At 44.7% G+C, this 144179-nt stretch overlaps 4 protein-coding genes across 7 annotated transcripts; 3 read left to right on the top strand and 1 right to left on the bottom strand.

The window, feature by feature from the left end:
* Positions 1 to 36768: 36768 nt before the first annotated feature.
* CALB2 (calbindin 2) lies at positions 36769 to 79598 on the top strand. Of its 2 annotated transcripts, none has more exons than XM_078601929.1 (11): positions 36769 to 36920; positions 51842 to 51918; positions 62762 to 62845; positions 64388 to 64468; positions 67814 to 67870; positions 72568 to 72645; positions 73922 to 73977; positions 74586 to 74625; positions 75565 to 75618; positions 77354 to 77425; positions 79312 to 79561. In XM_078601929.1, exons 1-11 carry the CDS (start codon positions 36833 to 36835, stop codon positions 79423 to 79425), a joined length of 801 nt encoding a protein of 266 aa, XP_078458055.1. In that variant the 5' UTR covers positions 36769 to 36832; the 3' UTR covers positions 79426 to 79561. The 2 variants fall into 2 exon arrangements, with proteins under 2 accessions (XP_078458055.1, XP_078458053.1); XM_078601927.1 differs by lacking the exon at positions 36769 to 36920 and adding an exon at positions 50915 to 51347 and having other exon boundaries at positions 79312 to 79598.
* Positions 79599 to 82438: 2840 nt separating this feature from the next.
* LOC144723299 (uncharacterized) lies at positions 82439 to 92518 on the bottom strand. Of its 2 annotated transcripts, none has more exons than XM_078601925.1 (5): positions 90960 to 92351; positions 89095 to 89505; positions 88046 to 88312; positions 85496 to 85642; positions 82439 to 83738 (listed from the first exon to the last, which is right to left on the bottom strand). In XM_078601925.1, exons 1-5 carry the CDS (start codon positions 91048 to 91050, stop codon positions 83554 to 83556), a joined length of 1101 nt encoding a protein of 366 aa, XP_078458051.1. In that variant the 5' UTR covers positions 91051 to 92351; the 3' UTR covers positions 82439 to 83553. The 2 variants fall into 2 exon arrangements, with proteins under 2 accessions (XP_078458051.1, XP_078458052.1); XM_078601926.1 differs by lacking the exon at positions 90960 to 92351 and adding an exon at positions 92365 to 92518 and having other exon boundaries at positions 82441 to 83738.
* Positions 92519 to 92916: 398 nt separating this feature from the next.
* MBTPS1 (membrane bound transcription factor peptidase, site 1) lies at positions 92917 to 124342 on the top strand. The gene is made up of 23 exons (XM_078601924.1): positions 92917 to 93118; positions 96809 to 97469; positions 100958 to 101215; positions 102241 to 102438; positions 104614 to 104724; positions 107074 to 107183; positions 108487 to 108603; positions 109150 to 109217; positions 109751 to 109853; positions 110965 to 111116; positions 112030 to 112191; positions 112800 to 112944; positions 113602 to 113790; positions 114126 to 114298; positions 115439 to 115554; positions 116130 to 116286; positions 116837 to 116961; positions 117694 to 117771; positions 117977 to 118117; positions 118571 to 118705; positions 119572 to 119698; positions 120140 to 120270; positions 121260 to 124342. Exons 2-23 carry the CDS (start codon positions 97277 to 97279, stop codon positions 121445 to 121447), a joined length of 3177 nt encoding a protein of 1058 aa, XP_078458050.1. The 5' UTR covers positions 92917 to 93118; positions 96809 to 97276; the 3' UTR covers positions 121448 to 124342.
* A 6396-nt stretch (positions 124343 to 130738) lies between these two features.
* On the top strand, positions 130739 to 143892 carry SIAH1 (siah E3 ubiquitin protein ligase 1). Of its 2 annotated transcripts, none has more exons than XM_078601921.1 (3): positions 130739 to 130932; positions 134646 to 135124; positions 137917 to 143892. In XM_078601921.1, the coding sequence occupies exons 2-3, from the start codon at positions 134648 to 134650 to the stop codon at positions 138286 to 138288; spliced, it is 849 nt and encodes a 282-aa protein (XP_078458047.1). In that variant the 5' UTR covers positions 130739 to 130932; positions 134646 to 134647; the 3' UTR covers positions 138289 to 143892. The 2 variants fall into 2 exon arrangements, with proteins under 2 accessions (XP_078458047.1, XP_078458048.1); XM_078601922.1 differs by having other exon boundaries at positions 134643 to 135124.
* Positions 143893 to 144179: the final 287 nt, after the last annotated feature.

Below are 144179 nucleotides of genomic sequence, written 5' to 3'. Positions count from 1 at the left end.
CTACGTGACTTTACCGAAAGAACCAAGGAGATGAATCCCTGCAGTCACGAAAGCTTTCAATCGAAATCATAATTATTATTACGCATCGGAATGAAAGTGGCGAGCGAATTCAGGGCGGATTCGCCATGGCTTCTTTGCGAGGCGTGCCGCTGTAATTACACGACGAAACGTTATATTTACGTCTTGGAAATGAATAAAAGGGTTGGCACAGTCTCAGTAATTACCTGCCTCTGAGTGTGCCTCATAAATCCCACGGCTGAGCAGACATTTCACTTGTTTGCATACAATTAGGGTAGTGATATATAAAGATGGATTACGAGGGCCAATACGTGGAGAAAACTATAATATATATGCAAAGACAAACATCCTCCGTATATCCATTTAGACTGTTGGGAAAGTGCCGTTAACATACCCAGCTGCCTTTCTCTACCCCAGTAATAAAGTTTGCACATTGCAGGAGCTACTCAGTCACGGTTGAGGCAAGCAAGAGGAGGCCCGGGACGGGTTATGATTTCACTCCCCAATGATGTTAGCTGTGGCCAGGAATGGCTAAACACCGTGCCACGACTCCTCATCATACATGTATATACACACACACACAGGGGCCCAGGGGCTGGGCTACATAGAGGGGGAAATTGAACATTGGGGCCTCAATTTAATTCCTTGCATCAATGACCATGCCAACCATGCTACACCAGTGATATTTTAATTACAATGGATACAGACCTCCCCATACCATGTCGGTCATGAGTTTGTTTTACAATACTCTTAGTTCTTTCGGTAAAGTCACGTAGGTAAAAAATGAAATTTAAATTAATTAAAAATACAAAAAAATAATAAACGTGATTTCTTGGATTTTTTTTTTATTTTTTATTAATTTTAATTTCATTTTTTACCTACGTGACTTTACCGAAATAACTAAGAGTATGAATCCTTGCAGTCACGAAAGCTTCACATCTAGAATTGTTTTACCATACTTCACCACGCTGGTCAGTGCTGGTTGGTTACGTGGTGAAGGATAGGACCGGTTCCGCTATCACTAACCAATGATGTTGGTTGTGGCGAGAAATCGAATTCAAGCCGCGGGGTTCGTAGTGCAGTGCGCTAACCACTGCACCACTGATCAAGCCTGAGTTCCCAACAGCAATAAATACATACGGCGAATTGCCCCATATTGAATGTAGTTTTTTTCTTCTTCGAAATGGGAAACGGGATGTTCTCCTTCAGGATCCTTTCACTTGCACTCCATCCCGGCTGGGAATCACAAAGTGAGTGGGGACGGCACGGCGAGTTGAATATTTCATGCGCAGCACTGCACCGCACAATTACAGACAGGTGCTCTCCCAGGGCGCTGTGCACAGCAGGTCAAAGGAATTAATTATAAACAATAATAGGGAAATGTCACTCGGCAAAAAACGAACGCTCCGTCATAAACACGGCCTGGTGGTCAAAATGAAATAATAATCAAATTGTACATTTTAGAACGGGTCAGCGTGCTCACAAAGCAAAATGCATTTTTCAAATATTCTCTCAACACCGCTTCATCAGGTCCCTATTTAGTAATTTAATGTTTTTCCAAGAAAGAAAAAAAAACCCATATCAAAGAAATTCATTTCGCTGCCATGATTGTTGTATGCAACATTTAGGCTCAGAGTTTCTAACTGTGTTTTTGGTTTTGGGCTTTGCCACATTGGTGTAAAGTGGGCCCAAACTGTGTAAATACTGGACGATGCAAATGAATTTGGATTCAGACTCAGACTTGATTTCAGCCGTTAAGGCCCATTGAGCTAAACGGCTGTTTTATATAGTGTCTAAATAGTGATATTGATTATAGCATATAGATACAACTGAATCTCAAGATGCTGTCTAAAGGCAGTGCGACAATATGCGTTGTGCAGATGGTAACATATGGAACGTTTATGTTCTAAAGAAGAGACAGACATGGGCAGAACAGAAGACCATGAAGGTCTTGAGCCTGGACTCGAACAATGATAGGGAGTCGAGAGCACGGATGGCTGGAGGGAGGGCATTCCATATTACAGGTGCAGCAGAAGAGAAGAAGCAACCTCCCACCAAGTGGAGGGAGGTTAAGTGGGGGCGAGTGGCTCTCAAGTCAGAGAAGCCGGCACTGCTGAAATGCTGGGTTCGACGCCCGTGATATAAGCTGAGATCTCAAGTGCAGTGAGATGATTGGTTTCAGCCTGGTCACGAATGACTGCACAAAAACGGTCACTTTAAATTTCATTCTGCCTTCGTATGGGTAAACCCCAGCTTTGAGAATGAACCATGTAAGTGATTCGATAAACGTGAATCTGTAGAACGGTGGGTGCAAAAGTGCTGCCCCCCCCCCCTGATTCGTGGGCCAGAGGTCACGTGAGGGCATCTCAGACAAGGCTCTCGTCTGAGATGTTCTCGAAGACGAAGAGCTGCACTGCCCTGCGAGATGTTTCACGGGCACTTAGTTTCATGACGTGATGCCCATAGCGCGATAGGGGTGGAACTGGGTGGGGAACTAACGTACGAGGACCCACTTTTCTGGCTTTATCTGGCACCTGGTGCGCTGTGTAATTACCATAAAGCATGCACGAAAACATAATTACAAGAGAACGGCTGAAGCGAGGTTTTTAGGTGAACTGTCTGCTCCGGAGAAAAAAAAAACTGCACATGAGCACATGATTTATTTACGAACATGCCCCATTTGTTTTTATTTTATCTACAGTATGTTTGGGTCGGCAAGGTGACTTTGAAAAAAAACGTACGCGGCAGACAACGCTCATGTATATCAAGAGACGGAATTCCCAAGCCACTGGCTTAGCTCTTTACTCTGCAACACGAGGACAACCGGTTTCGAAGTCCCGAAGGTATGCAACTCAATACATGCACACGCGCGCAGTCCATTTTTAAATCCTTTATATTAAGTTCGCTTGCTTGCTTGGGACCGTGCAAATCTTTCGGTTCCCATAGTGTAGATGCTTTCCCCGAGCTCTCATACTCTGATGGTGCATTGTCTTTGAGTTGTGCGCCTTTTGGCGTCATCTGGTCCAACCCATGTGAGACTAGGCTCTAAGGAAAGCTGTCTCGGGTGTGGACCAATCAACTTCAAAGACAGTGCACATTATCAGAGTTATGTTCTTTTGTTTGTATTATGACTGCAGGTATTGCGGTCTATGCAAACATGACTCCTTGTAAAAAAAGGTGTCAGTTTTGTTGCCAGATAGAAGGGTAAAAAACCAATTATCATATTTTTACTGGCAAATGAGGTTCCCATAGAATCTTTCGGTCGTTTTTTAACCCACTTCCCGTGATCCAATCGAGCTGACATTTTGCACACAGACTCGTTGTGCGTGACAATGAATTTTTGTGAAAATTTTTTTCCAAAAGTTTACACTGTTTAGGGGGGAAAATTTAAATATTTATTTACCAATTGGTTAATGCTGGCACACAATCATCTGACCCATAGGTGGCAGCCATCTCAAGCCAGAGGACGAGAGGACTCTAGCCGCCCCGATGCCACGCATATAAAGGATTTATAGTGAAAAACTTTGTTTTTACGGGTTCATTTTTTTACTATTCCACTGCTGGATGAGCACCCCCCTCCACCCCTCCAACCCACGCCTTGCGGGCTGTGAGAATATACAGGGATTCATCTTCTTGGTTATTTCGGTAAAGTCACGTAGAATGGAAATAATAAAATAATAACATATAAATAATAAAATAATTCTCGCGACGTTTCGGCCACAACGCAAGCAGCCTTCCTCAGGTGGAGAACAGGTCTGTCGAGAAGACAGCGTCTGAATGACACACCCCAGAGAGAGATGCGTTACGACGACCCCATCGTAAGTCAAAAATATCTTAAGTCGAAGATGGCCTAGCCTACCCAGGAGTCTTAATGAATGGTGATAATTTAGCAAAACAGAGCAATTTACAGTAGCGTACTGTATAAACTATATACTGTATGTATTTATTAATTACAATACTGTATTGCACAGTAAAATGTAAAGTGAAAAAAAAAACAAGGTAAATTCTTAGCCTACCTATATGAACTGCAATTAAATAGAAAGTTTTTTTCAGGAAACAATCCTATCTGCTATAAAAAAAAAAGTTTAACATGCATTTTGTCGTATCGCCATCGTAAGATTGAAATATCTTAAGTCGGACCACCGTAACTCGGGGACTATCGTAACTCGGAGACTATTTGTATTTCGACCTAACCTCACCATGCTCGTCAGTGCAGGTTGGTGAAGGCTAGAGGAGTGCGGAACAGCGGATTTCGCTGCACTGCCCCCTGCAGCCCACAACGGCGATCACGCCCGTCTTTTGCTCATAGCGGTCGCCGATCCAAGCGCTATCCTGGCCCTCCTGTTGTTTGCTCTTTCAGTTTTCCCCTGCACCGGTTGGTTGCGTACGGTGCGAAAGAAGTTCAACGCACGAGCACGCTTGGGCTTCCGAAATCTGGGGAGATCTTTCGCAACCGCGGGTGATTTGGCGAGCTCAGCATTCCTTTTTTACAAAGGGCACCATTGCACGCAGCTCGTGATCTCCACACTCCATCGCGGGTCAGGATACACGGTGTGAAGTGAGTGGCCTTCCGCTCTCTGAAAATGGGAGAAACGCACTCAGTTTGCCACCACTCCCCCCCCCCCGGCTCGGCCAAGCAGACAGATAATTATAGGTGCAGCATCCAATGTAACATAGGGCGGGGGTAGGGGTGGGAAGATCGAGCGAAGGGTTTGTGAGCCGAGATCATGACCTTATCAAATTCGACACGCTCCCGTCACCCAGTGACCTATGTTCATCCTCGGTCACGCTTTACCATCGTAAGCCATGTTCATTCCACTGCTAAATGAAGGTCGCTCACTGCTGCTGCTGTTGCTGCTGCTTTCACCGCTGTTCTTTTTCGTGAGCAGCTACAGTCAACCTCACACCCACACATGCCCTCCTGCTTTATTCCGTATTCTCTTCGTTTGCTTGCCATCCTGTCACTGTTTTGTCAGTTCTTATCACTTGCAGAGACATGTCCTGCCCTAGATATTATTTTTAAATAAAGATAGTTTCTTGCTCTTTGTATTCAATTCTTGTTTGCTATACACCGGCATGCATTTGTGCAATTATTTATGCAGTGTGTGTTAACTCTTGAGAGAACGCACTGGCTTTTGGACTCCTTGCTAATGTGTCCCACTGCCCCTAATCTAAGGTAATATTAATGCCATTTATTTAGTCAGAAAAGCCTAGCTGAGACTGTAAACTCCTCTTTGAGAACAGTCCTGCAGTGGGATGTTTGGACAATTCTATTCATGAGTGTTTTTGCATGCGGGAACAAATCAAAAGATGATCTAAACAAAACCCAGGTGTGTGAGGTGACCTAGCATCCACTATGCGCACATATATTGAAGATTTCAATGCTCTACTGGTATCTGCTATTAGCCAGATGTATTCCCAGGCAGTTTCCCAGTCAGGTACTAAACCAGGCTCAAACCTGCCTAGCTTCTAATATCCAACAATATCAGGTGCAGTTCTACGTGCTGTGTATATTTATTGGGTTTCCATTAGGGCACGTTCAATTAAAATCCATATGGAATTTCAGCACCATTTGAAAAATAATCGTGTTAAACTGTTGCCCTGGGATAAACAATGCTCATAAAAAATTATTGCATTGGCATGTATAGCACTAAACCAGGCTCAAACCATCATAAGTATCCGCTAGAGACATGTACGCAGTGTCCCGTGCTCATCGTGGCAGCCAAAGGGCCTTGATGTACGTGCACGAGATGGGGGATCTGAACAGAGCGTACACAGCGAGGGAGATGTAAAGCCACACGAATCGAAAAATCTATCCCGCCTGGGATTGATCTCCGGAGGGAAATGGCAGGTTTATTTATACAACTGTCTATGCTACTTGCAATGTGGGTATGCACCTCCTCCTAAACCAACCAAAAATTGTAGGATGATTAGTCGTAACAGTATTGCCGGTAATTTACTCAGGACAACCTTACGAAGTCTCTTGACTCGTTTTTCGGGAGGGCCCTGCATGTGGATGTGGGAGGAAACTAGAATCTGGAGAAAACCCATTGCTTCAGGGAAAGAATCAGACTCATCTCTGCCATCTCATGGCCACCTCGCAGCCTCAAGCCTATAACACCTGGCAACCCTTTTGTGGTCACCCATACACATTTCTCAACCAAGTTTAACGCTGCTTTGCATTGATATCTGTCGAGATCAGGTGCATACTGGGTGATTCGGTGCCGTGGTGCCGACATGTTACTACCTCGCCTGGTTTTCAGGAGGTCATGGGTTTGGTCCTGACCCTGGTACCTGTATATTTGGAGTTTTCATGTTCTCCTCGTGGTCGCATGGATTTCTTTTTTCCAGGTCCTTCGGGTTTTCCCTCCACATTTAGAAACACGTGTTTAGATGATGTGGCTGCTTTAAATTTCCACGCAATAAGCCACTTCGTTGAGCTATCATTTGTGGCCAGGTCGCTCTTGAAAAGGAGCTTTATATAACTCAGCGGGCCTTACCTGGTAAAATAAAAGTTTAGTTTAGATTCGGTGGTAAACTCCTTCTTTAAACCAGCTGTTGGTGATGCGCATGTCACATTCACACCGCATTTTTTGGGGGGGACAGAAAATAACCACGAAAAAAAAAGGACAAACAAACAGGAAATGAAATGAATCCGCTGCTCATTTAAGAGCCGCTTACATTTTGCCGAGGCTGTGACTCTTGCCAATCTCACGGGGAGTGACACAAGGCTGGGAGGGAAGTGAGTTTCTCGCAACCCTGGGCAAACGATCAACAGACATCAGTCGCTCACGTGAATGCGAAATTCACCCGCGCGCGCGACGAAACCACAAACGCGTAAGACGAAGACAGAAAGCATTTCCTATTGCAGGCGAATCGCTTCATAGTTATTGTAAACAAATTTTTTTTTATTTTACCAGCCAAGGCCCACACTGAGCTCTTTTTAAATCCTTTATATTAAGTTCGCTTGCTTGCTTGCTTGCGTGCTTGCGTGCTTGCGTGCTTGCGTGCTTGCTTGCTTGCTTACGACCGTGCAAATCTTTCGGTCGTTTTTTTAACCTACTTCCCGTGATCCAATCGAGCTGACATTTTCCACACAGACTCGTTGTGCGTGAAAATTAATTTTCGTGAAATAATATTTCCAAAATTTTATACTGTTTAGGGAAATGTTTTTAAATATTTAATTACCAATTGCTTAATGCTGGCAGACAATCATCTGACCCATAGGTGGCAGCCATCTCAAGCCAGAGAACGAGAGGACTCTAGCCGCCACGCATATAAAGGATTTATAGTGTGAAAACTTTGTTTTTACGGGTTAATTTTTTCAGAAGCGAAATGGCTATCACAAATGAGAGCTCATCGAAGTGGATTACCACGTGGACATTTATAGCAGCCAATTACTCTACAAGTACGTTGATTCTAAGGGAGAACATTCGAACTTTAAATATACAGGCGTCAGGGTCGGCATCGAACCCGCAACCTGTACCAGGCGAGGTAGTTAACATTTCGCCACCGCGGTTAAACGATTTACTTTTGTGATGTCTCGTATGGCCTGCCAAGGTTGGAAATGCTTTAGGTAATAAGTGCAAAAGTAATTAGCTTATGGAGGTTATTAATTACCTCATTGCATTATTAGTTACGGCTATGCACGTTTAAAAGTTTGATGAAGCTAGCTTCATGCGTTTTTTTCTATCTAATTTACTTTCTTTTGTCGCCAAACGTGATATTTGCTACGCAAATTAAAATGTAATTAGTCAGACAGGGAGACAAATAGCAGATTGTAGACCTTGGGATTAATTTAAATCACACAACGTGCAGAGTTTACCATTTCAAAACTTACCTCAGACTAGGCGGGTGAGCCATGAACAACTGCAATGAAGTTTATTCATTGAAAACAGTCACCCGGTGTGTCACAAGCACACACAAACTACTCAATGCTCTATGATCCCGCAGTGGAATTGTCAAGTTTCAAGTTTTCAAGTTTCATTTATTAGGTAGAGCCCTGTGAGCCATTCGACTCTTCAATCGGGTGCAACCGCAACAAACAAAAAACAAAAACATGAACAAGAAAACATCTTAATGTGACTAAGTGCAAACAGAAAATCCAAGAAAAGACAGAAAAATATTGCAGAAAAAGCACCGTACACCAACACTGTGTGCAAAAATCCCAGTGGGATGCAAGTCAAACAACAACAACAACCACAAGACAACTTAGATTAAGGCCATCAGTCTAACTCCATACTACAAGAAACAAACATGGCCAAACCAAAAAACTTTTCGAAAATCACCAAATAAAGCCATAAAACCAATGAAACAGTGATCATAGAAACTGTGACCGAATTTTCACAATTAACGACATAAACAACATGTACCACCAAACCCTGTAGCCATAGCTGGCTGCATGAGTCACTCCACAACAGCAGGAGCATCAGTCGGAGTATCAACATTTTTCAATGCACCTTTAAGATCAGCACACTAAATCAAAACACAGATCATACTTTGCAGCGATCATCCGGAGCGAAACATTGTATGTTAGGCCACTGAATTGCAGTGGCAGCTAGGCACCGTTACAAATTGCTTATTCACCAACGTGAGACATCTTGATGGCCCCGTGTATGTTGTCAGCATAACAAATAATTTGTTTTGTGCATCGATGTTACATCAGCACGCCTATTTAGGTATCAGATTGCGGACTTAATGTTATGACTAAATACAAGCGCATGGAAGCCTTGGTCAGGTGCCATTAGTGTGGGGTTTACTGTCCCCACCCATGTCCCGCGTTCGGTTCTACGCCACATCAGCTCACTGCTTCGGTCTGTCTTGATGGACGGACGGCGTTTGGTTCGGAAGGTTACATTGAGGTGTGTGTGCCATTTGTACAGCTCGTACGCGAATTCTAGGGCATACGTTTTATTTCAAGGGATATTTGCACAGGGTTGGTGTACGGTGATTTTTCTGCAATATTTTGCTGTCTTTTCTTGGATTTTCTGTTTGCACATAGTCACTTTAAGATGTTTTCTTGTTCATGTTTTAGTTTTTTGTTTGTTGCGGTTGCACCCGATTCAAGAGCCGAATAGCTTACAGGGCTATACCTAATAAATGAACTTTGAACTTAAATCGCCAGTTGCTGAGCACGGCCCCCCAAAAACTGCCGAGTAGGCCAGCAACAAATAGCACCGTTCAAGTTGAAATAGATACGAGTGGATATGCATCTCGAATCGAGCAAGATTGTAGGAACTTGCAGAAAGAGTCGACGGAATTCCAAAGCGGGAAGGAACGGTGCGAGGGAAGAATGAGATAGAACAAAAATTGTTGCGGCCTGCAGTGTGGTGGGCGAAAACAGGATGGATGAGACGAAACAGTCAGTCACGTGGACCGAGTCCTCAAAATCGATGAAGGAATCAATGAGAATCAATGTCTAAATCAAAGCGATACACGTGTGTGTGTATACAAATGTGTGTGTTTGTTGTTGGGGGAGTGGGGGAGCGGTGGTGCAGTGGTTTGCGTATTGTACTCTAACCTCGGTGACCTGAGTTCAATTCATGACAATGGGACTAGAACTAGAATTATTTCTCAACCGGTGATTTTTACACAGTGGATAAAGGGTAAGATTGAACGTGTAAATGAAACCTGTTTGGAGAGTACCGTTGTATCAACTGCGCTTCACCACCATCTCTTTGTCCATGTAAGACCCCTTTGTCTCACTTTAACCATCATCTTCTTGGAGAAAGCTTGTTGGCCAACATATCTAGGGTCTTCTTTCCTTCTCAGTGGAAGAGAAAAGAAATGCCATCCCATTTAAAATGTACTTAACCCGATACTGTATTTATATATTTTTTACGGACATATACTGTGTCTGTAAAAGTCATGATGAAAGCTACCTCTCAGTGGAGAGGACAGAGCCTGAATAGTGCCCTCACCCAGATGAAAGACATGAATTGCCTTTAAAGTAAAACCTGTTGGAGGGCCCTTTACAAACTGTGACCAGGAAAATGAAAAAAAACAAAGCTCAAAGTGGCCTGTATGGCCATTATTATTCGTCACCAATGATTGCGTAAACTGTCAACGCACAACCGGACTCTGGCAAGAGACAAAATAAAAAAAACAAATGGGAGCATAATCACACTCCTGTGAAGTCCTTTAGTTTTAAACAAAACAATCGTAGAACGTATCTCTCGAATATGGTTGTTTGGTATAATGTCTGACTATGATTGCTGGACTTGTATTCTTCTTGCAGGAGTCCTGAAGAATCTTGCCAGGACGTGCAAATATGCAGCACAACCGCAAAAAAGTGCACGGCAGTAAAGACAACGGCCGAATGTGCGTCAATGCACAAAGTGGCACGAGCAGTGGCAGTCACGAGCTCCAACACCTGACGTTCAAAGCCCACGGTGACATTGCTGCTGTATTTGCATGGTGTGGCTTTTCACGCTTCACTCTGAAAGCCACAACATTATTTTTTTAGTTTTTTTTTAAATGGCGATATCTTTTACGACTCATCCATTGTCTGGACGAGTGGTATAAGTTGTACCTTCAACCCCTCCAAAACTGCTGTCACACTTTCATCTCTGACTCACTCGTCACCACGACAGTTCGGTCACCTGTTTTTTTTTTTTCCGGCAGCTGTTGCACAAATTGGAGCATTGCTCCGCGAGAGAGAGAGAGAGGCGACGGCAACGGGAGGAATTACAAGCTCGTTCGGTTTGTTTTTTGCTCTGGATTTATTATTTTAATGATTGTTTTATTTTCCTTTCTTCGACGGCTCATGTTTCCCAATGCATCCACGCAGTTCGTGTAACTTGAAAACAGGCAATGCCGCTCGCAATCACTTTAGACGCCTCTATATAAATGCCCCAGTTCCTTACTTAAACATCTTTTTGATGAATAATTTTTTATGAAGGGTTTCCCACCAGGAAGGATTTTTCTGAATTTTCTGTGAAAAAAAAAAATCTGCTCCACGTGTTGTTCACTGGCACACAGTGGAATGAACTACTCCGCGATATTTCCGAACGGATTATCTTTCTCTATACACGACGGCAGGTGCCACACTTGGAATAAATTGTTGGAGGGGAACAAAAATAAGAAAAACATGCATGAGTGAAACTGCCTGAGACAAATGCCTGCCTAGTAGCACGTACACTACACATGCACATAATGCTGCCCCACGTCTGAGTGAATTCACACCGCATAATAGTGAATTTTGGGTAGAAATAGGTTAGCTGCAGAAATGCAAAAATATTGAGATTTTGCAGCAAAATCGCACAAACCGAACCTGCACAAAGAGAGGGTTTGGAGCGGGGTTGGGGGGCATAACTCCCGCAAGTGAAAGTGGCGGGGCATGGTGAAGAGGGGCGGATTGGGCTCACTGCCTCACCTAGAGACTTTTTTAAATGATGAGGGGAGGGGGGGGCTAGAAAGTTTTTAGCTATTTTTCTCCAACTTTGCCATACAATACTAAAAACGCAAGAGGCATTGTGTAATTTATTAAGATGGATTAATATTTAAACATTTTATAGTGGTACTGGTGTCACCGTTGGCCAATGCTTCCTTCAAGGGCAATTTTGTGAGCCCCATACAACAATCAATTTTCTCTTTATAAAATAATGCAACTTTGGCCGAAAGTTTGGCACTGCTGCCGAAAAATGGCGGATTTCGCAAGAGAATGTTGATTTAACGTTTCCAAATGATATATTTCACAACTACACCGTTGTCCTTTGAGCAAACGATCAATTATTGTCGCTTCATTTTCGTATTAAAGAGACAAGGAGAACCTTACAGATTTAGATTTCACGTGATAACCCAAAGAGGCAAAATGGGAAATAAAATGCAATTCCAAGATAAAACCGGAAATGCGTTTGCATGATTGTGGGTAAAATAGTTGAACAATTTTTTTTTTCAAAGGTTCTGAAAATCTGTAAGGTAATGTTCACTTAAATAACGTTTTAAATTACAAATGATGCTTCTGGCAAGTAAATTGTGATGTCTTCGTTCCTAGGTAATGGCTTGCCATCATTCGTTTTTGTCCAAATTGTGTTTGTCGTAATAAAAGTTAATGGAAGTAATTATGTTGTTAAAACAGCCAGAGTTGAAGTACTCAGAGCTAATTGGATTAATGCTGCTGAAGCAGGGGACTCGCATTGTTCCATTTTTCCACTGCTGTGATAATTACACTCGCCCGGCTGGAAACGTTCCCTTTACCTGCCACGTAATATTACGAAGCAATTTCACGGCATCATCTGTTAAAAAAAACAAATACAGATGTGAGAATGACGATTATTATTATTATTATTGGAGCGATAACGCATGCTTCCATTGTTGTCATAACTGTGACACAAATCATAATTTTAACTTTGCAGAATAAAACACAGAAACAGTCACCTCATCGCGCGCTTTCAGGTGTGCTTCTGCGGCCGTCTGCAACGCTCTTCCATCCGATATTAGGAAGCCACTGAAACGATGAACTTTTGAATATGAATTGAAAACTCATTTCTTTAGAACTGCTTTTTGTGCCGAGTTTGTTGTCCTTCTCTCGCACCTCCGATAAGCACAGTTGGCTACGTACGGTGCGAAAGAAGTTCAACAAACATACAATGTTACGTACAGCAATTTATGGATTGAAGATATGTCTGAATTTGCGATCCTGATAATTAATTTATTCATTCATTTATTTGCACTTCATATTTTTTTTTATTCGCTGCATTTTTTATGAACACCTGCATCTGCTGGCCACATGGCCAGAGCTAATTCATCCGACCATCGAAAACTCTGCCAATAAATTTAGAGTGACAAGTCATTCAGCTGTTTTGCTCGCCTGTTAAATTGTGAAAATTAATAGACAGGATGAATGCGACATCATGGGACCTCCTTTGCCAGTACCAATATATGAAAATAGATTTTTCCCTTTTTTCTGGCAACAAAACAGGTGCTAAGATGTTAAAACACCAAACTGAAACCTTTAACATCTTAACACCTGTTGTGTTGCCAGAAAAAAATGGGAAAACCTATTCTCATATTTGGTACTGGCAAAGGAGGTCCCATGATGTAGATGCTCACCCCGAGCTCTCATTACTCTGATAATGCTTGTCTTAGTGCTGTACGCCTTTTTCGTCCTCTGGTCTAACACCGTTTTGAGACTAGGCTCAAAAGAAAGCTGTCTCTGGTGTGGACCAATCAATGCATATATTATCACAGTACGTTTTTTGTTTGCATTCTGTCCACAAGTATTGTGGTTAATGCAGACATGATTCCTTGTAAAAGGTTTCAGTTTGGTGTTTTAACATCTTAACACCTTTTTTGTTGCCAGAAAAAAGGGGAAAACCTATTCTCAGGATGAATGCGACCTTTTTTTATGTCGACAACGTCCATTGACAGGCAAGGATATTATTAAAAACATTCAGGGTTTAATGGTAATATCTTCCCACTCATGTGAACAATATCCATAATTTTCCTCCGCACCTCCGATTAGCCCGATTCGCTCCGTACGGCGCAAAAAAAGTTCCACCTACATACATCAGTATGTTTTCCAGTTGTGGATATGTACATGTGTATATTGAAGGGATAGACAGCTGTTCAATAGGAATAAATGAATTAAGGGGGGTATGTTGCTAATAAGTATTCTTTGGGTCTTTCGGTAAAGTCACGTAGATAGGTTCAAATTAATAACAATTATAAATATAAAATAAACAAAAAAACTACGACGTTTCGATCACAACACAAGCGATCGTCATCAGGAGGAAAGAGGCTTTTTGTACTTATCTACGTGACTTGTTTATTATTTGATTAATTTGAACCTATCTACGTGACTTTACCGAAAGACCCAAAAAAATATGAATTCCTGTAGTCACGAAAGCCTTAAGTCAATGCTAAAAAGTAGTTGTCTGAATTTATAACATCATCACTCTCTTCGTGAAATATATATTTTTAATCTGCAAATTGAGCAACTGAATCTGTTTCCTTTGTCACACTCTTCCACTCTTTGGACCTCAGTGGAAAGTTCATCATTCAAGATGCTTCAGCTTGACGGAAGGATTTGGTGTAAATCCGAGCTGGGATTTTTGATCATCAAAGCGATTGATGACTCTACCCGTCATCGGTTCGATTATTCGCCTCAATGGACAACGCGAATATAGATGGAAGAGCGTTTCACCTCTGTTCTCGTGTGTGCTCCTGGATGGTAGGTGATGGGTGGGGCTTTGTGACGTCATTGGCATCAGCCGCATTTCCCTGGGCGTGGCATGTAAGGGGGTTGCCTGCCTTCGGGAGGCCGGATGTGGGTGTGGCCGCCATTTCTAAAGGGCCCGGGTAATCGACCACATTAAAAGTGACATGTTTTTTTTGCAAATGAATCGACTAATCGTCACAGCTCTCGTCTAAAGTATGTTTTTTTTCCCTCACACCCTGTCCGTAAAACATGGCTGCTTAAGACAGATTAGCATAAACATTGGAAGATATATTTTTTAATACATGCATACCTCGGGCAATTGCTCAAGGTGGGATTGGGATCAAAATGGTCAAATATATGAAAAGCTTTTCAATCAGTGCACACTGCCGCCTACGATCTACGTTTGAAAAATTCATTAAGGTTTTTGTGTTAAATCGCGTAAGTATAAATGTGTCGTAACCCTCCACCACCCGACACAGCCAATTAGTAAGGGATTTGTCACGTATACAAAACGCCAATTAGTTACTAATTCAGCCCACCGGTGTGTTGGAGAGTAAATCCACAACATTTAAATGGGCTTGGGTAGCACACACTGCTAGATGAAACGAAAGCCAAATATGTTGTATTTTAGCAGGTGCAACCAAGTACTCTCAACGCATGTTTCTAAATGTGGAGAGGAAAAACCGGAGGATCCGGAGAAAAATCCACGCGACCACGGGAAGAACGACAAGCAAACACCAAATATACAGCAGGCTTCAGGGTCGGGATCGAAGCCACGATTTTCTCTATACCGGGCGAGGTAGTTAACATCTCAACACCGTGGCGCCCTGGCAGATGACTCTAACCAAAGCTGAGAATGCACCCATGAGGACAACCTCACTGTGGAAATGCAGCGATCGGTTCATGTGCAAGAGCTACATTGATTGTGGCATCGCAGGAACCTTGAGAGTTGGAGACCCAACGTGGACACCTTCATCATTATCATTGTGTGCGGTTTGTTTCTTACGTGTACAAACTCATGCCCTACATATTACACTACACTTTATGCCATTTTTATATTTGTATCAGTATGGGGGTGTGGTTTGAATGATCATTTTTGCGACCTGTCCATCATTTCTTCTGCATATACACGTACCCCACTGACGAATCCGCGTTCCTTCCACCGGAGGCGTTTGCCAGACGCCTCCTGCCGCATTCTTTTGCCGTCAACTGGCTAAAAACCGAGATACTCGTGATTGCAATTCTGATCAATGCTGCCCTGCCTTTGACCCAGGCCAACCTCACACAAGAAGCGGTGTATCTCAATGGGTTGTTCTTCAAGCGTGGCTCTAGATAAAGGGCTCGATTGATCTGTTAAGAATTTGGGGGGGGGGGGGGCGGGGAGAGGGGGGGCGGTAGCTAAGTGCCTTTCTACTGGACATCTGTGAAAAAGAGCTTCATAGCTCATCGGATTTCTCCAGGATAAATAAATATTGTGATTGTGGTGGCTGACAACCGCACCCCAACTGCTCCCAACATTGCGCTGCTAAACAACGCAGTTGCCCAAATTGGTGTCGGGCGCACGCCTGTGGACCAGCAGTGGATAGATCACGCAGACGTCATCATTATCATCATCGTGCATGAGTCTTGCTAGCCTGCAGGACTACCGTATGGCCAGACAATGACGGTACAGCAAGTAGGTTGTTCAACTAACCCCCCAAACCCTCCTTCCCTCCTCTGCTGTATTTGTGTGCTATGGCTTCCTTCCACGTGAAATAAACTTCAAGATGAAATGAGCCCAACATCCCATTGCAAGATCCTCCTGAATCAGAAGTCACGAGACTCAGCGATATTTACGTGGGCAAATAATAAAAGGTTACTTTTGCTATTGACACCAAAGGCTTTGTACATGGCTGACCAGATTGTTCATTTGTCCTGCAAGCAGCAGCACGGTGCTGTTGACCGCCCGGGCATTGAGACGGATGGATGCATCGTAGTGTCTGAGTGTTGGTGAATCAATAACTAATGACAATAAAAAAGATAAAGGCGTAGCTATACAATTGCTTTGTCTGCTCACATCATTACTGGTAGAAAGGGCCTCCACTACAGAGCCCTTCTAGATGGTGTTTTGGCCTAGAATCGCACGCTGGTAACATTTAAACTGTTCAACATCTTCTTGGTTCTTTCGGTAAAGTCACGTAGAAGGGACGTAATAAAATATTAAAAATAAACATAATAAAATAATTCTCAATAATATTACTTCCCTTCTACGTGACTTTACCGAAAGAACCAAGAAGATGAATCCCTGCAGTCACGAAAGCTTTAAATCGAAAATGTTCAACATGTTTAGTTTTTTTACCAGGTAAAGCCCACTTAGCTATACAGCTCTCTTTCAGAAGCAACCTGGCCACAAATGATAGCCCAGTGAAGTGGCTTATAACGTGGAGATTTATAGGAGCCAAATATTCTAAACGCTTGTTTCTAAATGTGAAGGGGAAAACCCGAAGGACCCGGAGAATAATCCACGCGACCACGAGGAGAGAGACCTGCAAACCACAAAAATACAGGCGCCAGGCTCGAGAATCGAACCCACGAACCTCTGTGGCATCCCAACTTATCCAAAATATGGGAGTACCAACACTTGAACTCGGCCGCACGTGGACCTGTACGATCGACTAACTGTGGTGCATCCATTTATACTGCTGGCGGGACAGAGGCATGGGACATAGGTGCCCCGTGTAGCAGGGACGTGCGGTCAGGGGAGGCAGGGGGAGGCAGAGCCTCACCTGTCATACTCCAATGAAAATAGCTGTTACGAAAAAAAAAGATTAATCAAATAAAATAAATATTAAGATTTTTCCACTGATCTCTGTTATAAATGTCATTTCTGTGCGATTCCAATCATTGTTATAGTCAAAATCGCCAAATTTGCGGAGCTCCGCTGCAAATACAGGAAGAGACGAGAGGTGAGGCAGCGACGAGCTCAGCCTCCCCTTCGATTGCACAACCCCTCAGTAACTGGATGGAGCGCGGGCAATAAGCGCGTGCCTGTTACTATCTCAGTATGTGACCAATGGAATGTTTGTAGACCCCTTCATTTCATGTCCTCGCCTTCCATACTCCAGGTAACTTATTTCACGTATGTGTATAAAGGTATTTAGGCTCTATTTAAAGCTTTCGTGACTGCAGGGATTCATCTTCTTGGTTCTTTCGGTAAAGTCACGTAGAAGGGAAGTAATAAAATAATAAAAATAAAACATAATAAAACAATTCTCACGACGTTTCGGCCACAACGCATGGCGAGGACGGCTGCTTGCGTTGTGGCCGAAACGTCGTGAGAATTGTTTTATTATGTTTTATTTTTATTATTTTATTACTTCCCTTCTACGTGACTTTACCGAAAGAACCAAGAAGAAGTATTTAGGCTCGCTGGTCTCGTCATGAAACAGCACCAGGGGAGGCAGCTATCACATCTGCCTCACCGAGGGGGGCGTGTCTAACACGCCCCTCTCAGTGAGGACACGCCCCCTCAGTGAGAACACGCCCCCCTCAGTGAGGACACGCCCCTCAGTGAGGACACGCCCCCTCAGCGAGGACACGCCCCCCTCCGTGCGTGAATCTGGCTCTGACACTAGCCAGTGCCTCCCCAGCCATTGAGCCGTGTAGCCTGTAACAGATCGTTGGGGCAAGTGGCGTTAGCGAGTAGCAGCACCTATCTAGTCATGGCACGGCACACACGACGGGGTGGGTGGGCAGCACCACGCCCGGCCGCCTTTGTCTCGCCTTCTGTGTCAACTAGCACGCCCGGGATATGGAGCGGCCAACCTCTGGATTGCAAGTCAAGTTTCAAGTTTATCAAGTTTCATTTATTGTGAGCCATTCGGCTCTTGAATCGGGTGCAACCTCTGTGTTGCTGGCCCATTGCAACAATGACAGAATCCGTAATGGCAATACGTTCAGACAAGAATGGACGGCAAGTGCTCAGAATTTTCAGTGCAAATGTTCGTTAAACGTGAATGAGAAACCACCGTTGTCACCGCTTGCAACAATGTGGTTTGTATGTACGTACGTTGAACTTCTTTCACACCGTACGTAGCCAACCGTGCTGCGGGGCTGAGATGTTCGTACCACTTCGGTAAATAATCCATTCACCTCTGACAATTCCATTTGCAGGATAATTCGTGGATTGAGGTATTTATTTGTTTTTATGCCACGAAATGTTGCGTCTGTAACTTCCTTGTCCCGCGCAAGCCCTGCAGTAACTGACTGCGCGATAAGCGAATACCTATTTCATGCAACGCCACCTGTTCAAGCTCGTAATTAACGGGCAATTCCGAGGCATCTGCGGCACATTTTTTTTTTATTTAACATTCATTTAGAATTCACCGTTAACCACAGCAAGCATTACAGCTGCCCACCGCCTCATCGGTTAAACCCAAGCGTTCTTATCCTGTTGTCCTCACGTTCCGATAAAGAGAATATCTCAACTTCATTCTCCACCAACGATTGAGATGTGGAATGGGGTATGGTGGCGCCATGATTAGCCCATGACACCACGAAGCTGGCGAGACGGAGTTTAATTCCCGTTCATGGTTAACGTCTGTGGCGAGTCACAATCTCAATTGGTCCCCATCCCCTTTGGGGCCGTCCATAAATGACGTCACGCACCTAGTGGGGGGGGGGGGGTAGACATTTGTGACGATGTGTGACGAGGGGGGGGGGGGATGAGAAATGTGACGTCACATCAAAATGCGCAACTTTAAATAAATACAGACAACACGTTCTACTTAATTAAATAGACGTTTTAATAAATGTTTTCTTCTACAACATTAGAGTGCAGCGGCACATTAAATACGCACTACAATGACAATAGTTTAAAGCGATTATTTTAACTTTATACGCGACTTTACTGAAAGAACCAAATAATAATTCCTGCAGTCACGAAAGCTCCAAATTAAGTTTGAGCATGTTTAATTTTTTTTTCGGGGGGGGGGGGGCAGAGCTTTGTGACGCCATATCATATTTGAGGGGGGTCTGACTTTTTGTGACGCCGTGTGACGATGGGGGGGGGGGGGTCAAAAGTCGTCCAAAATCGCGTGACGTAATTTATGGACGGCCCCTTTGCTGACCAGCCTGGCAAGTGTACGGTCAAACAACAACACCGTTTCATCATGGGACCTCCTTTGCCAGTACCAAAATATACTAATAGGGTTTTTCCCCTTTTTTCTGGCAACAAAACTGACACCTTTTTGCAAGGAACCATGCTTACATTAACCACAATACTTGCAGTCAAATGCAAACAACACCGTTGACAAACATGGCACGTGGATGGACACAGAAGCTGCGAATCATCATTATTAATAACAATACTAACCTCCAATTAGCACGGTTGGCTACGTGCGGTGCGAAAGGAGTTCAGCATGCGCGCATACGTAAATCCTCTATTTGTTGGCTTCGGAGTTCACACACGTGTCTGGCGCACTCCACGCTAACGAGCAGATCGTCGTCTTGCAGTTGTTTGCGGAGCATCCTTGATTGGCGGCCAGTCTGCTGGCAAGTCGACTACCTGCAGGTGGCTGTGACTGCCCCCCCCCCCCCCCCCCCCCCCCGTTTTAATTTGTTCATTTATTCATGCACAGCCTGCAACTGTGCCACGATTATGGCAATTACTGACATTGCCAATTTGTCTTGCGTCTTGCACTCACAGAGCAGAGAGCGTGTAGGAATTCTGGAGCACACGACCTCGCGCGCGCGTTAAACAACCGCGGCGAATGTGCTCGTGGTTTTAACAGTCGGCGTACGATGGAAAATGGAATGCAATCGGCGTAGCCGGTGAGTGTGAAGGCGGTGCGGCTGCATCGGGGTCTATGTGTCTAAGGGGCCCAAGCACCATCAAGAGAGGTTGGGGGGTGGGTGGAAATTTGACAGAGGGCTCCGTTTAATTTCTAGAACGAGGGCCCATGACAACCGCAATACGCCAATGTCTAATACATATAGATAAATGGGTATTTGTTATTGAGTGACTATTATGTATTCCAAGGATGCGCTATTAGCTCGAGAAAGTTACCAATCAAAACTAATAGAGTTGATTAAGTTTAAGACTACCGTATAAAATTACAATGTTTTAATCTGGTCTTAAAAATTAGTGGTTAATTGTTTTTCTCATACAACAGTCAGATTAATCCTAACCTAAAACTATAATAAAAATATTTCAGGAAACACCAAAAAATAGATAGAATTATAATTATCAGTGAACCAAATAATTAGTCATGTGAAAGTGCGATACTAAAGCCGAAAAGTTAATGAAGCCCAAAACCGTTTACGAAGATGTAATATTGCCATGCAGTAATAGTGATCACACCTCACTGCTCGAGACCAAACCCACTGATATCCTGGGTTCCAATTCAAGTTTAAAGCGGGTAATCAAGTACAATTATTTTATGGTCACAGGCTTGATACGAAAGACTACACACAAACACAGACAATCACAAAGACATGATTTTTAGCTGGATTCAGTCCATCTCAGCTCTGCAGCATAATATATGGCTAAACGTATGTTGGCCAACTGATGCACTCGAAGGATCAGGTCTGTAAGCGTTTTTCATAAGTAGTTCCACGGTGCCAGTTTCTGGGATCGGTCCCTGGCCATCTGCTGGCTGCAGGATTACCTGAAGGATGTTTCTTCAACTGGAATAGCACAGAATTGGAACCTCATTTGCCAGTAAAAAATATGATAATTGGTTTTTTACCCTTCTATCTGGCAACAAGGTTCCAATGGTGTAAATGCTTACCCCGAGCTCTCATACTCTGATGGTGCATTGTCTTTGAGTTGTGCGCCTTTTGGCGTCATCTGGTCCAACCCATGTGAGACTAGGCTCTAAGGAAAGCTATCTCGGGTGTGGACCAATTAACCTCAAGGACAGTGCACATTATCAGAGTTATGTTTTTTGTTTGCATTATGACTGCAGGTATTGTGGTCTATGCAAACATGACTCCTTGTAAAAATGTGTCAGTTTTGTTGCCAGATAGAAGGGTAAAAAAACAATTATCATATGGAATAGCACAATCAAGATATAACTAGCGATCAAAACTTTCCAACAATAGTCCAACATTAGCTCCATTACTGTAAAGGATGTAAAGGGACAAAGCCATGGTGGAGCCATGAGAGATAGAGACGACTTGGGGAGGCCTTCATCCAGCAGTGGATTGATCATGCCTTGCAGATGATGATGAATTGATGACAAACTACAGGTACACATATTTGAAGTTACAATTGTGAGTACAAACATTACTAGTGGTGTTGAATCGATAGCTTGCTGAAAGAAGAGTTAAAAATGTTGACATGACACATGCAGCACGTTTGTTCAATGCGATGTATTAAAAGAGATTACATAAAATGTAAAACATGATATAACATCTTCCGGAGGTACCAATTTCTTTACAATAATCGAGGGTGATGCCTTCAGATTATCATTGTGTTGTTTACCTCCAACACATATGCAAATGTAAGTTAATTGGGCTTATGCATTATCTGGCTTTGAGGCTGAGTAGTTGTGCAGCAGTTTATTTTGTATCGACGAATGGCTTCACTCGGGCGCTTTAAATGAGAACGCAGAGAGCATCTTGAGAAAGCTCTCACATCACGCACCCTTACCACACTGTTATCAATGTGTCCCATTACGGAGCCTGAGTGTGGCTTGCAGTGCCTAGGGCAGTTCTGCTGTACTGGAATCTCACATTAAGAAGCCTTGGCCGTGGGGTTTAAAAAAACGGAAAATTCCGCACGAGTTTTTAAATAATGGCTTTGTGCATTTTTTGTAATCAATATTTGATATATGCACGATATATATTTTTCTGACATTTCATGTAGTTTATTTTTTAAAATTATACATTTATGAAAACCTCGGTGGTCTCAGCCCAGTCACCAATGACTGCACAAAAAAAACCCATCACATTACATTTGGTTCTGCACTTACTTTATGCTAAATTCCAGCCCCGATAATTAAATATCGGTTTGACCGTCATGCAGTGAAGACTGCACTCGTGTGCAGAACGAGCTGGGAAAGAGGTTTTCTCCGTGTGGAGCCAGATGCCACCTGAAGGGTTTCTCAGAGGTAGCTTTGTGAAATATGCTTCTGTGGATCATTCTCTAGCACGGAGGGACACACGGCTTTCTGAAAGATCCGAATGGAACTCCGTCTCGTAGCATAGCACCAATAGCAAACATTTGAAGCAAAATTGTGAAAAATTACACAAAATCAAGCGTACAAAAAAATATACGTAAGAATCGCAGGCCACACTACTCGTTCGGATTTCACATTTGCGCTTTGCTGTACAGCTTTTCGGCATGTCTTCCAGTCGTACCGCGTGTTGTTCGGCATGATGTCCGACGTTTTAGCCCCACGTGCCGGAAGGTTCTCCAGGAACTCCGTGAAACTGGAGAACAACGCACGGTCACGGAACGACCTTAAAACACATCGGAGAATTACGACAGCGCGGTGGAGGAGTTTTCACCAGCAGGAGAGCTACTTGTGGACAGTGGCAGGTTCCCAATGGGGGCCCAGCAGTTTTATGGTTTGGCCGGAGTCGCAGAGAAACAACAACAACAAGACCCGTGCGCCTTCACGGCACGGGCAATATAAAACAAAGAAATAAATAATACATCAATAAATCAATGATATTTACAGACAATAATGAATGTCTAAGCGAGCGTGGCTGTGAAATGCAAGCACACGAACTCGCGAGTGGACACGCGGCTGTGTACACATATCGAGTGCTATTTGAATGCATTATGGTGTTCGTTCATTCATTATTTGTTGACCTCAGATGCTTTTGGTTGGGATTTTTTGAGCGGTTGAGCTTTCAACTGCTGCCAAATCTTTTCACTAATTATATACATTAATTTAGGGACCGCAATATACACGTGCACAATATTGTACACTGCGGTGTATGGCCAATTATGCAGTGAACTAAACTATGAACAGTTTTATTTTATTTTACCAGGTAGCGCCAGGTAACAGAATAACAGTGCAGGACACCAAATCAGAATATGTATTTATCCTGGAGGAATCCGATGAGCTATGAAGCTCTTTTTCACAGATGTCCAGTAGGGGACACGTGGTAAGAACGTTACAACAAACAGTACAACAACAACATGATAGTAGTGAAAAGTGCAAGAAAGGTAAACATATCACCCAAACACATACACTTACATCTAAACCATCCCCATCCTACCAGGCAAAGCCCACACACACAAACGTAATAATGGCAACTTCTTACATCAGCATCGCTTGGACATTCGTTTTAGAAGTGTCCTTTACACGGCGAGTTGGCACAACACACAAGGGCCAACTGAATCGTATCTTAATACAACTGCAGCTTTATTGGAATCTCGTTTCCGCAGCATTCCGTCGTGTGAGCGAACGCGTTATACAACCCATTTGGCACTGACACTTCTACAGCTCACATTCGTATTAAATGTACCACCATCATCGTCGTTCGATCAGCCATTGTGTATTCACTGCCGGTTGAACGCCTCCCCACGCAGCTGCCGCCGTCTCTCTCATCCATCTCACCTCTGCACGTCAACCGATCTCATCATCGCTCCATCTCCGCGGCGATGGGGAGCCCTCTTTCACTAAAACCCTCATCTGTATCTCGTACAGACCTTAGACACCGTCGCTCTGCTTGAGTAGGGGCGGGGGAAATAATTGTCGGCAAATGCACAATAAACAAGTATAACCCGTAAAAATTAAGTTTTTCACTATAAATCTTTTATATGCGTGGCGGCTAGAGTCCTCTCGTCCTCTGGCTTGAGATGGCTGCCACCTATGGGTCAGATGATTGCATGGCACCATTAAGCAATTGGTAATTAAATATAATATTTTTGTCCTAAACAGTGTAACATTTTTGAAACATTTTTTCACGAACATTAATTGTCACGCACAACGAGTCTGTGTGGAAAATGTCAGCTCGATTGGATCACGGGAAGTGGGTTAAAACACGACCGAAAGATTTGCACGGTCGTAAGCGCGCAAGCAAGCAAGCAAGTGAACTTAATATAAAGGATTTTTAAAAAACAACGTGAAGGCTTACACGCAGACGCGCGCACACACACACTTACAATTGTGCCCATGCTAATGCAGTTGTGGCTGTACGAGGGGCCATTGGCTGTGCGGTTTAAGCTGTAACAACAGAAGCCTTTGAAGTGCCAAGGTTGTCAACCCCGAACACACTAATGGCACCCCCAGGCCGATGAGTATTTTCAACGGGTACCTGTGCGCTTTCAGGGTGCCTGGGTCATGCTATATTGATCAAACGCTTGCACGGCAACGGTGAAGCTGGATGTGCCACACTGTACACGAGAGCTGGAATGTTAAATTGGGGAAGTGAAATAATGGAACTGTAATGATTTTTTTTTAAATAAGCAAGGAAGAGCATGTTATTATTTTGGGCCCTGTAACTTGTAAAGGACTCAATCTCGCCTAAGCCGGCTTTCTGAGCTAAAAAAAAACCTCCCTTTTAATTTTGGCAGATTGGATCATCGCTGCAGATTCTGAGTGCTGGCATAATTTCATTGCCATATACGGTATTGCAATAAAAAGGGGATAATAGCACACCGGTGTAATGAATGGTCAGCATATGCTCAGCATATCAGACTTGCAATGTATGTTGAACTTCTTTCGCCCCGTACGTAGCCAACCCTGCTAATCGGAGGTGCGGTGTATGTATGTTGAATTTCTTTCGCACCGTACGTAGCCAACCCTGCTAATCGGAGGTGCGGGGAAATTCAGCGGTCGCCGGCTGTCCATTCGATCTTCCCGTGTGGCAGTTTGAAAGGTCGCCAGGTTCGTAGCGCGGCGCGTGCTAACCGCTACACTACACATTCTCCGTCACACCCACACACACGTGCACCACCACCACCACCACCATCGTCATCGTCGTCGCAAATCCGTGAAGGCGCAGACGGATCCTGTCGCCTTTCCAAGTCGGCTGTACTAATCGCCTAAACATCGGCGTTGTGCGTGTGAGAGGCGCGTGAGAGGCGACACGAACTACAATGAAATAACGCGGCGGGGAAGTGGTGGGGGGGGAGATGACTCTGGGCAGAATTTGGGGTGTTGGGGGTGGGGCTTTAGGACCCCATTGGAAGGGCTTCCATTGACTGACCTTGGCAGCAGTGGGTGAGATGTCGAAACGCGGGTTAGCATGACCCCCCCTCCCCCCGTGCTATTCGTCAATAGTTTCATTGTTGCCTACGCGGAACTTTAGCAAAATCGAGCTCGAGATAGCCCGACCCTAGAGGACATTTGGCCTACTCTTTCATGCCGGCCAGATGTCTTGGAAGAGATGGGAGCACCTTCACTTTTATACCACTGCACGTGACCTGATTGTTGCAAGTGTAGCGACCACAATGAGGGAGGCACGGTGGCGAAATGTTAACTACCTCGCCTGGTATGCAGGAGGTCGTGGGTTCGATCTCGACCCTTGACGCCTGTTGTATATTTGGAGTCTGCATGTTCTCCCCGTGGTTGCGTTGATTTTTCTCTGGTCCTCCGTTTTTTTCCCTTCCAGAATAAGAAACATGCGTTTCGAAAATATTTGGCTGCTATAAATGTCCACTTGATATGCCATTTCGTTGAGCTATCATTTGTGGCCAGATCGCTTCTGAAAAAAAGCTATGTAGTTCAGTGGACTTTACCTGGTAAATAAAATAGTTTTTGTTTAATAGTTTATATTGCTCGCAATTAGCAGAACAAAGACCGATCATGTATCCTACATTGCAGGCTACAATGTAGGTTACACTCGATGTCTTTGTTTTGTTAAAACAATACAGTTTTTTTTGGGTTAGAACGCGTAAATTTAAATGTGTCGCTAAACCCGCCACCCCCCGACACAGCCAACTAGTAAGGTTTGTCACGTAAACAAAACGTGCCAATTCGTTACTAGTACAGCACACCGGTGTGTTGGAGAGCAACCCCACAACATTTACATTCTGAGTACGACGTTTCGCCAGAAAGAACAACCAGCATCATCAGGCGACAGCCAGATATGTGGAGAAATCCTCATGTTTCGTTCATTAAATAGAATGATAGATGTGATATCATTACTTGTGAGCCCTTCTTGTGCGAAGGCCAAAACAAATGTTATTGCAACACAGAGAGACACGTTTGAAGCAATTCAAGCATGTCTCTCTCTCTCTCTTTGTGTTGTAAGAAATGGCTATACAGGGCTACAAAGTGACAAACGGTGACGCAGAGAGACACACGGAGATGCAAATAGACGAAAGTACCAAGCGACAAAATAAAAGACGCACAAATGTAAAGTGACACGCGGAGACAGACAAATTGAGATGTAAGTAAAACAAAAATTGAGATGCAAAGATACAAACGGAGACATCACGGCGGAGATGAAAAGAGACACTGGCTACGGGTAAAAATGGAATTTTTTTTTTTACGAAGCGGCCGATATCGCTAATTAGATCAAATTAATATTCTCGTATGCCATGGTAAAAAAAAACAATTTTAAGTGGATAACTGTAGCTTTCTCTACAACATAATAATTAAAGTAGGGATTAAAGTATGTCTGACATTATTGCAACTGCTAAATGACATGCGTGTGCAATATTCAATGTACAATATTTGATCAACACTGTGCAATATTTATTGCTCTGTTTTATTATTTGATCACGTACGAATTATTGCGAGTGCGAAAGTACAGCACGTACAACGCAATCACGATACGCAATAAATCAAATAAATCAACATTGCACAGTATTTATCAAATTATCTTTAATCCCTAATTTAATGATTGTTGTATCCTGTAGATTACGTAACAGTTCGCCCTCTTAAAATTAAAATTTACCGTGGAATTAGAAAAAACATATTGGCTATTCGTAAAAGTGTTGAACTATATGTATGTAAATGTGCAGCCCTGCCATTGCTTGCAATGCGCCATTACTGGCAGGAGGGCCTCAATACTGTAGACACAACTCGAGTGTAAGAGGTCCTTCTGATGTTATTTGGTCAACTCTTACGCACTGGCCAAACGTCTTGGAAGAGGTGGAAGTAATAACCCACGTTACATCTGACCACATGCGACCTGTCGACCGACTTAACTGCGGTGCGTTCGCCAATGTTGCTGCGTGGTCAGAGGAGAGAGGATTTAAAAGATAGTTGCTTCTTTTTAAATCCTTTATATTAAGTTCGCTTGCTTGCTTAGGACCGTGCAAATCTTTCAGTCGTTTTTAACCCACTTCCCATGATCCAATCGAGCTGACATTTTGCACACAGACTCGTTGTGCGTGACAATGCATTTTTGTGAAAAAAAATTCAAAAATGTTACACTGTTTAGGGAATTTTTTTTAAATATTTAATTACCAATTGTTTAATGCTGCCAGACAATCATCTGACCCATAGGTGGCAGCCATCTCAAGCCAGAGGACGAGAGGACTCTAGCCGCCCCGATGCCACGCATATAAAGGATTTATAGTGAAAAACTTTGTTTTTACGGGTTTACTTGTTCACAACTGCCCTCCAAGAGATGGCATCGAACCGGTGACCTCCGGGTGGCGAGTGTGACACACCAAGCAGTTTGCGAGTGTGACACACCAACCAGTTTGCGAGTGTGACACACCAACCAGTTTGCGAGTGTGACACACCAACCAGTTTGCGAGTGTGACACACCAACCAGTTTGCGAGTGTGACACACCAACCAGTTTGCGAGTGTGACACACCAACCAGTTTGCGAGTGTGACACACCAACCAGTTTGCGAGTGTGACACACCAACCAGTTTGCGAGTGTGACACACCAACCAGTGTGCGAGTGTGACACACCAACCAGTTTGCGAGTGTGACACACCAACCAGTTTGCGAGTGTGACACACCAACCAGTTTGCGAGTGTGACACATCAACCGGTTTGCGAGTGTGACACACCAACCAGTTTGCGAGTGTGACACACCAACCAGTTTGCGAGTGTGACACACCAACCAGTTTGCGAGTGTGACACACCAACCAGTTTGTGAGTGTGACACACCAACCAGTTTGCGAGTGTGACACACCAACCAGTTTGCGAGTGTGACACACCAACCAGTTTACGAGTGTGACACACCAACCAGTTTGCGAGTGTGACACACCAACCAGTGTGCGAGTGTGACACACCAACCAGTTTACGAGTGTGACACACCAACCAGTGTGCGAGTGTGACACACCAACCAGTTTACGAGTGTGACACACCAACCAGTTTGCGAGTGTGACACAACAACCAGTTTGTGAGTGTGACACACCAACCAGTTTGCGAGTGTGACACATCAACCAGTTTGCGAGTGTGACACACCAACCAGTTTGCGAGTGTGACACACCAACCAGTTTGCGAGTGTGACACACCAACCAGATTGCGAGTGTGACACACCAACCAGTTTGCGAGTGTGACACACCAACCAGTTTGCGAGTGTGACACACCAACTGGTTTGCGAGTGTGACACACCAACCGGTTTGCGAGTGTGACACACCAACCAGTTTGCGAGTGTGACACACCAACCAGTTTGCGAGTGTGACACACCAACCAGTTTGCGAGTGTGACACACCAACCAGTTTGCGAGTGTGACACACCAACCAGTTTGCGAGTGTGACACACCAACCAGTGTGCGAGTGTGACACACCAACCAGTGTGCGAGTGTGACACACCAACCAGTTTACGAGTGTGACACACCAACCAGTTTGCGAGTGTGACACACCAACCAGTGTGCGAGTGTGACACACCAACCAGTTTACGAGTGTGACACACCAACCAGTTTACGAGTGTGACACACCAACCAGTGTGCGAGTGTGACACACCAACCAGTTTACGAGTGTGACACACCAACCAGTTTACGAGTGTGACACACCAACCAGTTTACGAGTGTGACACACCAACCAGTTTACGAGTGTGACACACCAACCAGTTTACGAGTGTGACACACCAACCAGTTTGCGAGTGTGACACACCAACCAGTTTGCGAGTGTGACACACCAACCAGTTTGCGAGTGTGACACACCAACCAGTTTGCGAGTGTGACACATCAACCGGTTTGCGAGTGTGACACACCAACCAGTTTGCGAGTGTGACACACCAACCAGTTTGCGAGTGTGACACACCAACCAGTTTGCGAGTGTGACACACCAACCAGTTTGCGAGTGTGACACACCAACCAGTTTGCGAGTGTGACACACCAACCAGTTTACGAGTGTGACACACCAACCAGTTTGCGAGTGTGACACACCAACCAGTTTGCGAGTGTGACACACCAACCAGTTTGCGAGTGTGACACACCAACCAGTTTGCGAGTGTGACACACCAACCAGTTTGCGAGTGTGACACACCAACCAGTTTGCGAGTGTGACACACCAACCAGTTTGCGAGTGTGACACACCAACCAGTTTCCGAGTGTGACACACCAACCAGTGTGCGAGTGTGACACACCAACCAGTTTGCGAGTGTGACACACCAACCAGTTTGCGAGTGTGACACACCAACCAGTTTGCGAGTGTGACACACCAACCAGTTTGCAAGTGTGACACACCAACCAGTTTGCGAGTGTGACACACCAACCAGTGTGCGAGTGTGACACACCAACCAGTGTGCGAGTGTGACACACCAACCAGTTTACGAGTGTGACACACCAACCAGTTTACGAGTGTGACACACCAACCAGTTTACGAGTGTGACACACCAACCAGTTTACGAGTGTGACACACCAACCAGTTTACGAGTGTGACACACCAACCAGTTTGCGAGTGTGACACACCAACCAGTTTGCGAGTGTGACACACCAACCAGTTTGCGAGTGTGACACACCAACCAGTTTGCGAGTGTGACACACCAACCAGTTTACGAGTGTGACACACCAACCAGTTTGCGAGTGTGACACACCAACCAGTTTGCGAGTGTGACACACCAACCAGTTTGCGAGTGTGACACACCAACCAGTTTGCGAGTGTGACACACCAACCAGTTTGCGAGTGTGACACACCAACCAGTTTGCGAGTGTGACACACCAACCAGTTTGCGAGTGTGACACACCAACCAGTTTCCGAGTGTGACACACCAACCAGTTTGCGAGTGTGACACACCAACCAGTTTGCGAGTGTGACACACCAACCAGTTTGCAAGTGTGACACACCAACCAGTTTGCGAGTGTGACACACCAACCAGTGTGCGAGTGTGACACACCAACCAGTGTGCGAGTGTGACACACCAACCAGTTTACGAGTGTGACACACCAACCAGTTTGCGAGTGTGACACACCAACCAGTTTGCGAGTGTGACACACCAACCAGTTTACGAGTGTGACACACCAACCAGTTTGCGAGTGTGACACACCAACCACGGGTGGCATTCTCTTTCTGCAATATAGAAATGAAATTACTTGAATGCTCATAATCCGCCGCAATGATCCAATCTGCTGGAGTAAAACGGTGTGGGGGTTTGCCCAAAAAATCAGCTTATGCCTGAACGCAAAAACGATTATAGGCATCGTCGACTCGAGCAATGCATTAGCAGCTTCGCATTGCCCGAGAGCCGTCACCACTCGCACTGGCTGCTGCATGACTTGTTGTGAAGGATGTGGTGGATACGAAGAGGTGAGCATCTATCGTATTCTCTCCACCAGCTCTCCACAACACCCTTTCCCCCTCCCCCCCCCGCCGACTGTTAGGGGGCACGTGATGTGGCTCACGCACGGCACATGACAAGCTTACATTTGTCTCCACACACCACTGATGTTGACACACAGCGCGCCAGGCCCCGACACCGATCGCCACTGACGTTGGGTGCGATGAGGAGCGAGGGGCTGGCGTCAACAGGGCCACGGTGCTGTGGGAAATACCACCGCTGTCTGCCCCCCCCCACCCCCCCACACACCAGTTTAACCAGAACGTGATCGGTTGTGACGTTAGCGGTGAATATTCTGTCGACAGCATCTGCCGGCGTGGCTAAAACAATTCATTCTAGATTTGAAGCTTTCGTGACTGCAATGATTCATATTCTTAGGTTTTGTCGGTAAAGTCACGTAGGTAAAACATCAAAATTAATAAAAAATAAAATAAAATAAAAAATCACGACGTTTCGGAGGCAACCCAAGTCTCCGTCATCAGGTGGGACGGAGACTTGGGTTGCCTCCGAAACGTCGTGATTTTTTATTTTATTTTATTTTTTATTAATTTTGATGTTTTACCTACGTGACTTTACCGAAAAAAACCTAAGAATATAAAACAATTCAGTTTTCGAGTCGTGTATGAACGTCGGCTGACGGGCCACGAAAGGGGCGATAGAGAGAGAGCCTCTTACATTCATTCCGTACATTCTCTCGAGCTTACGTTCTAATGACTCGGGTGCGTGGAACATCTCCGAAGCTTGTGATTCTTCCGCCCCCCCTTCCCCCCCAAAAACATAAAAAAAACATACACAAGTTAAGCCCCGACCCATTATCATCTGACAGGCTGATGGATCAGGTTTGCTCTAAGATTTACACATTATCCGTTCTTTTTCGATTGAAGCTTTCGTGGCTGCAGGGATTCATCTTCTTGGTTCTTTCGGTAAAGTCACGTAGAATGGAAATAATAAAATAATACAAATAAAACAATAAAATCATTCTCACGACGTTTCGGCCACAACGCAAGCAGCCGTCCTCAGGTGGAGAACAGCTTAAATAGACGCTCCAAGCCTGGGGTGTGTCATTCAGACTCTGTCTTCTCGACAGACCTGTTCTCCACCTGAGACGGCTGCTTGCGTTGTGGCCGAAACGTCGTGAGAATTATTTTATTATGTTTTATTTTTATTATTTTATTATTTCCATTCTACGTGACTTTACCGAAAGAACCAAGAAGATGATCCGTTCTGTTTAATGTGACGCAATAATTCATCAACCGCGCGCCCTTTAAACACTATAATTGTTCACTATTACAGACTGCTATTAATGACTCGTAAGTTTATATCCCTACAAAGAGGAATACAAAGCCAAGACAAGTTAATATGTGATTTGTTTTATAACTTGTGTGCTATCGCCGTGTGCGTGCGAGTTGCAGAATAAAATGATAAGCGGGCTTATAGGGGATTAATGAGGTTTTAGCATCTCTCCCTACACACATATATGTAAAAAAAAAACTCTGAGATTATCATCTCTATGCTGAGTTAGGCCTGCATAACCAAATTGGTGGTGCGCACCTAAGTGATTTGTCCTGCAGCGTAGTTCTGTAGTCATCGTAGTACTGGAGTAGCAATTCCCCTTGATGAGGGAATGATTCAGTCAGCCATGGCGAGCGCATGTCCATTTTTTTTGGGTTTGATCCACGGGTATAACGGAGCACATCATTGCAGGCGTACGAGACGGACTGCAGAAGGCAGCATAGCAAGAGGGCTTATCGCCACTGTGTGTGTGGATTTCGAATGTCCAGCCACTCATGTGCAGGGGTATGAGTCAATGGAATCATCTTTCTGCACACCAAACATTCGGAAATAAATTGTCCGAACAACCCCAAGCAGGACTGTCCTGGACCGTTTTGATACCCGATTGAAGCTTTCCCAGATAACATAAAAATACGTCTAACTCTAATCACATCTCAAATAACTGTAGGAGTTGGAGGACATGAAGGAATGAGATAATTTTAAGAGATTTGTGGGGGAGGGGGGGGGGGTACTGAAATGTGCAGCAAGGCTATCAGAGAGAGAACGAATGAAGACAAGACAGTAACGCCAAGAATTAAATATGGATGTTAAACTTCTTTCGCCCCGTACGTAGCCAACCGTGCTAATCGGAGTTGCGGGGGAAGGACAACAAACTAAACACAAAAAAGCAGTTATAAAGAAATGAGCTTTCAATCTAGACTTAACAGTGCTTAGCTCCAGTGGCTTTCTAACGTCGGAGAGAAGAGCGTTCCAGACGGCCGCAGAAGTGCTAGCCAAAATCCGCTGCTGTGAGGATGACTGGAGTTCACGTGATGGTTTACACTGCTTGACGGGAGCTGCAAGGTATTGTGGTGCATTTGTGGCGCATTTGTGGCACGCACTTTGTGTGTGATAAGTGCGACCTTATAATGAAGAAATCGATGCACGGAGAGAGACACAGAGAGTGTGAGTCATGGGCACAAGACAAAGACCTTGACTCTGGACTTGAACATGTGTCAGGCCTCGGTGGTGCGGAAAACCACGCAGAGTTCGACGCAAAGCAGCGCAGGAGGAGTGACCTCTCATTGAGCAAATTCATAAAAAAAGGTTTGTTGGGTTAGATCGTGTCAAAATGTGTCGGTTAAACTCGCCACCACCCGACACAGCCAATTAGTAAGGTTTGTCACGTAAACGAAACATGCCAATTCGTTACTAATTCAGCACACCGGTGTGTTGGAGAGTAAACCCACAACATTGCCAATTCGAGTACGACGTTTCCCCGGTAATTACAACCAAAAAATATTTAAATATTACATTGAGCAAATGTTGGTTTTAGCAGAAGGCCTTGGGGTTGCTTCAGTGAGAAAGCACACGTGAAGGGGACCACCCCCATAGAGGATATTGGTGATCACGTGGACATTGACTCGATGGTTGACACGGGTTTGAACTGGGAGCCTACAGTGTGTTACAATGAGTTATGAGGCTTCAGGTGACAAAGTCTGGCAGCAGAAATCATTTAAAAAAGATTGTGGAGGCCGAGCAGCAACGTGCAGCAAATCCTCGCCCGGGGTTTGTCACTTTCGAATTTCCAAAAGAGCCTGGAGCTTCGAAAGCCCCCACATGCTTAGTCGTTTGTAACAGGGCAGAGTTAGAGTAGCGGTCTATCTAAACACCCCTCCGCAACGGATCGACGCCGTGAAATAAGGTGGCCTTGGTGGCTCAGAGGTCAGAGCCCTGGGCCGCCTAGGGTTCGAATCCAGGCAGCTGCCTGTGGTAAAAATCAGGTGCTCATGTGTAAGTGAGTTGACGTATGTACGAATGTTGAACTTGTTTCGTACCGTACGTAGCCAGTCACCAATAACCGCACATGAAACACATTAATTTTCACTTTGCACATAATTTGGCTAAATTCCAGCTCTAAAAGTGAAACATCGGTTTGACATACGAGAGAGTCATGAACATACGTTGCATATATACATGACTCTTGTGTGTGAACAGGGAGTAGGCAAGCGGCTGCTATCTAACGGGCGAGAGCCAGAGGTGACTTGAAGGCATCTCAGAGGTAGATCTGTGATGTCCAGTTTCCGTGGACCATTCTCAGACTCGAAAAGGGTTGGACTGCTTTGTAAGATTGATATATATATTGTGTTTAGTTTGTTGTCCTTCCCCGCACCTCCGATTAGCACGGTTGGCCACGTACGGTGTGAAAGAAGTTCAACATACGTTGCATATATACATGACCCCGACGCCGATAGCACAATCCGTATAGATTTGGGAGAAATTCACAATAAGAACTGAATGTCAGCGATGAAAGGACTCAAGGACTAGTCCGGAGCCCAAGCCAAGTCCACAAGGTGGAAATTGTTTCTCAACATCGCCCCCGCGGCGTGATACGCGGCGCACAGAGCAATAATATGAACTCAAAGTGCCATCATGCGAGAACTTAAAGCTGCAGGCGTAATTATTGCAACGATTTATTAACGACTTCGATAGGCACGTGGGCACGTGCGCACACACCGCAGTCACGTGCTCGTTGCGGCAGCCGAAGGGGCATTGATCTTCATCCATGAAATGAAGAGGAACTGGATGGAGCGTACACAGCGAGACGTGAAGCCAGCTGGATTTGAAAGTTCCTCCGAACTGGGTTTGATCCCTGTGAAGTCTAATTGTGTAAATGTGTATGATGCCTGCATGCAGGCGTGGGCCTCTGTTAAGGCAACTCAGTCATACGTCACAATACAGTAATATTATTATTGTTTACCTGGGAAAGCTTCACTTTAGGCATAAGACTTTTCAGCAGGACCCTGCATTGGGATGTAACAGGAAAATAATAGTGCCCAGCGAAAATTCACGACTCAACTCTGCTTATCCTCTTAGACATGACGTCTGGCAGGTGCATTTTGGGTGATTTGGTCATAGCAAAAAATTATCATGGTTTCGTATTATTCACTCATACGCTATGCCAATAGCAAGAGGCAATCTTCAACAGTACTAGTCCAATCATTCCATGTAAGGGGTGACATCACAAAGCATTTTCATTGGGTCTCAACTGTCTTAGACGTGAAATGTGATTTAAAACATAACCTTAGTTATACGCGTAGTGTAATGCCTCTAACCTCAAGCTAAACACGACTAAAGTATGAGCAAGAAATATTTTAGTGAATTAACAGTATGATCTCTCTAACCAAGAAGGTGGGTAGGACGGGGAAGTACAGCGATGAATTCTTAAATCGATCTGTGTGGAGATTTGAGTGTGGTGGGGGTTTTCTAGGTGCTTCGATTTCCTCTCCCATGATAAAAAAAACAACAACTGCTTTGTAGGATTGTGCCAAACATCCCAGTGTCGCAGGATCCTCCAGGAAAAATGAGTCTCAAGGCTCACCGAGGCTTCAATTGACACATTAAAGGGCGTTGTGCGGAACCTGAACAAAAATCTCTGTACGCGAGGGCATCCTTCGCTTTGTCTGATCAATTCGCGCGGAAAAGTTGGGCTCACACCAAACCCCGAGCTCACACAGATCGCCCGCCTGCCCTACACACGCACACGCACGCACGCACGTGGAAAAACAAGAGCGGTATTCGTGCTGGCAGCGGTCGTTCTCTCTCTCTCTTCGAGTGTGAGCGAGCACTGTGCAGCACGGTACAAGTTGAAGTTATTATTACATAACTGTTGTTGTTGTTGTTATTGTTATTATACATTTTGGTGACCAGTAAGTGGACTGAGACCATAAAACTCACTACGTTTTGGAACCCGGTTGAACCACAAGCAGCTTGCCTGGATTTTAACCCAGGATCGCAACCATGCCGGCTAGAGTCTCTGACCCCTGAGTCCTGGTGCCACGAGTCTCAACAAATGCGTCGTTACCGCTGCCATAGAGAGGAGAACGCACAGGGAGGTGGCGTTTTGGGAAATGGTCCTTCCTTGTCGCGTGCAGCGCCTTCCCCGCCGACTCATTGAATTCGTTTAATTTATTTAACAGCACTCGAGCGAAGTTGCCCGATGTGACCCCCCCGGATGAACCGTGAGCCAAATTCAGCGGCGAGGTGCCCCTTTGGCAGCGTGGACTTGCGGGGGCGAACGTGGAAAAGTACCGTTCTGAATCATGCTCTTGCGCGCTTGTGTGGAGAGCGCATTGCATCGGGAGGAAAGGACGACGGACAGACAGATTGAGAGAGAGAGGAACGAGGGCGGTGGAGGTGGGGGGGAGGAGATAAGGAGAGAGATGGAGGGAGATAAATGGGGGAGAGAGAGAGAGAGTTGTTAAATAAACGAAAAAACGAGCGCACGCGCATGCGCGCTGGAAATTTAATGATAATCCCATGGACTTTCTCTCGAATCTGAGCATTCAGGCAATCAGTCCAGGGAGGAATGCTTTAGGAAGCCTGCTTTTAAAAGTATATTAATTTATATACAGTAAAAAAAAGTTTAACTCTTTGACAAATCAGGAGACCCACGTACACATTAAATACCTCGAGGCAAAGGCGCTTGAAGCTTGATTTTCCATTTTAGTTTTAATTCAATCAGTCAAGCAATGAGCAAGCCCGAGTTGAAGGTCCTGCAGCAGGCTGAGATCACCGCATCTCAGTTCATCACCATCTGGAGCCACTATGACCACGACGGTAACGCGTGCGTGTGTGGACATAGCGACACGCGCACACTCGGCAGCGTGTCCACTCATCACTCCCCGTGTACACTCATCATCACTCCCCATGTCCACTCATCACTCCCCGTGTACACTCATCATCACTCCCCATGTCCACTCATCACTCCCCGTGTACACTCATCATCACTCCCCATGTCCACTCATCACTCCCCGTGTGCACTCATCACTCCCCGTGTCCACTCATCACCACTCCCCGTGTCCACTCATCACTCCCCGTGTCCACACATCACTCCCCGTGTCCACACATCACCACTCTCCGTGTCCACTCATCACTCCCCGTGTCCACACATCACCACTCCCCGTGTCCACACATCACCACTCTCCGTGTCCACTCATCACTCCCCGTGTCCACTCATCACCACTCCCCGTGTCCACTCATCACCACTCCCCGTGTCCACTCACCACTCTGCGTGTCCACTCATCACTCCTCGTGTCCACACATACTCACTCCCCGTGTCCACACATCATCACTCCCCGTGTCCACTCATCACTCCCCACACACCGACACCTGGGTTCTTAACTGTGCACCTCGTGTTGACCTCGGTGTCTGGATCCCATCGCGCGTCGTCCCCCACACTTGACCCGGTGTCCACACACCACTCACGCGTGCACACACCGGGCGCGCCGTGTTCACAACAACACACGTGTTGTTGTTGTTGCACGCCTTGTTCATATCACTCCTCGTGTCTGGACTTGACCCCCGTGTCGAGACGACTCCGGGGTGTCAACAACAACAACCACATTGCTCTCGGTGTCCGTTACACTGCCGTGTTCACACCGCACGCACCGCACGCACCGCACCGCACGCACCGCACGCACGCACCGCACGCACCGCACGCACGCACCGCACGCACGGCACGCACGCACCGCACGCACCGCACGCACGCACCGCACGGCACGCACGCACCGCACGCACCGCACGCACGCACCGCACGCACCGCACGCACGCACCGCACGCACGCACCGCACGCACCGCACGCACCGCACGCACCGCACGCACGCACCGCACGCACGCACCGCACGCACCGCACGCACCGCACGCACGCACCATGCATCAGCACTTCGCATCGTGTCTACGCGGAGTCCCGTGTCCACGGGACAACGTTGCAACAATGTTGCCCGCATTGTAGTTGTTGTTGTCGAGACCTGGCCTCGTGTCTACAGCACTCTTTCGTGTTCACATCAAAGACAAAGGTCCCCTGTGTAGCCTTAAAAGACTGTCGGGGCAAGTGCACCTCTGAAGGCCGGCACGGCACACGAGGGGGTGGGTGGCCAACACCACGCCGGCCGCCTTTGTCTCCCAGTGCCGATATTTACGCATCGCCCCAGGTATTAATTTGAGGCTGAGTCGACCTAGGGGATGCCCAGGACCGGTTGAGATAATCGTCACTGTTGGTGTTGGCCGTGATGCGGGAATCGAACCCGGGTCGCCGGATTTCGTAGCGCAGCGTAGCGCTAACTGCTGCACCACCGCTCCCCTCTATCACACACAAAGACAAAGATCCCCCGTATAGCCTTAAGTGCTGTTAGCGAGCACCTATGAAGGCCAGAACGGTACACGAGGGGGTGGGTAGCCAGCACCACGCCCGACCGCCTTTGTCTCCCCAGTGCACTACCGCTCCCCGCTCTACCACACGCACACACACTGCAACACACAACTTCAGCGCCTGATGGCGACTTTAGCGACACGTGTTTACGATTGGTAATTGCTCTCTTCCATGCGATCGCCATGTGTGTCCAATGGCAATGTCGCTTCGGCCACCTTACTCCACCCGACGCAGCCGAACAAATAAAAATGTGTGTTCGCGAACAAACAAATCCCCTCCAACTGCGGATTTGCTCTTGAGCGGAGCACGGCGAGCAACCCGCAACACATTCAGCCATTCGCCGCTGACGCTTCTCTGATGGTTGCTGTATTTAAACCACCACTGTAACCAGCATCCGGATTTCCGCAGCGGATGCGATCAATACAACAACAAAAACTAAACTGGCGGGGTTTGTATAACGTGCAGTTATTTTTTCGGCCGTGTCCGGGTGGAGGAGGGTGTACGACACACACATACACCACGCGATCTGCACGTAACAAAATCAATAATGAATGACACTTCACGCCATGCTCATGCATCATGCACCGTGCCTACACAGCGCACATTGTGCCCACAGAAGAATGACATTGCCCATAGACTGACATTGCCCATAGACTGACATTGCCCAAAGACTAACATTGCCCATAGACTAATATTGTCCATAGACTAACATTGCCCATAGACTGACATTGCCCAAAGACTAACATTGCCCATAGACTAACATTGTCCATAGACTAACATTGCCCATAGACTAACATTGCACGTAGACTAACATTGCCCATAGACTAACATTGCCCATAGACTAACATTACCCATAGACTGACATTGCACATAGACTAACATTACCCATAGACTAACATTGCCCATAGACTAACATTGCACATAGACTAACATTTCCCATAGACTAACATTGCCCATAGACTAACATTGCACATAGACTAACATTACCCATAGACTAACATTGCCCATAGACGAACATTACCCATAGACTAACATTACCCATAGACTAACATTGCACATAGACTAACATTGCCCATAGACTAACATTGCACATAGACTAACATTACCCATAGACTAACATTACCCATAGACTAACATTGCACATAGACTAACATTACCCATAGACTAACATTGCCCATAGACTAACATTACCCATAGACTAACATTGCACATAGACTAACATTACCCATAGACTAACATTGCCCATAGACTAACATTACCCATAGACTAACATTACCCATAGACCAACATTGCCCATAGACTAACATTACCCATAGACTAACATTGCACATAGACTAACATTACCCATAGACTAACATTGCCCATAGACTAACATTGCACATAGACTAACATTACCCATAGACTAACATTGCCCATTGACTAACATTACCCATAGACTAACATTGCCCATAGACTAACATTGCACATAGACTAACATTACCCATAGACTAACATTGCCCATAGACTAACATTGCCCATAGACTAACATTGCACACAGACTAACATTACCCATAGACTAACATTGCCCATAGACTAACATTGCCCATAGACTAACATTACCCATAGACTAACATTGCACATAGACTAACATTGCCCATAGACTAACATTGCCCATAGACTAACATTGCACATAGACTAACATTACCCATAGACTAACATTGCCCATAGACTAACATTACCCATAGACTAACATTACCCATAGACTAACATTGCCCATAGACTAACATTGCCCATAGACTAACATTGCCCATAGACTAACATTGCACATAGACTAACATTACCCATAGACCAACATTGCCCATAGACTAACATTACCCATAGACTAACATTACCCATAGACTAACATTACCCATAGACTAACATTGCGACATAGACTAACATTACCCATAGACTAACATTGCCCATAGACTAACATTGCACATAGACTAACATTACCCATAGACTAACATTGCCCATAGACTAACATTGCACATAGACTAACATTGCCCATAGACTAACATTGCCCAGAGACTAACATTGCACATAGACTAACATTACCCATAGACTAACATTGCCCATAGACTAACATTGCACATAGACTAACATTGCCCATAGACTAACATTGCCCAGAGACTAACATTGCCCATAGACTAACATTGCACATAGACTAACATTGCCCATAGACTAACATTGCCCAGAGACTAACATTGCACATAGACTAACATTGCCCATAGACTAACATTGCCCATAGACTAACATTGCCCATAGACTAACATTGCCCATAGACTAACATTGCACATAGACTAACATTGCCCATAGACTAACATTGCCCAGAGACTAACATTACCCATAGACTAACATTGCCCATAGACTAACATTGCCCATAGACTAACATTGCCCATAGACTAACATTGCCCATAGACTAACATTGCCCATAGACTAACATTGCCCATAGACTAACATTGCACATAGACTAACATTGCCCATAGACTAACATTGCCCAGAGACTAACATTGCACATAGACTAACATTACCCATAGACTAACATTGCCCATAGACTAACATTGCCCATAGACTAACATTGCCCATAGACTAACATTGCCCATAGACTAACATTGCCCATAGACTAACATTGCACATAGACTAACATTGCCCATAGACTAACATTGCCCAGAGACTAACATTACCCATAGACTAACATTGCCCATAGACTAACATTGCCCATAGACTAACATTGCCCATAGACTAACATTGCCCATAGACTAACATTGCCCATAGACTAACATTGCACATAGACTAACATTGCCCATAGACTAACATTGCCCATAGACTAACATTGCCCATAGACTAACATTGCCCATAGACTAACATTGCCCATAGACTAACATTGCCCAGAGACGTGTTGTTACCCTTCCCCCGCATCTCCGATCTGCACGGCTGGCTACGTACGGTGCGAAAGAAGTTCAACATACATGCATACACAGGTCACACATTGTGCCCACGCCTTACTCCTCGTGTCCACCACGCACTCTGTCCACCACGCACTCTGTCCACCACGCACTCCGTCCACCACGCACTCCGTCCACCACGCACTCCGTCCACCACGCACTCTGTCCACCACGCACTCTGTCCACCACGCACTCCGTCCACCACGCACTCTGTCCACCACACACTCCATCCACCACGCACTCCGTCCACCACGCACTCTGTCCACCACGCACTCCGTCCACCACGCACTCTGTCCACCACGCACTCTGTCCACCACGCACTCCGTCCACCACGCACTCTGTCCACCACACACTCCATCCACCACGCACTCCGTCCACCACGCACTCTGTCCACCACGCACTCCGTCCACCACGCACTCCGTCCACCACGCACTCTGTCCACCACGCACGCACTGCTGCTGTCCACGTGGACGACACGGCTTCGTGCTCCAGTCGCTCGTCAGCATCTGCAACGACAAAGATCCCCCGTATAGCCTCTGACAGACCGTTGGGGCAAGTGTTGTTAGCGAGCACCGGTGAAGGCCGGCACGTCCCGCGAAGGGGGTGGGTGGCCAGCACCACGCCCGGCCGCCTTTGTCTCCCGAACGTCAATATCGACGCATCCGCACCACACGCGCACATTCAATACACCGATCGTTCGTGCGGTACGTATGTTGAACTTCTTCCTCGCCGTACTTCGCCGACCGTGCTAATCGGAGGAGCGGGTGGACCGAGGGGGGAAAGCCCAGGACGGGGTTCAAATGTTCGCCGCTGTTTTGTGATCGTGAGCCGGGGAATCAAACTCGGAGGCGGCGGGCTCACCGCTGCGCCAGCGCTCGCCACAACACCGTGGAGGCAGGCCGAGAGGTTTGGTGGATCGCACAAATGATGAGACGCTCCATTCCCGTGGGGGACGAGGTGACCGTACCCTGGCTCTTCCAGAAGGAGGCACAACAAATGTGGACGAATCTCCGTCTTATTCCATTTGTATGGCACAGAGCCCCTTCGCACGCGTGGGCTAAATCTGGCCGTTCCGGTTTCCTACCACGTGTACTCCAAGCACTCGTTAATTGGCCTAAAACATCTTGATATAGCGAGGACCGCAGAACCCGGGCAATTGTTGGCGCAGGCTCGCTGTGGTTGTACCCGCCTCCGAGGGTTATACATTGTACAGCGCTGTGAGATGCAATGTGTATGAATGACGCTATATAAAACTAAACATTGTTATTATTATTATTGTAATTCGTGTTCATTACTTTCGAGAGAGAGAGAGAGTTCGTGAGTTGCAGCGACTCGAACGCGGCGTCTCATTACGCCGTTCCAATTTCAGTCAAAATCCTTCACTCGGTATCTCATTATTTCCCGAAGCATCCGCGTGTCTGTGTTGTGCTCATAGGGGCAGCGGTGCAGCAGTGGTTAGCGCACTGCGCTACGAACCCAGCGATTCCCGCTCACGAACAATAAAGTTTGGTGAATATTAGAACCGGTCCTGGGCTTCTCGTAGGTCGACTCAGCCTCAAATGAGTACCTGGTGCGGTGCGTAAATACGTCGCCACTGGGGAGACAGAGACAACCACACTACTCCTTTCATGTACTGTGGTGGCCTTAATAGGTGCTCGCTAACAACACGTTTCCTCAACAGTCTGTTAAAGGCTGTATGTATGTTGCACGAGTGTATATGTGTGTGCGCGTGCTGTGTTAATACATATATTCGCATGCATGTATGTATGTCTGTGTGCTGGAGCGGTTGTGTGGTGGTTAGCGCCCTGCGCTACGAACCTGGCGACCCGAGTTCGATTCCCGCCCACGGCCATGCATCAGTGACGAGTATCTGAACCGATCCTGAAACCTCCCATAGGTCGACTCAGCTTCAAATGAGTACCTGGTGCGGTGTGTAAACATCGCCACTCGGGAGACAAAGGCGGTCGGGCGTGGTCTTGGCCACCTCACCCCCTCGTGTGCCGTTCTGGCCTTCATAGGTGCTCGCTTACAGCACTTGCCCCAAAAGTCTGTTCAGGCTATACGGGGGATCTTTGTCTTGATGGTCTTGTTCTCACGATACATCAAAGTGAACCTAGCCTGGCACAGGCGCCGTGGGGACGTCACCGACACTTCGTGGCGAGTGGCGGTTGTTTTTATTTTCACGTGCAAGAGTCTGTGCGTGTGCGTGTGTGCGTGTGCGTGTGTGCGTGTCGTTGTGTTCACATACTCGTGCGCGTGTGTGAGAGCTGTGTTGATTTGCGCGTGTAAGCCTTTGAAGCACCCGAGTTTTGAATCGGTGGCTAATTTCACGACAAAATGTTTAAACGTTGCAATCACTTCCCACGGCTTATCGTTTTGCATGGCTGTACAGCAAGCGCACTCGTTAAAAACCCCGTTATTGCTCGTGCTTCTTCGACAAAGCACAACCACGACAACGGGTGCGTTATTAAATATAAACCCATCAATTATTAAGTGAACCCATCCTGTTCGTGTGTCCACTAAGTCGGTGGCGGCGCGCTTAAGCCGCGGATGGCGAGGATTTGACCAAGCAGGTGTCCTCTAGAGCTGTGGGTCACCTGATGTAGCTGTTACACAGGCGCACGTCTAACTGCCGCCAGCCCTTTGTAAACTCACTGCTGGGTGAAAGGGGTGGGTTTGGGCTTTTTGGAGATGGAGCGCTCAGGACCGGTTCAGATATCACTCACCACTGTCGTTAGCCGGTCCTGGGGATTGAACTCGAGTCGCTGGGTTCATAGTGGAGAGTTCGCAAGAAGAAAAACAACTCCGTGACACCGCTCCGCCCGTATTGACGTGAATCAACAAATGCCGCGTCAAGTGGCAATTTGCAATGTCACTAATTTTCCAGGAGGGACGCAGATGAAAATGCTACCGTGTAAGGTGTTAACGGTGGTGCTGAAGCTTCTTCAGCAACGGAATGCCCCCCCCCCCCCTTACTCGTCCGGGAACCGAATTGAGTTCCGGAGAAAATAAATCGCGCCGCGCATGTAGCGAAACGTCGGACATCATGCCGAACAACACGCAGTTCAAATCCAAAAACGCATCAGATGGTTGTATACGAAAATACTTCTTTAATAGACAAGACTAAAATTACTGACTTGGCAAGGGAGATAATTTTGCAGGTGTAGCTCATCAGTTCGTAATCACGTGCAGCAAAAGGTAATTTTCACAAAATGCAATTCGCGCCTTGACATTTGTACCCCATCGCTTCCGATTGCGAATTATAAAAGTGAGCACTGTACCAATTTGTGGAGACTTTTAACAGCGGTCGTCCGGCGAGACCGGATCGCCCCCGCCATAGGAATGTCGAATTTCCACCACCGTCTCATGGGCTGTAGCCGGGAAATGAGAACCGACTCAATGCTCATTTGATGCAGGAAAACATCACTCTGACTTGTTTCAATTCACTTAAATGCTTCGTAAAAGAAACTGGAGTAGCAGGATTAACAAGACAAAGTACATTACCGAACCCATTTGTCGTACCGCCATCTGATGGCGACCTCAAAACCCAACTGGAGTTTGCCAGTTTCACAAAGCTGCGCGCATGATTCACCAACCCTCGCCTCCAACAAAGTTCAAAGTTCATTTAAAATGTATAGCCCTGTGAGCCATTCGGCTCTTGAATCGGGTGCAACCGCAACAAACAAAAAACAAAAACATGAACAAGAAAACATCTTAAAGTGACTATGTGCAAACAGAAAATCCAGAACAGCTCCGTGTCACCGGAGTGCGAGGGCCAACGTCAAGCTGCGATGCTTTTCGAGTCTTTAACGTCCCCATTACAGCGGCGCAGTGAGTGCCGTGTGGTAGTGCTCACCGTCTGATTTCCACCGTCTGTGAAAACCAGTTCCCATTCCATTTCGCTGACTCGTTGCAGCGATAAAACTGAATTAGTTCGTTCATAAAATACCGTGGCCAGGAGATGGCAGCGCTGAGGGTCACCCCCTCATATGCCCAACGGATATTCTCCTGTTCCCTGCGCCCACGTGAATCCCCGACTCTCAGCGATTTAGGCCACGCGTTGTGGGACCCTCCAGAAAGCGAATTCACTTCCCGTTGAGCGTGACGCTGAAGTCATCAAAAAGCGATTGAAGCGTCCGCACATGTTAATCAGAACCGACTAATATTTTCGCAACCGGCACACCGCATCCAGTATACCCTCTCGCTGTAGCTGTGGCTACTCAATCGCGTGCCTACTCACGTCTACAGGCGAGTTAGAATAAAGTCTCGCTGTGGCTCTTCTGTGTGAGTAATTAGCGCTATTATTTTGTTGTTGTTACAATGCCCACTCACGACTTTCATCTCACCGACTTCCCTCCCTCTCTCGTGGCACTCCACGCGCTCGGGCAGGATGTCAACTGCCCTCAAGACTTACAGCCCCCTTTTTTGCCAACTCCACCGCTGGATGAAGACCTCCCGACGCCGTACCCTGATCGTGACCGCGTTTCAAGTTGGTGAAGTGGGGAACCCAGCAAAACGGCCAGTTCAGATATCGCTCGCCACTGACGGCCAGAAACAACGTGCTCAGCAGGCGATTATATTCCACCATTCCACTGCTCTAATTTCCATTCGCCAGCTGTGAAGAATAGGGCGCGCCCATATCTGCTGAGCGCATGCCGTCTAATGTATCGCAATTAGCCATTGGTCAATCCACCGTTGTATGAAGGTCTTCTCACAGCCACCGCCACTCACACTTATCCTGCGATGTTAATCATCCACCTATAGCAACTGCACACAAACTCATTTAATCGCTCCTTCTCTTCGTGTTTGTGCTACGTGTTCGAAGCATTTGCCCGTGAGCTACACTATCACGTGCAAACGGCGTGAACACATTAGATGCCCGGCTTAAATTCCAACTTATTATTCATCGAGTCGACGGTAGACTTCAGTGAACACGCGACAGGCAGCCACAGCCATTGGGAGATGTATACTTGATGTGGTGTTCCGGGTGGTAAAATATATTCCGTGTTGCCAACACAGACATGCCCGGCTGATGTTGAGCCCCAATTGCATATGTACATCACAGGTGGCTTCACTCGCTTTCCGTCGGCTTTAGCGTCACACTCCACGAAATGCGAATTATGTACTTGCTTCACTGTTGATTGGGATCGTATATGCACACACACACGTGTGTGTGTGTTTAGCACGGGACTCAAAGCCACGTAGACCTTCACCGTGACCCTACCCCATGAAGGAAAGCCATGAACCTTGCAGCCGACATTGTTGGGAGCCCAAATTAGAAAAATTCTGTTTGATCGTTCTCGTTATAAAGTGGGGTCAAAAATATGGCAAATTCTAAAATTACCCGCACGGTATTCAATGGACATTATACATAGCAGCAGTCATGATCCCCTGCCGGCAGACAGATAGCCGTCAAGGTGCTGAGTCACCTTGTGTCGCACAGGGACAGCTGTCACACGCGGTGCCCCTCTTCAATGCATTGAGATGAGATGTTTGAAATGTTGAGGTGTTGAGATGAGATGTTGAGATGTTGAGATGAGGTATTGAGATGTTGAGATGAGATGTTGAGATGTTTGAAATGTTGAGATGTTGAGATGAGATGGTGAGATGTTGAGATGAGGTATTGAGATGTTGAGATGAGATGTTGAGATGTTTGAAATGTTGAGATGTTGAGATGAGATGTTGAGATGTTGAGATGAGGTATTGAGATGTTGAGATGGGATGCTGAGATGAGATTCTGAGATGTTGAGATGTTGAGATGAGATGTTGAGATGAGGTGTTGAGATGTTGAGATGAGATGTTGAGATGCTGAGATGAGATGCTGAGATGAGATTTTGAGATGTTGAGATGCTGAGATGAAAATGTTGAGATGTTGAGATGAGATGCTGAGATGAGATTCTGAGATGTTGAGATGTTACGATGAGGTGTTGAGATGTTGAGATGAGATGTTGAGATGCTGAGATGAGATGCTGAGATGAGATTCTGAGATGTTGAGATTCTGAGATGAGAATGTTGAGATGCTGAGATGAGATGCTGAGATGAGATTCTGAGATGTTGAGATGCTGAGATGAGAAGTTTGAGATGTTGAGATGAGATGCTGAGATGAGATGTTGAGATGTTGAGATGAGATGAGATGTTGAGATGCTGAGATGAGATGCTGAGATGAGATGTTGACATGTTGAGATGAGATGTTGAGATGTTGAGATGAGATGTTGAACTGTTGAGATGATATGTTGAGACGTTGAGCTGGTAAGATGCTGAGCGCTTTGAGACAGCCTGGCGTATGGGAAGGCGCTCTTATCGAAAAACAAATCGTTAAGTATATAGGCTCGACGGTATTTGTACCAAGTGTCAGCTCTCTAGCCCGTCTGCGACATCATTAGAATGTACAGGAGTTAGTCGTGGCGATTAAGGAACGGAACGCATCCGAGAGGGCGTCCCGCGTGGGGATAAAGCAATGAATTTGGCGTCCGTGCAGCAGACATTTAAGTGGATTAAATGACATCGCAGGATCGGCAGAGATGGCTACGGCTTACGGCGGGGCTTCGTCCAGCAGTGGATTGATCAGGGCGGATGATGATGATGATGGCAGCAGTTAGATGCCATCTTCTCATCATTATCATCAGCACGAACCATGGAGCAAGTTAGTCCGTATGTGTCCACTGCACATTTCGTCATTTGTTTCAACTTTGTGCCAATACGTTCAAGTCGTGGCCACATATTTCTGCCACCAATCCCTTTTGTCGTCGTCGTCGTCGTCAAGCCATCCTCTGTTCGTTCTTCCTCTCTTTCGGGTTCCTTCCACTTTTTTTTCGAACAACCACACTTTGTATTCTTCCACGTTGTTGTCCATTAAAACATGCGTGTCCAAATAGTCCCTTCTCATCGCTGCCTGCATCGTGTCGTCTTCTTCTTCTTCGTGCAACATCTTCTCCTTAAAAAAATACAGAAACCCACTCTAACGGATGTCGCAGCCACCTCTAGTGGCGAGTCGGCTTACCGCTCTGACATTTTCCACGGGTTCGATTCCCATCCACCTCTCTCTCTCTCTGCACTCACACAAGTGCGCCGTCTGCTGTGTGAATGGGACGTTAACCAGCACGCGGTGCTGTTTGTTAAGAACGACCACAGCCTGCTGCTGTGTGCCGGTGGCATTTAGGACAAACATGACACTGGTTTCACAATGTGGCCAGCCGAGCAAGTGGCCCAGCGGTTTGCTCACTCGTCTTCAATGTATGAATGAACTCGGCTGTCCGAGTTTGAATACTGGCCACGGATAACATCGGCGGCGAGTGAAGTCGAAGCCATTCTTGGCTGGCCGCTCCGTGACTATGGGGGGGGGGGGGGGTGCTTAATCGAGCAGTTGATAAAAAGTGCAGTTACTAAATTAAATTATTTAACACGGTGGACGTAGATATATGTACACACTAGTAGCATGCACATCCTTTGGACGTGACAGTCCGTCCGTCCCTCCATCCAGCCAGCCAGCAAAACTTCTTTTTTAAATAGTATAGTGTTAGATAATGCACAGTCCTGTGTAAATCCACTGCTGGATGAAGGGCCACCCATGCCGGGTCGGCTATTTGAGTTGTTTGACCATACTTCACCACGCTGGTCAATGTGAGTTGACGAGGAAAGTTTCGCAGTTGGCGCGTCGTCTCCCAATATCACTTGCCACTGATGATAGCCGTGACCGGGATTCGAACTCAGGTGGCTGGTTTCAGAGCGCGTTGCGCCAACCGCTGCACCACTACTCAACCCAAACATGAGTGTTCCAAAATCGAATGAAAAAAACCCCCCATCAGTCAATCCCTCTGCTTACAAAAAAAAACACAGTGGACTCCGACCAACCTTGTTTAAGGACAACAGTTCATTCACACGCTTTTTAGGTATTAATTTAACCCATTGATGCACTTGATCACAACAGTTTACTCACGCGCGCAAATCGACTCGAAAAAGAGGCGCGGCGCGAACGGCGTTGCCTGCGGCCGTCTGGTACGATGCCATTTGGACGTGGTCATCATCAGCGTCGTCACCGGCCACGCTCAATCCACCGCTGGACGAACGCATCACCTCTGAAACCGTCGCCATCTCTCACGGCACCGCAATGTTGCGTGAACACGCACCACCAGCTGTGGACCTCACAGAGGCGCGCCCGCGAGATCCTCTCTCCCCGGAATGCTGCCCCCATGCTGCCCTCGTGTGTGTATGCATGTCGGAACTTCTTTCGCACCGTACGTAGCCAACCGCGCTCATCGGAGGTGCGGGCGTGCGAGGAGCCAAGTGTGGCACTCGCGTTGTTTCAAAAAGCAAAAAACGTCTCGCATCGAGACCCCGGGGACAGCTGCGTACGATTCACCCTCGCGAGATCATCTCGTGGCACTCACCAACCAACGCAACGCTACCCCCCCCGCCACTCACCAGGGCTTCCACTCACCAACGAACACCATACATGCGCCAACGCATCAACTCACTCACCAGCGCATCCACTCACCAACGCACTTACCCGCTCACCAATGCTTCTACCAACAACGCAGCCACCCATTCACTCACCGACGCCCCATCCAACCCACTCACTCACCAACGCATTCACTCACTCACAAACGCGTCCACTCACCAACTCATGTACTCACTCACCAATGCACTCATTGACAGACGCATCCACTCACAAACTCTTACACTCACTCGCCAACGCATCCACTCACTCACCAATGCATCCAATCACCAACTCGTCCACTCATTCGCCCACGCGCTCACCCACGAACACATCCACTCGCAAACCATTACACCCACTCACTAACGCACCCACTCAAAAATCCACCAACCCACCCACTCACTCATCCAACCATCATCATCATCATCACCACCACCACCACCATCATATACCACCACCAATCAACCAACCACCACCTCTCAGTTCGTCTTGGGGTTTTTTTTTTGTTGCAGGCGCTCACACGCTTCCTCGCTCGTGAATAATTAAATCGGTTTCGAATTTCGCCTTTGCAGGAAAACTCGCTTACCTGTCGGAAAAAAATAAATAAAATAATTACAAACTAAGTCTCCCCTTTGATCCCGCCACTGGGTATAAATGCGGCAGCAACGGGGATCCAACCAGAACGAGTGGAGCGCAGGGCGAGAGACGCACGCGCGTGTTGGAACGCGAGTAGAGACGTGTTGTATATAGATAAATAAACGACCGCATAGCCTCGCAAGTAAATGAAATCAAATTTAAAAAAAGACCCCAACCGCTATTCGCCTCCTGCCCTGGCCGCTAGTTCAAATATTGCGCGTAAACGCGGTCGCGCAGCCCACAGTGCAGAGAGCTCGCAACAGGTGACTGCTGCTCGCGTCTGACTCCGTTCGTGTCCCCCCCCCCCCCACCACCACCACCTTCTCTCCGTGCGCTCAGTCACAGGAGGAGCTCAGACAGCCTCCTCGTCTTGTTCCGCGTCTCTGTTCGCGGCGTGCGAGCCCTTTACGCCTCTCCCCGTAGCAGTCGTGAACGACGGCAAGAGCGCACGTTTTTAGCGCTTTTATACAATTTTAAACCTTCCTAGGCTCCGTGCGCTCCCCAGAACTCGTTCGTCTTCGTGCAGAGACGCAGACACTCAGAGACGCAGAGAGATACCAGCAGCAGAAAGAGAGAGAGATAATAACAGAGAGGCAAGAAACAGAGATCTACAACACACCGGGGCCGTCGAGAAGACATCGACCAGCCTTCCCTCTCGATCACACTCTCACGCTCTCTCACGCCGAACCCCGAAAGAAAAGCAGCGATGAGTGACGCAGCGGCGAGGGTGGCGATCCTGCAGCAGCCGCGCATCTCCGCCGACGATCTGATGAAGATCTGGGAATTTTACGACAACGATGGTAAAAAGGGGGAATTCTTCATCGAAGCGACGATGCTTCTCTGTTTGTTGTTGTTGTTGCTGCGAAAACGCGCAAGCGACGCGCTTTGTGTCTCGCTCAGCGCGCGCGCGCGCGCGGGTGTCGCGCGCGTTGCAATGTGCGCGCGTGTCCCCTTTTTTAGACGACGCGTGCACTTTGTAACAACAACGCGATGCGTAAGCAATGCCAGAATCTGACATAAGTGCATTGGCGTTAAGACTTAACTTAAGGCTGTCGTTTTTTTGGTTTGTGCACGGTGCATCGATGTGCATGCTCGTTGTTTGCATTGGTCGCAGGCGGTGCGGTTAATTGCACGGAGACTGTTTTGCGCGCGCGTGTGCGTGTGTGTGTGTGTGCACGTGTGTCTTGCACACATGGGTATTTCTGAGGGCAGAGAGTTGCTCGCTCTGTGGTTTGACCACGCAAAACGCCGGCTGTTGTTTTCGCTGCTGCTGCTGCTGCTGCTCGTGCGACAGGGAACGGGTACATCGAGGGTAAGGAGCTGGAGGACTTCTTTCGAGAGCTGGAGCAAGCGAGGCGTGGAGCCGGAGAGGCGAGTGCTTGTGCAATCACCGCCGTTACACCGTGTCCCATCACCATCAGCATCGCCATTATTGTATCGTAAGATTCACTTTGAATTGCAACAGCGTTTTAATTTTTGATATATATAGCACCACTTGGCACTTTCTGGACAACGTGCGAGGCGATCCCTGTCAGCATAACGAGTTACGCATTCATTCGGACGGACTTGAATCGCGCAGAGATGAATCCGAAACGATAAACACGAACCTCAGGTGCAAAACGGGCGAGGCGCAGTCGACACGGCAACCGCGAGAACGCGCGGATGGGTGACTTGCACTGCGTTGTGCTGCTACATTCTCTCTCTCTCTCTCATCTCGCACTCATTCATTCCCTTATGCACCCACTCACATTGGCTCTTCATTCATCGACTCATTCATTCGTGCGTCCGTCCGTTCTCGAGTCTTTCCATGGCGCACACATGTGTACGCGCTTGTTCGGCATCAAGCTCAGCGTTGGCTGTCGCCGTCTTGCCAGCAATTTCTCCCTGATTTCATAGCTGGTACCTGTTGCCGTGGGTTACGACTGTGTCCATATGCATACACACACACAGCGCTGCATTGCACAGGATGTGCATGCACGCATTTACATAGCTGCTACGTATGGCTACGTACACAAACACGCTGGATTGTTTTTTTTAATTAATTGCAACGTGCAAAATTTATTGCAAATTAAATAATAACTACAGCATATTGCCATTGTGTTGAATCGTAGGAACCTGGGTGCTCGTCATTGCACGTGTGAGCAATGCACGCAATGCATGCGGGTGCGTTCCACGCGTTACTAGCCGTGTGCGTGCAACGAACGAAGGCACATTGCCCGAAACGTTCACTATTATGTTGTTGCCCTTACTTTTTTAAAGCGACAGTGTTATTGACGAACGTGTTGAGTTGTTTTGATGTCATTTGAGGCTGTTGCGCTACTCCCATCGCAATGTCACTCAATAATGCATTAGCCAGGAGTTTGCAACCAAAAATCATCTGCTCGGTGCCATTTACATTGTGTACACGATCATCGCCATCACTACCATCGCCATCAGCTGTGTTATATAATGATGATGATGACAGCGGCGCTCTGCAGAGGCACGGGGGTGGCAACGTAGTCCGTTCATCGAGGGAATTGAGGGTGGTGATTCAGTGTTTACAGCCGAGAGAGGGGGGGGGGGGGAATTAAACATTATTATATTATTATTGCTGCGTTCGCCACCGCGATTGTGTCGAGCGGATTGCACGTGCCGTTACGTCAACGGCGTTGAAGAACAATGGATCGGTGTCTTTGTCACGTGTCAAACAATCGGCTGCCTCGCCTTTGGAAGGCGCGTGTTGCGATGGCATCGCGCGGGGTCTCGGGAGCGTTTCAGCTGCTCAGCACGAATCGAGACGAGAGATAAAACGACAAACACATTCGACAGGAGAGAGAGAGAGAGGGAGAGGTCAGGCAGAGACGGATGCGTGTAGGGCACTCGACACGCTGATTAATGTCCATCGCGTGTGACCTCAATCTAGATAAAATGTTAATTTATAAAAAAAAAACGTCAACCATAGGTATGTGGGGGGAGGGTGAGGTGTTGTTTGACCATACTTCACCACGCTGGTCAGTGCGGGTTGGTAAACAAGGGCGTGGATAGGTTGAGAGATATCGCTCGCCGCTGATGTTCGCCGTGGGCGAGAATAGAACTCGGGTCGCTCGGTTCGTAGCGCAGTGCCCCCTAATCGCTGCGTCACTCCGTCACGCCGCTGCTCCATTGTTGATTTCTACTGCGCGACAAAGCGATTGCAATGCACGTTCGTTAAATGTATTTAAATGCACTCGGGTGAGTGGAACCGTCGACCCCGGGGAGTGTTTTGCTTTCTAAATGTGTTACGAGACACGCAATTGCGTTGGTGGAGCAGTGATAACAGTGATTAGCGCGCCGGGCAATTGATTCCGTCCAGACGAGTTCGATTCCCGGGCCACGGATAACATCAGTGGCGAGTGCTATCAGAAACATTCCTCCCCAACACCCTCCTCCTCTTCAATCCGCACCGCTCAGATTGGTGAAGTATGGTCATGGGGAGGCATTCATCCAATGGTGATTGAGAATGGCTGAAACGTTTGCATGTTCATTAGCCTCCTAACTGCGTTTGGAAATTATTGGAAATCACGAGCCACGGGCGTGGTGCCGTGACAAGCATTGCCTCTGGGTGGCGTGGCCACGCAGAGAGTGTTCCCTGCCAGAGGGCCAAGCTGTTGCTGCTGCTTATATCCGTGTGCGAATACCATGCACCACCCCGTGTCAATCAACAACACTCGGCACAGCAGTGGCAATACCATTGCGCCCTTACATCTCACGGTTTTTGCCCACGGATAGTTTTCCCCAACCTATCATAATAATGGTCATTATCTATAGCAAACGAAAAAAAATGGGAAAACAATAACGGAAAACTTGACCAGCCTACGAATGACTATTTAGACACGTGTGTACTCTGACTAATGACGAGCTGGTTATTCCGTATTCAGGTCGGTTTTGTAGCTAGATTGGTTTATTGCTTGCGTTGGGATCACGGGGTCGGTTAGATTTATAGCAGGAGCCAAGGTTATACCGACCCTGTATTGTGTGTTGATTGCAATTTTCAATATCATTTTGTGGTGACATTTGAATCCCATTCCGTGCGTGTGCATCATCATTATTGTCATCATGATCGTCGTCGTCGTCATCATCATGGTCATTATGGACATCATCATGGTTGTCATCATCATCGTGGTTTATCATCATCATGGTCATCATCATCATGGTCATCATCGTCGTCGTCATCATCATCATCATGGACATCATCATGGTTGTCATCATCATCATGGTTTATCATTATCATGGTCATCATCATCATAATAATCATCATAATAGTCGTCATCATCATCATAGTCGTCATCGTCATCATGGTCGTCATCATCATGGTCATCATCATCATCATGGTTATCATCATCATCATAGTCGTCATCGTCATCATGGTTGTCATCGGCCAGACTCGATGGAGGCCTCCTCAAGCCTCCAATATCCCGTCGATCCGACGACGCAACACCATATAAGTGACAAAAAAACGCAACAGGCTCGTCAATAAAAGGAAAACGAATTATTATACAGTATATTAGAAACCTAGAATTGCCCTTATGCATTGAACATGAAGTAGGGCCATTACCCAAAACGTCGCGTAGTGTTGTTCTGTTCGAGTATTTGTGCTTGTGCATCACTTCCAAGTGCAGCGGTATTGCAAAATAATTCGTACACTATATCTGTATATAGATTGTGACCCAAATCAGTTATTGAGCTACGTTGCTTCGTTAGAACGTCACACGCGAGGTATAGCTCAGCTCGTGTGTGTGTGTAATATTATCTTAGCGTTTTCTTGCCCCAGATCCAGAACAGTCATTTTACAAAATGGATTTCTCGATAGACAGCTCTTATTTATAACTTGGTGACGAAACCACTGAGACCAGTAGCCTGTTTTTCTTTTTTTAAAGGTTAAAATATTAATACACTTCACAGAAAATCCCAAACACCAAGTGTGGAAGAAGTAAACACGGAAACCTTAATACAAAAAAAAATAAACACCCCAGATAAATATCAACTGCCCCTTTCCGTGCATGTCAAGTAGGCAAGGGCACAGGCCGCTCATGCTGGAGGGCAGAACATTGACAGGCCGAATAAATATCAAGGTTAATAGGAAAGGTCACGTGAGCTGTCAATACACCTGCCCTATATCGCAAATGCACAGGATGCGAAAATCCATTCGATTCTGTTTCAAATATATAACAAAAAATCTAATCCCCCCCTCCCTCCTCTCTCTCTGCAGCGTACGCCGTTGCCCCTGGCCACGATAGTAACACCAACAATGATGAGAATAACGCCCTCTGCTTAGCGCGTCACACCGACCGTCCATTGAGCACTCCTCCTCTCACCCTCCTAGGTCAGCGGTGTCTCTCTAGCGGGGTGTCAGCAGAGGAGATGCACGCAGCATCGGTGACTCGGTGGTGGTGGTGGTAGTGGTCCTCGTTAAAAGTGCCGTGAAGAATTCAATCTGAAAAGGGGGGTTACGTAACCCCAATCGGATAGCGAGATTACGGCATATATCTTTTTTTTACGGTTTAAAAAGGCAGGTTTCGCAACTGGCCCATCAGTTGCGTAACCAAATTTGTTTCTGGAGATTGCTTGAAAGAGGAATCTGTCTCCCATGTAAAAGCAACCGGTGGGGATAACGGTTAGCAACTGCTCCCATCGACGTTCACACGCAAGCGATTCGGTGGCGTGAAGCCAAAGCATTGCGAAACTGCTCGCTCAGGTGTCCTGGATCCAGCGCGAATGGGATATTGTACACACATGCTCCTCTGTTTCCCCTGAGCCTTCCACCAATGTCTCTTATAATTCAGACACGTGGCTCAATGACTGATTTGGGTTCATACATTATTTTCTCAGAAACATTTTCTGAACTTTTAAGCAAATTAACGTGACCACCTAAGTAGGTCTTAGATGTTTTTTTGGACACGGAATTTTTTATAAACATATCAATTCGGAATAACTCCGTACTCCTATAATGTAGTGCTCTTTCTCAATCCACTCGTAACTGAATGCCTCCTAGCACCGTGCTAATCGTGGGGGGATCATTGACCATACTTCACCACGCTGGTTAGTGCGGATTTGTGAAGGGTGGGCGGGCGGGCATCCGTGACCGATTCAGTCGCAATATCACTCACCACTTGTATTATCCGGCGGCTGGGAATCACAAATTAATTCACCACGGCTCAAATTGTTCACAGCTCAAGTTGCCCATGCTATGCTGGCAGCCTTGTGCATTTTTGTTCGCTGTAAGGGAGTGGCAATGATGGACGTGGTGAGTATTGTTTGGTATTCGTAAAGTACTCGTATGTATGTCACTGCCAACGCGATCTTTTATGTATTAATTGCGATAATCCGCTGCTGGTACCCAGCGTGATGTACAGCGTCTTTCCAGCCGAAGGTGGCATTTGAGCACACGTTTTGTGATTTCACAAGCAGATATCTAGCGCCCTCTTCTGTGCCAAGTCACGGAATGGCCTTCAGCCAACTGTGGATGGCTTTCATCCCCGTGGTGTGTTGACGTTCATACTACCGCTGATGTAACGATGCTTCGCTCCACGCCGGTGGCGAAAAGATGTTAACTATCTTCTTGGTTCTTTCGGTAAAGTCGCGTAGAATGGAAATAATAAAATTATAAAAATATTAATATTATGTTTTCTTTTTTTTTCTTTTATTATTTCCATAAAGACATGATGTTTTATTTTTATTATGTTATTATTTCCATTCTACGTGACTTTACCGAAAGAATCAAGAAGATGAATCCCTGCAGTAACGAAAGCTTTAAATCGAGATGTTAACTATTTTGCCTGGTATGCAAGAGGTTCGTGAGCTCGATCCCGACCCTGACGCCCGTTGCATATTTGGAGTTTGCATGTCTCTCTCTCCCCGGGGTCGCGTGGATTTTTCTCAGGGTCCCTTTTCTCAGTTTGTTTTCCCCTCCACGTTTAGAATCAACATCACGCGTTTAGAGGATTTGGCTGCTGTAAATTTCCACACGATAAGCCACTTCGTTGGATGTATTTGATTGTATGCTGAATTTCTTCGCATCGTACCTAGCCAACTGTGCTAATCGGAGGTGCCGGGGAAGGACACCAAACAACAAACTAAACACAAATAAAGAAATTAGTTTTCAATCTTGATTTAAAAGTCCGTAGCTCCAGCGGCTTCCTAAAATATCATTTGTAGCCAAGTCGCTTCTGAAAAAGAGCTCAATATAGCTCAGTGAGCCTTACCTGGTAAAATAGAGACAAAGTTCAGTTTAGTTTCTCCAGGAATTGAATTCCGTTGCTGAAAAAGCCCCCAGCACGTGCAGCGAAACGTCGGACATCATTGTCCAACAACACCCACAAACACATTGGAGAGAGTTCCGGCTAGCTAAAAAACACACAGGAGTTGCATGGGGGTAGGGGGGGGAGGGCACATCTCCAGTTTCACTCGTCTGTGGCAGGAACACGTGGATCAGAGAGCAGACGCAGCAGGGCAAAGACAGAATTCAAATCGTTAATAGCTGCTACTCAATAACAACACTTGCCTCAACAGACTGTCACAGGCTATACGGGGTGGTGGGGCAGGATCTTTGTCCCAGATTGATTACAATCGCAGGGAATGTGAGGGATGGCAGGAGCTTGGGCAAGCCCTTCACCCAGCATTGGATTAATCGTAGCCGATGACGGCAGGGACCATTGCTAATGTAAGACATTTGTAGTGGTTCATTCAAGGGCACTCTGATGAGTGAGGCTGGAGATGCAAGGTTAAGAATGAAAGGCGACTAAAGGCACTGGGGGCGTGGCTCGCAATCTTAAATGGGCGGAGTCAAATCCCTGGCAGGCGTTGACTCTTCCCATCATTCATTCCCCTGCAGGCGATTACATTAGTATCACTTTGTGGGAGACTAACAGTGTGGTTGTATCACGAATTCAGTCATCACTGCCATAGGCACGTGGCATTTCTGCCAATGGTTGTAAACAGGAGTTGACGAGCAACATACAGGAAATATACAGGAAATCTATGTGACTTAAAAAAAACCTCATACCAGATCATCTATATTTCCAAAGCAGCTTTTTGCAACAACTACTATTCACGGAGTACTTGGGGTGTCACGGTGGCGAGATGTTATCTGCCTCGCCTGGTATCCAGGAGATCGTGGGTTTGCTCCCGACCCTGACACCTGTATATTTGGAGTTTGCATGTTCTTCCCGTGGTCGCGTGGATTTTCTCCAGGTCCTCCTGTTGTTTCCCTCCACACTTAAAAACATGCGCTTTGAACATTTGGCTGCTATAAATTTCCACGTGATAAGCCACTTCGTTGAGTTATCATTTGTGGCCAGGTCGGTTTTACCTGGTGAAATAAAAAATATATAGATTAGTTGAATAATATTTTTTTCAAATGTGGACATTATCGAGGTGCAATGGTGAGTACATTGCCGGTTCGACCGTAAACTTTCTTCATTTGCCCCACCTCTGTCCACCCAGCAGTATAAATTATTGGTACATCGGCGGGTCACGTGGGGTGGAATAACGTTTCTGGTACTCTTACCTCGTCCAAGACATCATGATAAACCACTCCGTTGAGCTATCATTTGTGGCTAGGTCGCTTCTGAAAAATAAGCTACTAGTAAGTGGGCTTTACCTGGTTAAAAAATATAGTTTAGTTTTATTTGTATATATTTTTTTGTAATTTACCTTCCTTTCCTCTATACTTTTCATTCCTATCGTGTTTTTGCAACTGGACACCTGTGGAAAAGAGCTTATCGGATTCCTCCAGCGTAAACAAAGATTCTGATTCTGAGAATCTGACCAACGTGGAATAATCGGCCAAATACCCTCTTAGAGTTAGGGGGCTCTCGAAATCTAACCTCGCGTGGTATGCCCTTCCACCAGCAGTGTCCTGAGCAAGCAATTGCGGGGCTGCACCTTTGCCCCTTACTATTACATGCACGCGCAATCAATTTTACCTCCGTACATTTAACAGGGTACGCGTGCACGTTTCAATTCGCCGTGCTCACGTGTCAAGCCCTCGGGTTGAGTTGATCTTTTGCGTGGGATTTTTGTTGTTGTTGTTGTTGCCCATATAAAAAGGGGGGGGGGGGGGAGGCAGCCGCATCACGCGCGGTGTCTTCAAGGAACCTTGAACCATGCGGATGGTGAAGAGAAAAACAAATATCTCCCCCAGACACTTGGGAGGCTGCGTGAAGACGAGGTCATCACATGCCACGCGCCGTGGCCACCGAGCGCCCAAAATAATAAGCCTGAGCCACGGTTGCCTGCACACGTTGAGTGCTGTACAGGTCTTCTGGGATTTGCCTTTGCCTAGAGGCTGTAGCAAGCCAATAGGCACGCGTGTATATATATACAGGGTGATCCACTTATAGATGCCCTACTAAAAAAATATAATAGAAATGATAGAGTTAAAAACAAGATTGTATTTCAAAGCATCAACCTGCATGCCACCAATCTCAAGCCAAGAGGCACGCGCGTATACAGCGTGATCCACTTATGTAGGTCAAGATGCAGCCCTGCAATTGCTTGGCTTGCGTCACTGCTGGCGGAAGGGCCTCCACTGAAGCGAACTCTGTAGAGGGCATTTGGTCTGCTGTTTCACAGGTTAGCTAGCGACCTGCCGAGCGACCTGTGCCGTAGCGTTTATACTGCTGGGTGAACAGAGGTGGGGGGGGGGGATTTGAGAAGGTCACCCACTGGTTACCCCACTGAAACAACGTGGAGAAATGAAACAGCCATTACATGTCTTCCACCTATCTCAATATTGTTAAGGTTGGTGTTTAGTTTGTTGTCCTTGCACCGCACCTATGATAAGCACGGTTGACTACGTACGATGCGGAATAACTTCAGCATACATAGATTATTACAGCAGTTTGTTAACTGCTGGGAGGTATTTTTAACCATACTTCACCACGCTGGCAAGTGCAAGTTTTTTTTGCAGGGGTGGAGGGCATACCAGGACTGGTTCTGATATCACTCGCACGAATGTTCGCTGTGGCAGCCAATCGAACCCAAGCCGCTGGGTTCATAGTGCAGTGCACTAACCAATGCGCCACCACATCACCCCAATCTCATTACACTTATTAAATCAATGCACCGATTACATCAATGCTCCTCTGTAAGATACAGAGCCGTCACTTTTACTATAGTCAATCACCTGCTGAGAAGAAACTGAGTCATTAGAAATAAGTGGGTATATGTAATAATAATAATAGGTCGCTCTGTATAAAGCCTAAGTGTCGTATTGTGTGAGTGCTACCAGCTCTTCTAAGATAACTGGCCCGGCGTGGAAGAGTAGGCCAAATACCATGTAGAGGCACTTTTCCTCTCGCGGAAGTCCTTCCACCAGCAGTGGCTTGAACGATTGCAGTGATGCACCTTTAGCACAATAGAGGGTTTTTTGTGGGTTAGATCGCATAAGTATATAAATGTGTCGTGAAACCCGCCACCACCCTACACAGCCATGCAGTTAGTAAGTTTTGTCCCGTAAACTGAACATGCCCATGTATTACGAGTAGAGCACAGCGGTGTGTTGGGGAGCAAAAGCCACAACATTCACAATATGCACCTGTAGATTCACTGGATTGTGGAGATGCAGGGAACGCGTTGAGACGTGAGAGCGCCCTGGCGATATCGCGATGCAGGATGCCGAGTGCGTACGTTCGCTGTGTGCATAGACGTCCGTTAAAAAAAAAGGCATCTTCGAAAGCTGATGTATAATTGAACGCACACTAAGGGACGTGTTTGTGCAGCGGAAGCCGCGAGCGATTGCAACAACAATGCAAGGTGACAATCGTCGCCCCACAAACAGCGCTCTGTACGTCCCATGCTGCTGCTGTTGCTTAACTAACGATAGGGCCTCGTGGGGACGGGGGCGGGGGTGGGGTGGAAATCAGATAATCACGCAATGGGCAAGTGATTGGGAATTTCAAATGTAGCGCGATAAATAATTGCTCTCATTTCCTATGAAGGTGCGTGCAATTCTTCGCCGTGCATGTCACGATTACAAGGGAGATGGGTAATGATTCTAATTAAGGTTGAAGGTTAACAGCAAATAGGCCTCCGCGTTTAATGAATTAACAACACTGAATTTACAAAGCCTGAAGGCCTATGCCCATGCTGTGTCAGTCATGCGTGCTGTTAGACCGTAAATGCATAGGTAGTGGATGTTAATCAAATTAGAAGTGTATTGCTGGGAATGTAGCAGGTTGAACAGATTCAGGAATTTTTAGTGAAACGAAATATGTAAAAATAAATTCCTTGTAACTCAAAGCCATACATAACAATATTTTAACAGCAATGTAAACAAAAATTATGAAGCATCGTCGTTCATGCAAATTGCATCTCACAATCGCCGAGGAACCACCGACAAGTTGGAAGGCAGCGAAGCGGTGAGCCCGCGGGCTCAACATTTATCCAAGGTCTGCCATCCTCTACGCATATGTATATGTTTTAAGTCAGTTAATGAGTGTTTATACATCTTGGTAGAAACCAGAGCATCTGGAGAAACACCCACGTGTGCGAGGGGGCAACACTATCACACACAGGCATGTAGGCATGCCAGCGTGAAACCACACAAGCTCTTTATAAAGAGTCAAAATACAGCCACAATAGTGCTGAGGAGACCCACCCAGTGGCCTGGCGATTGAGTGCGGAGATGGTTCATCCGCACCGGGGCACACGCGCCAGAGGTGCCGAGGCGCTGGGCTACAAAGCGCGGGGATATTGGACCGCGTGCCCCGTTTCAACCAATGCGGCAGAGCCCATGCCGGCCAGGGCAAGCCAGTGGACCCATCTGAAATATGCATTGTCCATACTCATTTTGTATGAGCGGCAACCTTCGATCTTACCTCTCCGGTAGTGGTCTGCAGGCCACTGGCGGTCCCTGGTGGCCTTCAGTGCGGCCCCGGACGTGCGGCCCTCGACAATACACACAGAGTGAAAACAGCCCCCCCACCACCCCCATCATCAACCTGCTGTCAAACCCCAATGGTTTTAAATGTGTGGCGGCCCTCACACTGATAATGTGTTATCGGCGAAAGTGGCCCACCTCTGAACATTTGTGAAGAACACGGTATTGATAGACGTTTGGCAATGCTTCCTATAAAAAGTTCACAAATAGCCCAGCCACACAGCCCAAGGGCACACGCAAACGCACGCACACATGCACACACGCACTGGCTTTGTGAATGAAGTGTCTCTCATGTTGTCCACTTACCTTGCATAGGATTCCGAATCCTTCAGGGAGAGCATGAAAGAATTCATGGAGAAATTTGACCAAAACTCTGACGGTCGGATCGAGTTGGCGGAGGTGAGTTTTACGTGTGATTTGCTTCCACCTGTGCACTTTAATTTAGTGACCTTTACAGATAAGGCCCATTAGCGAAGAAAACACGAGTATGTAGCAGTTAGCGTTATTGTTTATTTGCTTACTTTTTTTAGATAATATAATTCTGCCGTGCATAATTCCTGGCATGAGCATTCCGAGGCGGCCTTGCTTATGCAATATTATTTTTATTGATTAATATTATGTCCAGCATGCTGCAAGGTGAAAGGACCTCATTCTCCAAATTCCTCGTATTCTGTGGTTCACATTTTGACAACAACAACAACAACAACATCACTTATGTGTGTGCGCACAAATATAAACACGGATGTGGAATGCTAATATGGCACAGAATACAATTAACTATGAATTAAAGAAAACTAATCTCAAATTTTAATACAAGTCCAAGAAAGCCACAGCATCCATATCACTCGCCATCGATGTTAGTCGTGGCGGGGAATCAAACTCGGATCGCCAGGTTCATAGCGCAGCGCGATAACCATGACAACCCACATCTTTATTACGCAATTGTATGATTTTGTGTTTTTAATAGAACACGTCAAGAAGGAATTTAACAAAGATTCCAATGCATCACCCACCTTAACAACACCTTGAGACTGAGCGACGCAATTCTGGAGAAGAAATAAAAAAATATCCATGATTATATCGTGGTTTATTTAGGCCATAAACTCATAAAGAGCTGAATGTTAAAAGTGGACTTGTATTGAAATCATCAGTGGACAGTTAATGGATGGCAGATGTTTGCCAGCAAAATCCAGTTGTCCTTTTCTCTCTGCTCCCAGTTGGGGGGCTGCTGTTGTGTGATCGTTGTGCACTTTGCTTGTTTGTGGTTCAAAGCGTTTCAGATCACGCTCAGAAGCAATGCTTCTCACGCACTAAAGCTTTGTCGCCTAATTGCGCGTTTCATCCAGGAGCTCTCTCCAGGCACACTCACTTTTATTGAAAGGCAGCCGCTTCATTATTCATATCGGCACTGTAACCATAACATTTCTCAAATGCGTGTGCAAATTAATTAACCGCCCTCGTACGAAGAGGCTAAAAAAAGTGAAGGCTAAAAAAGAGATCGCACTTAAATTCATAAATGCATTATATAACCGACAACATTTAACTCGATACCACATACAGCGCGTTTGTAAATTGATTCGTGAACGAGCCAAAGGATTTCACTGTTATTATAAAAATCTTATTGGAAACAACGGACAAATTTCTTCCATATTGGATGCAAATTATTTCAAATAAACGGAGTTACAATAATGCCCCATGGATTGGATATGCATCTTCACGAATGTTTTCAGCTTAGTACTAAGGGCAAATTGTGGAAGAGTAGATGAATACCCTCCAGAGCTCCTCTTAGTTGGAGGCACTTCCACCAACAGTGGTCTGAGCGGGCAATGGCAGGGCCTGCACCTATACCCTCTTGCTTCACTCAACGCTGTAGAGATGCAAACATCGTGAACGAATAAGTCCACGAATGAGTCGCGTGCCTGATGAACTCTGGATCCACAGCTCGCGCAGATTCTGCCGACCGAGGAGAACTTCCTGCTGTTTTTCCGGCAGCACGTCAAGTCCAGCGCAGAGTTCATGGAGGTGAGGAAGACACTCGCTCTGCCACGGCACACGTACAGAGGGTACATGCAGGCATGCACAGAGTGCACCTGGTTCATCCTTTAAAATGCAATCAAATTTGTTTCAATGGAGCAGGGAATACTTCATCGGCATGTAATCAGCACGTTGTTATAAAGATTAAAGATCTCCGGTTTTATTCTTTGGTTATTTCGGTAAAGTCACGTATAAAGGTAAAATAATGAATTAAATAATAGCATACGACGTTTCGATTGCAACACAAGCAATCATCATCAGGTATAAATGAAATAGCAACAAAAAATCTAACCAGAAAACTATGATATCTGTCTGCTTATATGTCTGTCTAAAGTTTTCTGGTTAGATTTTTTGTTGCTATTTCATTTATACCTGATGATGATTGCTTGTGTTGCAATCGAAACGTCGTATGCTATTATTTAATTTATTATTTTATCTGTATACGTGACTTTACCGACAGAACCAAAGAATAATTCCTGCAGTCACGAAAGCTTCAAAATTAAGATCTCTGGTTTTGATCTTCCACGAAGCTCCTGTTCCACCCTAAACCGCATCCGTACAAACCATGGCACTTGTATAGAAACCTGATGCACAAATAGAAAATTAAAAACTATCCAGTGTGCGACTGTGGTCATCCAAAACAGATCACACAACAAATAACGACGCAATGGCCCGATCCACAAATACGAAGGAGAAAATCACAACAATACATCTCCACTACTTCTGACTCGGTTGTCTCTCTTGACCACCTGGATGTGAAATCGTAGTTGTTGCTCTGCGTCTACATCAGCAGCCGTGCGAATGATGAAGCAAAGAGATTAAAGTCGATCCATGTGCTCATGTTCTTTATGAATCGTTGGAGTGAAAACCAACCACAATTCATATAAATGATATGCATATGTTACAATTGATAGGGTGCGCTTCTGGGTGCTGCAGAAACAGAGAATGTCGGCCTCAAGGCTGGGCTTATTACGACTCGTATCGGCAGTAGGCTGCAACAACACCGTGCCACTCTCCCCAAGGGATGAGACCTGAGGATGTATTTAAATACAACTCACCAAAAGCGGACGGAACAAACAAGAAACGATGCAAGCGCAACGGGAAAAAAATGTGAAAAAAATATAGAATAAATTCGTGAAGTATACTTTTAGTTTTTTCGGTAAAGTCACGTAGGTAAAAAAAATGAATTTAAAATTAATAAGAAATATGGTTGTGACGGTCCCACCTGATGACGGAGACTTGTGTTGCCTCCGAAACGTCGTGCTTTTTATTATTTTATTTTTATTAATTTTAATTTCATTTTTTTTACCTACGTGACTTTACCGAAAAAACTAAGAGTATGAATCCTTGCAGTCAGGAAAGCTTCAAATCTAAAATTCGTGAAGCCCAATAGTGAAAATTCATTGCATTTTCCGGGAAGAAGTTCAATGATTACACAGCCAGCACATACAATACAGAGCCATTCTTATGGTTGGAGAGGGAAAAATGGACGTCAAATATTATTTAGCATTTCAATAGAATTTTCATTAAGCAGTCGTAATCATTCTCATTATGGGCATGATGGTGGAAATTAAAGGGAAATCAAAATAATCTAAGATGCTTCCCTCATTCTGCAATCTGCTGTGATGACTGCCTTTGCCGTTACACTGAGCTGAAAGCCGTGAGTGGCTGCCAAAGATGTATTTTTTTTGCGCACATTGGCATACATTTTGTCAACCCTTTAGGAAATAGTGAAACGTACACTAACTCCATTTTCGCAATTTTCAAACAGCAAATCTACAGACGCATATGGTGCGGTGCATTTTACCTGCTTTGCGAATGAATAAATGAACGGGTGCATAATTTACACGAATTTATGCGGCAAACAGGCTGCTTTCGAGACATGAATAATCATGAATAATCATGGAGAAATGAGGACTCGGGGATGAGTGTCCAACTGACTGTCCTATCGCAGATTGTCCCCCAGAGTCACGCACAACCTGTGGCTTCCAAACCCAAAGTTGCGTTTGCCGGTGAATTGTCGCCGAACTCCCTTCGCGCCCAGATGTCATTCGGTTATCACAATGTCCCGTTGCTCGCACCTCATTGCATCAACATGATGATAACCCGTTGACCCCGCCCATACTGGACATTTGTGAAAAAAAGCTTCGTAGCTCATCGGATTCCCCCAGTCTAAATCAAGATTCTGATTCTATCGGAGATCTCACTATGTACCATGTCCCTCCTCAAATATGTCTGTCGGCCATCATGGCTTTCCATTCAGATCTGTCCATGATATTACTCGACAACTTCGCAATTGTTAAAATTGCTTATTTAACTTAATTTGCTGTATTCCCCAATGCGTCTTGTAGCTTTATAATTTTCCCAGTCAAAGCATTATTCTCAGTCTCTTGTTCCCTCGTTTCATGTCCAAAGAAATCTGACTTTGAGGTGCATGGCATTAGACACTGCTGGCCGTTTGAGGCGGACCACGCATCGCAACCACATTTCATGAAAACGCGGAGAGGCTTCTGTGACCACCCAACATCTTGCTTACCCTGTGCGTGGAGACATTTGGGCACGAGTGCACAACTGAGAGGCGTGCATTTCAGTTGACACACGAAACGCTTTGTTACATTTTTGCACTAACCCTGCGAGAATGAATATAATTGCAAAGTGCATTCGCCATACCTCAAGGTTTCTATTGGATAATTTGCATGCTTTTGCTCCTACTGTGAAATGTCTCCTTCATGAAAACAACAACAACAACAACTGCACAATCCAATTACATGTCTGCACCTCTCCCATGACTCAGTTCCGCAGCTTTAAACAACGCTTGTCGGTAGCTATTATTTATTTGAATTACTGCTGCACATCAACAAAATGTCAAAAGAGAAAGAAAAAAATATTTAAATTAAATCCCTCTCTCCTCTGACCTTACACTGCAAAACGATCTCCCCAGGTATGGACCTTGATTTAAAAAAAACTGGCTGGTATGCCACTGCACCAACCGAGTAAACAGTTCACGGTATGCCTTTGAACGACACAACTCCCGATTAAGCGAGCTGACTTTAGGGATGGCACCCCCCCCCAGAACGCTGCCGCCCTACGGCGACACTAAAACTAAGGGGAGGGAGGGGGGGGCACACCACGTGGGTCACTTGGCTCATTTCATGCCGAGCTCCAGATTGGAGAGAGAAAAGAATACTCGAGCATTGGCATCGCTGAGCAAGGATTTAGGCACGGAGGGGCATGCACGTGGAAGCCCCAGCTGCAGTGAGTGTTTGGCAAGTGATGGACGCGTCGCATTTGAAGGAGTCGCCCTGACGAACGGCTGTGGCTTTACACCCACAGATTTGGAGGCGGTACGATTCGGACCGCAGTGGCTTCATCGAGGCTAACGAGCTGAAGGTACGATGGCTTCGACGCGCGTAGACAGCTCATACATGCACGCGCCCAACGGTGCGTTTAAGACGTGGGGTGGTGATGAGGTGGCCAGGTTTGTTCAGAGGTCAGAGCGATGATTGAGATGGTGCAACACTGAGATCCTGGGTTAGAATCCAAGCGGCCGCCTGTGATTGAACGGGTTTCCCAGGTGATGATGGTTTTTGCCTGGTTGATGGTCTTAGCCCCGGTCACCCATGACTTCACAACACACACAAAAAAAGCCCCATCACATTTAATTTGCTTGTGCACTTAACGTTGGTGAAATTATACCTTGGAAAATTCAAATGATCAGTTTCAATGTCCTGTGATGAACATTAATGTGGCAGAGTGCATGGGAATGTGCTGCCCCTCTCCTGCGTGGATCACCTTCTATCGGCTGTTATTCAACACGAAGGTTTGCACTGCTCTGCAAGAGACCTGAACGGGTCTCTCGCATGACATGACACCGATAATACAATCGGGACAAAAGTGTGCGAAACATTTCGATTTAAAGCTTTCGTGACTGCAGGGATTCATCTTCTTGGTTCTTTCGGTAAAGTCACGTAGAAGGGAAATAATAAAATAATAAAAATAAAACATAATAAAATTATTCTCACGACGTTTCGGAGGCAACACAAGCTTCCGTCTTCAGGTGGATAGCTGTATCAAGTAATGATACAGATATCGTGCTGTGACGGTTCCACCTGAAGACGGACGCTTGTGCTGCCTCCGAAACGTCGTGAGAATTATTTTATTATGTTTTATTTGTATTATGTTATTATTTCCCTTCTACGTGACTTTACCGAAAGAACAAGAAGATGTGTGAAACATTACAAAAAAATGTAAAAAAAACAAAAATAAGTGGTGGAGTGAATTCAAATGTCCAGTGTTTTTCTTGGAAACGTGCTCCCAATTATAATTTAGTTTTTATTTTATTTCTGCATTTCTTGCCTGCAGTCCCCTAATGATTCTAGTGCGGTGATTTTCCAACCCAGAGTTAACGCCTCAACCTTGACAAGCAGGCGGCTTGCGAGCGCACCACACCATGAGGTCTCACAGTCGCAGGCTTTGTTCTGATACTCACTATGATAGAGAAGGAGGGGTGGGGTAATTATACCCGTATGACCCACTGAGAAAAGGTAGAGTTAAAATTGGGCGAGCCACATTTCACCATGCTCGGCAGAGCAACGGGTTCCTCTTGGCGAAGCCGGGCCAAGTGGTGAGACGCTAAGGGTTGAGCTGAGGGGATATTGCACTCGGAACACAGCAAGCGATAATGATGCCTTCACTGAGTGGTGCAGCCTCACCTGGAGGAACACGCGTTGGTGGAGTTGGCCCAGACTGAATTGAATCTCGCAAATCTAATGAGCTGTCTGCTTCGCAAGCAGATGCATTTCCTCGTGTGCGTGTCGCGCGCTTAAGGATGTATCGCACGCTTTCAGATGTGCTTCTACGGTCGTCTGGAACGCTCTTCCTTCCGATATTAGGAAGCCACTGGAGCTATGTACTTTTAAATAATCTAGATTGAAAACTCATTTCTTTACAACTGCTTTTTGTATTTAGTTTGGTGTTCCTTCTCCCGCATCTCCGATTAGCACGGTGGGCTATGTACGGAGCGAAAGAAGTTCAACATTCATACATGCATGTAAAATTTATCCTATATAGAGTTTTATATATATATGATACACTCAGCGTCATAAGCCAGAGTCAATCCACTCCTAGATGAAGGCTTCCCCATGCCGCTACTACCTCTCACGATCCTGTAATGTAATCATCTACATGCACACGGGGGAGATATCATATCTCTCCATCTCCGCGGCGTACGTGCTCATGAACCGGTAAGGGTTAAAGTCCCTTGTGTTGTGACAATTACACTATTATTAGAGTGTCGTTATGTAGTAAATTACGTAACAGCGGTGGAATTACCATTAACTATTTAACGGCACCGGAGATTTAAACAGCCGAGCAAACACGTGTGTGGTTAAAGGAGGACCGCGATCGACTGCTTATTCTGAGCACGAGTAATAAAAGCATGTCAATGATTGCGGATTATTTTAATGCACCGTCCCAAATATTACCTAATTTAAAGGTTAATAACAAAACATTAAACAATTATGTCTGTTGCTTGAAACGTATTGATTTCGTAATTTAATCTTGCATGCCATGAATTGTTTAACACGTCGCAATAAAAATATGATGCGTTTTTTTTTATTAATAACGTATCGACTTGTCGTGCATGGAACATTGACTCCCTTCTAATTCAGTCCACTGCAATTAACTTAAACACATTCCATATTGTCTGAAGAAAATGGCCTGAGCTAATCAAGATATATTGTATTTCAATTTTATTTCAAATAAGTATGGCTCTTAAAGTGTAAAATAATCTCACTCGTTGCGAGATTTCGGTATGCTCCCCCCACTCCCTGCTCCTCCTACTCCGTCCCCCCCCCCCCCCCACTTCCTGTTCCTCCCCCCACTCTCTGCACCCCCACTCCCTGTTCCCCCACTCCCTGTTCTCCCCCCCCATTCCCTGTCCCCCCCCCACTCCCTGTTCCCCCTCTCTGCTCCCCCACTCCCTGCCCCCCCCCCCACTCCCTGCTCCCCCACTCTCTGTCCCCCCCCCACTCCCTGTTCCCCCTCTCTGTTCCCCCACTCCCGGTTCCCCCACTCCCTGTTCCCCCTCTCTGCTCCCCCACTCCCTGTTCCCCCCCCCCCACTCCCTGTTCCCCCTCTCTGTTCCCCCACTCCCTGCCCCCCCCCCACTCCCTGCTCCCCCACTCCCTGTCCCCCCCCCCACTCCCTGTTCCCCCCTCTCTGTTCCCCCACTCCCTGCTCCCCCCACTCCCTGTTCCCCCCACCCCCTATTTCCCCCTCTGCTCCTCTCCCTGCTCCCCCACTCCCTACTCCCCCCACTCCCTGTTCCCCATCTCTGCTTCCCCCCTCTGCTCCCCCCACTCCCTGTTCCCCCCACCCCCTATTTCCCCCTCTGCTCCTCTCCCTGCTCCCCCACTCCCTACTCCCCCCACTCCCTGTTCCCCATCTCTGCTTCCCCCCTCTGCTCCCCCCACTCCCTGTTCCCCCCACCCCCTATTTCCCCCTCTGCTCCTCTCCCTGCTCCCCCACTCCCTACTCCCCCCACTCCCTGTTCCCCATCTCTGCTTCCCCCCTCTGCTCCCCCCACTCCCTGTTCCCCCCACCCCCTATTTCCCCCTCTGCTCCTCTCCCTGCTCCCCCACTCCCTACTCCCCCCACTCCCTGTTCCCCATCTCTGCTTCCCCCCTCTGCTCCCCCCACTCCCTGTTCCCCCCACCCCCTATTTCCCCCTCTGCTCCTCTCCCTGCTCCCCCACTCCCTACTCCCCCCACTCCCTGTTCCCCATCTCTGCTTCCCCCCTCTGCTCCCCCCACTCCCTGTTCCCCCCACCCCCTATTTCCCCCTCTGCTCCTCTCCCTGCTCCCCCACTCCCTACTCCCCCCACTCCCTGTTCCCCATCTCTGCTTCCCCCCTCTGCTCCCCCCACTCCCTGTTCCCCCCACCCCCTATTTCCCCCTCTGCTCCTCTCCCTGCTCCCCCACTCCCTACTCCCCCCACTCCCTGTTCCCCATCTCTGCTTCCCCCCTCTGCTCCCCCCACTCCCTGTTCCCCCCACCCCCTATTTCCCCCTCTGCTCCTCTCCCTGCTCCCCCACTCCCTACTCCTCCCACTCCCTGCTCCCCATCTCTGCTTCCCCCCTCTGCTCCCCCCACTCCCTGCTCCCCCACTCCCTGCTCCCCCTCTCTGCTCCCCCCACTCCCTGCTTCCCCCCTCTGCTCCCCCCACTCCCTGCTCCCCCCACTCCCTGCTCCCCCTCTCTGCTCCCCCCACCCCCTGCTTCCCCCTTCTGCTCCTCTCCCTGCTCCCCCCCACCCCATTGCTCCCCCCACTCCCCGCACACAAGCCGTGTGGTTCCATTGTGTCGGGGTTTGCGCTGGCGCTGTATAACTCTCCGACGTGTTCTCGACTTCTATCGACCGTTGTTGGGCACCATGTCCGACGCTTCAATTTCCTGCAGCGCAAAACGTTGGACATCGTTCCGAAGAACACGCAGAGCGACCCGAACACACACACACACGAGGGGGAAAATGCAAACAGATTCCTTGCTCAAACGAGCATTAGCGACTGTTCACAGTCCTGAGCAAGTGGTGGAAATTTCACATTCCTATACCAGGGCCATGTCTATCCGTAGGGCGACAAAAGTGGTACTTCTTGTATCGACCCCAGAATGTGATGTGCTGGGGTGCCACGGTGGCGAAGTGTTCACTCCCTCGCTTCGTATGCAGGAGGTCGTGGGTTTGATCCCGACCTTGGCGTTTTGTATATTTTGTGTAAGTTTGTATGTATATCTCTCTCCTCCGGGTTTTCCCTCCAAACTTAGAATCAACATGCGTTTAGAGTATTTGGGCTGCTTTAAATACCCACTGCGATAAGCCACTTCGTTGAGCTATCATTTGTTGCCAGGTCGCTTCTGAAAAAACCCCCATAAAACTCAGTGGGTCTTACCTGGTAAAATAAAAAAAAAATAGTTAGTGAATAGTTAATAGTCAACCGCCAACCAGGATTTGAACGAGCCACTCGTTCTCCCGCCCTGCCAACTGGCCGGCTACATCACCAGTTGCCTCGTGTTGCTCTGTCTTCTTTTACAGGATTTCTTGAAAGATCTGCTGAAGAAGGCCAACAGGGAGTTTGACGAAAAGAAGCTCAACGAGTACACCCAGACGACGGTACGCTCACTCAAAGCCGCTCCTTCGTCCTCCCGCTCCGACTTGGCCAGTGTCCAGAACGATAGCCCATGCAAGACGCTCTCCCGTCGCTTTGCTCCATTCGCACCTCGAGAAAAAAAAATTCGCGCATCACTGAACGCGTGTGGGTGGTTGTGCTTTGGGCAGTGAGCGTGCTCGCTCTCCCATTTCCAGATTCCTGGGATCGGCTGAATCCTGGCCACACTTCAGCACCAGTATTTGGACCTAACACGTCTCCGCCAGGTCGACTCAACCTAACATAAGTGCCCAGTGGCGTCTATCAGCCGTCTGTACATTCCCACTTTCCCCACGCCTCCAATTCGCACGGTTGGCTACGTACTGTGCGAAAGAAGTTCAACGTACATTACAAGAGGCCTCCCCTTATTTCTCTCACTGTTTTCTTCCCTTGGTTGCTCTTGCCCCGAAGTGACCTCCGAACTCTGTGATGTCGCCTCGCTGCTGCCATCTCTTCCGCTGTCTGCCTCTGTTTTTTTTCGTCTTCTCTCGGGTCTCAACTCCGGAGATAATTGCGTCTCTTGTCTCTCCGTCCGTTCTTCTCATGCTGGGTTCTGCCCAGAATCCACACCATTCACTTCTCCATAACAAGGGCATGAGCGGTTGGGAGAGAAATGACGGTGTCACTTTTGTTGGCCCAACACGACATTCCCTCCAGTCGGCGAGAATCTCGAGCCACGAGAACTACACATGAAAGCACGCCGATTATGATTCGCCCAACGTATCGCTTGTGATCTCTACCGGCAAGCCCGGTAGCGTGACCCTGTTCAGCGGGGGATCGGGCTTCCTAGAAACTCAGTTTGGGGAAATGTCACAGTCAACGTTAAACAAACTGTGAACAAAAGTTAAACGCCAAACATAGTTACGATATGATCTGTTATTTTTTTTGTGTCTGTGTTGCATTCTGCTCGAGTTTCTCATCTGCTATGTGTTTGGCTGAAAGGCTCTACCAACATTACAAAATGTATTGAATTGACGATAGGGAGTTAGAACGAGGGGGGGGGGCTCTGAGCCTTTATCAGGAGGTAATCTCCCTCCACACTACAATGCTGTGCGCCAGCGTCATTCGGTGATCTCTCATAGCCGTTTCAACGATCCCAAGGAATTATCCAGGAACAAGGGCGTGACATTTTCCCCATGTGTGCGCATTGATGTTGTTCTGTTGCTGGCAACGAGCTTGAACAAAGCTCTCCACAGCGCCGGTGCTTGCAATAATTGTAATCACACGTGCGCTCACATGCAGCTCAAGATGTTTGACTCCAACCGGGATGGAAAGCTGGAGCTGTCCGAGATGGCCAGGTATTATCTCACTTCACTCCCATCGTGCTCATCCGGCGGTGGCTGCGTAGCTCAGGGGACACTGAGCCGGAAACTACTGAAATTCGTGGGCTCGAATCGGGATTTCGGCTCGCTCCCGCGACTAAATTGGGTTCTCAACTGTATCGAGTTGATGGTCTCAACCTGTTTACCAATGACTCCGCAACAAACATTTCACGTAAAAACATTTAGTTGTGAACAGTGCTTCCATGCGGATGAATAGAGCTCTGCAAAAATTCCGCGCAACAAACTTGAAAATGGTCACTTGAAGTTAATTTCCAAGTAGTTCTATGATATCTCCCTCTGTAGGCCACTCTTGATGCATTGGGGTTGCATCGCTGTGATACGTGATATCTCATGACACCAAAAGTACTATTCGGTTAAATTTGGGATAAAAAAAGGTATTTAATCTTAAGCACTGCCACATGAACAATAAGTCAGTTCGAAGGCACTCTAGTACCATTGCCGTTACAAAAAATGGGAAAAAGGAACATGCATATCGTGAAATGCATATTTCACTTGGCGACACGCACAATAAACATACACGAACAACAACGTGACTTGAATTTCCTTCTTCGTTATCATTGCAGACTTCTGCCGGTGCAGGAGAACTTCCTGCTAAAGTTCCAGGTGAGTGCAACATCTGAACCTTTGTTGACAGTGATTTCTGAACTAATTGGCTGTGGGCCTACGACCACATGAATCTGGAACGTGACCGATCTCGTCAAATCTCAGGATTAAAACTGAAACAATACATAGATGATGGCCATGACAGATTCCATTCAGCAGTGGACAGAAGATGGCTGGTTATGACGACAATTTATAAAAAGGACCAGTGTTTGACTTTATACTCCACTGAACATGTAACAAACTTATGAACCCGTTCATAATCTAAACAACAATAATAATGATTACCTTTGTTTATCGAGAAAAGCTTGAGTCTCGGAAGGCTCAAGATGGTGCTGCTTTGGGATGTTTGGCAAATTCCATTAATGGCCCGTGGGAGGAAAGCGGCGTAGCTGGAGAACAGGACCCTGCGGGGTGGTCTGGTAGGAACGAATAACCAAAGAATATAAACATAATGTATTATTACACTTGTTAAGCCAGGAGAGCCCCACTGAGTCAAAAGGTTTTTGTAGGGTCCTGCCAAGTGTTTGCAGTAGGGGGCGATGTTGATACACGGACGGACGGACGGACGATATAATCTATTGGTGGTCTGGTCCACTTCGTTCCTACCAGTAAAACTTAAGAGAATAACACTCAAAACTCTGCACAGATGGATTCACAGCCCAGTGAGTTCTGGATTCACACAAATGTTAGTGCGATGGACCAACGCATCGCCTCCAAAGTGCTGCATTACATTTATGTTCCGCTGCAACCGGCTAAACACGGCGTGGCAATTTTTTTTTTATTGTTATATATTCGTTAAATCGATATCTGTAAATAAACGTGGAAATCAAATTTTCTAATTCCGAATTGTATTGAGTTTCTGCCGGTCGTCATCAATGGACGTCGCAGCTCGTTTTTTTTTTAACGAAGCATTTTGAAACGACGTAAAATGTATTGCAGGGCGTAACAATGACAGCAAAAGAATTCAACGACATCTTTACGTTTTACGACAAGGTGAGTCCCCGTGTGTGTCACAGTTGCCCGGTCATGCTGGGAAAGGCTGGGTCATATGCAGACGTTCAGCCGTTGCCATGCCACCTCACAATTTGACTGCAATTCCAATATCCTTCCCCTTTATAATGCAAATTTAAAACATTGGGGGTCTTTTCATATCGGGATCATTAAAACTGAGCGGCGCAAATTGCACAATACGCCTGTGCTCTGAATTAATATATATATGCTCCTTTATTGAATGCAGTGATTGCAGTTTTGTCACCATATAGCAGCCACATTTATGTCGATCTCCGCATTTGTTTACGAGCACAACCACGCACCAGCACTTCGGTTCAGTGGTCAGGTGTTGCAGATTACCAACGCGACCATTGCAACACGTATATACATGTACTGTAATGCAATGAAAATATTGTGTGTGTGTGTGTGATTGCGTGCAAGGCGACATATTTCCCATAAGGCCAGCAGGCAAGACAGCTACCACTGCAGCATAGCAACGTGACTGCAGTCAGCCCCAAACCCCTTCGTATTGTACCGGGGAGCAAAGAAAGACGACGACGACGACGACGATGATGATCACTTTTATTCACAAGTGCATTTTTTTCTTCAAGATATTTCCCCCAACGCTGCTATGCTGGCTGGCTGGCTAGCAGGAGGGAATTGTCGCCGTGAGACACTGCCACTATAGAGTACTAGATACCACCTATTCCATAATAATTCCAATATGATTGTATCTGCCTATATTCCCATAATCCCATAAGCAGGTTTATAAAAAATGAGACGCAGCATCACGAAGGACAAAATAAGGCGAGATGGATGTGGAGTGCCAAAAAAATTTCCGGCCGCTGTGTTCCGGCTGAAATTAAGCACAGAGCATACTTGCATAATACCCCGATTATGCATCACGTCCACTGCGGCGGACTGCTATGATTTATACGACTGCTGTGAGAATAAATGCAAAATTTTCCACACATATTTGGGGACAGTGGAGGGTTAACTATTTTGTATTTTTTCCCATTAATGCATAAGGGGGATGCGTTCGCGTAGTGTGCAGCAATTACAACCTCATTACGTGCACCATAGATTTTGTAATAAACAGAACAATTTACTTGCGTGTAAGTCGTTAACACGTATGTGCAGCAATTACACGGAGTGTTTACGGTGGCACTGGGGGTCATCGCTGGGTGGGGGGGGATGCTCCGATATCCCAATTAAGCCCTGCGCATGTGAAAGTAAACAATTGGAATTTAAAAAACCCCGCCTGCATCCCGATGAAACGTCACGCCGACGGCCGGACATTGAGTTCAGTTTCATTTATTATGTATAACCCTCTGAGCCATGCGGCTCTTGACTCGGGTGCGACCGCAACAAAACAAAAACATGAACGAGAAACATCTTAAAGTGGCTACACGCAACAGAACAATTCTGGGAAAAAAACTGCAAAGTCTTCCAAAAAAAAACCCGCATTTCAACGCTGTGTGCAAAAAATCCCAGTGGGATGCAAGTCAAACAATGACAACCATAAGAGAACGTAGATTAAAGTTATCAGGCCAACTCTGTACTACAACAAACAAACGTGGCTAAACCAAAACGTTTTCAAAAGTCACCAAAATAAAGCTATGAAAACAATGTAGCAGCGATCACAGGAACTGTGATTCAAATTTAACAATAAACGATATCCATAACACGTACGATATCGACAACGCCGACACGATGTGCGATCGTTGCTAATTTGCAGGACAGAAACGGATACATCGATGAGGACGAACTCGAGGCTCTTCTGCGGGACCTTCACGAGAAGAACAGGAAGGTACAAAGATCCCCCGTGTAGCTTTCACAGACTGTTGGGGCAAGTGCTGTTAGCGAGCACCTACGAAGGCCGGCACGGCACACGAGGGGCTGGGTGGCCAACACCACGCCCGGTCGAACTTTGTCTCCCTAGTGGCGATGTTTACACATCTCACCAGGTACTCATTTGAGGCTGAGTCGACCTAGGGGAGGACCAGTGGCAAACTAGAAAGTCGCGGTGCGAACGCAACGGTGACGTTCTTGTTGAGAAACTTTATTTTCTTCAAAATCGTGATTTGTCGCTCAGTGAATGCAATGAGGTCGTGCCGTTGCCGATGAGAGCTGTGATTGCATGGGACGTTTCACGTGGCGTTTCACGCCTTTCTTTGACAATAACCTAATCTAAAATGCAATTCTCTGAAACGGTATTAATTTATCTACACACTTTTGTACTGGTCTCGAGTAGGTAATGCATTCTGAAGTATCCACTTATATCTCTAATTGCTTTTCCAATTATTTTTTTGGTGTAATAAATGGCAATTTTAAGCAACAAAGTTAATTGGAAACCTTGTTACTGTATACTCAACTGGGCAGCACAGTGCTCAGGATACTTTCCAATGGACCATTTTACAGGGAGTTGATGGTTCAGTAATTGCAAAGTTATACAATTCTTGTGCCTAGTGACCAAAGCGTGCCACCTGCTGGGAAAAAAAATTCAAGATCCTCTGACATAATAATTGGCAAGGGTAATCAATCCTGTTCCGGTTCTATTGCTCAAATGCAAAATGTGAATAAGTATAACCCGTAAAAACAAAGTTTTTCACTATAAATACTTTATATGCGTGGCGGCTAGAGTCCTCTCGTCCTCTGGCTTGAGATGGCTGCCACCTATGGGTCAGATGATTGCATTGCACCATTAAGCAATTGGTAATTAAATATATTTTTGTCCTAAAAAGTGTAAAATTTTGGAAATTTTTTTCACGAACATTAATTGTCACGCACAACGAGTCTGTGTGGAAAATGTCAGCTCGATTGGATCACGGGAAGTGGGTTAAAACACGACCGAAAGATTTGCACGGTCCTAAGCAAGCAAGCGAACTTAATATAAAGGATTTAAAAATCACCTCCAGCTAAATGGACAAAGGGGATAGTGCCTCTGGCAGTTGTTCGTGCACTGCATAATGAACCTATGAACCCGAGGTTGATTCCAGGCCACGGCTAACATCGAAGGCGAGTAATTCTCTCCTACTCTTGGAGGCTCCCTTCACCAACCCGGACTAGTGTGATGAAGTATGGGGCCGTCGTCCATAAATGACGTCACGCACCTAGTGGGGGGGGGGGGGGGTCAGACATTTGTGACGAGGGGGGAGGGTTTGAGAAATGTGACGTCACATCAAAATGCGCAACTTTAAATAAATATAGACAACACGTTCTACTTAATTAGACTTTTTAATGTTTTCTCCTACAACTTCAGAGTGCAGCGCCACATTGAATACGCACTACCAATGACAATAGTTTAAAGCGATTTGAAGCATGTTTTATTTTTGGGGGGGGGGGGGGGCAGAGCTTTGTGACGTCATATTTGAGGGGGGGGTCTGACTTTTTGTGACGCCGTGTGACGAGGGGGGGGGGGGGGTCGAAAATCGTCCAAAATCGCGTGACGTCATTTATGGATGGCCCTTATGGTCAAATGACCCCTATGACTGACATGGCATGGGAAGGCCTTAATCCAGTCGGGGATTGACAATATGGCTGTACAGTTTGAAATTGTGAAAAAAAAAACATTTGGGAAACTACAGTTGACCAAATCTTACTTACCAAAATAATGCAGCTCAACATCCTTGTTACAGTGACATAAGGTGAAGTTCTCAAAAGCGCAGTGTTTGATTGTCAATGTGTTTTTATTAGGATCTGGACGCCCAGACACTAACAAGCTACAAGCGGAACATAATGGCACTCTCCGACCACGGGAAGCTCTACCGCAACGACCTGGAGATGGTCCTGTGCGTCGAGTCCTTATGAAGCTGCTGCCGTGCGCACTAACACCTGAATCATAACACACAGCAGACCCATAACCAGTCAACACAGCATGGCGCCAGCATGCACACACACACACATTTAGTGAGGCTTGCAGACACGCAATAACGCAATCCGGACATGAATGACATGCATACAACATGCACCCATGTACACCAACACACAAGCACAATACATATACACACACACATGCATTCAAATGCATTCATCATATATTAAAGGGGTGCGACAGTTTGAGCCAACACACACTGACAAGCAAGTCAGCCGCTCACCAACAGACACAAGCACATTGTCACACGCACCATGAGCAGCGATCACTGGCATTCACCACGACACACACACACAGAACATATGGGAGACAACACACACACAGCACTTAAAGGCACACAGGCCAGTCTTCAGCACAAACTCGCGCTCCACAGAGCAGAATCTGCTTAACCTTGCGTACTTGGTCAGATATTCCTAAGGGCACTGCACGGTCACCGTTACAAGGAGTTAAACCAAAGTGATTGCAAACAGGCCTTCAAGTTGCATTATTTTTGTTAAACAACAGACTGGCAAGACATTAAGCAGGTTCTATTGCATTTACAGGCACACAACCAATACATCCATTCACTTCCCATTTGACAATACAAAACAAATCCCCAAAAGGTATCGGTTAATCTTGGCAGGAGTGGGAGTGAACACAGCAACGTACTGGACATTGAGGATTCTGAGACTTGATGTTACACCTCCATGGGCCCCACCTGGCCTCAATACAGAAATAGACAATAGCAAACGGTCCTCCGCTTCTAGATGGTGCACTGCCGTGTGAACATCCCGACGCCTCTAGGTACTATCACAGAACTTAAACAAGCAGCACAGGAGTGGGTATTCTTCAGAGAAGCCCATCATTACATGTTTGGGGGGGGGGGGTGGTTCATTTTTGTTGGGTGTTGTTGAATTTGACAATACCGTACATTCACAACTCCAGGTGAAACGTGTTCTTAGAAAGTGAAAACTCGCTTCTATAGATTGGCAAATGCTCGCCTCTGCGTCACCCGTAGCTGTAGCTGGATTTTCCCACTCCCAGAGAGAGACATCTTTTTGGCACCAACGGCCGGACCTGCCGTGCCAAGACTACGGGGATTGCTTGTTTGTAGCTCACCAATAACCATGAAACAATCCCCCTTCCTTTCTGGGAGATGGCTCCAATTTCTCAGCTGTGGTTTACCGGTCTCTCTAAGGTTCAAAGCAGGTTTGGGCATCTCTGAGCTTTAGATCATGATGCCACGACCGGCTGTGCAGTTCCAGTGCTGCTTGGGCTCGTTCAAAGTGCGCTGAATAGCTAAGGTTTGTGTTGCTATGTGACTTATATTTGACCACCGTACAAAAAAAGGGGGAGAGACGAAAATAGGAGATACCTTATTATATTTTAGGCACACAATTATTCAACGTGTTTGTGGCGTTGTGCGTTTTTGAAGTGTGTAAATGTTAACGATCTTCGAGGTCCTAGTATATTGTACTCGGTTCCTATAGAAAACTGCTTGGATTGTCTATTAACCCAAAACCCTTCCCACATGAGTACAAATCATTTCCAGTTGTTCAATCCTTTTACAAATAATAATCTTTATTTTAACATATCGGAGCAGCATTTACACTGTTGGTATGTTTGTTTGCCGTGTGTTGATTTCACTGTGTTTAATCCTGCGTTGAAGTCCTAGTAAATAATCATACCCTGTGCTGCATCTTGCATCTACAGTGCGCTGTTAACGCAAGCACCGTTTTTAGTCTGAGAATAATAAATTAAGTTGACAGATGTGTCTAATCTCATTGTCGAGTCATCTTTATAGCCAGTCTGTCACGATCATTTAAATGACTCTGGCGTGCAGAGAAATAGCTAATGGTGTATACAAATATATTGGTATACAATTGAATTGACATTTAATTTTCATATTTACAATGCTTAAGTGCATTTAAGATCAGGTATTTTTAAAGGCACTATCCTTTATTTACCAGACATGCTAAGGCACCAATAGTTAATGGCTATGTTAAAACGCTCAGGATTTTGAACTCTGCTACTGGTGTCAGTGCACTGAATATCGTGACACATTTGATGAATCAATGAACTCGTTGAATCTTCAGTAAGCAAAAGCCGCAGTGAACCAACAGAGATACTTTTCAGTCGGGTCATGTTTGGGATGTGAAAAGAAACTGGTGTTCCAAAACAATACACATCCAAACAAGACATATGTCAATAGCTCTGCCAGAAAATAAAAATCGCCCATCATGCCCAAAACATCACCCATATATAACACAGTATATATTGTATTAGGGCAGCGTGATTGACATATGCATTGCGTTTTTTTCTCGATGCGTATGCATCACTGCCAATGCATTAGAACAAAAAATGCATGCAAACAAGAGAGCATGCAATCTATACACATGCTGTGCAGAAATTGCAATTCTCCACAAGCCCAAGTCTTGACCAGGGGATGGCCGTGTGGCATCAGGGAGCTAAAACTGCGTCATAACGCTGAGCAGCAATTACTTAATCCAGACAGCCCTGATGCATTTAATTTGAGAAAAAATTTAGGATGCTGGCTCCGCCATCCCAGCGTATGTTAAAGCACTTGCCCCAACACTCCCAAGGGTAGATCTAGATGGAAAGGGTGAATTTCACATTTGTAGGGGTTTCTTTTATTGTTGCTTTTTGTGTGAAAGGTTCAGAAGCCAGGGCTTGTAATAATGCACAAATTCTCATGAATCTCAAAATGGAATGAAAAACTGGAACAGTCCGAGATGGCCTGGTATCTTCTTGGTTCTTTCGGTAAAGTCACGTAGAATGGAAATAATAAAATAATCAAAATAAAACATAATAAAATAATTCTCACGACGTTTCGGCCACAACGCAAGCAGCCGTCCTCAGGTGGAGAACAGGTTTGTCGAGAAGACATTCAGACTCTGTCTTCTCGACAGACCTGTTCTCCACCTGAGGACGGCTGCTTGCGTTGTGGTCGAAACGTCGTGAGAATTATTTTATTATGTTTTATTTTTATTATTTTATTATTTCCATTCTACGTGACTTTACCGAAAGAACCAAGATGATGAATCCCTGCAGTCACGAAAGCTTTAAATCGAAATTTATGGCCTGGTATTTTTCTCTTCACTCAGATAAATCCCAAGCCGCAGGAGGCCGAGCAGCTCCGCACCGAGTTGGCACCTCTTAGATGCTGGGTTTGAATGTGGGATAAGTCACCCGTGAGTTGATGGTCTCAAATCTTGACTTAAAACTTTCGTGACTGCAGGAATTCATATTCTTGGTTATTTCGGTAAAGTCACGTATTTTAAATTGATTTTATTATTTTTATGGTCTCAGCCTGAATGACAGTTTTTTGCACAAAATGTATATATTTAACTTGGTTATTTACTTAATTTGGTATATTTTGGTTTGATTTTGGTTTTGACTACGATGGAACACTCTACGAAGGGCAGAGTGCAAACATTAATCTCCTGACATGCCAACGGTGGAATTTATATATAGGTGAAAGTAATAAGACATTTTTCAAAGACCAAAATGATTATCCCAGCTCAGCATCACAGCTGAGGTCCATCACTCTGGCTTGTGTCAATTGCGTGGTGACATGCATGAGTGGTAGGGCGTTTTGCTGCTTGTTGCAGAGTTTCATGGATCAAGCTTAGTGGCCACCCTTGTTCAGGCCTACTTCACAGTGCGCTCTGCTTCGAAGTGTACGTTAAAGATCCCGTGACATCAAGAGTAGGCCATGCACCTCCGTTTAGCAAGGTTGGCAACGTACGGTGCGAAATAAGTTAAATATATAGACACATGTGTGCTTGCGTCATCTAAAATTGTATACATTACTTGAAAATTGCTAAATTCGGAAGCCTCATGGCAACTGGCAGACTAATTTCCACTATGATGGCCGGTGCTGCTGTCACCTTCTGCTGCATAGGGGCAACTGCTACTGGGGGTTCCCTACCGAAGGGCACCTCATTATGTACTGCACGGGAGGTGTGGTGTGTAAATATGAAGTGATGATGATGACAATGACGGTGGTGGTCGTTCACCACCCTGAGTATCACGTGGGACATCGTTGAGTCGCGGAGTCCCCGCTAAAGCAGGGGAAGCTCTGGTTCGGCGAGGAGCTCGGCGGCGACAGGAGAGTCGCACGGCACGAACAACGTCACGCCCGACTTGTAGGCGGCTGGTATGGTGATGTGCGTGGGTGCTGCTGTCGTCAGAAGGTCTTGGCCCTCGCCGAGGGCACTCTGTGCACACAGCATGCGCTCCACTTGTTCTGGATGGGGAGTTGCGGGAAGGAAGGAAGAAAAGGGTGGAAGGGATTTAAGACCGAAACAGGAAGACTTCTTCACAATTCTGGCAAATCGCCTGATGAAAGCTGGTTGTGATCACCAGCAAAACGTCGTACTCAAATTGTAAATGTTCTGGGTTTACTCTCCAATACACCGGTGTGCTGACGTAGTCACTAATTGGCACGTTCTGTTTATGTGACAAACCTTACTAATTGGATATGCTGGATGGTGGTGGGTTAATGACACATTTATATTTACGCAATGTAACCTAAAAAAAACATTTATTATAAATATTGGTCGCAAATGCCTATGTGTTAAACCATACGGCACCCTGTACGAAGCTATGTCCACTCGCTCATGTACGTATGGCAACGTTCACTTACAGTTACACCTACGTACACGTGCTAACGGCTGCATATGTAAACAATTATGTTTTCACAGAACATCAAGCCAGTGTCATTTAAAAACACAACTTCCACAACAGTTAAATTATCCAGGAAGTCGGCTTTTGTTGGGAGAAGGCAGATTAAGCGGATGAAAAAAGAATATTATGAAGTTCATCTTACGGTCATCTGTGGGCAGATGATGCATTATATGAAACAAGCATGGGTTATCTTAGAATATGTGTGTGTGGGTAAGCAAGTCTTACCAAGGACATCTCTCTAAAGTGAATTACTTATTCAAACTTAGACTGTAAAGCTGAATTTAAGCACACATTGAGGTTATCGTTTAGCGTTTAAATTCCACATTTTAGTTCAAGGACACAATAAGTTTTATGAGTCCATTATAATTAGTGTGCATTTAATTTTCATTAAAAAACTCTCAATCAAAGATATTTTATTTTCCTCCAATTATTGATGACATCTCTTTCCATTCATGCCCTGCCTAAGCACAGGTGGAAGCCTATTGAGACAATAATCCTATTTGCAATGCAGATGTGGAACAAACACAAAACACCGCTGAGAAACAGGAACACCTTTTTCAGTGGAAAGTTGTACAAAGATAATGTAACCTCGCTTGAATTTGCTTTTAGGATTCGATGAATAGTAAAAAAAAATGCATAGTATTGCATTTTTTGTCTGCACAAACAATATACCACCATCTGCTGCTTAATGTGATAAGGGTTTTTGTACTGTGCCACCAGGGTCACACGCACAGAACCTACAAACCACAGTGGAAGGCCACGGGGTGAGAAGAGATGTTTTGGGAATGTATCCCCAATGTTATCCTGATCCATGTCTCTCGCAGAGCAATGCAACCCCTTGTGTTAGAGAATGACCCACGGAAGTGGATATCAATTTCAGTGACCTCAGCTTACACAACAAAGGACAGCATTTTAACAAATATCCAGCCAATGACAGTAATGTTCATTGCATTACACTCAAATATTTTATATCCCAAGAACTGGAATTTAGCCCAATCAAGCGCAGAAACAAATTGAATTTGTCCAGTCATGATACACTAGAGAACCCAGTTTAATCTCAGGTGGCTACCTGGATCCTGGGGATAGACGTGGGGATAATTGTGTAAAGGTCAGCAAGTGTTGATCGGCTCCGAGACGAGTGGTGTTGCCTTGTCCGTCCCGTGACCCCCTCCTGCCAGCGGGCATATGACACTTCACGTGGCCTTAAAGTGCACATAGCCTGACACAAGGCCGTGGTGACGTTACCAACACTTAGTGGCGACGTCACCGACACTTATTGGCAAATGGCGGTTTTTGTTGTTGTTGTTGTTGTCTCACCAGCGACGTGAAGCTCGTGCCAGCGCGGGTCGTCCTCCAGGCGTGCGATGGTGCCACTGCCTCCGGCCACGCGCGCCTCCACGTCCTCGCGACGCACCAGCAGCTCCGAGGGGCTGCTTAGGCGCTGGCTCAGCACCGCTGTGCCCACTGCGTGTGCCGATACGCAGCAACAGGAGAGAACAGTGACGTACTGCGTCCTGTGTAGGGTTGCGAAGCCATTATTGGTAATTTGACAATCATCTTCAGACTCGATTATCTAGTATAACAAACGAACGTTAAAATCAGTCACCGTGTAGTACGCTCCAACAGATACACAGACATAAACAATGGGGTGGACTTTTGTCTTTATTGTTAGACATCATATTCATCAGCCAAAATCAATTCACTGCTGGATGAAGACCTACCCAAGCCTTCGCCATCTCTGACAGCTGTTTGATAAATAGAAGCTGATTCCATCGCTCCATCTCAGCAGCGATGTCCTCGTGAGAATATCACTATATTGGCTGCCACACTGATGTAGTCCGAACAACCACCCATCATTCCCTCTTGCCATGAGACGTTCTGCCAAAGCACACTTACCTTTATTAAAAGTAAAATGTCTAACTTGCATATGTTCACTGATCCATGTGTTCCTCTCTCAGTGTATTGCCATGCATGTAACTCTCCATGTTTCATTGTGCACTTTCCACCATGTTACATTCTCTTCGTCAATGGCCTTTTAATTACAATAGAATAATACTCATTGCCTTTAGATAATACTTGGTTTATGTGAGAGTGATGAACGATCAACACTGATGTTATGTAATGAGAGAAAAACTGAATTTAACGTTCGGGCAACGACATGGCCTCGTGGTAGTGTGTTCAACAATCGTTGCAGATGTTCCAGTTCGAATCCAGGGGCACGAATGGTCAAATCCACGATGGGCAAAGTTTGAGTGTACATACAATCGTTGTTCACTGCTGCAAAAAATTGTCAGGATCCTCCTCTAAAAAACTTATGATACTCAGCGAGTATTTTTCCTGGATAAATAAGAGTAATAATATATATATAAATGAAAGCCCGTCTGTCTGTTCCAAATACAAATCCAGACCGTTAAAGCTATCGCCACCAAACTTGGCAGGGTTACCTATTAAAACCCCGCCGAAAACCTTAGCTACATGGCGAGCCGACATTTTATATAGGGGGGCCCGGAGGCACCCACTCGCTCCCAGTGACATCACCATCCATAACCCAGCACATATTAACCTGGTCCTGCACATCTAACAGTTACATAATGACCCCCTCATAAAATGTATGTAAAATTGCCGTTGATTACACCACCAAAAAACCGTTGATGATCTCAATGAAAGGTCAACCTCCTTGAGCACACCCATCTTTCGGTGCGAGACAAACAAACGGCATCATTCACACTTCAAAAAAAAGCTTCGTTATATAATTTCGTTCCCCATTTTGGCACGTTACATTATATTTATTACAGGCCCCATGGCACAGAAAAATATTCACAGTGGCTGTAACGCCATTAACCCCTCCTTCTGAATACAGTGATTAGCCCACTCTACATTCACAAGTACCCGGGCAACGCCGGGTATTTCCTGCATGTAAATAAAAAAAATGAAATTCAAAACAAGTCAAAGTGGTTTCCTGCTCAAATGGGCATATGGTGGGAATTCTATCCCATTCATAGTCCTAAGCCGGTGGTAGGATTTCCACATTCATATGGCAGGCATGACAATGTTAAATTTTATTGACCCAAGAGTATATGAACTACCAATCTCTAATTGTGAAATGTGTATTCTATTATGTGCACCATATGGCCAAATATAATAGAATCATGAGTGTTTACACATAAGTATCCGCATGAGTTTGGAAAAAAAGGAGCAATAAAAACGTACAAGACAATGGTAATAAGGAAAATAAAACGAAGGTTTATAATAAGGATAAAAAGAGTACCTAATGCAACAAATATATACAAAACAATTGGATCGATATAGGGTCTACTCGATAATGTATCTGTACAAAACAGTGGGCATATTTATTATTTAAGCACTCGAGCACTGGTTATAGGAAGGATTTGCCGATACTCTCACATGACTTTGTCTTGTCCGCTCGATGGCTCGGACAGGAAGAAACATTGGATGAAGTACACAGGTGATAGGAAGTGCTGATAACAGGGTCAGATAAAATGAATGTCAATATATTAGGTATATAATGAAGCATTAACTCTTCAATAAAAAAAATATTATTACACTCATACATTTATCAAGTTGTTAATTTGAGAACAGATTTTTTACAATTTGTATACAATATGCATATGATATGCAATTGCTACATTTAGGCTAATGTAGGGAAGACAACTGTGCAAATGAGACAGAAAAACAGGAATCAACATAAACGAGACGGTGAGACCAAAAAACTTGATTCTTAAATCACATCGCCACCCTGAATTGTGACCCTTACTCAAATCACTGGTGGGGTTATTCCCTACATGCCTACATGGTACTGCACGTATGTGTGGGTGGGCTGTGGTTCGATGCTCACAGATGACCTACCAAAGTCCAAGGGGTTGGCCATGTAGATGCCCTCTCTGCCGACTCCGAACACCATCTGGTGGTGCCAGGCATCGGGCACTTCCTCTCCGGGTGGCACAGCCACCTGCATGTTCATGGTGACAACGGGCACGGCGCCACGTCTCACCCAGTGCCGCAACCAGTGCGCCAGCGGCACCGCGCGTGCCGGGTACATGTGGAAAAACCTGCCGAGTACGTGGCCACGCGATGCCTCGTGCGCGCCCACCAGCAGCTGCTCGTGCGTCGCGCCTGCAAACGCCCAAGTGGCGGAGACAGAAACAAATGCGGTCATATATTTGTGATACCCAAACGATAAGAGCAACACAGAAGATACTGCTATCATTAGCATTGTTAGCATGTTCTAATCGATATCAGTGGAACACTTTATTAAAGATTTCCAACGATGCTTGAAAGTGTTATTGCATTGGCTATGTCCGTATGTCCATACTGGAGGGGGAGGCTATAATGTTTGTAAAGATGATCCAATATGAAAACATCTGTAGTACAAATACAGTGTCGCTATTAGGGACTTAAAACTATTAAGAATTTGACACTGTAGTATCACTGTCGTGTCACTACTCTGTGTCTTATGAGGGATAAAAGGGGTAATTTGGAAGTGGTATCCAATTATTCCTATTATAATAGGAATATAATAGGAATAATTGGCTGCCACTACAAACATTTTATCTGCAGTAAGCACAGATAATTATCTGTGCTTACTGCAGATAAAATGCTACCGGAAGTGGTTTTCTCTAACTACCAAATCTATCGTGTTATCTGCGGGTAAGAGATATAACCCAGAAGAGGTGGGAAAATGCACCCTTTTGCTCGCGATTGTCCGAGGATAGCTGCAAAGAGAAAAGGGGTAATTTCCATGGAAGGGTATGACCAAGAGGATCCATCAACAGCGCCAGTGTCCCTACATTTATTTATTGAGCTATGTCTTCCTTTAGGGTGACAATGCCAAGTCACTTCCACGTTTATATTAAGCCTGCGATTGGATTCAAGTGTGTGGATTCGCCTGAACGGACCTGCCACGCTGCGGGAAAGAAGGTACTCCGTTAATGGGGCTTCGTTGGCACGTAGCTTCGTGCCGACGGCGCTCTCAGCGATATCGGCCTCCACCGGGACTCCGAGCGCCTGCATAACGTTCACCACGGCGGTAGCACCGCACGCCGACACGCCGATCTGCTCTGTCTGCTTCTCCAGTGCCTCCATCAGTGACCAGATCATGCAGGGCTCAAGGCCCGCATCAGAGTCATCAGCAGTGGTCAATGACTCCTGGCTTGATCTGTCTGACGAGGACTCGGGAGTCACTCGGAGTCCATTGGCTTGCTCCATTGGGCAGCTTGCTTGGCTCGGCAGTGAATCTTTAACTCGGTTGGCTTTTTCTGCCACAGGCCCTGTCACCTGTGCATTTTTTTCATCCATATTTCTGACACCTAAAATAAAAAGAAACGTAAGGGTGAAAAGCTGGCAGAAGCTCATTCATACATACAAGTGAACATTATTAAAAATGTAAACGTTTAATCATTTACATTGCTTGCATAAGTAAACGTTTTAGCCACCATGAAGATCCTTGTTGAATGATGCTTTGATGTTTTATTTTCTTTAAAGCTTAAATTGTTTTTCAACAGAGATTGGCAGTTTTCATGCCTTACAAAGTAGACATGGGTTATGCCTTTCCACGGCTGGTTAGTTTTCTCAGCTGACGGATGTTAGCAAACAAAACAGACACGACTATAGTTGGTTGGTTGATGCACAACACAATATCTTAATGATGGCAAGACGCACGAATGTCAGCTCTGTATATAAGAGCATCACATCACAGAATAGATTAGAAGGGAAAAGAACACAACTTCCCTACATCATAAATCTAGGAATTGACCATATATTAGACAAAGTGTATGTTTAGAGTTAAGCCCGCTTTGGGAATCGTGACTTTCACGCAAATTACAAACTGTTACACCTCCCTGTAAGAAAGCGTCACTTACATTACTTCCATGAACAAATACTGAATCACAATGGTACATCTGCTGTGCGTGTTTGCGCTTTGTCCATTGTAATGTAAACAGCATCAGCACTGCAGGCTGCTGGGTGCGTTTGCTTTGTGCACTGTCCATGTTATACAAACACAAAGTCTAAAGCATGCCCCCCTCCCCGTGTACAAGTACTGTATTTACTTTTTAAATTGTTGCATCTAAAAGGTACACAAACACACATTGCCCACAGTATGGCGCTTCATCAAACCCAGGCTGTGAAGCTAACAACACGGCTCTGGGCTGCACTTCAGAATTCCCTTTCTCGTGTGACAGACAGAACGGTAGATTCAAAGATATTTCCAGAAGTACAGTTCTGTACTCTCAAATTAGCACGTTTCAACGCGAGTATTGTACTGCGTTTATGTATGTGAAACTTCTTTCGCGCCGTACGTAGCCAACCGTAATAATCGGAGGTGCAGGGGAGAACAAACTAAACAGAAAAAGGAGTTCTAAAGAAATTCGTTTTCAATACATCAATGTGATGATCACCGACTCGTGTAAATGTTGCAGGGCCAGGAAGTTATGCTAAATACTCTGCAGTTGAGTCTTCTGCTTATCACTAGAAACATTTAATAAACGACGTTTTTGAAGATGAGCCTCAAAATATGACCCCAGAGGTTGAAGATTGGTTTTATTCATATGGAAAGGGGTTAGCCTCCAAACACGTTATGCTTGAGGTGTTTAAAAAATATAATTCCAATCGTTGAACCAAGTAATATGCCTCCAATGTCGCTTGATGTTTAAGCACCGCGCATAAGGAAATTAAGTGGTCTCTCTTCAGGCATGTCTCATCTACTGGTCGTGACAAGTGGCATTCACCTACAAACGTAATCTTTTAAGTCGAGTAAACCTACGGGAGGGCCCCTGACTTGTTGAGTGAGATGCCCCCAGTTTCCCATGGCAGGAACAGCCACCAAAGGTAGTTAGTTGGTGGTGGGGGGACATTGCAGCCTCAGTGCGCTTGGGGTAGATGCACGCATGTGCAGGCCTCTTGTCACCACTGCATTGCACGTGTGGAAGGTCTTAAACTTGCTATGTTGCTGCGTGGAGAGGTTGCGATGCACTTCACCGCACTGTTTGGTGAAGGCGGGGAGCATAGTAGTAGAGTACAACGTTGGAGTTCTGATTCTGATGTTCGTGGCAAATTTTGGTTTCAAGATTTACAATTTAATGACTGCCACTTACGTGTGTGGATACCATTATAATGTGGTTATTTAATAAATTCAAAATAAATTTGAGATCAACGCAATCCATAAAACTATTTTACACAGGTAAAACTAAACAATGTTTTGATATCACCAGATATTGTGGAAATTTTATAGCAGCCAAATACTCTAAACGCGTGAAGTTGATTCTAAATGTGGAGGGAAAATAATTCGACATGACCACGGGGAAAGACAGAACATACAGCAAGCTTCGTGATTGTTACCAAACAACCTCCTGCACACCAGGCGAGGTAGTAAACATCTCGCCGGTTAAAGCCTCGTTAACGACAGTTTAGCAACGTACGGTGCGAAAGAAGTTCAACATACAATGTTAAGTAGTTTAAAGTCACTGCAGTCACGATTTGTCAATACAAGTGGCGTGTGCCCGTTACAAATACGTTTGATTTTGTCACGAAGGTTCAAAGCGATGTTTGGGGGCTAGCCTGGCACGCACGATAATTGTTAAAACACTAAATATTGATCTGAAGCTTTTGTGAATCCATACTCTTTGGTTCTTTCGGTAAATTCTAGATTTGAAGCTTTCGTGACCTGATGAGGGAGGCTTGTGTTGCCTCCGAAAAGTCGTGATTTAATTTAGTTGTTTCTATTTTATTTTATTGTTTTACCTACGTGACTTTACCGAAAAAACCAAAGAGTATTTTTCGGTACAGTCACGTAGGTATAAAATAAATATTTTTACCGAAAAAAACAAAGAGTATACAAATATGTATATATCTATATTCTTGGTTCTTTCGGTAAAGTCACGTAAAAGGGAAATAATAAAAATATAAAATACTAATTCTCACGTTTCGACTGCAACACAAGCAATCATCATCCGAAACGTCGTGAGAATTTTAGTTTTATATTTTTCTTTTTTTATTTCTCTTCTACATGACTAATTTACCGAAAGAACCAAGAATATCAATCCCTGCAGTCACGAAAGCTTTAAATCAAAATAAATATCAATTTTGTTTACAGGGACACGGCACGTGGAGTTTCCGTCACCTCCCCAAGCACCCGACAACCGACAAATCGATCGAGGATGATGACTTACAGTTCGCGCGCATTTTAATAGTGTCACATGTTAGATGTTGGCTTTAGCGCAATTATTAGAAAGGATAATTATGTTCATTTTACTCGCTACCGACGTCAACGCCACTGTACAAACCGGGGCACAGTCCCCTTTCGGGGTTCTATTTACACTTACGTCATCGAATCGGAATCGACATTTCAAATCGATAACAAATCGAAACCGCCTTTCGATTCCGCCGTTCCTCATAGAACCCCCACGTTGGTCGAGTGGGTGAGTGAGCGGTGTTGGGAATCGATTCGAAGTTCAAAGCGCGCGAGTTTTTTTGGTCGTCGTCTTCTTCTTCTGGAAGACCGTGAGAGGGGATGGGGGGGAGGGGCTCGACGTCCACCCACCCCCCACACCCCCCGCCCCATTCATTTAGATTTCCTAGCGCGGATTAGGCGCGGACCAATCGGGCACGCGCTTCCGTCCCTCGCAGGGGGGGGTAGGGGGGGGTGCTGAGCGTTGACCAATCGGAGGGCGGCGTCGCTCACGGAACGCCTCGTCTCCTCGTGTCTATGCGGACTACGATTTACAATACGGCGTGTACGCCGACTAAACTCGTTGGTGGTGCGGAGGCGGCGGAGGCATCGGCGTTTGCGGCTTTCGCTTTAAGGGTTTTTTTTTAAATACATCAACAAATAAGACGCAGAAAATTAAGAAGTACAACGTTGGGTTGATAAGGCGCGCGGTGTGGGGTTTGCTGGAGGAGTTGTCATTCTGCAGGCGTATCGCTGTGAGTAGTGGTTCACGCACGGGCCCACGGCCTCATGATGATGATTCGCCGTGCGGGTTTTAACTGGATGGAGGAGGGTCAGGCAATTTAATCGCAAATGTATAGCTTGTTAAAGTGTCGTCCACCACGTACACCTGGTGCTTTAATGTCACGAGCGGTTTGCTGCTGAAGGGTGTCTGAAGATGCGTTTGATACGAGTCGCTTGTGGCAAAGCGCTCCTCAACGTGTCTCATGGAGCCCACGTTTGACCTACCTACCAGTTACTGTACAATCATTGTAATTTGCATTCACTCTTCAACGTTAATGTGTCACGTGTATCGAATGAGGTCGTTACAATGTTACACTGGCGTGAATTATTAAAAGTGGTTAGTGGTTGTTGGGTCGTGATCGCAGTTCAAGGATGGGTTTTGTGTGTCTGCCTATGAGCGCATGCAGGGTTGGAAGCCACGTGTTTTGATATGTAAACATACAACAATCATAAACGTTTAATTATATCACAAACGGCACTCATTTTAATATTGCTGAGGAATATTATTGTTCGGTAACGTGGTATGTGCCCATTTGAGACTAAACTTTTATACGCGTGGTTTGAGTCTTAAGTCGTTGGTTTGTGACAGACCCATGTCACTTTTTGCTATTTGTGGCTAATTCTAAAATATGATTTGAGACAATGATGGGCCTTCGCTTTAGGGTCAGGGTTTTTTTTCTTCCTCGAGTGGAGATACTACGATGTTTTAACATAAACAAAAGTTTCTACTTCTTTAATCTGTTAACAGGTTAATGATAACAGGTTCATGAAACAAAACTAAAAATTTTGTTTTACTGCCCCTGAGGTTTCATGCAGGAAGTCTATTGACCTAAAACATCAAAACAGTACAATCTTTACCCTAAGTCACAGTAAAAAAACCCCACGGTATTAAAAGTTAACCTCATTTAAGGCTTTAGTGCAATTTATAACCAAAGAACGAGCAAGGGTCACAATAATAGATGAATATTCGAAAGTGAAAACGATGATAACGTGTAATTTACAAACTGAAACGCAACTGGCCAGGACATCTAACGGGGACATCCGACACAAGCGTTGGGTAAATTTGAAAAAAAATGGAGGTCGATGGGGAAAATAAGGAAAGTGGTAGACAGCAAAGGAAGGAGATGTTGGGATGATGATATTGGAGGAGCACGCAACTTGGAGGTGACGAGACATCGTGAAGAGTGGAAAACTTTGTCCAGAAGTTTGGGTGTTCATGGCGAAGAAAGACATTGACCTCTTGCAGTCGAATGCAAGTGTGGTGATTTCTCTTATACGTTGCATGGTTGTCTCCTTTGCAAATGTAGTGTTAACTGGCAAAGTAACAAGTGCGTTCGTTTTTATTTTAACATAACAATTATACTGTTCATACTCTTAGTTCTTTCGGTAAAGTCACGTAGGTAAAAAATGAAATTAAAATTAATAAAATAAAAAATAAAAATCACGACGTTTCGGAGGCAACACAAGTCTCCGTCATCAGGTGGGACCGTCACAGCCAGAGTATGAATCCTTGCAGTCACGAAAGCTTCAAATCTAGAATTATACTGTTACTTTTGCGAGAGATATAACTGGGAATAGGATTCTCACATACGGTAGTCTTGGTGGGCTCCGTGGGTTCTCGAACCTGCTTTGAATGGGAATTGATTATTCCCATTTGCTGAGTCTGTGCTGTTTCCTGTTCCACACTGGGACGCGTCTCTGCTACGCAGCTGGAGTAGGTGTGGTGGGGGGCATCGTGCCTTGAACATGCACAATGTCAACGCGGCCCTCTTTTGTCGCTTTGACCCAGTGCGTTCTTTCATTTTGCTGTTGTAGCTTTGTTGTGTCCATCTGTGTGCGGTTTTTCATTCATTCTCAACTAAAGTTCTTGTGTTTTATTTTTAAAGAACAGCGCCTTCTCTTGCAGTCCTACGACATGAGCACATGTGTGTGCCATACTCGCGAGGGCTGATGTTTTTAGCGAGGCTTAGTTTTAGTGTGGACACTGTGGCACCGTTCCCACGATGGTAAACATTGCACACAATGCTGATGCAGCCTGGGGGCCAGGATTTGTTATGGGGGTGGGTGCGGTGCATCGGCAATTGCAGCACTGTACAATCTATTACTCAAGACTCAATAAAATCTGTAATTGGATGTCCATTGGATGCATCTTAAATGTTCAACTCAACGCAAATGATTGATGTATGTGTGTTGAACTTCTTTCTCACCGTACGTAGCCAACCGCGATAATTGGAGGTGCGTAAATGCAAGACGACAATTCCCTTACAACGGGAGCTTTGTTTGTGTAGGACATTATTTTACGTGTTTTGACTAACAGAGTAGAACACGTGTATGTATATGTGTGCACAAAATGTTCAACAGTATATGTTATATCTATATCAATTCTGTATTTCTATAGCACTATTTCGTACAAAAGATGCAATTGAAAGTGATGTACAGGTTAAATAAAACATTATTAAGACTATATCTCAAGAACAATAAAAACAATTTCCATACAAAACAAAATTGCGTTACAAGAAATTGCTAGCGAAGGCATGTCAAAAAAATAACACCATTAAAGTAAATCCGTATAAAAGTATCTTAAGTAAAAGTAAGTTTATAGATTTCACTTAAAATTGCTTCATGATTGCGAAGTCATCAGATCCTCTGGCAGGCTGTTCCACAGGCGAGGACCATACACTAAAGGCTGCGTCTCCGTGAGTTTTAGTCCTGGCCCTTCGCACGACTAAAAGACCGGAAACAGGATCTGAGGGATCTTGACAAAGAAATTGCAAAAGCTGAAAATAGTGTAGCAAGGGAGGCACATGCTTGGAATTGCACTAAGAGACAGAAAAAAATAACACTGATTGTGGAATATATGTCAGTTAGAGACCTCATATTGGCATCCTATTAAGAAAAGAGGATGTGTGCTGGACACATCATGGATGGAAGTGCTGATGGCCGGTGGTTGAAACTTTATATGTAGTGGCAGTCAAAGTATGTACAAACTCGAGAGGCTGTCCACCATGGTGAAGGATTTATTAAGTCAACTCGTCTGCATGTGGAATGTTTGCATAACAGGACTATGAAAGATGGCGACTTCTTGGGGAAGCCTTCAACCAGCTGTGTGAAAGATCTTGCCTGGTTATCATGATGATTACTATGTTGGAGGACTGCTTGATAGTGGAATGCTGCACACTGACACTTTACCCACACTTGTAAACAATTCCTACCAAAGAATATAAGGTGGTTTTATTAATGATCTAAAATGCAAGCTCGGCTCAATATCTTGTACAAATATTGGTCATACATTGAGACTTCAGTGGCTAAAGATACATTTGCCAATGTGTGTTTTAGCCAAACATATTTAAATATTTTTCAGCTGAATTATGGTTGAGTGGTTTTAGCTCACAATAAAATGTAATCTTAAGCCTAAATACATGACCTTTAAGGGCTTTGTAGAATGCCTTTTCTCTTTGTGTCTTGTACTGTACTTTTATTTGCATTTTATCTTCATCTTCCATGCTTCTGACATTGGGCTTGGAGCACACGCCTCAAGAAAATATGTTAAAACAATATTACCATATAACTTTTCCCTGGAATGTATTCAATTTAAATATAGGCTTCTTGTGGACATTTGCTTGATGATGAAACAGGCAGCAACCACTCTTTCTCTCTTGCAGGTAAATATCGCTCCAGCGTGCCGAAGTGAGTGACGGAGAATTATTCTGGCTTCTTCCTGGATTGCTCCTGAACAATCCTGAGGAGTCTTGGAGTCGAACACACATTAGCCCAGTATAGCGTGTGCCTGCAACAGCATTCAACAGTGGCAGAGATAAAATGGACAGAGATACCATGGAAGAAGCAGAAAAAAATCAATGGTGATCGGCTCCTCAATGGTGTTGTCAGTCAGAACAATGCTGGAACAACATGTGATGATGCATAAGACTGAAGGTGGGCTATGCTGGAAAAATGTATAAAGACTGGTCAGCCATGCCTCTTTGATTTTCAGGCTTCCTTCTGGTCACTGGCCAGGGAAGCTTGGCATACTTGCAGCTGAAATGAATTGTGTGCGGCCAAAGTGATTCTTTGCTTGGAAAAGGGAGCCAAACTTGAAGGGGGGAAAAAGCGCATCTCGAGGGCATCGAGCCATGAGGCTGCTTGAGGGAGGTGCCTCCCTGAGGGTGCTCCTGCTCGTGCTGCTGCTGTGTCCCGGGGGAGGGCGAGGTGCCGGGGATGGAATTTTCATCGTTCCATCCCTGCCGCCCGAGCCCTCTCGTCCCCCGTTCAACTGCAACCACACGTCCATCAAGCTGGACTTCTCGTCCAGCGTGGTCAGCAATGGTAAGTGATCGCAAGACCCCCCGGCTCGATGACATTCAGCCAGTGCCGTCACAAAGTGTACCTTTACTTCATAGATTTGACTGACCATTTTGTGGGCATACAACAACCCCCCTTCATTTCTCCACCCATTTCATCAGGTGTGGGAGTCTAACATTCTGTTTTGGTCCGCTACTTATGGAGGTTTTTTTTGTTGTGTGCTTTCAAAGGTCTTTCAATGTCATTATGAGTGAGCTCTTCTGAAATTGAAATGATAGCTCGCTCTTTCTGGTAGATTGGTGCTTGTACATTTCATGAGCACACCCTTTTAAAATCATAGTAAATGTGTACCTGCCAAACAGCTACATACTTGTTTGTCAAACATTTTCATGATAGGTTTTGACCAGTGTGTCTCACTTAACAGTGAGAGCTATGGGTTTACAACTCATGTACTGTACATATAAACAAGTAATATAGCTTAGCACACAGGGTTATGGTTGCTCTTTGTGGTATTTGTTTTAACCTTAAGACACCTACGCATCTGTTTCACAGGATGTGTTTTTGATTGTATTTAAAAGTACATTTTAAAAGGCTGGATTTTATTGTATTTGCAGTAACGGAATGACACGCTCCTACACATATTTTTTTAGTTAACTCCTGTTTCTTTGTATAATTTCCAGGGATAATTCAAACCTACCAACTTGCACTTACCACTGTGTACTCTGGGCAGGACTGTCAGTGCAAAGTGGATCATTGGTGGAAATGTTTAAGTCAATGCTCAAGCACTCCGGCATAGCCGGATGCGTGCACGCCCCGGTATTAAGGCTGCCTCTGCTATGCGTGCGATCTAAACTTAAGCACTGCCATGTGCTTAGTTTAGCGGATTTGACTTTCATATTCAACCTTTTTATATCATACCCCTTGGAGACGACCATTGCGTGCGTTTATCTAAGGCACTCCATCTGGACGAACCAAGCACAATAGCGATAATTAATTATCTAAGCCGAGACATGTGGTGAATTGGAAAATGAATGTTCCTGCAACAAATCCGGGGACATAATGCTTATCACTCTGATCACAAAACTGCAGTGTTGTAGCATACATATAATCTGCTTAATTTTTACTGCAGCAATGTTGTAATTGTTGCCTGCTTTCATAGGTCTGGTTGGTTACTCTATCAAAATGAGACCGGTGCACAGTAATGTTCGTGTGTAAGCACAATTTGCCTCGCTTAAGTTGCCTTCTCACCTGTCCAGTTTATCGGACCTCAGCAGTTCAGTTCATTGAATGGCACTGTTATGTAGTCAGGGCAGTGTTGATGTACACAATGGCATGTGTGTGTTGCACCAATTACCTTGAAGAATACTCAATGCATATATAAGATTACCACTTGCTACTTAAAGAAAATGAGTCACTTGTTCCCCCCCCCCCACCACCTCGACTGGCAAGCTAAATGTGGAGGCACACTGTGGCTTGGTTTTATTTTGCAACTTGTGAAGGGATGGCATTTAATGTGGATCAGTACTCATGATGTGCATTCCCAGTGGCTGCATCGCTCCCAACCCATGAACATCATTCAGATCGATAGAGCTAAATCCTGCTCACAGCCCTGCAGATCCTGTCAGCCTCTTGAAGTGGGATGCTTATGTGTCATTTGCATGCTCAGTGTTAAAACAGATTAAATACTTTGCGCTGCCAATTTCAAATGTTATTTTATGCGTTGTGCAACAGCTTGGTTTAACGAGTGGCTGCTGTTACATAATCTCTTTATACACACTAAAAAACGTTAATTACAGTTGAATATGACAGTATATGGTCTTATTGTACATCCTGTGCGCATACCACTCATTGTCAGTGACAGATTCTTTAAAGGCCAAGGTTAAGGCTGCGACATTTTGAAAGTCTAGAGTGGAGCATGAGGTGCCGATGGGCCCTCTCGACTCGAGGTATCCCTCGCGTGAAACGGGCGGCACAGTGATGCGCCAGATGCACTTCGCATAGATTTTGTTAGAATTAAAGCCGCCCCGCGAATGGCTGCAGTACAGAAGTGTCTCACTGGCAGCAGCTGCTGCTTGTGACCGACAGTTTGAAAGAACACTTCTGTTCCCTTCTGAATGGACACTTGTCATTTTAGTGCTTTATATGGACGTTTGAAACTTAATTTTTTTGCTGTTATTTTCAAACATGAATGCTTTCCGTTTGTTTTGTTGTATGAAATTAAGCTACCAGACAGTCTTCCTGTGTAGCTGATGTATTGCAATCAATATTTGTTTTTCATCAGACGTTTACACACACGCACAACATTATTTCTATGAATGTAATATTAAGCCAAATACTCCACATTCTGGAAATGTATTTTGGAGTTTGATGCTTATTTTATTTGGCATTTCATATGTTTTTGGATAAGTCAATAGCTTTTTATTGGAATTGTATAATACTTTGGAAGGTTTGGCTGTTCATAAAAAGATAAATCCAGCACAGTGACACATTGCTCTTTTTATGACATTTTACACTCCACTGTTTTTTGTCTCTTGCAAAAACAACTTAGCAGGGTGGTGGTAATGTTATAAAATAGATGCTGTCTTGTACCTTTCTTATCAGCAATCATAACTTCAAATTGTGAGCCAGTTTCCAATTGACTTGTTTTGGTCTCGTTCACAGCCTGGCATAAAAGCAGCTCTTGGTTGCAATATGTGGCTGAATAAAGTACTGGGTGTGATCTTGGCTTCCATACTCCACCCATGAGCCAGGCCAGGAAATAAGCCACCTCTTAATTTGTACCACATTGAGATGACCACTTGCTATTTGTGAAGAGTTCAAGTTAGCACAATAAATGCACATTTTTTGCTCACGTTTCACTTGTGGATGGATGTGATGTAGAATATATTTGTTGGCACTTTTGCCCCCTCTTGCCTCAGAGGACATTGCAGGATGATTTCATCATCAGCATATTATTCTGTACTTTTACAAATTAGTGTCACAGTTCATTCTCAGTAACAATGGACAATATACAAAGTAGACATTACTATGCAAGGGTCTGGACCACACACTGTATTTTCTTGAAAATTCTAAATCCACTGAGCTGCGAATTGCCGAGGAAATGGCAGTACACCAAGTTGGTTCGTGAAAGCATCTTTGCAGTCTTTTTATTACTATCTCTTTTATATTCCTGGATATTCTTTTGACGCTTAGGTTTCTTTTCACACACAAAACACTCATTAAAAAGGAATTGGCCACACAACCCAATGTATCGCCCTCCTAAAAAATATATAGAAACCTGGTGAGACTTCCCTGAATGGATAAATAAAGGGCATGTTTATTATTAGAACAATGATAATTGGCACCTCCGATTAGCACGGTTGGCTACGTACAGTGAGAAAGACGTTCATACAATCATCAGTGCAGAGCAGGTATTGAGAGTGCGCGCATGAAAGATGGTCGCAAACGAATCAGAGGACACAGCCCACGTGCTGCCTGTGACCCCTTTTGACCAATCGCTGTGCCCGTTGCAGAATACATCGTGACGTTCAACGGGTACTTCACAGCGCGAGCGCGACACTCCTTCGTGGCGGGCGCCTTACGGGGCGCCGGCGTGTCGTCGTGGCACGTGGTGCCGCGGCACAATGCCGCCAGTGACTTCCCGAGTGACTTCGAGGTGGTGACAATCGGCGAGCGGCGAAGGCACGGCATCGTCGCTCTCGAGCGGCACCCAAGCGTGCGCCGCGTAACGCCACAGCGCCGAGTTGTACGCTCGCTCAAGTTCGTGGACGGTGAGTCTCCTGTCAGGTGCCATGGGCTATATCGTGCTGTGTCATGTGATGCGATTGTATGTGATGTGAAGTTGCCCCTGTGTTGTCTGTTAAACGGAGATGCATCCAATCAGTCACGAGGCAGATGGCTCCAGAGGTCAGTGCCGAGCTGGCACTGTTGAGTATCCTTGAGAACCCGATTAAATCTGTTTCTCAAGTTTAGTGAGTTCGTCTGAGCCTGATGTCGCATGGATCAAAAACATGGATATTGACAAAAAATAAAACAAACTTAAAAGTGCGCAAAGAAGCATAGGGAGGTACATGCTTGTAATAATGAAATCTGGAGTTGATTGTGGTTACATCTGCAAAATACACAAATGTTAGTGTTTTGTCAATTTTAATGCATTTTATTTTTCTTTCAGTTGAATGTGTATTTAATATGAACAAAACTACAATCAAGCGTTATTTCAATTTGCTAAAAATTGTATACATTTGATATACTTTTTTAGGGTAAAAAAATCTGGCTAGCTGTCTGACTGGTGTGCGGTGTCGGGTATGATGTTAGCTGCGTTTAACCAACCGGGTTCGTGCATCGCCCTCACCCATCCCCCCATCCTGGCCATGTATCCCACGCAAATACGCAGGCAGTGCATGTGTACATGGAATATTTTTTAAATGCCCACTGTTGCCTCTTAACATATTTATCTCTTAGCAGCGATTTTATTTTTTACATGTTTGTACAGAGCTCTTTGCCACTTTGTTTTTCATATTTAAAAACTGATGCTTTCCCAGTAAGCCTCTAAAGCATGCATTTATAAGACATTAATCCACTGTTTGCACACAGACCCACCTTGGAGGCATGCTTGCATACACAGTGCTTTTTAAACGGTTCTGTCAAATGGCGGCTCTTTTGTGACCATTCTGTGAGGCACATGTTTCATAGATGATTGACGTAGTATTTGTAGTGTAAAATAACAACTGATATTACGTTATTTTCTTTTGTTTAGACAGACTCGCTTGACTTGATTCCCCCACCCGCTTTACAGAGTCACCGTGCAATGGCTCTGCGGGGTGGCCCCAGAAATGGCAATCTTCGCGCGCCCTTCGCCGCACCAGCCTCTCGCTGGGATCCAACTTCTGGCGTTCGACAGGACGCCACTCGTCTCGGCGCCTTCTGCGCGCCATCCCGCGCCAGGTTGCGCAGACCTTGCAGGCCGACTCGCTCTGGGGCATGGGCTTCACAGGTGTGCGGTCGGCTTGGGCGGAGCGGTGGCGAGATGCTTAACTACCTCGCCACAGGAGGTCGTTGGGTTCGATCCCGACCCTGACGCCTGCTGTATATTTGGAGTTTGCGTGTCTCTCTCCCCGTGGTCGTGTGGATTTTTCTCCAGCTCCTCCGGTTTTCCCCTCCACATTTAGAAACATGCGTTCAGGGTATTTGGCTGCTTTATATTTGCACATAATAAGCCACTTTTTTGAATTAATATTTGTGACAGGGTCGCTTTTGATAAAGAGCTATATAGCTCAGTGGGCCTTACCTGGTAAAATAAGAAGAGCTTTTTTAGTTTAAAAAGACTGAAACCTCAGTTTTGTTGCCAGAAAAAAGGGGAAAAACCCTATTATTTTATTTTGGTACTGGCAAAGGAGGTCTAATGATGAAGACTGTAACCGTATGGGCCTGTGTGAGCTGTAGTTGATTCAGTTAGCCATACCTCTCTTCCACTGCAACTCAACTGTGCCAGAACCATGCTGAGCCAGCCTGCTGATGCTCGGGGAAGCGACAGGTTCTTTCGCCGCAAAAGCCGAGCCGTGCGGCTGAGTTCGCATGCATTGAACGTATCATTAGCCCTACGCCTAGGCCCTGCTTGGCTCCAAATCCGATTCACATCTTGCAGGACGAACTTATTAAGGTTTGGTTAGACTCAGTTTGGCAAATTGTCAGTGACAATACCATGAGGGCCCCAAAAGGGCTTGACTTTGTTTTGCCTTTGGAAAAAGGGGCATCAGTCAAGTCATTGTTAGCCTTGTTCGCCAATTACATTGCCATAGAAACGTTGCCATCGGTCAATGTCAACCGTAATCAGTGTAGCCTCTTTCTGAATGTCAATATAGTTTTTAAATGTCTCGTATCATAATGAGGTCTGAGTCGGACCTCTGACCCAATATCAGTGACTACTACATCCTTGAGATGCTATGATTGCCTGTCAATCTGCTCTGTAAACCCTCGAGAGGCTTTGTAAATGGTAATAATATCAAAAAGCCCTATCTAATATTTCATTGGTTGCTAATTATAAGATTGATTAGTTAATATCATTTGTCTTGAGAGGTTGAAAATAAAATAAAAACTGTATTTTTTATGTAAGTGAACTATTTAAAAATAGGTCAACTGCCTCAAAGCATTGTTCTGCTGTTTTCCACAGGAAAAAAAATGTAGGTTGGAATTTCTTCGACAAGTATTATGTCACATCACTTTGCATAAAATCGTAAATTACGATGTATATAAGGAATGCATAGAAAATATAGATGCATAGATTATTAACATATATTTGTAGGTATTGTTTAATCGGCATTACAATTCAGGTTTATCTTATTAAAGTTAAATAAATTGTCGCCTTTCTCGAGAATTTGTCAAACGACTTGTGAAAACTAGATGTGCGCAATGATCACTTTTTGAACATTTGAGCCTCGGTATTTAAGCAAAACATCTTTTGCTGACCCTGGGGTTTCTAAAAATGCATCTTCAGCACTGTTACTGCGCGTAAGCGTGATTGCAATGACACGGTGTGTTCCATCGGTAGGAGTTCACTCAAGGTGTCATTACGTAAACTATGACAGAGGAATTTAACCTTTTAATGTCAGTTAAACATTTTTGCCAACCAAACTGAGTAGTGATAGGAGTAATTGCAGCTGTCTATCTTCTGATCTTTATTTAAAACATGAAGTTGCAAATGGTGTTTTTTTCATGGTAATTTATATGCTTAGGTTATGAAATATGGTGTGGAAGGAGGTGCTTAAACGATAAATATATGCTGCTGTATTTTCTCAAGTTATCCAAAATGTAGACGGCACACATCGTGTTACTTGCCGGATAATGGTATTTCAAAATAGTAAGCAATTTTATTAAAGGCATTCACCTACATTTTAACTTTTTTTGGGAATGAAACATGAAATAAAATCAGTTCTTACACTCAGTAAATTCCTTAAAATTACATTTTTACAGTTCATATGAAGTTAAAACTCTTAAAAACTGTTTCTATATCAATTGCAGGGGCAAAATAGAAATAGATCTGTAACTGTGCGCCAGATATATTTCACCAGGATGAGCCTGGCTAAATGCATCTGCCAATGTCGAATCTCCACGACTGGGCTGGGCTGTCTCCGAAGTTGTACGGTGGTGGTGGTGGTGTTGTCTGTGACAGGAGCTGGTGTGCGGGTGGCTGTGTTTGACACGGGATTGAGCGAGCGACACCCCCACTTCAAGAATGTGAAGGAGCGCACCAACTGGACTAACGAGAAAACACTCGACGACGGTGCGCGAAAGCACGTCGCCTTCCTCGTTTCTGTCACTACCTCGGTGGTGGCCAGCTTGAAGCAGACTTGCATCTATAACCACTGTTATGTATATATATTTAGGTGGAACCTCTTTTGCCACCGTACATAGCTAACCGTGCTAATCGGAGGTGTGGCGGGAAGACGACAAACTAAATGCAAAAAACTGTTCTAGATTTAAAAGTGTGTTCCAGTGGAGTTCTAATATTATGGCCAGCTGAAGCAAGCTTGCATCTATAACCTTGATGGCTCACTTAATTTGAAAATCATTAAAATAATTTATCTGAATTCTCTAAGCATTGGATAGAGGTACGATGTATTTGGAGGCATCACAAGGAAATTATACTTGAGGATTTCACCCCCTTAAACATTCTTTTGGGACTGCATTTGTGTTGGATTGTAAGTGGATACTAAAATAACATCTTGCTTGAGCTCACTACATTTTCCAAAGCTCCTGATGCCCTTGTGAGGTAGTGTCTAGTTGGCAGCCCTCCCACGCATGCTATTGGAGTTTGATTACCGTTTCCATAAACAGCAAGCGTGTTTCCCCAGGGTAACGCATCCTTCCTGAGATAATTGAAGCCGTGCAAGAGTAGTGTATCCCAACAACACGTCTTCCACATGCTCCTCAGGGGATATGCAAAATTGTGTCTGTTTTCCCCCCGTTGTGTTAAAATCACAGTTGAGCCAGCATGTGGAAAGTGCAAGATGTGTTCTTTATGCTCATTGCACCTGGGTGCCTGTATAGTGAAATGGTATTCTTAACCAAAATAATGGAACATACTTTGTTCTTCTTGGTTCTTTCGGTAAAGTCACGTAGAAGGGAAATAATACAAATTAAATAATTCTCACGACGTTTCGGCCACAACGCAAGCAGCCGTCCTCAGGTGAAGACCAGGACTGTCGGGGAGACAGCGTCTGACAGACCTGTTCTCCACCTGAGGACGGCTGCTTGCGTTGTAGCCGAAACGTCGTGAGAATTATTTTATTATGTTTTATTTTTATTATTTATTATTTCCCTTCTACGTGACTTTACCGAAAGAACCAAGAAGATACTTTGTTTTGTTTGATATATTTTAGTCTTTGCATGCCTATATTTCACCTCTTTTACTTTTTACTTAGGAAGGTGAAACAAAATTACATGAAGAGCCTTAACTGTTGACTACTATAAAAAAAAACTGTAGGCAAAAGCTTTCGACTTAGTTTTCTTTGGTATTCATAATATAATAGGCACACTCCAGTCAGGGTAACATTTGTGGCATAGCAGATATCACTGTTTCTTAACAGATATGCTGTGGTGTTTAGTTTCTACGTTAAGGTGAAGTTTTTACTTAAAGGACAGATAATAATGATTCTTAAATGTTGAGCTTGTAGATAGTTGATTAATGGAGTTAGGCTGCCAAGCTGCATATTCCTTTGAGCACCTGAAGTCAATGATACCATTGATTATAGAATGGCACGACATTTCAGGAGGGGGGGGGGGATGTCTTTGATGTGTTCCCAGGGTCATGCCTCACCCAGGAGGATGCTTACTGTGCACATCTCTTAAATGTAATCGTTGAAGGAGTGGTTGTTTTCCCCTGCAGCCCTGAGGGGGAGAGTGAGTGACTTGAGTGGAGTGTTTCCCAGTTTGAGCCAATAAAATGCCATCACAGAGGAATCATTAACACTGTTGGCACCATTTCTCTCTTGCTGACACGAAACATTGTGCAGTGCTTTTAACTAGAGTAGCCCGTCGAGGTCCAGTCTTTGCAAAATTAACTCAATAATTTTCCAAATCACAGTCTAACTTGGTTGATCTTGATATTGAATTTGCCGCTGAGTTTCTTAAGAAATAGTTAAATGCCTTGGGTCTGAAAGACATTTAAATAAACATTGCAGATGCAGACAGATGGCTTCACCAGTACATTTGTAGGCAACATTTTTAAGTGCTATACTTTGAGCTTTTATTGTATATTTCAAAGTTATTGGCACCGTATTGAGATGGTGTTGGCTTTTGTCTAATGTGGTTCGATATCACTGTATTTTTGGCTCAGGATTTTTTTATGAGAAAAGACTGTCCATACCATTGAGTGTAGACTTTTGCATCTCTGCTAACACCCGCTTAAAAAATTACGTGAATAATCACTAGCACACATGGCACTTGTTTTACTTCTTACATGCTCAGCAGTGCAATTTCCCAATGAAGTAATTGGAACATGCATTCTTCTATGCTGACAGATATGCATGCTGAAAAAATGGGTTCTTTATTAACCTTGTCACTTTTTTCACCCTGATACACAATGGTAGATTTCAGTAAATACTTTGCTGTTGCTGTGCGATTGGTGCAGGACTGGGCCATGGCACTTTCGTGGCAGGGGTGATTGCTAGTATGCGGGAGTGCCAAGGATTCGCTCCTGATGCCGAGCTACACATCTTTCGCGTTTTTACCAACAACCAGGTAATGGATGTTGTTAATGATGGCCTTGTGATTAAAAGGTTACATGTATGTTTGGTTAAAAGTGTCGTGGTTGGGCAGAGGTTCTTGACTCAGAGATATAGAGTAGGTGGCCAGAAAAAGTTTTTTTACAGTGGGAGCTTGCACAGCTGACCTCTTTCATTGTTAAATAAATCACTCCTTTAGAAAGCATTGGCCAAATATCCCAATGTAGTAAAGTCCTAGGTCACCTCCCCCCACCTTCACTAGCCCGCACCGACGAGTGTGGAGAAGTATGGTCAATAACCCCTATGACTGACACGGCATGGGAAGCCTTTATTCAGTAGTTGATTGACGAAGAGGCTTTAATTATGTGAATCATCCTTGTTTTGATATGTATAGCTCGACAAATCGGCAACATAAAATGTTCCAATTTTGTTCTATAAATATGATGGTTCATGGTTTGATTGGTGGTACTCCGAGTATAGGGTCAGCCTAAAATAGTATATTGCTTCATTTCTCACACTAAACACTTCCACAAAAATGAACCGCAGCGTTCGTGAACCAATTCATATTCTACCCATGAAGTGTAATTTTAAAACTGGCATAGTAAGCTCACTCCTGTGTACTGACATAATTATTGTTGCTCTCTTGATAACTTAAATGAACTAAATGTTTGCACTGCAGTTTTTATGCACTATATATTTAGTACATTAGTAATAGTGTTTTAAACATGCACAAATGTAGTGTTATTGTTTTTTTTAATATTCAGTCATCCTCCAAAGATGTTTTTAATTTATGAATCAATTTTGAAACAAACCAAGCGTTATTTATGCTTCTTTGTTTGGTCAATGGCCAGCTTTACACCTTCATGGCAACGTACAGCAAGTTCTGTGTTTTTCAATTAAACATAAAATAGTGCCTTAGTCTTCCACTGCCCTTCCATCATTTGTTTGCTGTGCAGATGCTGTGATCTTCGAATTATTTTGAATGGCGTTATGATGAACAATTCAATTGGATTACTGATTTTTTTACAGAGTTAAGATGTAGCTGATTTTGTGCTGAGTATAAATATTACATTATCTCTCCACCAAATCATATCATGTTCCAATTGTTTTATACTGAGCTATATCTATCACCTGTGCAAATTTATCAGTGGCTTTTATTAAATTTTCCATCCCGAATAATGTGTCACCTTTAGTTTTAAAAATATAGGTGAAGAATGTTTGTTTTATGGTGTGATACACTGAAGCTTTGATAATGTATGTTCTACAGCTTGTTGATTATTTGTATTAGTATTATATTCGACCTGTGTGCATGTGTACAGGTATCCTACACCTCGTGGTTCCTGGACGCTTTCAACTACGCCATCCAGAAGAAGATCAATGTGCTGAACCTCAGTATCGGTGGGCCTGACTTCATGGACCACCCATTTGTAGATAAGGTGAGCAAGTCAGGAATTTGCAAAGCAGAAGATGGAGCATAGTTGCATCAGAGCACATGGGCAACACCTGCTAAGTGTAGTTGCTTTAAATCAGGAGTGGGAAATCTGTGGCCCGTGACTTAATCTCACATGACCTGCAGGCGCATGAGATCTGACACTTAAAAACGGCGCGTTAAACAGTATTCATCCTTCACTGAAAGCATCTTAGCCGCACTAATCGGGTACTGGAGTGAAATATTTTCTACCCAGCAGCACTGTTGATCGTATTAGTGCGCTGTCGCTGCAAGGGCCATTTGCAGTGCCAGAAGTAACCAAGTTGTGTTCGTTAATGTGTGGCCCACGAAAGGCATTTGAAAGTCCTATTTGGCCTTCATTAAGGAAAAGGTTTCCCCACTCCTGATTTAAGCCCTAGAGGCAATGTTGAAATGACAGTCTTTTATCATTTTGAATTATTTGTGGTAGTGCGGCTATTTACATATGGTGTTTTATGTATGTGTGTTCTTATGCTTTAAAAGCTAATCGGTTTCTTTTTTTTAAACCTGGTAGGTTTGGGAACTCACAGCTAACAAGGTCATAATGGTGTCAGCAATAGGGAATGATGGCCCTTTGTACGGGTAAGTGTGTTTTAATAAGTGAACCAGAATTGTAATATGGGGATCTTGTTTTATATTGAACCCTGGGGTGTATACATTTGGACTGCTTGTACATGAAACACAGCCTTCGACTGTGCATATTTTAAATATCCCCCCCCACATGAAGTGGGAATAAATTATGTTGTTGAACATACACATTCATTATATACCTCTTGTATAGAATTATCCTTTGCTTGGTGTGCCAGTAAGTAACGCCAGGTTATAACGTAAAGGTTATCTTTACGTTTCTTTAAACGTTTAACGGAGGCATCATCTGTGGGTCTGATTGTTCATTCTTTTAAATTGTGTACATTCATTACACTCAAGCTCTGTCAGTTTCCCTTTGCACTCATATTTTTTTTTGCATGCCTTGGTTAATTCCTAGAAATGCCATTCATACAATTTAGTCATTCCGTCCCTTTGTGAATATAAACGTGGAAATAAACACAAGTATTATTTGTGTTGTAAAGGATAAGTGTGGACTGACGTTTATGCACATATTTGCGTGTGTGCAGCACCCTCAACAATCCGGCTGACCAGATGGACGTGATCGGGGTGGGAGGCATTGACTTTGAGGACAACATTGCCCGTTTCTCCTCCAGAGGGATGACTACCTGGGTATGTGTGGGGCTGATAACTCGAGTTGAGCTAAAATGCCACAATGGTAGACTCAAAATAATAACTACACTAGATTCCTAGTTACTGACATCAGTGAGATTAGGCTTCTAACTCAAGTTAAGGTAAAATACCACCATGGTAGACTCCTACATACTGACTACACTAGACTCCTAGTTATTGAAATCAGTGAGACTAGGCTTATGATTGTCACTAAATGACCTCGTGTGCATGTACAACAGTTAATCAATCCACTGCTGGATGAACCCCCCCCCCATGCTAATATTAATGGGCAGAAATGAGTGAACCAGAACAGTTTCCAGGAAAGAAAACGTTAACGCTGTCATCAATAACACTGCCTCATCAGGTTATGAGAGCTTGGGAAAAGAGATGATGGGAGGGAATTCCAAAGTTGAGTCGGTGCCAGGGCAGAGGTACAACGAGAATTGTTTTGTTCCGCGGTGTGGTTGTTGATCACAATATGGATGAGGGCGATACAGTAGGATGTTGTGACGTCCTTTCCCATGAGCTGTCTTGGCAACAGAAAACACTCCTTGATACACTTTACCTTTTGCCGTTTGTCAGTATGACTATGGAGCATGCCGATGGCCACCTAAAAAAAATTGCTGTTAGATAAGTGCAAACCGAGTACTCTGCTGCTGATGTCTGCTGTCCTTATAGCTCCTCCATCGTTACTGTTCCCCATAAACTTCACCCATTGATTTCTCCACCCATGCTGAGGGCTTGGAGAACCAGGCTGACTGTTTTGTCTCATTGGTGCTGTGTCCAATCACCACACCGCAGAACAAAGCAACTTCTTTTTCTGTTCCCTTTCCTTGCACTCCTCGACTTTGGAATTCTCTCTCATTGTCACTTTTCCCAAGTTCTTTTCAGCTTGCTCAATGCAATAAATGTATTAGCGCCTGTCTATTATATGTTCAATAGTTCTGTTTGTGTGCTGGCCACGTAACATTCGGGGCTCTTGGACCTGTGTGCAGCAAACCGTGATATGAAAAGATTGTCCACATGACTGCCTGGTGGCTCTTTGAGCACAGCTACGAATTCCTTGAACTCGAGATAGAAGCCAATTGAAAATGTGTATGTGGCTGTGCAGGAGTTGCCTGGTGGCTATGGACGCATGAAGCCAGACATCGTGACATACGGCTCGGGTGTACGCGGTTCCGGCATCAACGGTGGTTGCCGCTCGCTATCGGGCACCAGCGTCGCCTCTCCTGTAGTCACTGGCGCCGTCACACTCCTCGCCAGGTGTGTGGTCTCTCCTCCGTAGGGAGCGGTAGTTATCGCGGTTAGCGTGCTGCACTACGAACACAGCCACCGGGTTCGATTCCTGCTCACGACCAACATCGGTGAGAAATACCTGAACCGTTCCTGGGCCTCCCCAAGGTCGATTCAGCCTCAAATGAGTACCTGCTGCGGTATGTAAATATCGCCACTTGGGGAGACAAAGGCGGCCGGGTGTGGTGCTCGTCACCCACCCCCTCGTGTGCCGTGTCGCCCTTCGGAGGTGCTCACTAACAGCACTTGCCCCAACAGTCTGTTAAGGCTATAGGAGGATCTTTGTTTTTGGTGTCTCCTCCCCATCTGGACAGGTGCTTATGTCTGTCCTTCCATCCACTGCTCTGCTTTGGATTACCTTTGGTTGGCTTCTCAGCCAACCAGAAAAGCTAGTGGTCTTTGCTGTTAATAACCATGTAAATATGCTTTGATTCAAATTGATTCTTACACTCAACGATATGTGCATTTAAATGTGGTATGAAAATTTTGTATTTATGATCTGTGTACATTACATGCAAATGATTTGTTATCATTTCATTTAGGCTTAGGAAGCAGACAAAGCATTACACACCTCACAGAAAGATCACGCACATTGTACACAAGTAGGTAAAAATTTGAAGAATAAATTCTTAAATTGAATGGAGTAGTGGGGTAGTTAATCATCACCTAGCTATCTTATTGTTCAGGTTAGTCAGTTAGTGTGTTCCTCAGCCTTGTGGCCAGGTGGGTTGGTTGTTTGGGTTCTGTAAAGCAGATGGGTTGGGCTTTTTTTTGGGTTTGTTTACCAGATGGGCAGATTTGGATGTATTGAAGGCGGCGCCGTTCATCTTTGCTCATGTGTGCTTGCCTGTGTCTCGCCTTTGTCGGTATTGCCTGAGTGCAGCTCTGTGCAGAACCGCGACATCATAAACCCTGCGAGTATGAAACAAGCCCTGATGGCTTCCGCACGCCGGCTGCCGGGGGTCAACATGTTTGAACAGGGCCATGGCAAGCTCGACCTGCTGAGGGCATACCAGGTTCTCAACAGCTACAAGCCACAGGCCAGGTGTGTGTGTGTGCACGTGCGTGTCAATGTGTATTTTTGCATGGGGAGCGGTGGTCCAATGATTAGTGCACTTGGGGGAAGCGGTAGTGTAGCGGTTAGCGCGCTGCGCTATGAACCCGGCGATACAGGTTCGATTCCCGCTCACGGCCAACACCAGTGACGATTATCTGAACCGGTCCCGGGCCTTCCCTAGGTCGACTCAGCCTCAAATGAGTACCTGGTGCGGTGTGCAAAAACATTGCCACCGGGGAGATAAAGGCGGTCGGGCGTGGTGCTGGCCACCCACCCCCTCGTGTACCGTTCCGGCCTTCATAGGTGCTCGCTAACAGCACTTGCCTCTACAGTCTGTTAAGGCTATATGGGGGATCTTTGTTGTCAATGTGTATTTTTGCATGGGGAGCGGTGGTCCAATGATTAGTGCACTGCATAAGTGTGTGTGCCTGTGTATTATTCTAAGTGCTTAGGCGCACGCATGCACGTAACTTGCGTTACACAGACAAAAAGCGTCCTTGTTAAATGAGCAGCATTTTACAGTGAATGCTACTATGGCACTAATCTTCAATACTCTTGCTGTGTCTGTTAATCATCCTCATTGCTCGACTGCGCAGCCTGAGCCCCAACTACATCGACCTGACTGAGTGTCCGTACATGTGGCCCTACTGCTCTCAGCCCATCTACTACGGTGGTATGCCCACCATCGTCAATGTCACCATTCTCAATGGCATGGCCGTCACTGGCCGCATTGTTGACAAGGTGAGCCTGCCCCTGCATGATACGGCTTATTTATTATTTCATGGAATTTACTTTATTATCCTGTTATAAGTTACCCCATTAGGAAAATAACTGGTTGTTTATTAACAGCTTTAGCGTTTTCTTTTTTCTCCACTTGTACTTGGGGATTCGTTTAAGCTGATCTGTCCAGGTCGGCAAACCGGAAAACATTAATGCACCTGGCCCACCACATCCAGTATGTTTCACTCGGGCTGTGGATATTAGTCACATGTCTGTTCTGGTATAAAATGCTAGAATTAGAGATGGAATCATTCACCCAACCCCCAATGATTTGATAATTTTAGTGATTCGGGCTTACAATTCGATGTAAAAAATACATGTATTTTTTTTGTCGTGGTATATGCAGCTGCCACTGGTGGTTGCAGGGGTCATGTAAACCCATTACATGAAACATTTACCAATCGAAAAAAATATTCTTACACACTCAAAATTCCACACGTGTATTGTGAGCTTCAGAATCTAGCTATTATTTTCTTCAGCAGTATAACATTTAAGCGAACCCAGTTGCTATCATGTAACTTATTTGTGATTAAACGTCACTTCAGAATTGATTAGATGGAAGTGGGCATTGGGCATAGATGTCGCTCTGAAAGGTGTGCTTTTGCGCGTATGCCACAGCCGGTGTGGCAGCCCTACCTGCCACAGAATGGGGACACCATCGAGGTGGCTTTCTCCTACTCGCAAACTCTGTGGCCATGGTCGGGCTACCTGGCCCTGTCCATCTCTGTGGCCAAAAAGGCGGCCGGGTGGGAAGGGATCGCTCATGGGCACGTCTCTCTCACCATTGCCTCTCCAGCAAATTCACAGGTGGGAAGTTGCACAAGTTACGAACCTCACGGTCAAATGAAAATCATTCCAGTCCTACACATGGAGTATTACTTCGATGGTGATTATGATGGTTTTTGAAAAAAATATCTTTATTGGTGGAATGAGCCAATGGTTTGACGTACTCATATTGAATGCACCATCCCAGTGTGCATGACAAGTCAGTTCGTCTTGAGTACATCCGACATGGTGCTATTTTATGACAATTCCTCCCTTCAATGAAGGCAGTTGCGACTTACATATAATTTGTGTGCATTATGACACGAATGTTTGTTTTAATGTAATCTGGCTGGTGATGCTTTCTGTGGTATTTGCAGGCAGAGGATAGTAGCGAGCAGACGTCAAGCATCCGACTGCCTGTACGCGTCAAGGTGATTCCCACTCCTCCTCGCAGTAAGCGGATCCTCTGGGACCAGTACCACAACCTCCGTTACCCACCAGGCTACTTTCCCCGTGACAACCTGCGCATGAAGAACGACCCTCTCGACTGGTAAAACACACGCAACTTGTCATGACGACCTCCCCTGCTGCATTCGCTTTGAGAACCATATCTCACAGCAGTCACGTACTACAAAGCAAACAGCATTCGCGGAGAAATGGTGGTGAGGGAGCTTTGCCGGGTAGCTCAAAGGTCAGCATTGAGCTGGCACTGCTGAAATTCTAACTTCACATCCAGGCAGCCGCCTGTGATTGAACAATTTTCGTGACAGGATGGATAGTTTGTTTTTTGGACATGAACCTGAAATAAAAATCACACACAATCGGGAAAGAACATTTAAATAAATGGTGATGCGGTCAGTCTGGCATCTGTGCCAAGTTTTACATACATCAAGGCCATGTCAAGTTGTAAGTTTCAGTTATTTTGTTTTTGTCGGTGATAACGCTAGAGACCAGAATCGTGTTATTTGCAACAGTGACCCGGGGCATTAGTCTGCCAGTAGGGGGTAATTATTCTTACATATGATCCCAAATTAGTGATGTAAGGTTAATTTTAGAATTTGGACCCTGACCCCCGCACACTGGCCTACTCATGCGAATGACGTCAAGGCGATCTTTAACTTCCACTGTGAAGCAGATGGCGTGTAGTATTATGGTTATTACACAGTAATAATCAGGGTGACCGCTGGATTCGAACCGTGAACCTCTGCAATAAGCAGCGAATGCGCTACCGCTGAACCGTGTCACCGCCCATGAATTGGTGGCAATGCCTCTGACACAGGACAGGTCCAAATAGTTTGTGTCGACTATCAGTGTGGTCAGAATCTGTGCCAACTGTGAACCCCCACATTCTTGTGCCTCATTTGCATGATGCTCTGCTTACTGTTGAGTTGTTCTTCTCTGATCACACTGAGATACCTGCCCCAATATCTCACAATCAGTTCTACTGGTGTTTAAGACATGTATCGGTCATCTCCTTTTACGTACCATATCAGTTCTTTTACAAATTATAATTCTAAAACATTGCTTTGGAAAGGCGTCTTGCAACTGTCACGAAAAATGGAAACGTCCCCTTTAGGAACCCTCCATAGTCTTCCTACCAGAGTATAGTTTTATTGGAATAATATATACCACTAGCACTTAATTTCAATGCTGCTGTTCTAAAATATTAATTCTGCTCTGCCTTGCTTAGGAATGGAGACCACATCCACACCAACTTCCGTGACATGTACCAGCACCTGCGCAGCAATGGCTATTTCCTGGAGGTGCTAGGGGCACCAATCACCTGCTTTGATGCCAGCCAATACGGTGAGTCGTGCCTCCATATGTAGATATTATATAAGTGTGTACATGTACAGCATATCAATCCATATGCTGAATTAGTTTCTCCCCTTGCTGTGCGGGTAGTTGGGGTTATTTAGCCATATTTCACCACACTGGTTAGTGCCGGCTAGTGAAGGTGGCGGGGAGCATAGATGTGAGAACTTGGAATCGCAGTACAAACCTTTTGCTTTACTGCCCTCTGCTGCCCACCACATTAACCATCATGAGGCCTTCATGGTGTGGGTAGGCCTTCATCCAGCAAGTGGATTGTAAAAAGGGCTGAACAACAACCAGCATTATGTATACGTAGCCATCCGTGCTAATCGGAAGTTTATCGCGTAGCTAATTGTGGTTATGCCATATGGCTTTCTGATGTGTTTTCGTGTTGTACCCACATATTGTTCAGCACGCAATCCGATGTTTCGCTCCACATCCTGGGTGTTTCTTCAGCAACTGCATCCATTATCACAAGAATGACTGTCCTTGGACCACACTGCTGTTACATGACGTGTTCGCGCTGGGAACATTTCCGAGCCTCTTGTCGTCGACGGGGCGTGCAGGCACGCTCGTGCTGGTGGACAGTGAGGAGGAGTACTTCCCCGAGGAGGTGTCGAAGCTGAAGCGCGACGTGGACCATGGCCTGTCCGTCATTATCGTGAGCGACTGGTACAACACGTCTGTCATGCAGAAGGTCAAGTTCTACGATGAGAACACCAGGTAAGCGACCTGCTCCAGAGACTTATATTTTGATAGGGTTTGATGAAACATGAGACATCGTGCCGAACAATACGTGGTACACCACGAAAACACATCGGAAAGCCATACCCCATCAGTTTTGCACACCAGTTATGAACCCAACGCTTCTCCTCTTTCGGCCTACAACAATTTTTCTTAATCGGAATTTCATGATTTGTCATGATTAGGCGTTTCCATTCGATTCGTGGTGTACCATTTTGGTGCACTTTAGCAGCTATATAGAGGCGGTAGGTGTTAAGTGGCATACAGCATACGAATGAAAAATAATTCATACATGCACAATTCCATGCAGAATCAGACTAAGAATATTTAGATAGGAATAATGCATAGATCATGAGCATATTAATTATTTTTAATAGATGACTTATCATTAGACCCTAAGAGATGGTGACACGTTTACAGTGGAGCAGCACACGCATGTTACAAATGTGTGTTTAGTGAGTCGAAGCCATTAGGCCCAATGCCATCTCGGTGTATTAAGTGCACCGGTATCTCCACATGATGCGTGCAGGCAGTGGTGGATGCCGGACACGGGCGGTGCAAACGTTCCGGCTCTCAATGACCTGCTCACGCCCTGGAACATGGCCTTCAGCGACCGCGTGTTTGAGGGCGACTTCACCATCGGCGACCACGAGAGTAAGTGTGGTCACGGGGAGACGGAGATTGCTCAAACCTGGGTGTACGCCCAGTGCAGGGACAGGCTGTTGCTTGTCAGCACATAGGTGCACAGGCACCAGGATAGGAAAGTAAATGGCCCCTTGTTTATTTTTGCACTTGATAGTTTCAGATGTGCTTCATCTGAAATATAGTTGGGAAAACTGTTATTTGCAGCCATTCCTTGCTTTTCAAATGAGCCACAGAAGAAGCACAATTTCATGATGCTTTGGTTTTATTCGGTGGCACCTCTGCAGTGAGAGCACAGGGTTTATTGATGCATTAATTCTAGATTTGAAGCTTTCGTGACTGCAAGGATTCACATTCTTAGGTTTTTTCGGTAAAGTCACGTAGGTAAAACATTCACGACGTTTCGGAGGCAACACAAGTCTCCGTCATCGGTCCCACCTGAGGACGGAGACTTGTGTTGCCTCCGAAACGTCGTGAATGTTTTACCTACGTGACTTTATTGATGCAATTGTAATTGGCAAAAGCAACAGCATAGCTTGCTGTGCTCATAGCAGTGTGTGCATTTGCTTGACCTGAGTGTCAACAAGAGTCAAACACAGATACTGCAAGGGTCGATTAAGAAGTGCATTGTATTGTACTTCATTAAAAATATACCTCATTACAAAAAATGTACAATGGGGCTTTGTATGTTTTCAACAAACTAATATGAATTTGTGTGTAAATTATGTTTTCTGGTTCCCGCAGTGTATTATGCTTCAGGCAGCAGCATTGCGCGTTTCCCCAAAGACGGGATTGTTATTACACAGACGCTGAAGGATCAAGGTAAGCTGCTACTGTTGATGACTATTACAGTCTGTTGCATTCATTCTTCATTTGCGGATTAAACAATTATGTAAATTAATTTATGTATATTCAGATTAATATATAGCGATGACAGATAGGCCTATCAGTTCTATTTATGTAGGCTACCAAGCGAAAGCGTCTGGTTTTACGTCACAATTTGTTCCCACTTGGTCGGTCTGTGCAGGCATGGATGTGCTGCGGCAGGAGGCTTACACGGTGGAGGGGGTGCCCATCTTGGGTTTGTACCAGGCGAGCGGGGACGGTGCTGGTCGCATTGTGCTGTATGGCGACTCCAACTGCCTCGATGACAGCCACCGACAAAAGGGTAAAGCCGGGGGCCTTGGTCGTGCCTGGTGTTGTTGCTGTCCAGTGCAAATGAAAAGAGAATTGCAAAGTTTGACGCTGTGATATCAGAACAACAACACTTGCTATTCATGTTAGTTTACTTTGTCTTTGCAGGTATGAGGGTGTGTTATTGACAGTGATGTTTTTTTCCAACATGCACTTTTGCATGCATGCACTCTGTCAAAAAAATGTATCCTAAATCGAATCGCAATCTTCAATCATGACAATTCATGAAATTATCAAACCTATTTTTTAAGTTGCCTTCAAAGTTGGTTATGCATGACGCTGATTCTACTTTTAAGTGCTTCTTTTACACTGATCGGATCTCTCTTGGGGACTCCACAGACTGCTTCTGGATGCTGGATGCGTTGCTGCAGTTCTACTTTTAAGTGCTTCTTTTACACTGATCGGATCTCTCTTGGGGACTCCACAGACTGCTTCTGGATGCTGGATGCGTTGCTGCAGTACGCGGCGTACGACGTCCTCTCGCCCGTGTTTTCGGAAGCGAATGGGCGTGGGGCCATCCAGCAGATCACTCACGAAGGCCCACTGCCCACGCGCATGGAGGGTGAGGCTTCAGTCCACGGTTTCACTGTCGCAGAATAATCCTTAAACCTGAATGCCCGTATGGAATATTTCCTTGTACTTTTTTCACACAGTGAAAGTCCTGTTAACCATATGATTATTTAGCCTTCCTATTATACACGCTTCCAAACAGATCTCTGCAAACTCCTGTTACCTAGCCGTCAAGTTTTTTTATAATCCGATGTTAGATACGAATCAGAGGAGTCACACAAAAGTAGCAGTACATTAATTTTATGTGGGTCTTTGCAAGGTAAGGGTCATTTGGTTATTTGAGCCTAAGCACAGAGTGACCAAGAAATGACAGCAAATTCTTACTGGTGGTGTTTCTGCATGCTTTACTGCGTGAATAAAAGGAGTAATTTGTATAACCAAATGTGTCCTCACATTAAATTGGATAAGAAGACATTAAGTTTAGTGACACACAAAACTGTTAATATCGGATCATTTGGTGAAGTCAACAACAACACTGCCTTCTATATGTATACATGTTGAACTTCTTTCACACCGTACGTAGCCAACCGTACTAGGGGTGGGGCACCTATTGCCCAGAACTTCATTTCATATGCCCCATCTCCACTTGTTGTACCACTTCGAAGCAGTCTGCAAATGATATCCATCACTGCACACTAATTGGATACTAGAGGAGAAGTAGCAACACTGCGTTTCTAATTTTAGCACTGCAATCAGTCACTTGTCACTTTAGCAGTGACTTAAACTACTGACGTATTTGTTTAAGTGAGGCCCACAAAAGGTATTTGAAAGTACTATTTGGCCGATAGGGTGTAAAGGGTAACATACTTACATACTTCCTAAAGAATGGCTTATTTACTAATAGACCTCCCTGTGCAGGAAACCACCTGTACCGTTACTCCAAGGTGCTGGAAGCTCACCTGGGGGATCCCAAGCCCCGACCCCTTCCTGCCTGCCCCCACCTGTCCTGGGCCAAGCCGCAGCCGCTGAACCAGACTGCACCCAGGTAAATGCCCGTGCATAATTTGGCACTAAACATCTGATTAAACGCGTAAAGGTGCTTGCAAAATCCGTGAACATTAGCATAAGTTGTGTAATGCATAAAAGAGTAATTTGATGCAATTGTATTCCATCGGTAATGACGTGTTGTTCATCGTGTTCTATTTAAAACACGCTTTTCCAGTCTTGTAATGTTTGCACATTGTCTTCAGTTTTTTTTAGGTCCAGATAGTTAATTGACCAAAATGTTAGTTAATTTGCATATTGATGTGTTTTTTAATGCTTAGTTGTTGTATGCTCATATATTTAGCTTTGTTTTCACGTTATATACGAATACACATGTGGCATGAATTGACTGCACTTCATCGTCATGTACCAGTGGATGTGTACCCGTAATTCGGTGTCGTGTGCACGCACGTTGTATTTTCACGCCCCGTTATTATTTCAGCAATCTGTGGAAGCAGCCAAAGCTTCTGGCAATGGACCCTGAGCCAATCTCCTTCCCAAACCTGAGGCAGAACCGACCCCAGGTGCGGCCTCTTTCACCCGGAGAGAGCAGTGCCTGGGACGTCCCTCAGGGTAAGGTGTTGCTGAATCAGCATCAGGTGTGAGGTCCCTCGTTACAGAAGTGTAGAGGAGTAGAAGAGAGTAGTGGCGTCATGTGCGTTGTCCGGTGCGATGGCGTCACGGGGATAAAGGGGGGAACCCGTGAAGTAAGCGGGGTCGTAGCTGGAGAGTAGGGTCGAAGTAGGGTGGAATGGGGGGAGCCAGGGGCAAGAGGGTAGGAATAGGGGATAGACAGCGTCAGGGCTGGACGTGGCTGTGCTCCTCGGTCGGCCGTGTTGGCTGGTCCCACGGCCGGCGCAGAGGAGACGGCACGGGGCAGCCGGCTGTGTCGGGACCGAGTGGGACCTAGCCCGGGACCTCTAACCCCTGGGAAGTGGTTCACCCCCCCCCCCCCCCATGTGTTGTGTAGCCCTTAATAAACGGCGAAAGCCCTTAACCTTACCTGCGTCTCTGAGTGAGTCGTTGCCAACTCTTCTACAGAAGTATGGGATTTTCTAGCGATGGAACTGACAAATGCCAGTACTCTGAAGCAGACTGGTAGCGAATTGAAATCATCATATTCATTTTGAGTTGATCAGTCACCCATTAACTACATTCCACGTGAGTTACAAGTCGAAAAGAGTAAGAGAATGATTGCTAGAGAATAAGGTTCAGTGGCTTTGATTATAGTTGGTGGATTTTTGGTGGAGCAAACATTGTTTTTTAGGTAGTAAAATGTTCTATAATCTTAGGTGTCGTATAACCCTTGTGCCTAATTATTAGTTATTTTTAAAAAAATGACCATTTATGATGCAGGAAGTTTCCTCTATATGTAAACAATTTGTTGTTATGGCATAGGTATCTATGCAATTACAGGAAAATCTACTTTTAATACAAAAACAAACTTTGAAAAATATTGAGGATTATTGATATATTTTCGTGAATGTGTATGATGCTCTTCAATAGGTTATTTATTTATTTTAACTACCACAGCCTGACCCCTTCCTTTTCATCACTGGCAGGTATAATGCCGGGCCGGTATAACCAGGACGTGGGCCACACTATCCCCGTGTTCGCGTTCTTCGGCGCCACGGTGGTGCTCGCGTTCTTTGTTGTCAAAATCAGCAAGACGAAGAGTCGGCCAAAAAGGAAAAGGCCACTGCGTTTAAAACGGCTGCATCTCGCCGTCACCACCAAGCCATCTGTTTGATGACGTGGGCAGTCAAGAAAACACGGCTTTTGTTGACATTTAGCACCTCCATCCCAGTGTGCGTGTTTTACACCACTGGCAGGCAGTGCCAAAAGAAGGCCCCAGGACTTCTCCTGCACCGGCAGTTTTTTGATGCCACTGGTCACGCTTGGGATACCGAGGATGCTTTTCTGCGATCAGCTACATCACGCACAATTTAAGCGGGATGTGCAGGACTTGAGAGAGGTTTTTTTTGCGAGTTTGAGGGTTATTTTTTTAACTGCGATTTCCCAAGAAACACCAACGTGGTGAATGATGCTGCGTGATTTTGAAGAGAAAATAGCGGGACCCCCTATTTCCTTCCAAACGAGGTTTGAACTCTACAGTAATCCTCCACGAACTCTTGTGTTTACGCTCACAGACCAAACAAAAAATGTACAGTATATCAAGACGGATGCTGATTGGTAATCTTATAGGAAGATAGTTATTGGTGAACAGCTTTTAATTTGTTCACTGATATGTTGCATTTCTTCACATTCTTCACTACATTATTTTATTCTAATCTGAATTTTCAAAATTGTTATGTCTTGGGGAAGGAGGGAAAAATATGAATGCCTAAAAGTTAAGTCACGAAGAATGCGCACATACAAACACCTAAAATAATTGTCAATGTTTACTTTAAATGTTGCACCTTATGTTTATCACCTACATTCTCTTGAAGGTAATCATTATCGTACTAATTGGCAGAGGTGGGACAAAGTCATTGTTATGCAAGTCCAAGTCGAGTCGCAAGTCATCAAATTCATGACTCGAGTCTGACTCGAGTCCAAGTCACATGACTCGAGTCCACACCTCTGCTAATTGGAATATAAACCATTTTTTCAAGCTTATCCGGGACATTACTCAAATTACCTCTTTATGCTGCTAGGCCTGCAAGCTAAATAAAAACATTTTGTTCAACTTTTGAGTGAGGAAACTTTGTTTTGTGTTCACAGGATTTTATAAAGTAGAATATTAAAGTTTATTTCAGTTGAAAAAGTGCCAAATAGTGCATGCATAATGAAATGTTGTGGAATAGCTCATGCTTGTTGATGTGTCAACAGAATTGCTCTGGATATTCTGGCTCAAAATCATAATAGTTGTCACATACGTTCTGTTAAGTTAATTTTACAAGCAATTTTTTTTACATCCATTACTAGTAGGCTGGGCAAATTGAAATACATGTCTCTGCATTACATGGCACCAAATGGTGTTTAGCAGCATGTGTTAAATGTTTATCGTTTGACACGACCAGTGTGTGTGATTTTTTTTATATATATAAACGAATTTCTCTTGCAGCGTACATAATAAGCATTATCCTTTTGAAGAGTTCGTTGGAATGTGTTTTGTTGTAGTGGCTGGCATGAGTGATGTTACGTTTAAGATTCAATTTATTCAAATTGCGTGGAGCAAAAATGAACAGCAAAAATGGGTTTTCTAAATGATGTGCTTTACCTCTGCAACACTTTTTGCAGAAAAATGCTCAAACTTTTTAAATGACGTGTTTAAAATGGGAAATCTAAATGGTTTGAAATGTAATAAAAGTGGCACGTCTTATGCAAAGGTGGGACCGCTTTTGGTTGACTTTGCACAACATTATTTATTGCAGGTGTTAAGTGTTCACATCCGTTATTAGACACTTTTTTAACGTCTTTTTCTCCGTGTTGTAAATTTTTAAATACGATTTTGCTTTAATAGTTAAAAGTGAATGACCAGTGAAAATGTGGCCGGGCACTGAACTCTACTTACTCAAGGTTACAGAATGAATCTGGCTGCGTATGATGTATGTGCAGTTATGAAGATACCCATCACTGCCATTTGACTGTGCCTGCGATTTAATTCGAGCCAAATTAAACCAAAACAGCTGCCCGCACAAGGGCGTGATTCAATTGCTTTATATTGCACAACATAAAATATTTTCCTGAATTCCCCAATGACTCAAAATAACTCTTTTACAAATTCTTTTCAGACCTTAGAATTAAATTGGCTCTGAAAGTTAATTGTCTTAAGTGAAGCATCATCCCAACATGATGGATGTTTTAGCAATCATGTGTTCCACCTTGCATCAGGACGTATACCGCTATCCCTGTCAACTGAAGTGATTATTAGGTTCTATTTAAATCGTGTTGAAATTGCATTTCTTATGACTTTGTTAAAGCTGGAATTTCTACGAGAAATGGCCACCATTTTATCCAGAATATGGTGGAAAAAAAAACATCAAGATAAAAAAAGATTACTTAACAAAGTGTCATTGCCACCATGTAACATCAGGGGGAAAATATGGGGCCACTAATATGTTGAACAGACTGCTAAAAATCTGCAGAAGCAGTCAACTTTAATCAAAATGTGGCTCCGTATTGGAAAAAATACAGTGCAGTGAAACAGCTGCATAGAAATTAACTGGACTGCAATGTTCCATAGCTCTAATATAGCTTAACATGAACTTGTGCGGGGAGAGTAATTTTGCATGTTATGATGCTTGTGTAGACATAATGATGGTCCTGGACAAGTTTCATATTCATTTTATTGTGGCTTTTTTTGAAGAAGGAATTGCCACTCGTGGCCGTAAAATTTCTACACCTTTTTGTGGATGTAAATTGTCAAATTCTTTGATAGAAATATTCTGGTATAGTGTTTTTTCAACATTCCAAATTTTTGTTGGTGCTCTGGACATGTCTGTAAAATTAGTGGGAAACTAATATGGTGTAATGAAGAATGAGGAGCATGTTTTGCACTGCCCAGCATTTGTTTTACTTTTCTTTTCATCTTGTAATTTCTCCTGTTGCAAATGTACAGGTAAATAATTGTTTTCAGCATTCCTTTGAATAAACATGGTTTTGTAAAGTTTGAAATAAATCTATATGCTGCAAACAGAAATTTTAATGTGGATGTGTTGTGTTAATGTTCTACATATTACACAGACACAACTTCAACCGAGAGGATGGGTACAAACTGAGCAATTGGAAGGACGTTATTAACCAGGTAGTCTTAACTGACTGTGATGTTTCCATCCAACCTGCCTTTGTCAGCTGTTATTTCGACTGTGTCTCTCTATGCCTCTCTCTTAGATCTCTCATGCTCACATATCCGTTGCATTGCACTCTCATGCTCATATGTCTTTTGGATTGCACTCTCATACTCACAGGCCCTTTGGATTACACCCATTGGGTTGCACTCTCGTCGAGGAGGCCGATCTTATCCTTCTTTTCTTCCGTTGAATGCTAATTTCTGACATTAACATCATGCTAATTTCTCACATTAACATAGCCACTTCCGTGCCCTCTAATTTCTCACATTAACATAGCACTTCCGTGCATTCGTTTAGGAGGCCGCTCTCCTAGCTTACTTTTACATGATAATTTCTCACATTAACATCACTAGCCCCGGCCACTTCTTTATGACCCTTGGGCTACACCCATTTAAAACCTTTTAAAACAGTCTGCCTCAGCAGCAGACCATGCTTTCCCACCTGATGATGGACGCTTGTGTTGCGCCCGAAACGTGATTTATTTAATTTTATACCTACGTGACTTTACCGAAAGAAGCAAAGAGTATGGGTTCCTGCAGTCACGAAAGCTTCAAATCAAGATTCTACATATTAGTTTAGTACATTAACCCATTTTCATATTCATGAATGGTCTGCAACTCACGCACCCTTTTACATTCTTTACATTTCAAGAGGAGTTGAACTTCAAGGTCACCCCTCTGGCTGCATCTCTCCTTGTATTGTCCTCTCGAGTGAATTACTTCATTTATAACCAACACATTCTCTCAGAGCCAGAACAAGCTTCCTGGCCAAGCATTAACACATTTGTGTTGACATCTTTCTTTCGTATGACAGGACCGAAAAGCAATGGTTTGAAATGCGTGAGTTGAATCCTAAGTGTTTTCAACCAATCCAATGAGGCAACGGACGCTGTCTGGATCGCAGCGACACCGCCAGGAAGTGCATAGATGGCGCATTAGTCGGTGATGTGTTTGATGGTTTGAACTTCGCCCACAGTCGCAGCTCGGCGATTCTTTGAACTTCCAATTTTTGGAAGGTGGACGCGCGTCCTCCCATGTTGCGTTCGAGCGCGGTGCTTTCACGGTCGGGACCTCAATTAGGTCTTGTGTTTGCCACTTCCATAGTCGCCCAAGATCCCGTCCAGCGAGTGCCAATGTTTTTTTTTTATTATTTTCAGCCAACGTCGCGAGCACAAGAAGCCACGGGGAGTGGAGTTGGACTTCAGGGTGCCGCTGATGATACGAAGTGCGGTTTTGGTTTTGGTATCGACGAGGTTTGTGAGAGCTGGCACTCCACACAAAATATAGATTACATTTCTCTGGCCTCCCCTAGGTCCTCTCGTCCTTCAATGTTACAGTACCTGCTGCGGCTGCAATAAACATTGGGTGTTAAGGCCACGCTTCCTCAACAGGCATTTACATCACTCAATTGACATGTACCGGTACAGCCCCTTTTGTGAATCCATTGCTGGATAAGGGCCTCCCCGCTGCGTATGGGTCGTGGTAGTAATTTCACTATTCCCTGTACTGCACGTTAGGTAGTGCGGGTTAGTGGTGGGAAACATTCATGGCAGTAATCTGGAAAGGAAAATGCAACAATGGATTTTGCTTCGCTGCCCTCTGCTGCCCAACACGTAGGCTCACAGTCAGTTAAAAGCAAACTCGGAGGGAATACTTTACAAGGCACGCATGTTGTAGTTCTTTCGCACCGTACGTAGCCAACGCTGCTCAATCAGAGGTGCGGAGGAAGGATAACAAACAAAACACAATAGGAAATTCTAGCGAAATTCTTTAAAATCTAGATTTCAAAGTGCAAAGCTGCAGTGGCTTCCTAATATAGGACGAGAGCATTCCAGAGGGCTGCAGAAGTACATGATGCAGTGACCGTCTTTGTTCAATAGTTATCCAAAAACAATGATCATAATAATAATAATTTACACTTACAAATTGCGTTTCACCCAGAGGTCGCAAGGCGCTGCATCGAGCGAAAAAAAACGTAAGCAAATAACTCACGCAATTCTAAAGCACGCAGGCTCATGATTTAACCACATATACAAATACCCCCGCCCCCACACTCCCAAAACACCTAACTAAAATTAATCAGGTGAAAAGGCCTTTAAGAAAAATACGTCTTTAGGCGTGCTGAGCAGATCGAATATTTGATGGCCGTGAATGCCACAGCTTTGGGGCAACACGGGAAAAGACCCCCTGGTCACCCATTAAAGGAAGGCGTGACCTCGGCACACACAATAGCCCACACTCAGACAATCGAAGAACTGGCGTTGGGACATACGGGTGGAGGTCACGGATGCAAATGTAAAGTCACTTTAATAACCGGAGTACCTGTACCTGCATCAACAGTTTAGTTTCCGTCCTCTCAGCCATCGTTGGTCCATTGCTGAAGGCTTGCCCACCATCCAGCAGGCTTCTGTGACTTCACAATTCTTCTCGCACCTGCACACATTGACGGACTGGGACAAAAACAATCGGGCCAGGCATTTGTAAACACACCGGCCTCATTGGGCCATTTTGGATTTGCAGAATATGGGATTTAATGCCAACTGAGAGTGTAAATAAGTAATTGAGCGTACAAATTAGGAAGTAATTAAAATATTTCATTAATAACAAAAAAACATACTTTTTTCCCTCTGATCACATTTGCAATATCCCCATACATACATACAGACCCATCGGCCCTCTGAATGGACCGGCCCACCACTCATTTGCCCGGACTGCTGCCCGATGGCTAGTCCGGGCCTGCCTGCACATGAGCAAATCTCATAGCTCCATCTCTGCGGTGAATGTTTCTCCCATGTCGTGTTCCCTCCTTCATCTGCCACTCCATTACAACGGGCCAACATTCTGTCCTGCCCATAACCCACTTACGTTTCTCAAGACTTCACAATTATCTGTGTTTGTTTTCTGATCAACGTGTACTTCTCTCTGTGTAAATTCCCAATATCCAACTCTCCGTGATTATTTGTTTTCAAACATCATTTATCTACGTTGCAGATCCCTCGAAAACAATGAAACCCTATCCATTAGTTTTCTTTGCCCGACAATAAACATTCGTACTATAGCCATATACAGTATGTAACAAACATATTATGTGGTTCTTTCAGTAAAGTCCCGTAGGTATTAAATAAAATATGATTTATTTTTATTTAAATATGATTTATTTATAAAATATGATTTATTTTTATTTAAATTTGATTTATTTATAAAATATGATTTATTTTTATTTAAATATGATTTATTTTATTTTATACCTACGTGACTTTACCGAAAGAACCAAAGAGTATGGATTCCTGCAGTCACGAAAGCTTCACATCAAGTATGTATTTTTCGATTTAAAGCTTTCATGACTGCAGGGATTCATCTTCTTGGTTCTTTCGGTAAAGTCACGTAAAATGGAAATAATAAAAAAATAAAAATAAAACTTAATAAAATAATTCTCACGACGTTTCGGCCACAACGCAAGCAGCCGTCCTCAGGTGAAGAACAGGGCTGTCAGAAAGACAGGTCTGTCAGCGTCTTTCTGACAGACCTGTTCTTCACCTGAGGACGGCTGCTTGCGTTGTGGCCGAAACGTGAATTTTTTTTATTATGTTTTATTTTTTATTATTTCCATTCTACGTGACTTTACCGAAAGAACCAAGAAGATCTAGTATGTAACAAAACTAAAAGTTGTTTGCTGGGTGGCTGGCCACGCTGCGCGTTTCCGACTGGCTGGTGGAGGCGCGCTGGGGGTGCCGTGAAGGGGCGTGGTGGCGACTGGGACAATCATGAACATTATTGGCTGTCCACCGGTGCGCGGTATATCCCAATAAAAAACAAAATTTTCGCAAATAATTATTCATTTTATATATTTTTTCCCCCACGATTCGCAACACCGGTCGGAAAGGAAATCATGCGGGGTGCGTCAAAATCAGTTCTCGTGATGTCGAAGCGACGCTTTCACAGCCTGTTTGCCGAATATCAGCACCCAGCCTGAAGACGATTGGCTCCGTGTTTTGACTCGTGCCCGAGGCAGATTTGACTCGTGCCTTGGTCGGACGTTTAGGAATAGGTTAGGGTGAGAGAAATACGAGCACTGACCTTTTCATGAACATTTCTGCCGACATCGGAAAACCCTGTCCTTGAGTAGCATTTGGTTGTTCACGACAGATGCATATTTTGACCTAATTTCGTGTTTCCAATAAACGATCTCAAAGCTCTCCTTGCCGTACTTGTCCATCGGCGCTTCAAGATGACGACGAAGATGATGCTCCAGTCCCACCTCAGACTCGTAAGGCAACGCAAGAAATATGCTGCTGCTGTTGTTGTTGTTGTTGCTCCAGGCGCTCGCCCTCATCCTGGTCGGCCCAAAAATATCGCGAGTCCCGGACCCAAATCAACGGTCAATATTTACTTTATTTAGCAAGTCTCACGAGACTGAATAAACCTTCGAACCACGTAAAACTTGGCGACAGGGTCAATTAAAGACTTATAAACAGATTTGCCGATTCGAATTCTGATTTCAGACTGTTTTATGAAGACTGGTGTGCATACCTGTCAACCCATACAATTTACCCCCATTCTTGTACAGGGAAATTGAGTTTTCAGGTCCATACGGCGTACAGCCGTTTGAATGCTGGCAACATTTTTGTTGTCTGTTTGTGTTTCTCCCTTCTGAAGGGACTTTGTAGGATGAACTTTGAGATTTTTAAGGGCACTTGGTGACCAATAAGGTCTGAATTAGTCTGTAATAAGGTAGGCACTGATAAGGGGTTGACAGGTATGGGTGTGTTATGTTGCACCGGCGTACCGGCAATACGTCCATATGCTGGTGGGGAGGAGGGGACGTTTTGGGTGAGTGAAAACCGTCGTTCAACGACGGCTTGAGACTTGGTAGGGAATTCTTGGGTAGATAAAGAGGATGGCGAAGAAATATTGCTTGCACGTTATTTAATCGGCTGATTCATGTGGATTTGTTTGGGTTAGGCCACAATGATTGCCAACCCAATTAAGTGTACAAGTGTTTCAAGGTAAGTTGAAGAGATTTGTGAGCAACCTAATTTAGCAATTACACAATCAATCATGTGGCTCAGCAGAAGTGCATTCGCTGCTTGTTGTCGAAGTCCAATGTTCAAAATCAGAATCTGATGAGCTATGAAGCCCTTTTTAACAATGTTCAGTAGGGGTGGGTCAGCAAGTTGCATAAATCCGGATGGCTGTCCTGGGTTATACTGCAGGTCTATTAATGTAAAATACGCACCATCGGCTTCACAGTGGACATTAAAGATCCTGTGACGTTGTTCACAAGAGTGGGCAATTGTGTTCCAGCATCATCGTCCAATGTTGCTACATTTTAAACATCACCTGCAAATTACTTAATTGAAATTAAACAATAGCAGCATTGGACCCCTACTGTTAAATGAATGCAGACTGTCTGTGAAATAGTGTGCCTTCCTGATAACCTTACGTTATAACGTCAGAGGTGCGGGGGAAAGACAACAAACTAAATACAAAAACAGAATAAGGGCACTGCATCACGGGAATTCAGATGCGCTTCTGCAGCCGTCTGGAATGCTCTTCCTTTCTACATTATGAAGCCATTGGAGCGATGCACTATTAATTCTAAATTGAAAACTCGTTTCTTGGGAACTGCTTTTTGTGTTTAGTTTGTTGCCCTTCCCCCGCACCTCCGATTAGCACGAATGGCTACCTATGGTGGGGAATAAGTTTAACATACATCAGAATATTAAATTATACTGGAGGAATCCGATTAGCTAGAGAGCTATTTTCCACAGATGTCCAGCCGTAAATTATTACCAGGTGCAGTGAATTATCTTTATCATAATATTTGATACGCTCTGGTTCTTTCGGTGAAGTGACGTAGATAGTAAAAATAATAACGTAATTATTATAATTTTTTCTATTTACGTGACTTTACCGAAAAAAACAGAAAGTATGGATTCTTGCAGTCAAATCAAGATAATATTTGATGTAAATAATTGTCTATTATGAAAATGCCTGTAAAAAAAAGAGAGGGTAATTGGAAATTATTGTCTTATCCGTAAATACATCATCACACTCGGTGTGTTTTTAATCCTTCAATAACTTCCCCGGAGGGCAGCGTGGCGCATACCACACGCGGGGCATTGCATTGGGCCCTCTCTGCCCAGTGTCTCCCCTTAATAGGAGTTCTCAGGCTGCGCGTGACGTGTAAGGGTTTTGGGGGGGGGGGGCTCGGTGACGTCATTTGCATCACGTGGCCCTCCCGCCCCCACCCCGGCGACGGTTAAGTTCTCGCGCAGTCGCGCATCGCGGCGGTTCAGGGGGAAATTTGTTTTGTTTTGTTTTTATTTTTATTTACTTAAAAAAATATATAAATATTATAATAACTATTGGGGGGAGGGGAAAAAAATTGAAGTCGATAATTTATTTTTCTCTCCTCGTCGCTACGTCCACAGGCCAAGGTAAATCGTGGAGGTTGTTTTTTTGTAATCGCCAACAGTGCCGCCTACCCCGACTAGGTCCGAGCAGAAGCCTCGGTCTTGACTAGCAAGCCCGGCCGCCCTTCCTTTGACTCAGCGCAGGCATCGCACCTAGGCCAGTCACGGGAGTGCGAAAGCGGCCTTCCTCCGACTAGGCCTCGGTGTCCGAGTGCCACACTTACTTCTGTTCAACTCTTTCTCTCTTAAACATAAAACAAATTACAGGCACGACGATGTTACAGTCGTGTTGTCGTTAAGTCGTTGACGACGACAAGAACGACGTGGACGACGGCGGTACCACCGTGGGACGCGTCCGACTTGCACGGATGATGCCGGGGGTAGACTAAGCTTTGAAGCGAGCTCTCGTGCAGGTTGAGACGGCGTGGATTGTGGCCACCACGGCAGGGGAACGAGAGACGCCTTTGGGGGTGCGGGGTTTGTTTGGTGACGAGGGCCGCCTTCGTGCAGTGTGGATTATCTCATCGTCGGCCTGATGGTCGTACGGGGTTGTTGTTGGTGGTGGTGCTGTGTTGTTGATGTGTGCGAGCGTGAGAGTGGCGGTGTGTGTGTGTGTGTTTTTAACGTTGACTCGTTATTTTGTTCGCTGGGCTCCAAACAAAAGCCCCGAGGGGGTGACCCGAGAGGCGGTCTGTGCTGTTGCTTAGCCTGTCGTGATGCTTTTCGTGATGAGATGCTGGCGTTTGTTCATTTTTGTAGCGATATTGACGAGGCGTTTGCAAAGATGATTGTGATATTGATGTTTTTAGTGAATGTGATAGGCAGTGTTGGTGTTTTGTGTAAATGCCATAATGGTGTTGCTGTATTTGTTGTGTGGTGGGTTATTTTCAAAGATAGTGGTTGATCATGTTGTCAACGCGGGGATGATGTTGGTATTTTTTTTGTAAACGGTGATGTTGCTTAGTAGTGATGTGGATGTGTTTTAAGGTGATTATGATTCATGTTATTGTAACAGCGGTGAAGGTGATGCTTGATAATTATTGTTGATATAATGTCGAGAATGTGTCTTTGTAAGCATGACGTTAAATAAGGGTTGTGTTCATTATTGTGTTGATGTTTGTTTGTGAACGAGATAGTGGCATTGTAATAATTGCCCTTGTTTTTTTCTAATTACACTTAAAGTTATTTAATAGCGATGCGTTTGATCCACGCGTTTCAGCTCATCGGTGGATTCGTGTTCGCAGGAATGCCGCGACTGCTGAGATTAAATAGAAAATGTTGTTTACAGCACTGTACTTGGTATTGAGCGAGTGGGGGCGTCATACGCTGGACCAGTTGTGGTTTCTAAGACGAGCCATTCAAATCCTTGCTCATACACCAATGTTATTGTGCATAATAACGCTAATGTAACCTGCAGGTTAATGAACTACTGGGTGGACTTTATCATCACATTAATGGTATAAGTCCATGACCGAAAGTTGTGGACTTATTACTTAATCCGTCTCGTGCGTTAGGCTATACATGCAGCACAAAAATGCATGCGACATTTACGTTGGCATTGATGAAATTAATTGTAATATTTCCTTATGTACTGTAGAATCACAATGGTGTGTGGTGGCTGTTCTGTTCCATGGGTCAATCGTATTGATACTCGTCTGTAAGAGTAGAGGTTTATTCTGTTCGACAGAGAATGTATATTTCTGCAAGTACAGCATTGTAAAAAATATAGTGAAAATACTGTCATTTATAATCTACAGCACATGCATATGTGGGGATATAGACTGTAAATTAAATCATCTATACAAACCTAATTATTAATGGTATTGTTTGTGGTCAGTTTCAGCTCACTCATTAAAATTGCACATCACTCTGCGTGCACAAATGGCCAACACAGTAATTGTGTTTTTATTATATTCTACTGTAGTGATACAATTTGAATTAGTTACTCTGGTAAATACATAAACATTTGTGAAATCGTACTAATTGAACATAAAGTTAAAATTGTCTTTAAATGTTTGCAGGTTAATCACGTATTCGTGTAACCATATCATTGCACATTTTACACGGTAAATGCTTATAAGATAAATTAACAAAGGTGTTGATGTTTCCCCCAGTGCATTATTTTGGTGCAACTTAAACATGTACTAAAGAAATGTAAATTTGTTCCTGGATGAATTATCTTTGTTTTCTACATTAAATGTTACTTCGACTATAAATATATTATCAGGTGCAAATACTTTTCAGCACACATTAATCATGATACTGTCTAATTATATTAATCATAATTAAATTATGTTTCTGAGTATCTTCGTTGGACGAGTGAGCATACAAAAAGTAGCATCAAACCAGGAATTTACAGATGAACCAGAATTCATTTCCATTGAATGTTTTATGATAAAATGAATGTGAAAGTGAAATACAATTTGGCCCAAAAGTGAGGTCCACGATGTGTACAGTTTCAGATGTATAAAATAAGCACATTAGCTATGCATTAAGCTTCACTTTAATGTTACTGTCAGCCATTCCCAGTTTTTGTATGGGCAGTGAGTTTAGGATTTTCCATAATGCAGTCTAATAATAATGATTATAACTAACAGTTCATTGCTAAACCATTGCTGTTTGAAAGCATTCCTATGCCATGTCAATCATGGAGGTTGTTTTACCATGCCTTCAATTTGGCAGTGACTTGAGAAAGGGTGGTCCTTGGCCTTGCATTACTGTCAATGTCAATCGGTAACTGTCCATAAGAAAAACAAGGATACATTTTCATTTATTCTTGAGAAATTTGAGCAGTGTTGGAAGACGTGCCATTGGGTTTTTACTTTTTTTTTATGTTGAACATTAACTGATGCCAAAAGTTATTTTTGTTCATGTTATGCACAGGCTGAGTGAGGTAAATGGTTGCAGGTGTTGATCCCTAACCTTATCCCAAATTAATTTGACAGGATATAATGTAATAAAATAAGATTTCAATATAGTTATATCAAACTGCTATTTTCCTGCTTGGAAAAGTCACACATCTGTCTCCTACAGTTATATTCACGCTGTCTCTTGGTGTAATAAAACCCATACATGCGTTGGAAAGTTGGGGTGGAAGGTTGGATTTCACTTGCCCACAAATATATTTTTAATGACGACTCATTAGGGCTGTCCCGATAATGGTCCCCCTGTTTGCATTTCAAAACCGACTTGTGCCAAAAGCTTGTTTACAAATATCCACATTCGCAATGGCCCAGCAGCAACTGTAAGAATTGTATATATTATGCTTCCCTTTGTTTTTGGGAATTGCTTATGCGCCCAGTTATGTGCACTACAAAACTTTTTTTACTTTTTGTCTTTGTTGGCCATACATTTCAGGTGACGAGCGTTTGAATGTCAAGCAGATTATGGGGAGGAAAAGCCATTTGAGTTTTGGAATGTTGTTTATAATACATTAAGCACACAGCCAGTGCAGTGTTGTGGCTTACAACCTTTTTGGGATAGTCATGCGACATTGTGTCGTGTATTTTTCTGGAAATTACTGTGGTTTATATACTGTATATATAAATGACATGCTTTCATTGTATCCGTACAAGTTACTGTATGGGAAACCAGGGTGCAAGTATTGTGGTTAAAGTCCACAGATTTATGTACATCTTCAGTGTCCGTTGATTGCAATCATTGAGTACAAAACAAGCTAAATGTATCCGCTTAACACTGCCCTGTGCTGTCCTTAATTCTCCTCTGTTTCCCAGCAGACATGAGTCGCCAGACAGGAGCGGCGCTGCCCAACGGGGCATCGAAAACAACGCCGGCGCAGCGCGTGCCGGCACTCACGGGCACCACGGCCTCGAACAACGACTTGGCCAGTCTCTTCGAGTGCCCCGTGTGCTTCGACTACGTGCTGCCTCCCATCCTGCAGTGCCAGAGCGGCCACCTGGTGTGCAGCGCGTGCCGGCCAAAGCTGTCGTGCTGCCCCACGTGCAGGGGCCCGCTCGGCAGCATCCGCAACCTGGCAATGGAGAAGGTGGCCGCGTCGGTCCTCTTCCCGTGCAAGTACGCGTCTTCGGGCTGCGAGGTGACGCTGCCGCACACGGAGAAACCAGACCACGAGGAGCTGTGCGAGTTCCGGCCGTACTCATGCCCATGCCCCGGCGCCTCCTGCAAGTGGCAGGGCTCCTTGGAGACCGTCATGCCCCACCTCCTCCATCAGCACAAGTCCATCACCACACTGCAGGTGAAACTGGAACATAGGTGGTGCTCTGCCGCGAGAATGTAACAAATCGTCGGCTCCACCGGCAAGTTTTAATTGTTAGAAATTGGTGGTTGAGATTGCCTTTTTAGATTAATTTTTTGCTTCTAAATTTTATCGTCTCATTTGTTTTATATTTTTGTTGCAATACATTTTCACTATTAGCTCAACTTTAATTATAGACGGTGGAGCAGTGGCGCATCGGTTGGCGCTCCGCTCTGTGAACCCGGCGACCTCCGTTTGGTTCCTGGCCGTGGCTAATGTCAGTGACAAGTAATATCTGAACCCTTTGACCTCCTCTGTGCCAACCCGCATCATCGTGAAGTAGGTCAAACAATTCCCATGACTGATGAATCATAAAGGAGAGCATCTCCCATTGGATAGACAAAGGGCTGTATTTTGATTGCTGAAATGTAACATTTGCATATCAATTGTATAAAATCAGCACAATATACTAATAATGGATTCTTACATGTACAATTTAATGTATGGATGGAGGATATGAGGATTGATTGAAATATATATGAATGCATGTTTCCATATGAAGTCTAATAGTTATGGCTGTGGAGTCGTAATGATGAATGATTAATTACATCTTCACAGCTCCTCTAATTGGTCCTCATCATTTTGAAAGCATTCTGCAAATCAAGAAGCGTTGCTGTTTGAGCTTAATTGGCAAATTTGCTGGTGATGTTAAAGTGCTTACTACGCCACGTTTAGAAAGATGAGCACACCGTTAACATTAACTGAGATGGCACATTGGGTATTGCGCCAGCAAAAATAAACAAAAGCTTTTCATGTTGACCATTGCAAAATATATATGTATGTAATTTGGTTACATTTGTGCGGTAGAGAACGGAAAGACTGACTGTCATAGAATTTGCATAATTGGTGAACCTTTTGAGTATTTATTTGATTAAAGGAAAAACATTCGTGCAATATACATATCATTTGCAGATATAAAAAATGTCCCCCATGAGGTACAAAGGAATATTGCACTAATAACTTTTGAGCCAAAATTAATACCAACAAGGACTAGCACAATTTCACTAACAATAGAACACTAACACCTAACTATAATTCTCACTTGAACAATGACTAAAGCATTGATACAACTCTATCACAATATTGTCACATTAACTAACACTGATAATGCTATCTTTAAAAAAAAATTCCAATAGCACAACAAACATGAGTTCACCACTGCAAAAATACACTTCCACTCACGTAAAAAACATTACATGACACAGTGTTATATTCTGAAATGTAATAACCGTACAAATAAAGTCTTAACACTGCAACAACTATTTCCATTATTATTATTATACCACTATTACAACTACAAGGCACTTCTGCAATAATATTCTTACATCTATGGGACCTTTTTGTCAGGATCAAATGATCTGGCCAGTCGGACACGTCAGTTATTGTCAGAGAGGGTAAAGCCTTCTTTTCATAATATTCTTACAATAGCAAAACAAATGCTTTTAAAGTACAATACCAATACGTTGCTCTTAACCGTGACAAAACACGTGCAAAAAAACAATAACACTACCAGATGCCTATTAACGATAGGCCGAATACCAATACAATAATATTAAGTGATAAGCCCGTAAAAACCTGCACTAATAGTAATACAGTATCAAAACTACAGTTACCATTTGGATAACCTTGCCACGACAAACTCTGTAATAGCATGACAATAATCCTCTACCCTTGCACAAGCTATTACACTACTATTGCAATTATAGCAGGCTAATACTGTAAGGACAACCACGATACATAAATAATACAGCATTACAGATACTTGGCGTGCTGGAGTCGCGATTGGAGAAATTGATGGAGTTTTATGCTTGAGTTTATTTAATTGAACCAGGTAAGTAAGAGCTCAAGACCACTATAGGAGTCTCATTTGCAAGAGTAATCTAGGTCACGAAAATGACAAAAGAAAAATAAATATCATAAAGGTCAGCAAAAAGCAAATAGAAGTCGGAACAAAAATTCTACCATGGAAAATGTAACATACTACACAAACGCAAATGAATGTAAAATGAAAGTTAAATATTACATTTCCTGCCACGCATAGTCTGATTGGGCAGATTGTCTTTAGGCAGACCGCAGTACAATTACAAAAATTAAGTCGCAGAAAGATTTAACAGGCATAGGGTGACTATAGTACACATGTAAATACACAAGCATATATGTGACATGCAATTGCAACTAAAGTTGGCAAAGAATCGACAGTTTAGCATCAACACGTGAATTGGATGGGAGAACATCCCATGGATATCTTAGAAGCGATGCAATTCTAGGTGTGTGGGGCATGACTAGAGAATGAATGAGGTAAGATGGTGCGGTGAGGCTGTTTTAACCCACGTGTAACAGCACCAGACTTGGGGATCCAGTTTGGTTCAGATTGTAATTTTCAGCATTTCTCGTCATAACGGTGTAATTCTGGACATGAGGTTCCTCAATTTTGGGGACCAGATGCCATGAGTCTGTGATAATGATCTGGTTGCCAATTAAAATACAAAAAAATTTAACGAATCAATTTAATGGACTCATTCGCACAACTTTACTTGGTGGTACACTGAAAACTAAACAAAACGAGAATGTAACCAATATTTAATTGGTAAATTGGCAGCAGATATTCTGGTGTTGTTTCCAGCAGATTACTGGGTTTGAGAAATGCGAGTTGGCAGGTGCGTGTGTTCGCCCCCTGAGAACGATTGTTTAAGGGCGCTTCATAAATTTAAGTTCTTGTTGATGCTCGGCAGGGCGAAGATATCGTCTTCCTGGCGACAGACATCAACCTACCCGGTGCCGTCGACTGGGTGATGATGCAGTCCTGCTTCGGTTTCCACTTCATGCTGGTGCTGGAGAAGCAAGAGAAGTACGACGGGCACCAGCAGTTCTTCGCCATTGTACAACTCATCGGGACGCGCAAGCAGGCAGAGGGCTTCGCCTACCGCCTGGAGCTTAATGGGCACCGGCGCCGCCTTACCTGGGAGGCAACGCCACGCTCCATCCATGAAGGCATCGCCACAGCCATCATGAACAGCGACTGTCTGGTGTTTGACACAAGCATTGCACAGCTCTTTGCCGAGAATGGCAACCTTGGCATTAATGTCACCATCTCCATGTGCTGAGGTGCTTTTAGCTGTGCCCAGGAAGCAGTGCGACTGTGTACTGTGCGTGCATTGCACTTGCAAAGAGACTGAACATGGTTGCCACCATCGTCCTATGAACCTAAGGCAGTTTGGAGTGCGCTTGTCGCCGCCCCTCTGTGTGTGTGTGTGCGCACGCACGTGCACGTGTGACTTGTGTGGAGTCTCTTGGCCCTTCTTGTCTTGAAGTTTCCATGTTCTGTATTGTTCTCGCGGATGTCGAGCCCACGGCACGTGCCCATTTCCTTCAAGGACCTCGCTCATCCCCACACAGAGTGGTCACTTTGTTGCAATCTTGAAACCAGCACGTATTGGATTGTGTCCTCGTTCACTTGCCCTGAGAGCCGGACACGTCAAGTTTGCATCTTCATTCTTTTCTGGATCCTAAATTGGGGTGCACCCCGAGTATGTTCAACCAATGCCATCCTGAAGTACTGGGAATGTGCACACAGTATAAACAGTGCCATCTTTACACATCTGGACGACCAAACAGCAGGTGTAGCAGCCCAATGATGTGGCCAAGATGATGTGTGCAAATGAAAGGGAACTATAAAGATGTGCATTTCCATCTGCATGCGTGGAAGAGAGCTTTTGTTGGCTTACATTGGAGTTATCCAGTTCCCAATGAATGGCCACACGGTGATCCTAAAATGGCCAAGTCATTGGACATTCCCTGTCTGCGCATTATCATTTACACGTTATGTGCATGTTCACATTGTGATCATTACACCTGACGGCATGGCTGGTATGTTTAAAGTGTTCTTGACTGCTTCAAGACATTAAGTATGTAACCCCCCGCCTACACTCTGCGTTATTATTGAGTCTGTATTGTACTCATTTATAATCTGTACACCAATGTTACACTTTGAAGCAGTGGTTGGCCTCTCTCTCCCAGTGTTAAGTGAGTTTACTGAGCATTCCCAGTGTAAATCCCTGCGCAGAACTCAAAATGGAATAAATTGGACAGTTTTATAAATTCTCACAGTAAGCTGCCATTCCGATCTCTTTTGTTTTGTCTTTTTAATGTAGTGTGACAATGCTTTCACAGGTCGGTTGGTGTCTTGGGGATCCGTTTGGGAGAGGAAACAAATGAGGATGGAGATGCATCAATAAGAACTTGCTTGCCTGCTCTAAGCATGTAATAAGGCAGACCAGCAGTGTTGTTTTATTGAAAGAGTTGTGGTGGCGTATGACAGAAACTGCACTCTGTAAATATGTCTAAAGAGTGTGGGTCTTACACTACAAGTACCAGAAGCATTCATTTGGCTGTTCTATTTGGTATTTATCTTGAAGTAATAGTTTTGATAAAACTGACCTATATGAGAGAAAAAAAACAACCATTAAAGAAACACTTTTGTTAGGTTTATTGTGTTTCTTCTTTTTTTACTTTTTCCCCCACTTTGGTTTTGTGAGTAATAGAATGCATGTTCTGACCGCATTCATTACCCATTAAATGTGTAATATGTACTACATGTTTGTGTCACACAAAGTACTCTCCTTAATGGCCTTGTTCATACACTTTTTATTTTTTTATAAATAATTACAGTTAGAGTAGAGACTGTGTCCCTGTTTGAGACATACCCTTATTTAATATTTTAAAGATGTTTTGCTGAGTTGCATACATTTCTTGATTTCATTGCAAGGTAGCACAGATATTTGGCAAATGACGTAACGCACATCAAAATTAACACATTTTCTGGTTTGCAAAACTGGTCTTTTGAGTGGTGGTGCAGGGAAATTGCAGTGGGTACATGTCATTCTTGGAGCTTGACATAATTTAAACCAGAGTTGCATTTTCATTGTTGTCCATGTTCAATCTCTGTTTCCATACACAAAGCTAATTGGTGGAAAACAAATTCATGAGGAATAGGCAAGATTGCGCAGCACTCTTGCAAGCAAATACATATTTTATTTGCTGATAGCCTGCTCCTTTTGATGTTTTCATGTTTTTGCATTGAATTCTGAACACCTTTTGGCAGGAATAGTAACCATGTTATGTGAATGACAACAGCCTTTTGTGCAGTTGCAGATTGGCCAAAGATTGGCTATTGATGCTGTGTAGCAGCTGCTTTGTGGTGGCTAAAGGCACTTTTGACAGGCCACCATTGTTATGCATGCTCATAAGTCAAAACCTACACATGACTAGTGTCATCATCAACATGTTTCTGCTACTGTGTTCCCATAATGGTGCCTCAAAAGGGTCTAAATGCAAGGTTATCCTGCATTAGCTACTCACAGCAATATAGTAATGAAGTGAATTTCAGTTGACATTTGGGCTATTGCTTGCATTGTCTTTGATCTCCAAAGCACGTGGGCACAAAGCGTTCCTGTCAAAGCACTATTTTAAGCCAAGCCCTATTTACAGCTCTGAGGAGCAGCAAGATGGTCAAAATGCTGACTCGTGTTTGTCAATGTAAAGTTGCGACATGTTCACTTCACCTGGTATTGAAAATTACATCAAGATGTGTGTCCCTGAAGAGCGCATCTTTAGTTTGTTAGAGCAAAGAAAATGTGATGAAATAAACGACCAGTATGTAGTGCGGATGGGAGTTGATGTTTGAGGTGCTGTTGGTGTTGGGATTGTCCAAACAAAATGGATGACGATGTTAAACAGTCGCAAGTTAATTTTAGATATGCACATGCAGCCAACTCACATGAGCATCAGCATTGTTAGACACGATGACGTAAGGTGTGACCTATGTCATTGCGTGCCATTTATCACCGTTTCTATTTAAATTAACATTTGATACTCATTACTAATGGTGACTGTGTGTGTGGCATGGCAGTGTAAGGTTTACTAGTTGCAATTTCTATTTGCCGTGTATTGTGAGGGGCAGTGTCAGAAAACATGATGGTCATTTTCTAGTTTCCAATTTTCACGTCACAATGTATTGTTCCCAGAGGACCATTCACAGCCTATGTGCACTGATGTTGAACCATACTTGAGCACTTCCACCCTGTCCCCAAATTCAAGGTGTACCTCACCGTCATACTATACAGATGAGTTGACTTCCCCTTGGACAGTATATCAACTACACAATGAAAGAATGAAAGTGGTAGTTTATTCCAGGTTGCACTGTTTAAATTGTGCTTTTGACACATTGGGTAGTGTTGGTATTGACCATTGCCTCGCTGTAACACATTTGCCTTCCAGACCTGGCAAACATACACATGCTGGCAATCATTTGATTGAAATTCAGTTCGGTGGCGCTGTAATACCCAGAATTCATAGTTGCTTTGTCAGTTGTTACTAATCCTTTGCAACGGTGAAAGAAGTGAAAGTTGTTGAAAAGAGAATGGTTTCGATGAAGCCTGCGATACACTATGAATACTCTCAACGATATTGTTGGTCAACAGGAACTGATTACTTTTGGTTTATTGCTGATTTATTGTTAAGATACCTATCATTGTTTTCCGCTGGTCAACCATTGCATTTTGTTGAACGTAATGAATAGCTTTTCAAACAATATCACAGACTATTTTTGCAGCATGTTCAAAGGCTAGGCGGTTCATAACTGATGTACAAATTTCCGAGCATGGTATTTGTTCATGCAAACTTTAGAAGAGTATTTTAGTGTTGAGCAGAGAGAGTCTGGGCTTGGAAGTAGGCACCTTTATCGGATTGAAGCATGGTGGAACACAGTGAGAGCAGATGAGCAGTGGGAAAGGGGGAAGCCGATTCATTGACTTACCATGAGTAGCTAGCTGTAACAGTGGTTGTGGTCTTGCTTTTGGTGTTTCTCGAGGGCACGTTTAAAATAAATTACCTCTAAATTTTAATTTGGAATTGAGTCCCGTTAAAGAAATATGATTGCAATGTTAAAACGAGGATGTACGAGTTGGGTTCAAATGTTTGGGGACAACTGTAGTAGTTATTGGTTTTACAAAGACTGCAGGAAGAGTGATGTCCTCTTTGATGACAGCCGAGTGCTTTATTAACTGAGCAGTGCCCTTATTGTAAGCTTTTAACAAGCAAGCATATTTAGTGCATTAACAGTTATGATTGTAAAGCACAGTATTACAGGTAATGCTGCAGTTACCTTTTAATGGTTAAGTAGTTGAAATAACCTTTCCCATACTTCATTAAAGGCTTATTTAAATGTCATTTATTATTTCAATTTACTTAAACCTAAAGGCATTTCCGGGGGTAAATATTGCAGAATTTGGATGAATGGGCCATGTTTTTATGAAACGGCTGGTGTGCCGTCATGATGTCATTGCTCACAAAAGATCCCATTGAATGTGCCCAATCACGTTTTCGGTCTTTCACTCCCCTTGCACCCCTCTCCGTTCATCTATTAAAGCTGTCCTCGTCTCTATTACCCATTCTTTCTCTTTCCTTCCCTCGCCCTTCCCATCCCTCCCCTACCCTCTCGTGATCCCTAAGTAACCCTCTATCGCTGTCACTTATTCGTCAGCCCCTTTCACACCCCTGCCATCGAAATAATTCAATTCTGTCATCGTTTTTTAAGCTATGTTAATTTGAAATATTACATTTGACTAGGAAGCAGGTGAAGAAATGTAGATAAATGTACATTATAGCATGGCTTGGGGACAACCAGGCAATTGGTGTTAGGTCACGGAGAAAAGTGTTTATTTCAGCCTGTTGGACGGTGTTTCTACCTGCTTAAAAACAGATACATATATACGGAAGAAAAAAAAATCACAGAATTTTGATCATTTAAATGGTGTGAAAGTTAAGTAATAAAATTAATACAAAAAAATTGACAAGCATTTTAAATTGCATTGCATTTGGTTTGGCACGGTTAGGTTTTTGCTGTGAGCGATGGCTGTTCTTGGGCAGTGAATGAACACATGCACAGGCGGCGGTGTATGTGGCGAGCAGTATCCATTTCAGGAGTGAAGCCGGCTCGGTTGTATTTGCTTATTTTATAGAAAAAAAAAAGCATTGGCCACTGACAAGTTTCTGGTCCTTTATTCAGGCTGTCATCCACATTACCTTGCACTAAGGGGAAGTTCCCAGCAGCAATTCGTTTATCCAGAACATTTACCTATTTAACGGCACTTCTACAAAGAACGTCCCTAGCAGCCAAGTAAGGGACACCACAGGCCCATGACCAGTCACGGGATGCTTCGGCACTTGTGGAAATGCAAGGGACGTGGGTGCCAAACTAAGCCATCATGAACACGTAAAAAATATTGTGATTTGATGTAGTACACTTGAAAGATGTATACTTGGACGAATGCTGTCAATCACTTACCACACTCATTTTCCTCCAATTATATAAGTTGATAAGGTGGACAGGTGCTTCCGAATAACTATCAAATCTCCATGGGTATCTGCAACAAATGTGGTGTCTGTGTCAATGCCACTCAACATTTTTTTTTTTTAAACCATTCTGAATGTGTTGGTTTTTTTAAGAGTTACATTACTGTGTGTTGGTTGTGCCTGTCGTTGAGGTCAGACCGTTAATAAATTCTAAACTGCATTTTTTATTGCCTAATTGTGACTTAACTGGCTTGGTCAAGCAGCTTCTTGCTACTTTGTGTCACGCATGCCTTTCCAAGCCAGATGTGCCTAAGAGGTGTTGTGTGGTTGAAATAAATCACGAACCTGTCACTGTTCCACCTTGATAACCCTATGATGAGAAACACTGGATCGCGATCAAAAAGTACATCAAAATTACATTACTTTGGTTACTTTTTGGGATGCACAGTATTGTCAGTGTTATTTTTTTCTGATGTGCATTTCATGCCTTGACGTTCATTCCTCTTATGCTGAGAGCTGCTTTGGAGGCCTGGTTCTTTCGGTAAAGTCACGTAGGTAGAAACATTAAATAACAAATAACATAGAACGACGTTTCGATCGCAACACAAGTGGTCGTCTTCAGGTGGGGAAAAAATCATCCAGC

This window comes from Lampetra planeri, chromosome 17 (genome assembly GCF_965212315.1).
Source record: "Lampetra planeri chromosome 17, kcLamPlan1.2.h2, whole genome shotgun sequence".
In the NCBI taxonomy this organism is placed as follows: domain Eukaryota; kingdom Metazoa; phylum Chordata; class Hyperoartia; order Petromyzontiformes; family Petromyzontidae; genus Lampetra; species Lampetra planeri.
Note: the sequence above shows the minus strand (reverse complement) of the source record. Positions and strands in the feature narration are given on the sequence as shown.

Coding starts and splice junctions, on each gene's coding strand:
- SIAH1 (XM_078601921.1), top strand. CDS start 134,648: ATGAGTCGCCAGACAGGAGCGGCGCTGCCCAACGGGGCATCGAAAACA. Junction 135,125..137,916: donor AGTCCATCACCACACTGCAG/GTGAAACTGGAA, acceptor GATGCTCGGCAG/GGCGAAGATATCGTCTTCCT.
- CALB2 (XM_078601927.1), top strand. CDS start 51,254: ATGAGTGACGCAGCGGCGAGGGTGGCGATCCTGCAGCAGCCGCGCATC. Junction 64,469..67,813: donor CCAGCGCAGAGTTCATGGAG/GTGAGGAAGACA, acceptor TTACACCCACAG/ATTTGGAGGCGGTACGATTC. Junction 67,871..72,567: donor TCGAGGCTAACGAGCTGAAG/GTACGATGGCTT, acceptor CTTCTTTTACAG/GATTTCTTGAAAGATCTGCT.
- MBTPS1 (XM_078601924.1), top strand. CDS start 97,277: ATGAGGCTGCTTGAGGGAGGTGCCTCCCTGAGGGTGCTCCTGCTCGTG. Junction 101,216..102,240: donor CTCGCTCAAGTTCGTGGACG/GTGAGTCTCCTG, acceptor CCCGCTTTACAG/AGTCACCGTGCAATGGCTCT. Junction 112,192..112,799: donor AGCTACAAGCCACAGGCCAG/GTGTGTGTGTGT, acceptor TCGACTGCGCAG/CCTGAGCCCCAACTACATCG.
- LOC144723299 (XM_078601925.1), bottom strand. CDS start 91,050: ATGTCCCCCCACCACCAACTAACTACCTTTGGTGGCTGTTCCTGCCAT. Junction 89,506..90,959: donor AACAAGTCAGGGGCCCTCCC/GTAGGTTTACTC, acceptor TTTTTATTTTAG/GTGTCAGAAATATGGATGAA. Junction 88,313..89,094: donor TCTTTCCCGCAGCGTGGCAG/GTCCGTTCAGGC, acceptor GGGCGTTTGCAG/GCGCGACGCACGAGCAGCTG.